The sequence below is a fragment of the Mytilus edulis genome, chromosome 2, assembly GCF_963676685.1.
Source record: "Mytilus edulis chromosome 2, xbMytEdul2.2, whole genome shotgun sequence".
Classification (NCBI taxonomy): Eukaryota; Metazoa; Mollusca; class Bivalvia; order Mytilida; family Mytilidae; genus Mytilus; species Mytilus edulis.
This window is the reverse complement of record NC_092345.1, coordinates 55,581,996-55,726,174: the sequence shown is the minus strand read 5'-3', so window position 1 is coordinate 55,726,174 and position 144,179 is coordinate 55,581,996. Positions and strand designations below refer to the sequence as shown.

The 144,179-nt window shown below is 32.4% G+C and overlaps 6 protein-coding genes and 1 long non-coding RNA gene across 14 annotated transcripts; 4 read left to right on the top strand and 3 right to left on the bottom strand.

The window, feature by feature from the left end:
* Window positions 1-23,649: 23,649 nt before the first annotated feature.
* LOC139512463 (uncharacterized) lies at window positions 23,650-28,196 on the bottom strand. Its single transcript, XM_071300082.1, has 3 exons — window positions 27,850-28,196; window positions 27,374-27,517; window positions 23,650-25,315 (listed from the first exon to the last, which is right to left on the bottom strand). The coding sequence occupies exons 1-3, from the start codon at window positions 28,055-28,057 to the stop codon at window positions 25,158-25,160; spliced, it is 510 nt and encodes a 169-aa protein (XP_071156183.1). The 5' UTR covers window positions 28,058-28,196; the 3' UTR covers window positions 23,650-25,157.
* A 2,929-nt stretch (window positions 28,197-31,125) lies between these two features.
* Window positions 31,126-35,075, top strand: LOC139512462 (uncharacterized). 8 transcript variants are annotated; one of them, XM_071300077.1, is made up of 2 exons: window positions 31,126-32,180; window positions 32,576-35,075. In XM_071300077.1, the coding sequence occupies exon 2, from the start codon at window positions 33,811-33,813 to the stop codon at window positions 34,819-34,821; it is 1,011 nt and encodes a 336-aa protein (XP_071156178.1). In that variant the 5' UTR covers window positions 31,126-32,180; window positions 32,576-33,810; the 3' UTR covers window positions 34,822-35,075. The 8 variants fall into 4 exon arrangements, with proteins under 8 accessions (XP_071156178.1, XP_071156180.1, XP_071156176.1 ...); XM_071300075.1 differs by having other exon boundaries at window positions 31,126-32,183; XM_071300074.1 differs by having other exon boundaries at window positions 31,126-32,313.
* Window positions 35,076-35,254: 179 nt separating this feature from the next.
* On the top strand, window positions 35,255-36,193 carry LOC139510921 (uncharacterized). The gene has a single exon (XM_071297473.1). The coding sequence runs from the start codon at window positions 35,255-35,257 to the stop codon at window positions 36,191-36,193; it is 939 nt and encodes a 312-aa protein (XP_071153574.1).
* A 5,749-nt stretch (window positions 36,194-41,942) lies between these two features.
* Window positions 41,943-48,347, bottom strand: LOC139512461 (uncharacterized). The gene is made up of 3 exons (XM_071300072.1): window positions 48,005-48,347; window positions 45,588-45,731; window positions 41,943-43,742 (listed from the first exon to the last, which is right to left on the bottom strand). The coding sequence occupies exons 1-3, from the start codon at window positions 48,195-48,197 to the stop codon at window positions 43,576-43,578; spliced, it is 504 nt and encodes a 167-aa protein (XP_071156173.1). The 5' UTR covers window positions 48,198-48,347; the 3' UTR covers window positions 41,943-43,575.
* A 19,511-nt stretch (window positions 48,348-67,858) lies between these two features.
* On the top strand, window positions 67,859-142,064 carry LOC139510276 (protein timeless homolog). The gene is made up of 38 exons (XM_071296768.1): window positions 67,859-67,885; window positions 70,661-70,755; window positions 75,135-75,288; window positions 75,786-75,903; window positions 76,356-76,418; window positions 78,602-78,703; window positions 79,735-79,890; window positions 80,835-80,899; window positions 81,476-81,544; window positions 81,988-82,252; window positions 83,012-83,124; window positions 84,717-84,821; window positions 85,483-85,586; window positions 86,037-86,115; window positions 87,008-87,147; window positions 88,396-88,552; window positions 89,418-89,498; window positions 91,195-91,292; window positions 105,670-105,735; window positions 107,437-107,506; window positions 108,468-108,675; window positions 109,390-109,532; window positions 110,493-110,575; window positions 110,832-110,961; window positions 111,363-111,442; window positions 112,601-112,816; window positions 113,590-113,724; window positions 115,760-115,819; window positions 116,505-116,623; window positions 117,305-117,615; window positions 119,379-119,612; window positions 134,752-134,823; window positions 135,474-135,503; window positions 136,269-136,459; window positions 136,923-137,011; window positions 137,254-137,514; window positions 138,001-138,128; window positions 139,547-142,064. The coding sequence occupies exons 2-38, from the start codon at window positions 70,668-70,670 to the stop codon at window positions 141,111-141,113; spliced, it is 6,150 nt and encodes a 2,049-aa protein (XP_071152869.1). The 5' UTR covers window positions 67,859-67,885; window positions 70,661-70,667; the 3' UTR covers window positions 141,114-142,064.
* Window positions 96,728-98,145, top strand: LOC139510278 (uncharacterized). Its single transcript, XR_011661868.1, has 2 exons — window positions 96,728-97,002; window positions 97,443-98,145. It is a non-coding gene; the product is annotated as an uncharacterized lncRNA (long non-coding RNA).
* LOC139510277 (leucine-rich repeat-containing protein 15-like) lies at window positions 101,742-104,392 on the bottom strand. The gene has a single exon (XM_071296770.1). The coding sequence runs from the start codon at window positions 103,990-103,992 to the stop codon at window positions 101,851-101,853; it is 2,142 nt and encodes a 713-aa protein (XP_071152871.1). The 5' UTR covers window positions 103,993-104,392; the 3' UTR covers window positions 101,742-101,850.
* Window positions 142,065-144,179: the final 2,115 nt, after the last annotated feature.

Sequence of the window (144,179 nt, the reverse complement as noted above, 5' to 3'; positions counted from 1 at the left end):
ATAAAGAAATGTACGGCATGCCTAAGATATGAATGGGAAAGTGCCACTCATATGATATTGGGAATACTGTCATGTGAAAACAGTTTGATTTCCAAATTTACGTTTAACTTATGTATTTCAGAATATTTGTTTTAACGTGAAAACAAAGCAGTTTGCATGTAAGTTACTCTATATAAAGCTACAAGTAGTTAAATGTGCAAAATATGGATATTAAAAATAATTAATCTGAAACAAGAGGAAATTTCATTGTCTGTGATACGTCTTTGCTTTTCATATTTTTAAATATATGTTTAAATAGACATAAATTGTATTAAAAATTTTTAAAACACATATAAATTCTAAAAAGGGGTAAAAAACACAAATTTCGTTATAAATGACATGACCTTGACCTTTTACCTTATGATCTTTGCCATAGTCATTTGTCCCTTATTTCATTGCAAAAAGACCAAAATGGCTCGAGTAAAAACTAAAAACATGTTTTGCTCACCGTTGGCCTCAATCTTATGTATGGTCTTGGGGGAACCGTTAAAACAAATTTGTTAAAATCAATCGTTATATCATACGAAAATAACAGTAAACAAAAGTACTTTAGTTCTGTATTTAACTAATCAAAACTAAATGTCAATGCAATTATAGTTGCTATCATCACAAACAAACGTCACAAACAAGAAGACTATGTCCTTCTGCAAAGTTCATAGTTTGAAATCAATTCATAAATCCAACTGTCTAATTCCCGCAATGATTTTTTGCAAATTAGCAATGCGATCATCAACCAAAACAGCAGAATATATATTTCTTCCTCAAAAGTCCAACCATGCGTATTGCTTTACGGAGTGTATATAAGTTGAGCAATGCAATCATCACTTTATCCAGCTCGCAAGTTAATTTTTAAACGAAGAGTAATTTCAGTTTAGCGATGTTATTTCTGTTTGCGTAGCGATGCAATCATCACCAAAACAAGCAAATTTAACTGATTCCCTAAATTTCATCTACGACAATCTCATAACTGGTAGAAAATAAAGTTTATGCCACATTTACTATATACATTTTAAAATGAAAGGCAATTAAAAATAAACTGGCGATACTTTATCATTTGTTATTTAGGACAAATTACCAAAAAAATAAGATGGCTTATTGTGTAAAAAATAAATACAGAAATAACGCTATTCATGTAGGAAGTACTGGCGATATAGTATATTTTCTAATACTCTAATACAGTTTCTTTCTTGTCAATTCACAAATTCTGAGTAACCACAGTCTGGCAAGAGCTGGACAAGGATGAATTCGGTCAATAAAATAGTTATAATATTTGAATGTGTATCTGGACTTACTGCCCGAGCATTTCCTACAATTCTTGATGCCGCAATTAAATTTTGTGAATATTTTCGTAGTAAAATATTGGTTTCACGGATAAAGCTGTTTACTGCATCAATTTGTTCAATCAGTAAGTTATTGTCATTTTTGAACGGTCCAGGAGTAGCATGATTTAAAAGGCATTCTGGACGATGAAAAATTTGATAAAACAGTAATTCTCGAAAGGCAAGCTTTACAGTCGGAAAATCTTATATAAAAGCGTGAATCTCTTTGAAATTTTTGTCAATTGATTAATATTTGAATTATCTCTTGATTTTAAAGAAAGAAATTTATCATCTTTTGACTTGAGATCATTCGTTCATATCCAAACGTAATGCAATATTTTAGGATGGCTCTGTAATTTAAGTCCCAAATTGTCTTTAACGTACTGCAGTTGATTGTTCGCGGATGCACATCTTTTAAACCACCACTTAATTTACGTTTCTGTCCTTGAACTAACTTTTTGTTTCTAGATATCTGAGTTTACTTTCACTCATATTTACAGGCGGGTAATCAAAATGAAAACTTGTGAAGCTGATTTTGGCTTATTGTCGTTCATTTTGTCTATTTCCACGTGTTTGCAAATATGTTCACCAACAATATCACAAATAAATTAAATATCTACAGATAACTCTAAAAGTCTTTAGACGTCCTTCACCATGTCGTGGGCCTCAATCCTTTGAGTTGTCTAGGGGGACTATAAGATTGAAGTCACGCTTTTACTAATTTCAATTTTATTCTACTGCCATCAAACAACCACATGTATGACAGACGACATTAACTGTTCACCGCAGACAAGCTTAAGAAAAGTATACACTCCCGTAAAATAGCAAAATACAGGATATATTATGTTTTACATTTCCGGTTACCAAAAGGTATATAACAACCGTTAACAGAGGTTTCACGGAAAGGGAAAGAGAAAATCTTTTCCATCAAAATACATGTATAACAAAGGTGTCCTTAATAACTAGAACATTTTCCACTTTTCAAGTACATTTATATGTTTTGGAGTTAAGAATAACGTCCATTTTCACTGAACTAGTACACATTTGTGTTTAGGGACCAGATAAAGGCCGATTCCGGATTGCGGGAGTTACTCTCTTAGTTGAAGACCCATTGGTGGCCTCCAGCTGGGTCTTCTCTTTGGTTGAGTTGTTGTGTCTATGACACATTCCCCATTTCCATTCTCAATTTTATTCTATCAGTGTAATATTTTTAAAAGAGTTTCTCATTATATAGACAAAGGTCAAGGTCATTCTGAAATTTGACCTTCAAGCATGTTCATGGACATTTCGTGATCTTCAATTCGTGTCATTTTGAAGAAAAAAAATAAATGTTGTGTCGCTCACCTGATACTTTTGTTTACAATTGATTCATGAAATAATGCAACCATATACCTTTGCTTTAGTTAAAAGGATATAAGCTATACACTTCATTTTACCCTTATGTTCTATTTTTAGCTATGTCGGCTATGGTCGTTGGCAGACAGAGTCATATGACACAATTGTTTAACAAACATAAATTATAATGCTGGTACCTTTGATAACTATTTACACCACTGAGTCGATGCCACTGCTGGTGGACGTGTCGTCTCCGAGGGTATCACCAGTCCAGTAGTCAACACTTCGGTGTTGACATGAATATCAATAATGTGGTCATTTTTATTATTTTCCTGTTTACAAACGTTTGATTTTTTCGAAAAACTAATGATTTTCTTATCCCCGGCATAGATTACCTTAGCCGTATTTGGCACATCTTTTTGGAATTTTGGATCCTCAATGCTCTTCAACTTTGAACTTGTTTGGCTTTATAAATATTTTGATATGAGAGTCACTGATGAGTCTTATGTAGACGAAACGTCGTGTTGATTGGTAGGAGGAGTTATTGGAAATATTTCTAAAACTACATACTCTAAGGATTATTGTGGGAAGATTTGGTTCCATTTGTCCACGTAGTTACAGAGGGCACTATTTTTGTAAAAAATCACAAAAATTTGCGATTTTTTTTTTTATAATTTATTTTCAAGGTCAATAACTCCTTAAGGGGCCAATTGTCAATTATGATCGTGTTGACTTATTTGTAGATTGAACTTTGCTGAACATGATTGCTGCTTACAGTTTACATCTTTATCTATTATAATATTCAAGATAGTTACCAACAACTGCAAAATATTCTTTTAATTACCAATTCAGGGACAGCAAACCAACAACATCTTGTCTGATTCTTCTAAAAATTTCAGGGATGATAGACCTTAACCTAATGAACCTTTTTACCAACTGTCAAATTTACTCTAAATGCATTAGTTTCAAAGATATAAGTCAAAAACTACATTTTACCCCTTTGTTAAATCTTTAGCCATGGCGGCCATGTTTGTTTGCAGGTGGGGGTCGTCGGACACAGTTAATACTCAATGATGATTATGGCTAAGTGTGGTTAAAAGTAGACCAGCTATTTCAGAGGAGAAGGTTTTTGACTTGACGGACGCTAAGTGATGAGAAAAGCTCACTTGGCCCATTGGGCAAATGCAATGACGTATCGGCACAGAGTTTGAACGATTTGTTAGGGGTGTGTGATGCCTTTGTTCGAAATGTCGCTTTGCTAACTTGCAATTTAAAATTAGATTCAGTGTGTCGGTCTACTACAAATAAAGATTCATTCTCATTTCACTGTTATATGTTCCTGTTCTGATATATGTCCGTAATATTTTGCTATTTGACGTTAAATAAAAAAAAAATTGGTTTATACATTTTTTGTAATTATCATTAAATGATTTTGGTGTCTGTCAAAAATAAGGGCAAGGATATGGTAAACAGAAGCATAGCACCACTAGTCATTGAAAATGAAAAAGTAATAATTTTTCATTCACGAAAAAGAGACACGAAATTCAGTTCAATAACCTTACAAGTCTTACCCTGATGTCAAAATGGATCAAGATATATTTTTCATGTTATGTAGTTATAGGCGTCACATACATATTGATTGAATGGTATACAACTCTGTGGAACATTTCCGATTCTATTGATCTTAGAAACAGGGAACAGTTCGCACATAGTGAAATACATAATACTTGGGGACAAAGAAACCATGTCTAATGAAAGAAACAAATTAACATCCGAAAATGTCTGACCTTCAACAAGTCGTAAAAACGACATGTTGACACACAATGGAGCATTATGTCCCGTTTTCAAACAGCGTTTGGGAAATAATATATTTCAAGTTGCTTTTACGTTCGGAATAGCAAAGTCTAAAAATATGACTGTCATTCTAAACAAAAATTACAGGATCAACAGAATATTCAAGCTGACTATTAATTGAAGTGAGGAAAGATATAAGCGTTTGCAATAGTTTTAAAGTAAGACACGAAAGAATGTCAGCTACACATGATAAAAATCTTACAAATTTTAATCAAAAAGAAAGTTTTAGATTACGGCATTACTTACAATCGTGGATATATTTCTTTCTTTTTATTAAGGAATTGAAAAAGCAACTCACGTTTCGTGCAGAAATTGTGAATAATGTTAGGGAAAATATAGTCAAAATCCTCCATAAATACAACAATGTATCTAGTACAACTAGTATAATACAACTTTAGTAGGTGTCCATATACAAAGAGGTTAACTGGCTTATAATAGACAAGGATTTAGTGTGGCTTCACCGGAATATCTGATTAGAGCTATCAATTATTTCAAGGACAGATATAGAAATATCATATTTATAGTTCAATATAATGAAATAGCTTGGGCCAAAAAAATATGCCTTCTGATATATTTGTAGAATTTATACAAAACAGAGCTGAGGTCGACATGGCAACATTTGCATATTGCAACCATACAATTATAACGGTTGGAAGCTTTGGTTGGTGGTCTGGATGATTGGCTGGTGGAGAAGTGACATACTTCAAATGGCAAGCTAAGCCAGGATCAGGATTGGAGACAACAATGAATTACACGGATTATTTCTATACAGGATGGATTGGGTTGTAAAATGTGTCCATTAATTCATGTATGTGTGCATTCTAATAACACAACAAAGTATACATATACATATTCATGGATCTACAATCTGTCGATACCTGTAACTTGGCATTGTACAAGGTCATGTTTTTCTCTGGCTGTTTATGACGTCTTTACACTAAATCCATTGGATGTTAGATGTGTACGGATTGATAGTGTAGTCTTAGATGCATGATTTTTTTATTAGTTGTTAGTGGCTTTGAACTAGCTGTCAGATAACTGCGAGTACTCTCAGATCTGTTCATTGTGTCTTTTTGTTTCGGGATGTATAAGTACCCGGCCACGTACGTCCACTTGTATTTTTGTCCATCTGATGAGTTAAGCCTTTTTCAACTGATTTTTAACCGGATTTTTGTAACAAAAATGTCGGTTACTGATTTGGGGATGTACGGCGGGCGGGCGGCCGGCCGGGCGGGTGGGCGGTCGGGCTGTCGGGCGGGCGGCAATCAAATGCTGTCCGTGCATTAACTCATGAACCGTTCAACCAAAGCTTTTAAAATTTTGATATGTTATTACTGACAACTATACGAAGGTCAAGTTCAATAATGGCGATTTTGACTTTTACCGTTCAGGAGTTATGGTTCTTGAAAGATTGAAAAATGGAGTTTCCAGTCGTGTCCGTGCATTTACGCATGAACTGTTCTACCAAAGCTTCCCAAATTTTAATATGTTGTTACTGATGACAGAATGGAGGTCAAATTCAATAATGAAAATTTTGACTTTTACCGTTCAGGAGTTATGGTTCTTGAAAGATTGAAAAATGGAGTTTCCAGTCGTGTCCGTGCATTTACGCATGAACTGTTCTACCAAAGCTTCCCAAATTTTAATATGTTGTTACTGATGACAGAATGGAGGTCAAGTTCAATAATAAAAATATTGACTTTTACCGTTCAGGAGTTATGGTTCTTGAAAGATTGAAAAATGGAGTTTCCAGTCGTGTCCGTGCATTTACGCATGAACTGTTCTACCAAAGCTTCCCAAATTTTAATATGTTGTTACTGATGACAGAATGGAGGTCAAGTTCAATAATGAAAATTTTGACTTTTACCGTTCAGGAGTTATGGTTCTTGAAAGATTGAAAAATGGAGTTTCCAGTCGTGTCCGTGCATTTACGCATGAACTGTTCTACCAAAGCTTCCAAAATTTTAATATGCTGTTACTGATGACAAAATGGAGGTCAAGTTCAATAATGACGATTTTGACTTTTATCGTTCAGGAGTTATGGTTCTTGAAAGATTGAAAAATAGTGTTTCCCGTCGTGTCCGTGCATTTTCTCATGAACCATTCAATCAATGCTTTTGAAATTTTAATATGTTGTTACTGATGACAAAATAGAGGTCAAGTTCAATAATGACGATTTTGACTTTTACCGTTCAGGAGTTATGGTTCTTGAAAGATCTTAAAATGGCGTTTCCATTCACGTTGTTGCATTTACTCATGAACCATTCAATCTAAGCTTTTCAAATTTTAATATGTTGATACTGATGACAAAATGGAGGTCAAATTTGATATTGACGATTTTCACTTTCACCATTCATCAGTAATGGTTCTTGTGATATTGCCAGGATACAAATAAATGTTAATAAATCCGGTTTGCTGACGTTGTGACAGCCTCTTGTTATAGTTCCTTCTTATGTTGTACTGTTATACCACTGTCCCAGGTTAGGGGAGGGTTGGGGTCCCGCTAACATGTTTAACCCCGCCACATTATTTATGTATGTGCCTGTCCCAAGTCAGGAGCCTGTAATTCAGTGGTTGTCGTTTGTTTATGTGTTACATATTTGTTTTTCATTCATTGTTTTTTACATAAATAAGGCCGTTATAGTTTTCTCGTTTGAATTGTTTTACATTGTCATATCGGGGTCTTTTATAGCTGACTATGCGGTATGGGCTTTGCTGATTGTTGAAGGCTGTACGGTGACCTTTAGTTGTTAATGTCTGTTTCATTTTGGTCTTTTGTGGATAGTTGTCTCATTGGCCATCATACCACATCTTCGTTTTTATATTTAAATAGAAGCACACTGGACAACTAACGATTGCTTTCACCAAACATTAAAGGGAGGTTGAGTTCAGTTGTTTAAAGGGAAAGATCATACATGTTTTTATTATGTATTGTACCATGCAAAATTTTACCAAATCACGATATATACATGATTTCAAGGATTTGTTTAGTCCATACAAACCTTTGTTGAATTTTTCTCTACTAGAAATTGTCTTTCGATTAAAATGATTTATTCTATAACAAATGTAACAAATAAAAACAGTTTTAATTACAATTGCTTAGTTTACAAATGGATTAGACACAAGTTTTTCAACTTAATAACGTCATCTCTAAACAATTTTTGTCAATGGCTATATAGATGTATTATACTGTAATAAATTTGTTGGTCTTTATACAACTAAAAAAGATTGCATAATACGTAATTTTGAATATTTGAAAGATTGGGAAAAAAGAACCACACTTGCAATACGAAAATTCATCAAGTAAAAGAAACATAATCATGGCAAATAAGAAAAATGAAGACAAAGAAGCAAGCCAACAAACCACTTTACGAAAACTAGAGATGAAGCAACACGAACAGGAGGGAAATTCAGTTACTACAGAACGGCTGTTTGCTATCAAGTTAAAACAAACTCACCTATTTGATCGTTATTAAAGCAAAAAATACAGGCGTTTGTGTTTCTGTACTATTTTTTACAACTTTTTTAAAAATTGTTTTACAACTGCAACTATGCGTCTTCCAAAACATTAGTCTTTGCCTTTTAGATGATGTTAGTTTTGATAATTTTCTTTTTCTTGATACAGTGATAAGTAGAATCGTTTGGTTTAGATGATGGACTTTCCAATTTGAAAGATCCTCGAAATTGGGATTGTTTTACCCATTCATATAGCTAGAAACTAAAAAAAAAACAATAGACATTGCTTCCGTCAATTTTGTACCTATATCTCGAATTTGACTAAGCGGTCATCTCAGTACTAGAGTATATGACAAACAAGTTATTTTGATTTTGAAACTACCAATTTCCACAACCTTAGTAGCAATATACTAACTTCACCTGCATATGGTATATACATTAACCTAATTCGGTATGCAAGAGCTTGTAACTGCTACTCAGACTTTATAAAACGTCATCATTAAATGAGCAGAAAGTTGTGGAACCAGGGTTGTGTTAAAGAACGTTTCAAACGTCCAGTTTAAAAAAAAAAGAAATCATCGGAAGATACCAAGATCTTGTTGATAAAAAATACGTATCCACTTGTTAAAATGTTCATGCATTTGTCTTTGTTCATTTTTGGTAATATTATTTTGGTGCAGGTCTTTACTTGTGCGTCTCGCCAATGTGTTGTTGTGCTATATGTTTTTTTTTTTGTATCTTGTATTTCATTTTTGCTTATGTGCTTTGTCATAATGCCTTTTTGTTTATCTTTTTCGACATGTTTGTTGATTCTATAGTGTTAAGCTAGACATAAAATCCACCATGTTTTTTTCTTAAAATGTCCTACACCCAGTCATAAATATGGCAGATGTTATCATGTTAGCTTGTAACCCGGATTTATTTTTTCGCTAAATCGATTTATGACTATTGAACAGCTGTATACTACTGTTGCCTTTATTGATTCTCTATATATCTTTTTTGAAAACAAGTAATGTTTATCATAAAATTTAAACCACAAATGAAGGTCGGAGTTTAACAAAGAAATATCTGCAAATCGAATCAGATGTTATATTAGAATGTTGGGAATGTATCTGGCTTAAATATATGTAATAAAAAGGTACTACTTTTTTTTCGTGTATTATACCAACACAAGAAGATTTTTATTTTCATTTGTTAATGGGACATTAACCTAATGACACAGAACACCATATGACATCCAGAAGTCTGTTTTACCGACACTGTAATGAACTTTTGTTTACACTTGTCAGGAACCTAATGTTTAGTAGTTTTCGTTTGTTGATGTGGTTCATAAGTGCTTCTCGTTTCTCGTTTTTTTTATATAGATTAGACCGTTGGTTGTCCTGTTTGAAAAGTTTAACACTAGTCATTTTTTTAACCTTTTATAGATTTCTGTTCGATGTGAGCCAATGCTCGTGTTGAAAACCTGACTTAGAGGGAGAGTTGTCGCATTAGCACTCATATCACATCTTCTTATATCTATTTTGTGTAAACTACAGCTGTAATGACGTTTAGGTTAGTTTAATATTTGATTTGGTTAATAAGTGCTCCTTATTCTGTTCGATCTACTTTATATCAGGTAGCCAATAACATTGTTGTATTTACTTTTTTTCATGACAATACAACAATTAATGAACAGAATAATTCATACAGTAGATCATATATTTAGAGATTCATCAAAACCTTTTTAAAAAAACTATGTTTATCTCCCTTTGAACTGTAACTAAGGCACATATTGTCATATTTCGTGGCACATCGTAAAGCATTGGTGTAGCGGTAAGTGCATCGGACTACTAACACAAAGGTTCCTGGTTCGATTCCCGGTCCGGGGAGAAAATTTCAGGGAACTAATTTTCGGCTGGCCCTTGACAACATTTGCGAGCATGTTCTTGAGGAATCGACGATAGTACGTCGGAAGGGGACGATACATGACTGCCCCGTGTTAAGAGAAAGACATATCTCTTTCACGTAAAGTACACCCGTGTAGATTTTGACAAAGAGTAGGCTAATGCCGCTAAAAGGCAGCACTCGAATCTGCAAAGTGGAAAGGGATTAATATTAGTTGCAATAATTTAATTTTGGATGTAACGCGTCTTCTGATTGGCTGACGTTATTTTGTTATCAGACCATAGACACAATTTAGTCATGTGACCGTGACGTCATCAACGTTTTTTCAAGGTTTTCTACGGTTTAAAATGGAATTTAGAACTAAATTATAAGAAATGACTGTAATATTTTTCTGTCTATTCGAAATAACATAAAAATTGTGGTGCACACTGTTAAATAATCCGCTACGCGCGTTATTCAGTGTACACCAAATCTTTTATGTTATTTCTTCATAGACAGAAAAAAAATCACAGTCATTCCTTAAATAACTTTTTCCCAATCCACTATAAACAAATATGTTTAAACTAGACTAAACTAAACAAACGAATTTGCAGCGTAGATAAACTATTATGAAAACAATAACATATTACTAATGAAATATTGTTAAGAGCTCTCCCATGTAAGCTTCATAAATAAGATATTAAACTTAGAAAACCAGACTTTGTGCATTTTGTTTCTGAAATTTGAGGATACGCTCATCTGATTTCGAATCATGTAGTCTTTTTCTTCTACAGACTGAAAGTATGCCCGTTTCGGAGTTTGGTATTTTTGTCATTTTTTGTCATTTTGGGGAAATTGACTGTTAACGACAGATCGTCGAGTGTCTCTGTTAAATGTCTCCATTTTTTTCTAGACTCCGAAAGGCCGTATGTTGAATTATAGATGTTATTTTGGTTGATTGATAGCTTATTGACATCTCCCCTTTTACCATTGACCTCTCGAAATATTTTCCGATCAAATTCTATCTCATAACCTTTCCTGTGTAACACTGTTCATTTTTTGTAATGTGTTGCGTTCTTGTGTATGTCGCGTTGTTATATATATATATACATGTGTATCTATGCTCTCCTTTTTTTTTAGGTATATGACGTACAGCAGTGGTGGGTCTAGTGGGCGTAGAGCGTGTACCCCATTTTTTTTACAACAAAAAAAATAAAAATATTCTTGATCTGCCACTGTCAAGTGACAGATTTTGTTACCTTATCATCCTATTCTTAAAGGCTTCAATATGGATAACTAGACCATTGACCTTATTGGTACATAGACAAAACGCATTCCGATAGTATTGTATTTGTTTGCAAGGTAATATTTAACATGTCAAGCTCTATATCACACTGAGAGTAGAAAAGTGTTGACTAGATATTACAGATACTATCAAAGGCCTTGGATTTGGAAAATTTCTATCGTGTCCAAATTTCATTTGTTATATTGACCTTTAAAACGTATTCATTGAAGGAAATATCTTAACGAGGCCATTTTATCTACGCAGTTTATTGAGAATACATAATTAACATTTTTTAACATAGACGTACACTTGTACTGATACATAACAACTGAGGAACAATTCCCGATGAAAACCGGAGAAAAAAGATTATAATCAAACTCTTTGTGCCATCTGATATCTGTATCCTTATATGAACCGTACATCATCTATTTTTTTATTGAAGGAAGTATCTTAACGACGCAAATTTTATCTACGCGGGTTTTTTAAAAGACATTATTCGGATTTTTTTTACACAGGCGTACACGTCTACTGATATATAACAATTGAGGAACAATTCCAGATGAAAAAGCGGAGAAAAAGATCATAATTAAACTCTTTCTGTCATCTTATACCTTTATCTTTATATGTAATCTATTTTTTGTTTTGTTTTAACGTAGACAAGCATGTGAACTGACATTAAACTACTGAGGAAGAATTCCTGATGGAAAAAGCGGAATAAATCTGTCTGCCATTCAATCTGTGTTTGTTTACTCTATTTTGCTTCTAAATGCGGATATATTTGACGGAAGCTTTTATTGCAAATTTAACAAATATGCTTATTTGAGTTGGCATTTCTTAATTTTAGGGGTTTAACAGATATAAATTCTTTAGAATAAATTAAATTAATTCGAGGACATTTTTTTTATATTCAAAATAATGAAGAAAAATATTTTGTTTGAGTCTCGTATGAATAATAATGAGCAAAGACTCATTCTCAACAAAACGTTAAATGTTAAATGTTTTAAAAGGCGCCAACTTGCTACTTTAGCTGAACCCGTAATAATAACTTCATAGATAATCAGTGTATGTAAAGTGCGGATCCTAAAATACCATTTTCAATGTATATGCCATGCATTTCTGATGTAGAATTGTAAATAAACAGACGAAAAAATTATGATTTTTGAAGAAAATGAAGAAAATTGTTCACATGTACTATATTTAGTAATAAATAATACAAGTTATACAAAATAAGAGATGGGAACGGGGTTTTAACGCGCCGAGAGCCATCCATACGTGAAATATATACCGAAATAGGTGAATATTTAGGACGTTTTACGAACAAATCGTGCAGGTGATTAAAAGCTAGCAGGGAAGATGTAGTTGCAAAAACATATTCATAACAACACAATTATTAATGTTATATAACGTAGAATAGCTTTTGTTATTCAGTTTGCCCATATTGTATTGAATTCCACTTTGATGCTATCTTTATGCGAGTCATGTTTACTGTTGAATAATGATACTTTACTTTCATTTTCACTGTAGAGCGATTCATTAGTATTGCATATGCGGTGCATTTTCACTGTATGAATTTTATTAATTTTTATGCATTAAATTCCAAATTCAGCCGACTTGCACCAACAATAATTAAAGTAAGAAAAGGATTTGATAGTGCTGACTTTGAGATGAAAAGTTTGATTGAACACTCCAATAAATTCAATAGAATTAATATTTATTTCAAATAAAACACATCGTTGTCATAATATAACAATATGTGGATCATTTCAGAGTTGAAAGTGTTTCTTAGATTAATGCAAAATATTTTCAAATGCATGCCAATTTGATAAAAGTCATGTTTCTGCAGTAGTCATTATACGCATGTGCAAACAAATTTTATCATTGGATTTCGAGTTTGTGTCTATTTACCAATCAGAAGAAGCATGTCATAGAATTTTTCATAATTCATCAGAATCTTTATTTAAAGTGTAGTTATATTTATCCAATGCATTGAAACTTCATCACTGAATACGTACATCTCGCATGTCTATCGAAATAGAATGGGATAAATACAACAATACTTTCTAATATTTTTTATAAATCACTTCTTGACCAATTTCTATGAGGTTTTGAAGTAAGATTTTGATTTTGGGTCCGGTTTTAAATTGGCCCAAAGGGTCCAAAATAAAATTTGAGGTTCTTTGGTAGGCTGAATCCATACATGATTGTGTTTATTATTATTTTTTAATTTTTGGCCCATTTAACAAGTTTGTTGGGTCCAAACTGTCAAGAAATAAATTCTTTTGGATTTCAACAACAGTTGAATATTTGGGGTACTTTGGAATGCTGAATCCTACCGTGTTTTTAAATATGGGATTTTTGTATTTCGGGCCAAGTTATCGAAATGGTCCACATTGAGGCCCAAAGGGTCCGAAATTCAACATTTTTTTGATTTCATCAAAAATGAAGTCTAGCTTGAATGTTGTGTACATACTTACTCCAAACTGTTCAGGGTTCGACCTATGCGGTAGTATCAAGGGTGCTGTACAACACGTACATCATGTTCCAAAGCAACTTTATCAGTATACGTTTTTGACAGACAAAGTTTGCCCTACACAACTTGACTTGCATTTCAAGCTTTAATGACGTTGGATAATTATATGTCACATTGTCGTTTCATATTATACAGTAAAGAACATGCAAGCAACAATCGAGCTAAAAACTATCTTTCCTTCAGAATATGGATGTTGAGGCATTTGGGGGCTCAACAATAGGGGAGGCAAGTGAAGATGAATCACAGAAAAAAGAAAGAAAGTTAAGGAGGGGTCTTCATACCAATGCACGTATTGTCCTTTCAAGACAAAATGGGTAGCTAGTTTTCCCAGGCATAAGAAGATCCACACTAATGGGTTAAACAAATGTGACCAGTGTGAATTAAAATTTTAAGACTTCTCAATAAGCATAACAACTGATAGCATGGAAAAAGACTGATTTGTACTCATTGTTCCAAACACTTCAAAAGCAGAACTGGGCAGTGGCGGATCCAGAACTTTTTGTAAGGCAGGTCCGATGGCTGACCTAAAAAGGGGGGACAGGGCTGAAGTCATGCTTCAGTGATTCCCTATATAATCAACCAAATTTTTCCAAGGCCCCCTGGATACGCCTATGCTGGCATAGCTTACCATATGAAGAAAGCAACAGGAACTTTTAATCACATCTGCTCGTTTTATATTAAAACATTAAAAATGCTTCGCGGACCGCAGAGATCGAACCCTGAACAGTTGGGGCAAATTTGGACATAATATTAAAGCTTGATACTATCTGAATTTGGATTGTGATCAAATTTATGACGTTATACAGGTTTCTGACACAAGGTAAATGTGGTCGAAGATCTTTAATCGTATGCGCAATACTGTGCTATCAACGTATATTTGTTCCACCTAACAGAAGTTTCAATGGAAACTTTGTTATAAACATTGTCATAATATCTATTCCTGCTGGAACAAATATTCTATAACATTTATTCCGTTAGGAACATATACTGTAATATTTCTTCCTGTGGAAATAATATTCCAGAATATCTTTTCCTTTTGGAACTTATATTATGAAGGAACTTCTATTCCGTGACAGTGCAACTGAAGGTTTCTTCCCGCCCATAACATTTTGTTTTCCTTCTAGGATAAATAACCATCAAACCAAATCCCAGTCTTTCCTTTCTGGTAATGAACCTTGTAGTACAATTTTAGAGAGGTCCATACACTTGAACACACGATATTGTCTGGAAACTAGAAAAAGGTTTGTTTTGCCATTTATTTTGCCCCTAATTTCTGCATGTTTGGGGCAATTATCCCCGAACAAAATCCCAGTCTTCCATTTGTGATAATGCGAAAAAGATCCAAAAACGTCAAACAAGTAATTATCCGGAAACTACAAACATGATTGTTTTTTTCCCTTTTTGTTCCTTCATTCCCAAACTGTTAGTACCATAACCCAAAAATGAAACCTAACATTCTACTTGTGGTATTGAACAATGTGGAACAATTTCAGAACAATCAAAATTCTTATACACAAGTAATTATCCTAAAACTAAAAACATGCTTCTTTTAGGCCCCTTTTTCGTAAACGGTTGGAACCATCATCCCCAACATTATCCCAACCTTCCTTTTGTGGTATTGAACCTTCTTTAAAATTTATATAGATCCATATACTTAAATTAAAGTTGATCGGAAACCAAATGGGTCTTCGGACGACGCAGACGATAACGACATCATAGCAATATACGAACCGGAAAAAAAACATTGCGGGGAAACATTTCAGTTTACAGTTCACACATGTCAATACTGTGGAAAAACGTATAAATGGCCAGCCAGTTTCTATAGACATATAAAAGTTATAAATAGATATAAATATCAAAGTAATCAAATAAGTTTTTCATTAGTTGCAAGTTTAATTATTACAGTAATCTACAATAAAAATTCATCACATTTTTCGAAAATTCTACATCAGAAATGAATGCCATACAGTGATAATTCATCGCAACTATAGTGAAAATGGATCACTTTTAATAACTGATATCCTATCTTATGTTGGTTTTTTTACACATATTTGAACTTTAATACTGTTATTTTACATTAAAAAGACACATCATAATGAAAATATGTTAAAATGTAGTTTTAAATCAATTATTTTGGTATTTTCAAAACGTAAACAAATAAAGTTTTCCCATGATCCTTTATTCTACAATGAACATACTCGCATACAACAGTGAAAATGAGGTGACTGGATTCGCACTTTATATACACCGGATAATGATATAATGATAATTGATTTTAATGAAATGGGATAATCTGATTGTTTAACGCAAATTAGACAGCAATTAATAGTCAATGACAGAAATAGTTAAAGGACAGCTAGAGGTCAATATATGTTTAACAATAATGCAAAGTGTCTATCTTTACAATATCTATGTCAAGATGTTAATCGCACAGAGCCTATAATAGTTGCGAATAATTTAAAATAGTCCTCGATATACCATCAATGTCAAATGCTTTAAATGATGGAAATGTGGACTTCGTCGAATAACATTATGTATGTAGACCGGTTGTATGCAGATATGTAAAAAAAACGATAGTCTATATATTCAAAGGTTTTGAGCCAGTTAGTTAAAAGTTTGTTAATGGGGAAAAAAGTTAGTTAAAACATATTTTATTTATATAAACCGCTTGGTTGACACATTTTGGATAAGACACATTCAAGAATAACAGGCTTATAGAGTCACCACCACAGAAACCGATTTGTGTCAGGGTATAGATTTCTTTCAAGTCGTTATAACGAGTAAGCTAATGAATTACAGGGTGTAAACTAAGTCGTTAAAACGAGTTACTAAGTCGGCATAACGACTCAAATAAAAGTACACTATAACACCAACCACATTTCGTATAGCTAAGATTCAATCGTCGGATATTTAGTATGAAGAGATATTAATTTAACTGTAAAATTGTATGTAGAGTTTAAATTTTTCAAAATGGTCGTAAAATGATACTCAAGATCTGATCTGTTTGAATGGTTGTTACAAAGGTCATGCAAATTATACACATAGAGATATAATAATTGTATTACATAGTTATTCTGATATTATTTTTTTTCAAATTGGTTTCGGTAACTGGTATCGGCTTTGAGAAATTCCCTTACCGCTATTATTAATAAAAATAACCCCTTATAAAGACGTTCACATGTACTACTATCTAATAATTCAGAAAGCATTCCTCCTAAACAAACATGTATACTGATACTCATTGTTTGAGTGTATCTATATTTTGTTTGATATGTTTTGCTTTAAACCTTTATAGCAAAGAAACGTATAACGTCACATATTTATGATATATTCCTTTTTTAAACTTCCATCTTAATTTTTACCACAATAACGGCCAGATGGAAACTACATCATTATTAGATTCACACGACGATTTGTTGCATATTTTAACAACAAAACCTGATTTAAATAAGGTAAAGGTCCATAAATCATAGATATTAATTTAACTATAAAATTGTATGTAGAGTTTAAATTTTTCAAAATGGTCGTAAAATGATACTCAAGATCTGATCTGTTTGAATGGTTCTTACAAAGGGCATACAAATTATACACATAGAGATATAATAATTGTATTACATAGTTATTCTGATATTATTTTTTTCAAATTGGTTTCGGTAACTGGTATCGGCTTTGAGAAATTCCCTTACCGCTATTATTAATAAAAATAACCCCTTATAAATGGAAACTACATCATTATTACATTCACACGACGATTTGTTGCATATTTTAACAACAAAGCCTGATTTAAATAAGGTAAAGGTCCATAAATCCTTTGGATGGAGATTTAATAGAAAAAGTCTGAAAGCATTTTAACACCCTGCTCATTTCAGTCTAGAAAAATGTTTTGAATTAAAGTATAAAAAAGTTATTTTGTCAGGAAATAATGATCAGACAATCACTCTAAATTGAACCTTGAAAATCATTTAATAATACCATTTGATATTTTATTGGTATGATTTTTATATCTTGAAAAAAAATCGTATTTGTTTCATATATTTTATTTCATGATAGTTGATATCAGTTAAAGATGACTATTGATTTTTTTATGATTAAGATTATAACACAATGTTGACTGCTGTAACGCATCCCTACTTGTGACAATTGTTATGTATGTTTGTTTTGTTCAAACATCGTTGTCAATAAAATGGAATTGCATGTGACTGTCATACAAGTGAAAGGTTTAACCAGCTATAAAACCATGGTTTATCCACCATTTTCTACATAAGAAAATGCCTTTACTAAGAATGTGGCAGTTGTTATCAATTTGTTAACAAGAATTGTTTGAGTTTTTGATTTAGCCATTTGCCTTTGGACTTTCCGTTTTACTCGGAGTTCGGTATTTTTGTTATTTTACTGTTTTTATGTCAATATAAAACAAATCTTTATTCATACTTAATTGTACAAAACGCGGACTTCCGGTTTTCATTCGTTTGTTGTGTTTGAGTTTTTTTATTTAGCCGTTTACTTCGTGACTTCGTGATTATTCCTCTGAGTTCGGTATTTTTTGTTATTTTACCTTTTGATAAACGTTAATAAAATAGCAACCAATCGACAGCAATAATCCAATACACATGTAAAATTCAGAAAGGTAATGGGGAATGTGTCAAAGCGACAACAACCCGACGTGCATGTCAACATACCGATACCAACATTAAACAAATATTTATGCTTTGTGACATGTGAGGCTTTTCATCACCCCTCGTATAGAAATATTTCGTTTACTTCGAGTGTTGTATTGGTATAATTAGTTACTCAGTCTGCGTATACAATGTACATGGGGTCAGTAAAATTCAAATCTTAACATGCGGTATTTAGACTAGTGCCGTATCAATTCGAGTCCTCAATATATATCGTATTATGTCACTAGTACACTTCGCTCTCAACCGAAAAGGAATTGACTGACCCCATATAATATGTCGTATTATATGTCACAGACACACTGCGTAATTAATAATATCTTGAATAGCATCTAGAAATTGACAATTAGAGTAGGCTGATAACTTAAATTTTGGACGAAAGAGTTGATAACATTTTTTCATTGTGACCACCCATTCGTATGTAGAAACATTTAAGTGGCATATTTCTCTATGCTGGTACTATATTTCGGGGCTTGTGTTTCCAATTATGATTTCCTCGCTAGAAAGTTGCTGTTTACAAGCAATCTAGTACACATATGGTAGTAAATGGTCATTATTATTTTGCGGACCATTATGATATACATTTGTACTTGTTTCTCAGATAACAACGGAAGTGTTCCAGTTACGTTTGTTGTTGTGGTAGTCGACGGCTTCTTTAATATCTCCTTTTTGCTTGATTAAAAAAAAATAGAAAATGACGAGAAATAATTTGATTACCTATGAACTATCCAACAAGGTCTAACTGAATTTGATTTTAGAAATTATATGTACGTCCTTCAACAATGAGCAAAACCGATACCATATAGTCGGCTATAAAAGGCATCGACATTGGAATGACAAAATGTGAAACTTTGTAAACGAAAAAGGTAACGACCTGATTTATAACAAAACATAAAACAGATATAATAACATAGAGCAACCAACGACAACCACTGAGAGCCGTTGTGTAGTGGTTAGAGCATCGGACTACTAAACACAAAGGTTCCTGGTTCGATTTCCGTTCCGGGATGAAAGTTTCAGGGATTGAATTGTCGACTCTCCCTTGACACCATTTGCGAGTATGTTCTTGAGGAAACGATGATAGTCCGTCGGAAAGAGACGATAAATGGCTGACCCGTGTTAAGAGAGAGCCATATCTCTTGCACGTTAAAGACACTCTTGTAAATTTCGCAAAAGAGCAGGCTAATGCCGCTACATGGCAGCACTCGCACCCGCAAAACTTGTTTCCCAATCCACTTAAAATACATATGTTTAAACTATTAAGGCCACACCAATTTAATTTCTTGTTCTACGGATTTTTGGACTCCAAAATTTGGGGCGAGCGAGCGATTTGAAAATTTTAATAAAAAAATATTTAATTTGCAAATTTTTGAGGCGAAGCTTGAAAAGTAAAGGCGAGCGATTATAATTGATTTTTGTAAACATAAAATAGTAGGTTTTGACAATATTAAAGCTTGATTTATCATTTGTACTTTGACATTTCTTTAATTTCAGAAGTTTTTTTTTTCTGTTCACAAAGAAATAATTAAATCTGGTCTATGTATGTGTGCCTGACAATGAGACAATTCTCCATCCAAGTCATAATGTGTTTGGGGACAACCCCTTAATGTTATAAATATCCCTTTTACATGTTTTATGAGGGATCAATATAAGTTATAATATATTTGTTTGTACAAAAGGGCTCGTATTTTCTCAAAGAACTATATATCTATCTGGTATTAAATGGTCAAAACATGTCCAAGAATTTTGTAATTTTCCTGGACTTTAACCATGTTATCACATTTACTTTAACAGTTTAATATTATTCAAAATAAGTGGGCCCCTCTTTTAGAAAAAGTTGTTTAAAATATGATGTAACTCTCCTCTTTTTGAGTACAAAATTCTAAGTTTTTAAAGGTTTTGTATAGAAGAACTATACAAATCCTTGGTATTTCTATTTTCTTTTCTACATCAGTAAAATGACCCCTTGTCTGAGGGAGGGTTGTTCTCAACCTGATAATAACAAACACAGGTCAAAGTACGGCCTTTTACACAGGGCTTTGATACAGACCAATTAGCAGGCTATAAAGGACCCCAAAACTATTAGCGTACACAATTCGAACAGGAACACCAACGATCTAATTTGTATATCATGTATATCCAAAAGGGAAAATACCAATGAACAACATCAACAAACGATAACTGCTGAACGACAGGCCCTTCAATCAATCAGGACAGGTGCATAAACATGCAGCGGTTATGGATAGTTTTGTTTCGCCAGCATACAATATAATTGCAGTTGAAGGAAAATCGTTCAGAAGTTCTTTGTACTTTATTCTAACAACGAACATTTTTTGATAGGGAATATAAGTAAGGGGAAATTAACCATTTTTTTGTTCTTTACAGGTATTTCCGCGGTTATAAATTTATATTGGAGCACTCCCGCTTTGGATAAATAGGTTTCATAAATGGTTTACTTTTTAAATTGTTATTTGTATGGAGAGTTGTCTCATTGGCACTCACACCACATATTCCTATATCTATTCATGCTGAAACAAATATTCTCACAGACATTTACAAAGTGTGGTGGGGTGCATTTATGTTTAAAATCGTTATATACAGGTTAGACTGTGATTTAAAAATGTTGATATCTATTTATAATATTTACAAAAAAAAACGGTGCTGGAAATGGACATGATTACATTTCCGGATGCGGGAAGCGGGAATATAAAAAAAATAAAAAAATTCTGTTTTGAAAAAAATAGGTGCGGGCGGGTCCGTCGAACAAGGAATCAAATTGGTGTGGCCAAATCACTGAATTACAGTTTGAGACAGGGAAATATATAATGGCGTAAGGGTAAATAAAGGCAACAGTAATATACCGCTGTTCGAACATTGTTTGTGACCGCTCAATACATTACCTAAAACGATGGCCATGGTTTAATATTATAATATAAGAATACCTGTCGAAATCAGCACAAAGACAACTAAAATAAAGACAACAGACACAAAGTTCCTGAAATATTGTTCAAAGTCAATAACAGCTAAGTTTAAGTTGGTCTATAAAAAGGTATATACTATGAAATTATGATAAATCATATTCTCGAAAACTAGAGTATCAATCGGACCATTTTCAACCGATTAGGTACAAAGACGTTATTAGCAGTCGGAGAAAAGCATGATCATGTGAAATACCAAAATATTATAAGTATACAATAAAAACAAAAAATCGTGAATATAAGGATTGTACATGCCTCCCAATTTTGTTTTCGATAATTGCAATCAACGGACTGATCTTGCTATTTACATCCATTCAAATATAGATTAACGAAATTAGTCTCATTGACCAATAAACTCATCATAGATACCATGATTAAATTTTGTATTTTGTATTTACCCCAAATAAACTCATCATAGATACAAGGATTAAATTTTGTATTTACGCCAGACGCGCGTTTCGTCTACAAAAGACTCATCAGTGACGCTCGAATCCAAAAAAGTTAAAAAGGTCAAATTGAGTACACAGTTGAAGAGCATTAAGGACAAAAATTCCTAAAATACAGCTAAGGTAACTATTCCTGAGGTAGAAAAGACACCGAATGTAAATCGGCACGCGGATCTTCTCTATTATCATTTACAAATTTCAAATCCTACCGCGACATGATTTGTTTTAGAAATAAGAATGGGTTGACGGTGTGTGACACCAATGAGCACATATGCAATGCAAATGATCTTTACTTTGATTTTTGTTTTACGTTTTAAGTAAAATTCATTTGAAATTTTTCTTCAGAAAAACGACAAGAAACGATCATGATCGTTCCGCTTTATAAGTTACAGCCTTCTATTCATCTGTTAATTTTTGGTGACTATATATGTTTGTGTGTGATGGCATCTATCCCATTGAACATGAAATAAAGGATACCACAGATACATTTCATTAGTTATATATTATTAACTTCTGGAATTTTATTGGTATATCTTCTTCTCTTACTTCCTATTCATTGTTGTAAAAAACTTCTCTTTTTTTAATTAAAAATTTCAAAATCTACCGTAATTTTATTTTATTTAGACAATGTTAGAAATAAGACAGTGCTGTCGCTTTGTCCTACCAATAAGCACAGCACGTAATCAATCAAATTCGTGGAAACGTCCTACTATTTCTTCATTTTTGATTTTATATTACTAGCAAAAGGCAATACAACACACAAAGTTAATGAGATCTAGAAAAAAAAACAGTGAGTTATGATTTTTTTTCAAAACTGACACTCTTGAAATTTGAAACTCGTCAAATTATATCTCTCTTAAAAATGATTAAAGAAATTTCAATTGCATCCTTTACATTGTTGTATAAACTTCTCATGTTTTTGAATAACAAAATTTAGATTCCACCGTGATATGATGTTAATCAGAATAAGTCTGTGTTGTCTGTTTGTCCTACCAATAAGCACGTATGAAATGACCTTACCGGACACTTCCTGCTATTTCTTCATTTTTTTTTATTTATACAAACAAGAAAAGCCAATACAAAACTCATCGTAAATGAGATATTTCTTAAGAAAAAAATTATGATTAAGGAAGTCTTTTTTCCAAAACATCCTTGAAATTTAAAATTCCGTCTCTCTTTAAAAAAAAATAGATATCAATTTGTGGATTGTTTTATTGATAGACTAATAACATTTCAGTGTATAAGCACTGGTAATATATCCGCGACAGTTTACCCTTAATTATAAAACCATTATAAACACACGAGTAACGGATGAAAAAAAATGTGATTTTTGTTTCAAATATTTTAGCCTCGCGCATCACTAAAGAGACATTGATTGTTGAAATGCGTATCTGCTGCAGAAAAATTGGTACCGTTAATATGATTGCGATCCATTACGATTAAGATTATCTGCAATCAATTTCCTTTCATGCCTTATATACCATGTACTGTGTTACAACTCTATACTACTAAGTAGGAAAGGAACTCACACAAGGCCACATAATGCTGAATTATTTGTTCAGTTTACATGGCCGAGTGGTCTAGAGCCATGGACACATTGCATGCGGTGTTGTCTCGGTACCCGATAGTACGAGTACGAATCCCGGCAAATTTTGCAGGTTAAACATTGTTGTGCTGATGTTTAGAGTATAATTATACATATATAAATGTTGAGAAATTTCTTCGAGAAAAAAATGAAAACAATATGTCAGACATGTTGCATAGATATTTATACATTGTAACATTCCAGGGTTTTCTTGTCAGGATATACACCCGTAGTTACTTTTGTGGGCCTCTGGTGAAGGAAGTAATAATAAAAACCATAATGGAGTTCATAAATTGTATTAAATATTATTATCAATTCAGCTGAAGTAATTCACAACAGATACAGTAGTTCATAAAACACACGAATAGAGTTATCTTAATATAAACAAAGATACATTTTATTCATAACTGCTATATTATAATAATTTGGTGCAAAGAAATCTAGTCGGTGCAAACAATTTAGTCGGTGCAAGAATCTAGTCGGTGCTAGAAATTTACTTGGTGCACATCGAGCAAATAATTTCAGATACTGCTTGGTGCAGGTTATATATTTTTAACCTCATAATTTTATAAGGATCATAAAAGACTAATATTTAAATATCTAAAAGCTTTCTATTAAAGAAAAATACTTTTCACCAAGTAATTCCACTTGGTGCAGCACCGAGCAAATCTGCTTGGTGCTAGCCAAAATGTAAACACCGAGTACGCTACTTGGTGCAATACGGCAGACGCAGGTTTTATGATATTCTCCGAACAATGAATTAAATTCTCTTTACAAAGTTTCAGAATAAACAATTACCAATCTCTGGTTAAATCTTAAATGAATTTGCGTCATGTTACTGCATAAGTTTAAATATAATTTGCTTGGTGCAATATAATTTCGATTGCAAGTTTAGTTCTGCGATCGTTCTGCATTGAGGTGAAAAATCCTACTCGGTGCACGCAAACCTTGCTATTTATACTTTGGCCCCGCCCATAAATATGACGTAGTACATAAGAAAAACAAGACATGAGGAAAGGCGCCGACAAGTGAAAGTCACGATAAACTGAGACAAATTTGGGCAAATGCACCGTTAAATGAAGATGACACATCAATTAAATAGAATCATTAGATAGGTTTAAGTACAGGTAAACCACTCCTCTCATAAAAATACCATACGAGGCGTACTCGGGGACATCTGCATGGAGAAGTGTGAAACGGAGGCCACAAATTATACACGATGAAAAATACACGTTTAAGTTTATGAAATAAGGCCAAGGGCCAGAGCGTAACAATATATAGTGATAATATGACTGACTGGTGTTAAAGTTGTTACTTTTTTACTGATTATGTAAATAAGAAAGTTTCGCTTCATCAGTTTTTTTTTAGCATTGATTCAATCGACATGAAGGAAAATCAAAATTCTGTCTTCTATAAAGCTTTATTGGCTTTTAAATTTGTATTCACTCCCTATAAAGAATACATTTTTTTTAAATATGCAAACATAAAGGTTCTCTTTAATGATAAAATGGCAAAAGAAAAACCGATATTTGTTTAAAGACAACTTTCTTGCAATTCACACATCCAAGAATATCAAATCCTATTGTTCACTATGCTTTTCAAAAGACGATAATTTGGAATATTAAGTGAAACATTCATGGTTAGTGGGTGAATATTTCTGACGTTTACACCCTCTCACCAAAGTCACAATTTGTAACAGTAAATTATTATTAGTCAAAGTACAGTCTTCATACACGGCAGTTCAGTAGCAAAAGTAATGAATGTAACTTGCAATGATTGTATTATTGTTTAAGCAGGTACAGAAGCGCCTCTCCAATCCAAGAAACTGAAGACTCCAGCAACAAGAATTATGATCGCAGATATAATCTCAAAAACAAATGCATATCCATAGTTAGATAAAGGACTTTTGGCACCATATATGATCACACCAAGAAGGGTAAGACCAACTGAAATAAAAGATTGATATAAAATATTTATTTATTCATATGAAGATAATTGAAAAAAAAAATATTTAAACGTGGCAACTCTTTTGATTTAAAGTTAGAAAACTAAGGACTATCGGCAACCTCATTGTTTGTACACCAAAATGAAAATAACGCTACGTCATTGGTTGAATTTCCATTGTTGGTGACCTACTAAACCAATCACAATAGTTTGATGTACTCTTTTTTTATTAAAATATTAGGTGATAAGATTCTGACACGGCGTGATTACTTGATGAATTTTGATTCATTGTTGTGCTGTAGTCATACAACTGCTCCCTTCTTAATTTACACATAACTGATTACACTAATTTGATATGAACTGGGCATTGGAATTTATTATTAAAGTAGCATCAATTGCTTAAGGGATGTAGTCAAGTCAGATGTTCGGACTCCTTGATTTCATTCCTACTATACAGTATAAAATATTATGTCCCCATATCACTAATGTTTCTTATACATGATAATTATACAGCTCATACAAGGTCATTTTCCAAAGTTTAAGTAGATTCTAGATATCTTTTCTATTGATTTGAGACCCAAATTAATGTCAATGCTAAATATAAAGTTAAAGTCCGAGTCATCATTATCTCGCCATTTCTTTAAAATCAAGGATCTCCAAAAGGAGTTCAACACTTATATACATGTGGAGCAGGATCTGTCTACCCTTCCGGAGCACCTGAGACCACCCCTAGTATTTGTTGGGGTTCGTGTTGTTTACTCTTCAGTTTTCTATGTTGTGTCATGTGTACTATTGTTTGTCTGTTTGTCTTTTTCATTTTTAGCCATGGCGTTGTCAGTTTATTTTCGATTTATGAGTTTGACTGTCCCTCTGGTATCTTTCGTCCCTCTTTTATCAAAATCTTTAGCTTGTTTTGAACATTACCTAATGTTCTTCAAAGTAACAATTTTTAATTCAAGATTTTATTTTTTACCTGACTACATCCTTAAAAAGACAGTTACACTCTGAAATTAACAGAGAATACCATTGTTTGGTGTGGTGTTTTTTTTAACATTTATGGTTACTATTATATTTTGTTCAGTTACTATTATATTTTGTTCAGTGTTTCTTTTTTGCTAAATGGACAAGTCTAAAAACAAAGCTATATGAATATGATTAAAAACAATGATCTTATATATGTTATGTCAGATTTATCGAAAGTTACTTGAAACATAAACATTCGTGTTATTTTCATCGTTGAAAGGTCTGATTGCCAGTTCTTTTTGAGAATGTTAACATTATCAAAAAATCGCATTCTTTAGAAATTTTCGAAATTTTGCAGATCACGTGTTTCCATCCTTTGAAAAAGTTATCATTTTAAAGAGAATCATTCGTGAATTATAATTTACATTCTTGTGTATTTTTACAAAACATAGCATTATCAAGTCTTAATTATACAGTAAATTGAATAACCAATCAAATGGCGATTCCTTAACAAAAGGCTATATCGCGGAGAGAGCCTATTTCAAATATTTTAACAAAACAGTTTAAAAAATCATACTAAAGGTCTTTTAATTCACAAAAACTTAAGTTAAAAGCTAATATTATTTAACTGTAAAAGTTATCCTCACAATTTAACCCAAAACGCAAGCAGTGAAAATGAAGCAAAATATGATCGATCTGCCTATTTTCAACATGAAAAGTATAAATGTTTATTCAAAACCGGGGTCGTTTATATTGCACAATCTTGTGAGACACTGTAGAAGGAATAATAGAAAAGACCGCGACCAGGGAAAAATATCAGAGCAAACTAAAAAATTAATTTACGAGAAACAATACAACGCTTGAAGTAACACAAATCACATATAATGACTCAAAGCTAAACCTATTTAGTGTAATGTGGTGTATATAGTTAAATACAGAACTCCTTGTCAATACAAAAGAGTCCACTGAAGAGCTTTGTCAAGTGCGCATATATAGACTTTGAAGAATGTTTGTTAAAGATCAGGTCAAACGAAAAAAATAGATGTCAGTTCGGTCAACTAGCAATGACCTGTCTATCTTCATGTTACATATACAACCTGAAGCAAACTGAAATATAAAGATGCCAATTGGCAATATCTTCTGCTCTTTCATGACTGTAAATCTTAGTCCCATAACGGCCATTGTCGCTAGATTGGCTAGAAAGGCAAGTGTCTCAAAGGCTTGAACTGCCGCCAACCATCCTGAAAACAAACACTGCACTTTAATTTAGAGCAATTATTTACACTTTAAGTTGAGACCATTCGGGGTTTTGAGAAGCCCCTTTTTTAAGTCAATGACGTATACGCTTGAAATTAACGTGTATCGTCCCGTATATAATAATCTGATCTTGCAGACCCGAGGCAATGTTTTAAACATGGACAATAAAGAGTGAATTATATTATAGAATTCCTGTGAAATGATTTAAAAAAAGAGGCTTTCTACAGAAATTGAAAGATATCAAGACGAAAAGAAAATTGTAATTATTTCATTAGATACAATTATTGACGACTTGAATTAATAAAGTAATACAAACCTTCGTATATTGCAAATGTATTTTTGAAAGGCTCGCTAACTGTATTAATACATTGGCTGCCAAAACAATATTTCCAAAGTCCTGTATTAAGATCACCAATTTTTAACCAGTACGGTGCTCCATAACCGATCAAATGTACAAGAAATCCAACAGCAGTCAAAATTGCTGATACAAGAATAAATTTCGAAATTCCATCAAATAAACCCATGGTCCGATGTTGATTGCGTCCGCACCATATAACTTAAATACCTGAATAAGCTTGTTCAGTAGATATTTATACTATGTATGCATCAAGCTTAAAGAAGTGCGAAGAATAAATACTTCCTTATACATGGGTGTTTTAAAAATTTCATGACCGAGTTTTTCCGTACATGACAGTTTATACAAAATTCTCAGAAATGATCCTGAATATGTTTAATTGTCATTTGTTCCATGTTTGCAATGTGTTCTGATTCTTTGTAAATATTTTTTAGGGTTACCTATTTAATTGAGTTGTCCTGTTTGTAGAAAACAATGTTTGGATTGAAGTTGCCTTACACTGAAATAAACCATGACAAAATAAAGGACTGCTTAGTCTGCAAAATCTGTTCCGATAAGTAGTTTGATATTTTAAGGCAAAATAAGTGTTTTAATAACTGCTTAAAACACCTTGCTTAATGGTTTTTTCAAAAGCCATGAGGAATGGCGTATTATCAAAATGTCCTCAATATATACAAGAACAACACACAATCCAGCCTGAAGTCACACTCGCTTGCTTAAAACTCGTATTAACTTACATAAATTTGAGAAGTTTGTAACCTTAAGACACAACTTTAAAAAGTAAAGTAAAGTAATCATATAAGAAGAGATATTTAACTGACAAATATTAAATAAATAAAAAAATTTATTTAATAACATCAGATGCATTTACAACACAAACATACAGCAAGACATCACATTCATGTATTAATACATAGATAGTTCATGCAAATAAAAAGCTTTTTGCATCCATGGTTCGAGAATTGGATTAACATCATTTTTCAACAGTCACTCGTTTCATATGACTTTAAGGAAACGGTAAATTAATAAATAAGAAAAAAAGTAAAATAAAAAATATATCGAACTCCGAGGATAATTCTTAAAACGGAAAGTCCTTAAGAAAATGGCGAAATCAAATTCTCAAACAAATCAAACATATAGATAACAATTGTCATACAGGCATTTTCTTATGTAGAAAATGGTGGATTATTTAAATTTCTTTTCGTTATGACTTGGAGTTTCCCCTGTGTTATAGTTATACTATTTTTAAGTTCAAAACTGGTTAGTGAGAGTAGTTGTATAACGGGTTCTTCTTTTGGTTATAAATATATATATGGGTAATATATGCACGTGAAAAATGGCGGTTTAAAAGGTGGGGTTCCGTTATATTAAGAAAGAACACTTGTGGGTGTCAGTGCATCGAAAGTGCTCACAGTAACTACGACAGTCAGTTTGCAGTTTATTGTCATATCATAATGTATATGATTATAATACCAAGTTTTATTTCAGCCCATTTAAATGTATTGGACAATTGTGTTTGTACTTATAATATGTTGGATTATAATGTTATTAAACATTGCTTACTAGAAAAGTTACTGCGAGCATCTAAACCTATAGCTAGAGTTTTGTTTTATTTATCATACCAAGGATTTTAGTAAATTCGGACGAGCATGGCGAGGGAGAATTTAAATCTGGTTTTAAAGCTAGCTTAACATGCATGACAGCCACATATAATTCCATTGTTTTGACAACGAGGTGTGAACAAAACAAACAGACATAATAGCTAAAAATATTAAAAATATTTAACATTTTGTTATAATCTTAATCACTATAAGAACACACAAATATGTCAACAGAGAAAAACAAAAAGTCATACAAACAATGCAAATAATCTAATTGAAAGACAAGAATACGGAAACTTACTCTAGCACAACAACACAATGACGGGTCGTATAAGTACGGAGCCACGTCAAATCGATATTACGAAAACTACAGTCGACTTAGCATTAAAAGTTATAATTGTCAAAGCAAATAAAAGAATACTATAATACGTTATTAAGATGAAAAACAATGCAGTACCTAGATTCTATACATTAAGACCATCGTATATTATATGTTAAATTAATAAGGAATATTTATCGACAAGGTCTTGGTATCTTTAGATGATTTTTTTTTAGAAAAAGGACCAGAATTTCTTTGACATACCCCTGGATCATTAACTTTCTGTTCAGACACTGGTGATGACTAATATTATATAAACGCATACAAAAAATACCAAACAACACCAATAATAAAAAAAGGAAAAATTTAATGTAAGTATCTATAAATAATTCTTTTATAAATGTCCTTCAGTATGATTATCATGTAAAATGAATCATATCAATCTATTTTAATTTCCAAAAAAATAAGATATCTGATTTAATATTTAAATAATTTGTTTACATCAAATAAAAGAAGAAATTTTATCAAGTTCAAATTAAAGAAGATATTGGATGCAATTTGGGTACTCAGTTCAGAATCATGGATTGTAAGGAGGTCGGTCGGTTCAAGTCCATTTTTCCATAATTCAATACCAATTCAAAATTATGATGTTGTAACTGTATAGTTAAGAAGGACACGTCTACAAAATAAACACTGAATTGAAACTTTTGTCTGTATCATTCAAAAAACCCAGGTGAAAAAAACAGTCAAAATAGGTGCAATTGGAAACTATTTCGTTATATTACAATTTAAAGTTTTACACTCTTGACACCATTTCAATGGAAACGAAAATCAGGATATGGTATTCACTAAGGAAACAAAATGATTACATGCAAAGCAACAAAAACACACACACAAAAAGAAGGAAGTAGAAAAAATGGAAGAACAGGAATAAAATACTGTTCCTTTGCTTTTTATATTTTATTTCTAGTTTTAAATGTATCTCTGTTCGAAATGTTGACCAATGAGATTTTAATACACACAAGTGACAAAGCTGTGGCTATAGCTGAGGCAGGTTTGTTCTCGTCCTAGTCGGTAGTATTTACGTAGAACGAAATATTTCAATTTTCATTAAGTTAATGACTAACAAGTGCCATTGTTTCCTACAATGCTTTACTAAAAGTTATTCAAATAGTTTTTCTTAAGTATATGTTCTCTCTACCCGCTCCTCAGCAAAACGAAGAATGAACACAAAAGAAAGAAGTTTAGTTTCATTGATCTTAAAAGAATCTTTAAGACATTTATTTGAAACTTTAAAAAGGAACAATAAGAAAATACACTTATGTGCAGCATAGGTGACTTTATGGCACAAATAAAGACTGTTAATTTTTATTGTATTCAGTCTTGTGTTATCATGTTCTGTAAATTTTTGGAAATATGTAAAAATAGTTAAGTAGGTACATATGTTATTATCTGACTTGAAACTCTCTGGAATTCTTTAATTGAAAGGGGGCGCTGCTACAAGCACATGTTTGAATATCCAGCCTCTTTTCCAAATTGCTGCCGAAGGAGAAACAAGTACAGAAATTTGGTGACATTCAATTTCATATATATTTTTATATGTTTATCTAAGCATGCCTTTAAACACACTCATACTATGTCATTCCATTTGCCATCGGCTTCACAACTACCTGAAAGCAGGACACGATCATAGACACCATTTAGACTTTAATTTGATAAAAACTTCAAATGTGGAGTGGCATGGCGTAGGAGGAAGAACTATTCATAAAATGATGAAGTTCGACTTGGGCATAGTTAAACTTATTAAACCCGATTGTGTTGTTCTACTAGCTGGTGGTAACGATGTAGTAGAGGACACGTCGGTTGAGGAAGTGGCATATAAAATGATAAGTTTTTGTTCGATCCTGACAAATACGTATGGCGTGCGACGAGTAGTAATATGTGCCATCATGCCACGCTTTCCACGGGATAATTTCAGATTAATGAAAGATAGCGTCAGAGATAGAGAATACAAGAATATGTCTTTCGAAAAAGCACAAAAAATAAATAACATTATAAAAATCGAGGTTGAAAAATCATCGAAATTTATCTTTTGGGATCATAACAAAAGATTTTCCTTCGACACCACACATAAAAATTCATGCAAAGATAAATTTAATTCCGATGGAGTACATCTGAATACAAAAGGTCAATACCATATATACAAGTCAGTAAGAGGAGCAATTATCTATGCCTGCAAAGAGATTAAATCAGAAAACGGAAATTAACACGTATCTGAACCGCATTTGAAAATTTTGTAATATTTTGTAAACTTCCGGTGGATACTCGCAACAGAATGACAATCGACATTATGATGCATAATCATGTTTCGAGTAGTACTTACCATATATAAATACACGTTAACACACAAATTTACATATCAAACCCACATATTACTGTTTTGATTGATATCAGAGTACACAGCACATTATTACCAGTCTTGACTTTTATAACAATGACAATAAAGTAGGTCATGCATAGTAAACAATAGAAAATTATATATAATTTTTTTTTTTTACAGCAGAATGCTTTTTACATCTAACACAAACAATTTTAACTGGGGAGTATCTCCAGATTTAATTATTTAAACAGATTAACATGAATAATCAGGCTGAAATATAAAGAAAAACAAATAGACAAATTAAATTAAAAAAAAATTATAGGCCTATTATAAATGAAAAATACTATATTGGAAGTATCGTATTAATTTTGCATTAGTATATTCTAGACAATGCCTCCCAAAAGACAAGCCTCGTTTGGAGTGGCAGGTGCCATTAAGAAAATGAAGACGGCTGCCCAGAGAAAGCAAAATTCAACTGTGAGGCCAAGTGGGCCTCCAAATCCTCCAAATAATCCAACAGTTATGTCCCCAGATGTCATGGAGGAGTTAACCAATCGTGTCACAGAAAGGGTAGCTAGCCGTATGGAAAGGAGAATGGAAGAAATTTTCGACAAGATAGCTTCAAAAAATAATGGCAATTCAGACGTTCAGGAGGCTGAAGTACAACATCACGTGGAAAATCTGAACAGAAATATACAAGGTAGTGGAGAGCAAAACAATGACAATAACATTGTAGTTGTCAGTCCAGAGGTTCTGGCTGTACAACCAACCGTTGACAAACAAATTATTGGGGGTCAATCAGCCTTTGTAAGTTGCTCCCTCAAACCTGGGGGAAACATACCAGATAAAATTAAACAACAAATCTGGGCGGGACAATACATCAACTTCCACGCCCTATTAGAAAATGATGAGACAAAATACAGACTACAACTGGTTCATGGGGCTGACAACCCTGAATTGTCCATTACTGAAGAACAGAACAAGAAAACATTAACTCTAAACCAATGGCTATCAGCCTGGAACAAATTCACGGCAATAATTTGCACTAAAAACCCTAAATTAGGGTCTGTAATTCCCCACCACATGGAAATAATCCTGGAAATGTCACGAGAAGGGGGGAACTGGCAAATGTATGATATAGAATTTAGGAAATTAATAGAAAGAGGAGAAGCGCCATGGGGGTGTACACACCTAGAACTGTATATGAGAGCTAAACTACAAGGAAACCTGAAAACTGGGAATGACAATAACAAAAGTGGAAATACTCGCTGGCCAGTTGGAGTTTTCTTTTCATAAGGGTTTAGGGTGCAAGTTCAATGATAAATGCAAGTTTCAGCACAGATGTTTTAACTGTGGTTTTAACCACTCATTTTCAGCATGTAAAAAACCGGTTCGGCTACCCTACAAGTTCACACAAAACAGTAACAACATAAAAAAGATACAAGGTGGGAATAACCAGCCCTTTCGTGGTCCCTCCGTATCTAATAACAGAGACGACACCTCTTCCCCAAGGACAGAAAAAACTGTCCCCACTAGAAAATGAGGTTAAATATAATTTTCATAGCAATACACCAGTCAAGGTTGATAGGCTTGGATATTGGTTAAAAGGATATAATATAAAAATGTACAATTATTTGGTTAACGGCTTTAAATTTGGATTCGATGTTGGATTCAGGTGTTCTGTTAATCATAATACAGTTGATAATTTATTATCAGCAAAGACAAAACCGGAGATTGTGAGACAAAAAATTCAAAATGAAATTAATGCGAATAGATTTGTTGGCCCTTTTGATGTAAAACCTTTTACAGAAATGCAATTATCCCCTTTGGGACTAGCAGAAAAGAAAATGCCTGGGACATATAGAATGATCCACCACTTATCCTTCCCTGAAGGCTCATCAATCAATGACAATATACCACAAGACAATTGCAGTGTACAGTATGCTTCCATTCAGGATGCAATAGAACTGATTAAGACAGTAGGAAGAACAAGTTTTTGTGCAAAAACTGACATATCCAGTGCATTTAGAATTATAAACATAACAAAATCACAATACAAACTATTTGGCTTCATGTGGGAGGGGAAATACTATTACGATAAAAATCTACAAATGGGTTGTAGTTCTAGTTGTAAAATTTTTGAGAAATTTAGCTCAGCAATTGAATGGATTGCAAGGAAGAAACTACTGATTACACACATGGTGCATATTTTAGATGATTTCATGATAGTCGATAAAACCGAAGATGGGTGTAAGAAAAAATTAAATCGTTTTCTTGCAATTTGTAAAGATATGGGTATACCAATTTCTAAGGAAAAAACATTCCAGCCATCCCAAGTCATGAGTTTTGTTGGTTACGAAATAGACACTCAGTTGATGAAAGTAAGACTTCACATTGATAAGCTCGATAAATGCAACAATATTATAACTGTGGTGTTACAAAAGGAAAAAATTACATTGAGGGAACTTCAATCTATCATTGGTACACTCAACTTTGCTTGTGCAGTTGTCATCCCAGGAAGGGCATTCCTCAGAAGACTTATAGACTTAACAATAGGGGTTAAAAAATCCTTCCATAGAATACGAATGACAAAATCGGTTCAGCAAGATCTAAATACATGGCAAAATTTTTAAGGAACTTTAACAGGAAGTCATTGATTTTATCAGATCGTTGGTTAACATCTGATCAACTACATTTGTTTACAGATGCCTCCGGTACATTAGGTTATGGTGCTTTGTTTGGTGCACAGTGGTTCTTAGGCAAATGGGACGCAAAATGGCAAAAGCAAAATATTGCCTTTTTAGAACTATATCCAATAGTCTTGGCAGTAGAAATATGGGGACACCAAATTAAAAACCAATGCATATATTTTCATACAGACAATATAGATTTAATCAATAAACAAACATCTAAAGATGCTTTAATCATGTTTCTCATAAGGAGACTAGTTCTACACTGCTTAAGAAACAATGTGAACTTTAAGGCAAAACACATATATGGTTCAAAAAATGTATTGGCAGATGCACTTTCTCGTCAACAGGTACAGAAATTTCATCGGTTAGCACCATGGGCAGACACTGTTCCCAAATCAGTTCCAAATCTACCAGATTTGCCAAGCTACAGGAACCCTTGAATCAAATTTTTAACAACATTTTATCCGACTCCTCACAAAAAACTTATGGAAGAGCATGTATACACTATAAGAGTTTTGCTGAAGAATATGGCATAAAATTTCAGTTACCACTTACTAGTGCAGATCTCATACTATTTATAGCCCATTTGAAATCCAAAGAACTTGCTGCAAGTTCTATCTCAACATACATCTCAGCTATTGGTTTTACACACAAAATTAATAATTGGCCTGATCCAACGGATTCATTCATTATGGATAAGGTACTGAAATCAGTGCACAAGGGAAGAAATCAAGATATGAGACTTCCAATCACTAGTACGATTTTGAATCAATTAGTAGATGCATTGAAACAGACAATATCTAATAAGTATGATCAACTGCTATTCAAAGCAATGTTCACCCTAGCATACCATGCTCTTTTAAGAATCGGTGAGATGACAGTCAACAACAAAAATTACAATCACGTTATTAGTGTAAGTCAAGCTGTTGTCTTACACAAGAAAGCAGTCATCACTTTCATGGACTTCAAACATTCAAATGGAAAACAATTCCACTTAGAAATAGCTAAGAATAAAAATGACAATATGTGTGCAGTAACAGCACTTACAAACTACTTAACTTTGAGAAATAATACAACAGGTCCATTATTTCTCAACTCCAGTGGAGAAGCTGTTTCTAGACAATTATTTCAACATGCTTTGAATGATGCTTTAAACTTTTGTGGGCTCAGCAGAGCATATTACAAACCTCATAGTTTCAGGATAGGCTTTGCAAAAGGATTGTCCACAGAAACCATTAGAACTTTAGGTAGATGGAAATCCGATGCATTCAAATTGTATATTAGACAATCAGGTCAAATTTCTAACCTTTAGTCATTTTATCTGTACCACAACTGATCATGTAATGACATATTTTAGAGAATGAATTACTGCGTTTATTATTTTATATTTTGTACAGAGCTTGTGGGTCACAGCTCATTACATATCGCATAAAGAATAACAGTTCATGTTATATGGAAACAGTGGACAAACGGGAAAGGTGAATTATGACGCTCATACAAGCTGACACAAGGACAACCTAAAACCAGGAATCCATCTGTTTACTGAGAGGCTGTTGACAGAACACAGCTTGCCAGAAATGTTATATTAAAATCTCCCATTGCATTTATATATATGAGACAGTAAACTTATAACTATATATTAAGAAATACAGTTATTTGTGATGTTATTGTAGTATAATTTGATTGTTGTGTCTATTTAGTAAAATTTATATTGTATCAAGTAGATGCATTGTTAGGACACAATGAGAAAGCAGATGTTCAATACCATTATTTACTTTCCTTTTGTTTTATTTGTTCATTAAGGTCTTTCCCATACATGGGAAAGACCTTATTGTTTTTCTAATGTTTTTTTTTTTCTTTTTTTTCTTCCAGCATTTGTTTGGCTCGCCCTCCTACCGCTTCTATTGGAGTTATCAATACCAAAATTAAACCATCGATAGAGCTCAACATGAACTTTTACCAGATGAACTTTTGTAGGATTTCACCTTCCCCTTAAGAAGTTACCTCCCTTTTATTGATTTTTTTCAACATGGTCCCCCCAAAATGTGTTAAAAGATATCATGACTTTATTTGGACAATAGGTAGATCTCATCATGATGTATTACCATATGAGGTTGCATAGGATTTCATCATCTACTTTGAGAGTTATATCCCCTTGAAGCAATTTCTTTCATTTGCATTTTTTTCAAAAAGTATTAGAGATAGAATTAAATTGAAAGTGACAGCATGTATTAAAACAGATGGCAATGTTTATAAACATAAACAATTAATTTGTTATTAACCCTTATAAGGAGTTATTTACCTTTAAAAATTAAAAAGATTTTTTCAAAAATTTATATTCGAGAACCGAAAGTCATAGAGACTTGTAACCTTCACCAATAATCTTAAATCTATATGACCTTTAATATGCACCCAAGGTCAAAGGTCACCGAGTGCAAAAAAAATTACGCTGCAATTTCAAGCTTACATATTAGGAAAACGATAAGACTTTCCTGCATACATACAGCGTATAAAATGTTCTTCTCGACGAGGTCTACATTTTATACAATAAGCCCAAAAATGTCCGACCGTCTTTTCAAAAGTTACAACGGGATGATTCTTAAAAGTATAGTATTGTGTGTATATCTTTTTAAAGGTAACAGATATCAACCTACTATAAACTGCAAAGATGATCAGTAATTCCAGACCTTCAATTTGAGGTCAATGTCAGGTCATGATGAAATTTCACCTTGACCTTCACATTATACTATGACCTTGACCTTGTGATATTTGAAAGGTCAAGTAGTCCTGAGTTGAATGGTGGTTGTCCCAATTCTTTTTCTATAATGTTGTCCTTCAACTGTAGATCATTTACCATTTAACAGATTTGAGATATCTATTGTCGTTTTAGAGATAATGCAGTTTGAAATTTTGCGAGCTGTGGTATGTATTTCTGAATCAACAACAGCTTACCACTTAAAATGTTTAAGAAATTGAAGAGGTTAACATAGTTATATGTTTGACCAAATACCAAAAACATTCCATTGAAAAAAACACCAAAAAATCATTTTGAAATTTTCATGTTTTGCATTGACTTTGTATTTTGTATGCATGATTTGCCCGTGAATTTCGTTTGACTCCAAATTTCTGCGGACCCATCCCGCTGTGCGACTTATTTATTTTTTAGTGTAGGGCAGTTTGTATTTTTCAATTGAAATATCAAATTCTGCTTGTTTTATAAATTATATCTGAAACTTGTTTAATTTGATACACATTTTGTAAAGAAATGCTTTATAGACGACTTCCGGCAGCTCCTAACTTTATATACAGAACTTTGATATTGCATCATTTTTGACACTTTGTCAAAAGAGGTCATCTGATATATCAAATTGAAGGTCTCGATAAACTCTACTTAAAAATGAAAAATTTAAACCTCTTTTTCATCCCAGGTGGAAGGATGGGTCATTTAGTGCAAAAATTCAAATTTCTCATATGGTAAGGTTGTCGCATATCAAATGAAAGAACATAAAGCGTACATTTCAAATTTCAAATTGATGTCCCCCAAAAATTGGTTGAATGGGGTCATTGAGTGCAAAAAATAAATTTTCTTTTACGATAGGGTTGTTGTATATCAAATGAAAGGTCATTATGTGTACATTTGAAATATCAAATTCCCAAAATTAGTTGGATGGGGTTATTAAGTGCAAAAATCAAACTTTTTAGAACATGGCGTTGTCGCATATCAAATGAAAGCTCATCTACCCCGTGTTACATATATCATAATTCCGATCTCAAAAATGTAGACGGATGAGGTCATCAAGTGTAAAAAGCGAAAAGTTTCAAAAGGTATGCTTGTCGTATATCAAACGAAAGGTCGTACAAAGAACATTACGAAAACATCACTTTTACAGGAAAGACCTTTCAATTGTTTTACAAACAATTGAGATACTAGTTCTTCTTTTTTTTTTGCTGAGGAGCGAATATTGTCTGAGAGAATATACTCTAATACAAAACTATAATGAAATCACTTTCAAGAAGATTAGGCAATGGTACTTGAGTGAATATTCCTTTTCATAACCTTGAGGAAGATTGAAAACAATCCTGCTACGCAAGCAATGCAGACTAGGACGAGACCAAGTTGCCTCAGTATCGCAACAGCTATGTCAATTATGTGTATGTATGTTTCATTGATCATCAACGTTTACAGATAACAAGTCATTAAAATCTTGCTATGGATTGGAAAAGAAAGAATATAGAACGTAAGAGTTGTATTTTCCCACAAGGTTTAGAAAGAAATTTCAAGGTTTAAGTGCTGTTCAATTTCGTATTTGATTAGAGTTTCTAACAATTTCGATTCGAGCGCTATTGAAATTGTTTGTCACATGTACGATAACGTTTGCCATGTTATTCATAAGTCCTAGGGGCTTCGGTGGCCGAGTGGTCTAAGTAATTACTACTGTAATCACTAGCCAGTCAACACTGTGCTATTGAGTTCGAACCCCGCTTTTGCTGTTGCACTCGACTCCAATTTTAATTGACTAGGGTTGACAGTTTTCCTATCGAGGGTCGGTGGATTTCTCCGGGCACTCCGGCTCCCTCCACCAATAAAAACTGGCCGCCACGAAATAGCCAAAATGCGGTGCTTAAATGTTGCATTAAAAAGACAAAAGAATCAAAATCAAATCGTTAGTCCTACTATATTACTGATTTCTGAAGCAAGAAAGACAACTTTAATTCAATTAAGTTTGAATTATACACCAATGCACTTCTAATTAGTACTGTATTTTATAATTGCAATAGAAAATCATAGCTTACCTTTTTACGAGTATGACCTGAATGAGGTCATCCGAAGTAATGCTTTAGTTGCAAACAATGTGTACCTGAGTATATTACTAATAAACTTGTAGTAATTTCTTGGTGTGCTTGATAACATAAAATTGAATTCTCTATCACTTCATTAGTTAAAGATGTGCTCATGTTTGGTGTTTTTAAAGTTTATTAATTTAAAAAATTATTATGAAACTAAGGTTTCAACTCCCTCAGGCAAAGTTGGCTTTAGATGAATTTTGCTATTTATTTTAGTTATTTTTGACAAACAGCTCTTCAACTATTTTCGATACTTATCTATCTTTGAATTTCAAATGTTTGGCTTTGAGCGTTCCTGGTGAAGGTAAATCCAGAAAAGCACTTCTGACGCAAGAAATTCTTAAACGTGCTGTTTTCAATTTTTTATTCGTCTGACAAAGTAGCATAACTCGGATCTTTAATCACGTGTTACTACTATGGTTGTAATTCTCTTTTTAAAAGAGGGACGAAAGATACCAAAGGGACAGTCAACCTCATAAATCGAAAATCAACTGAAAAGGCCATGGCTAAAAATGAAAAAGACAAACAGACAAACAATAGTACACATGACACAACATGAAAAATAAAAAATAAGCAACACGAACCCCACCAAAATCTAAGGGTGATCTCAGGTGCTCCGGAAGGGTAAGCAGATCCTGCTCCACATGTGGCACCCGTCGTGTTGGTCATGTTATAACACATCCGGTAAATAGTCTAAATCGGTAGGTCAAAGTCATGAAAGGGAAGGGGATTGTAGTTACAACGTGAGGAACATATCCGATATCATCTGTGAAAACTGTCAATAAACTCCTGATGGCGTCCGTAAAATTTACGAAGGGATGATTTCATCTTCACCATTTGGAACTCTTGGTTTAATAGCTTCCTTGTGAGCAGCAACCCTATATCAAGAAAATCATGATAGGAAAAACAAGCACGGGAATATCGTATCAATTGGGAGATATATACCCTGTATGCAGGTGCTGCTGGAATGTCGCTTCTCAGAAATGGAAAGGTCACAATTGGAAAGCTGAAATCATCACTTTTGTCGTAAAGTTTTGTTTTCAACCGACTCTCATTGTCAATTAGATGTAAGTCAAGATATGATGCAGACTTAACTGAATATGTTGTATCCTTTATCTCTAGTTCGATGGGATATAAAGTATTCAATATAGAACCAAACGTTATCATTTATTATAAAGTTGCGATCTCTAAATTCAAATTCAGTGTAGATGAATGGAAAACATTATACTCGGATAAATAAGTTTCTATTCATTAATACATGTACAAGTAATTTTTTTTTTCAGTTTTGACTTTTGGAGAGGAAATGTTGGTCTGGACTTTTCCTTTAGGACTGTTCTCTTCAAAACAAGGACAATAGAGGTGCAGACATATGTATTCTTTTGGTCTTTTGTGATAGCAGTAAAACACTTCTACTGTAGGACGTCCGTTCAGCTATGTGGGGTCTATATTCACAGCCACAGCGACAGTATTTCGGTTAAATCAGATGCTTTGTATGGAGAGAGTGTCACGCTTACTGTATTGGTATGGAAGTGACTTGTTGAAAAGATAAATTCCTGTTCCTCTCAAACTACTCTCATTTTCCAGTAGCAGTCCTAACTTTCATATCGGTCGATTATCTATAACATAACCTACCTATTGTATTGATTGTTAATTTGTTCTGGTCCTGAACATGGATAACTTTTAATCATTGGACGTCAAGCAATGGAAAATAACGTTGTTAGGTTAATTAGTTCATGATTGCTACCACAAAACTTACAGAGGGATAACAAAAAACGTGGGACAAAAAATTCTTGTTTGGGTCGACGTCAGTTAACAAACTTTATAACGTCAACAAGCTCACAATGAACGTATGCATCAGAGAAAAAAACGCCATACGCAAGTGGTGCCGAAATATTGTTACACAAGTACGGGAAGATTATTCTGAATAGCTGACAAAATCACATAAAGTATCATCTCAACATTAAGAGGTGTACAATGCAGCAAAAAATACTATCGCAACAACAAAAATGAATGTATCGTTAACTATAATTGTTAAAATCGGGACACCGTTTTTTATTCTTTTGATTTATTTAAGCTTAAATCAAGAATAAATCATGTATGATGTACTCATTTTTTAAAAGCTATTTCAACCACCAGCTGTCTCAACAACTGCTTTATTTATAGATTATCGTTGGTTACCTCAACGAGATTGATTTTCTCGCTTGAGACGATCACGGCAATTCAAGTATATGTTACAATGAACTGGTGAAGACTATAAATAAGTTTTATAAGTTTCAGTTAAGCAAATATATATATGAATGGTGAACAAAGTTCGTCAAGAAAAAAATTGAAAACAATACGTCAAACATGTTTTAAATATCTATAAGCATAATAATAATAATTTAACTGACTGATGTTAAGGTTGTTAGTATTTTTAAAAAAAAATGGTTAAATCGACATGCAGAAAATCATAATTCTTTCTTTTATGAGCTTTCGTGGCTCTTAAATTCAAATGTACTGCCTTTAAAAATAAAATCCAAATATTCGGGTTTTCTTCAATGATAAAATTACAAAAGGAAAAACAAATATGTGTTTAAAGACAACTTTCTTGAAGGCAATAGCCACACACCAAAGAATATAAAATCCTATCATTCATTGTGCTTTTTAAGGGAGTTCGCTACTAAGTTTCAAAATAATAAGCTTTTCATAACACTATTATATATATATTTATATTGGATTAATAAAAGAATCAAAAGAGCAAAATATATATAATGTATATGTCAATGTGCTTGTTTTCAAGATAAAAGCCATTGAAATTTTGGCGCGGAAATGTTCTCTAACTTTTGACTTTTTATAAATTTAAAGTTTTTAAAAGTTCTCAAAAACTATTAAAGAATATTTACAATTTTATAAGACTTTTACAGATGGCTTATCATTATACATTTAAAAGATTAAAAAAAAAAGAAAAATGGGGATCAATTTGCAAATATTGTTAAGGTATTCAAATGGATAAAACCAGAGGTTTCCAAAGATCTGACAAAAATCCCAAAACATGACAAGCGAGCATCCTTAAATGACAATAACTTGGAATATCAAGAGTGCATTTGCTTCTTACACAAACGATACAAACGGTTCAGCGAACACACGGTCATTTGTTTCTAACATGCGTTTTGCATAAACTTTGACAAACTATAGACTCGTTAAAAATCCGTCTACAGTTTGTCGTTCGTCGTTTCTTAAAATATACGCTGCATTTCTTTCAAACTTTAACATTGAATCAATTATCTATTCATATTTTGCCAACTAAAAAAAGATTGATTCTGAGGAAAGAAAAAGAGGTATAATCCTGAGTGTCATAACCCAAAACAATGACAACAATTACTCAAATTTTGGTATATTAGGTGTATGCCATCCTTTTTTCAGTGCTGCTATTTTACATTCATCTGATGACGACGAAGAACTGACAATAAAATTAGACATGCACAGAAGTCCTGTGTGTCTAAAACATTTTCTTTAGAAGCTGTTTTCCCGCGTTATAAGTTTGTTTACGTTTCTGACAGTTCAAACAGGGTCAGTAAACACTGATTAAACGATGAATTTGTTTCTACTTTTGTAACGCTTAACAAACTATAGAAAACGGCACACAACGTTTACAAAACTTTTTTGGAAATAAGCGCACTCTTGTAAAAAATTCATGGTTAGTGGGTAAATATGTTTATCTCTTACATCCAACCTAGTTTGTAATAGCAGGATTAACATTTACAGTATTTTTATAACAATATACTAGTACTCGGAAGCTCAAAAACAATATACACGAAAGTTCAGTAGTAATATTAATAAATCCAACTTGCAATGCTTGTTTCGATTGTACTATTGTTTAACTGCAGGTAAAGAAGTGCTTCTCCAATCCACGAAACTAAAGATACCAGCAACAAGAATCATGTTTGCAGATGTAATCTCAAAACCAAACGCGAATCCATAGGTAGAAAAAGGGCTTTTGACACCAAATATGATCACACCTAGAAGGATAAGACCAACTGAAATAAAAGAATTATATACATTATTTATTTATTCATATGCAGAAAATAGAAAACAACTTTAAAATTGGTAACCGTGGCATCTCTTTTGGTATAAAAATAATTACGCCTTTTCATAATGTAAGGACTATGAGCAACCTCGGTGTTTGTACGCCAAAATGAAGATAACGCTACGTCATTGGTTGCATTGTTGGTGATGTTTTAAACCAATCACACAATTTTTATGTATGCTTATTATCATAATATAACCCAGGTGGTCCGAGACCACAATTGTCGTCCCTTGATTTTCGTTTTCGTTGTTCACGAATATAGTCCCTATAGTGTTGACAGTGAGTTACTTGCCATTAATTTTTATACCCCTTCCAAATTTATTTCTCCATTTCTAATGCCTCAAATTACAAGAAGAGGGTGAAATTACACTGTAAAAAAATTTGGGTCCAGAATTTTTAAGGAAAGTAGTGATTTGATCCAGCTGAAAAAGGTTAAAAATTAGCACTTCGGAAGCTGTCAAAAGATTTCAAGACGCCCTAAACATAAACTTGTCCATATTTTGAGTTAGAGCCGATGAAGTTTTCTATAATTTTGATATAATTTGTCCCAAAAGTAGTACAACACACTGTAAAAATTTCTTTGAGAAAGCGCAGGTGGGATTTTTTTAATTTTCATTTATGTTCTAAAAGAAATGCACTTCGAAGTAATTGTGGTCTCGGACCAGGTTGATTTGATTCTGAAACGGCGTACGTGACCTCTTTGTGAATTTCTATTCATTGTATTGTTGTGCTGTGGTCAAACTGACTTATTTTTCGGTGTGTACTTTGAAATGGTGTGTACAATTGAAAATAGAGAATAATTGTCAAAATTAATAGAGAAAAGAGAAAGTTGGCAAAGTAGTAAGGAATACAGAAATGAAGAATCCCATTCAGACCCTCGTTTGTAAATTGGTCGGTGAATAGATTTAATAGTTGACAAATCAAGTTTTACAGAAAATTTCAACTATGTGCACAAAGGATTGACTTAATCAGTGACCTTAAACAGAATGTTATCATCCTACTAAATCTATGAAAATCAAACAAATGTTGGAGACAGTTTGGTGATTGCTTCCAAACGCTCTGCACAGCAATGCAATTACAATATACGGAATTATTTTTTGGCAGTATTTTTAGAAATGGTGATCTTATATCTAGTATGTCAGAATTGTCTAAGGTTCCTTGAGACAATATTTACATTCTTTTTTTTTTAATCGTTGAAACAAAAGGAATGAAAGTTCCAATTTGTCAGTTCTTACTTTTTAACAAAATTTTCGTAATTTTGAGAATGTAAACATTTAAAATAGGGCATTCTTTAAATTTTTTTATCATTTTAAGAGAATCATTGATGACATACAATTTACACGCTCATGTATTTTAACAAAACAAAACATTATTAAGTCTTATTATACAGTAAATTGAAAAAAATAAATAATTGGCGACTGGTTTACAAAATGTTGTATCGCGACGGGAGCCTATTTCAGATATTTCAATAAAACAGTTCAAAAATCAGACAAAAGGTCTTTCAGTTCACTAAAACGGTAATTTACAAGAAACAATACAAAGCTTAAAGTAACACAAATCACACATAATGACTCAAAGCTCAAACTGTTAATTCATTTTGTTTATATAGTTGAATAGTTGAGTTCAATGTCATGAAAAAAAATATTACGGAAGTGCTTTTTCAGGTCGAAATATATAAACTTTTAAGATTTTGTTAAATGTTAGTTCAAACGAAAGAAAAAAATCAGTCAGTGTTCTGTATACTAGAAAGGACTAGTTAGCAATTTTTTGTCTATCTTAATGTTACATGTACAACCTGAAGCAAACTGAAATAAAATTATGCCAATTGGCAATATCTTCTGTTCTTTCATGACTGTAAATCTTAGTCCCATTAAGGCTAACGTTGCTAGATTGGCTAGAAATGCGAGTGTCTCGAAGGCTTGGACTGCCTCCATCCATCCTAAAATAAAACACGTACGTGCAGTTATTTTCAATTCAAAATATGACGATTTGGGTTTTGTTCAGTCTCCTTTTTAATATAATGACTTAAACACAGGTAGACACTAACGTGTATTGCCTAAAACATATACTTCATCTGAAGCAATGTCTTAATCATGGACACTTAAAAGAACACACCCACGACATCGCAGGCATTTAGAGCGTGGTTGAAAGTATATGTAAGCCGTTTAACGATTTATTTGAATTTCAAGATATCTAATATAATATACTAGTATAGCATATCTTTAATACATAAGATATCTTTTATAATATAATTATTTGAGATCACTAAATTATTATATATACATTTTTTAAAGGATATCTCATAAATTATAAAGGATATTTCATATATCATAAAGGATATCTCATATATTATAAAGGATATCTCATATATTATAAAGGATATTTCATATGTTATAAAGGATATATCATACTGTTTATAAGATATCTTATATACGTTATAAGATATCTTATAACGAATATGAGATAGCTTATAAAGAATATAAGATATCTTATAAAGAATATGAGATATCTTATATAGAATATGAGATAGCTTATAAAGAATATAAGATATCTTATAAAGAATATGAGATATCTTATATAGAATATGAGATATCTTATATAGAATATGAGATATCTTATATAGAATATGAGATAAGTTATATAGAATATGAGATATCTTATGAATATTTTGTATTTAAGATATCGTTTATATTTATAGAATATCTTATATAATCTATAAGTTATTTTAAGATTTAAGATATCTCATTAACTTTATAAAATACTTTATAAAGTATATAAGATATTTCATCAAGTTTTTAAAATTTCTTGAAGTTAGAATAAATAGCAGAATGACTTGCCAAAGTAAGGATGACATTTTGTAAAAGATTATGACTGGTTATAACTCGAGAATTTCAGGAAAGTTATTAACAGTTATAGGTACATGTTTTTTTGGGACGGGACAGTTTTTGTCTATCAATTATTTTGTGTGGACGCAATCAAGATCGAACGATGGGGTTATTTGAAGGAATTTCTAAATTGGCTGGTTCATCAACATTTGCGACTGCTGTTGGATTTCTTGTACATTTAGTCGGTTATGGAGCACCATATTGGATAAAAGATGGTAGTTCAAATTTTGGGCTTTGGAAATATTGTTCACAAAAGAAATGTATTTTTTCCCCAAAATCAATTATTTTTGTTTTTCTATTCATTTCAATTACTTTCTCGTTTTTCTGTAGACTGTATAATATAAACATACATAGACTATAAATAAAGTGTATTTGCTATTTCTTATCAATTTCAAGTTTACCTTCTACTTTGGTCACTGATATATTATAAAAAGACTGTCTTAATGTTTCGGTGACCGCCGTGGATAATAAAATTGGAATTGATAAAATAGAAGATACACTATATTTATATTCTAACATGACGTCCTTCAAACGCTTTGAGTACACACCCGTGGTAAAATATGAATATATTGCCAGTGCTGTTCCGATTGTACTCCCACGTCATATGCTTTTTTATGAATGAGATACCCGACGTCATAGAACAATGACGTTAGAATGTAAGCATTTTACGGGAAAATACACGCTTGTGAATCCGAAAATCATCACCAGGAAACATACACAAATGATGCTAAAATGTGGCAAAAGCCCTTTATTGTACATCATATAAGACATATAAATAAATTATCATTCAAATTCATCCAAAACTGTCTAAATACATTATTTTAAATAGTTTAAGCATGTCACTAATGCAGTTTGCTCCGTTCTTTTACGCTAGTTTCTTAGTGCGTTTATTTATGGGAGCGGCAAATATTTGCCTACACCTAGAGCGCTTCGATCCAAAAAGAATTGCCGTATGTGTCCTATTAGAATCTAAATAATTCACGCGGGCTTGAATATATCTAGATTTTACCACGGGTTGTCCCTTTATGCCGATATTTTACCCCTCGCTATCGCTCAGGGGTAAAATATTTGTCATAAAGGGCCAACACGTGGTAAAATCACGATATATTCAAGCCCCCATGAATTATTTCTTTAGTATACATGTATGTTCATGGTATATAGATACTTTTAAAATGATTTTTAAAAAGGCTTTCAGCATAGATTTTAATACAAGTAAGACGAAGAAAAATTGTAAATATTTCTTTGAAATACACTAATTGTTAACTATTATATTTCAGACAACATACGCATTTAAAAAACTAGTTAATTTAAAAAAAAAATTACAAACCTTCAGTTGGAAAATCATCACCAACTACATCAATACATTTCTTTTGTGAACAATATTTCCAAAGCCCAAAATTTGAACTACCATCTTTTATCCAATATGGTGCTCCATAACCGACTAAATGTACAAGAAATCCAACAGCAGTCACAAATGTTGATAAACCAGCCAATTTAGAAATTCCTTCAAATAACCCCATCGTCCGATCTTGATTGCGTCCACACAAAATAATTTAAATATCTTGTTCAGTAGACAAATTATTTTAATTTATAAAGCTTAAAGAAGCGCTAAGAATTATACTTCTTTAGACGTGGGTGTTTTAATAGTTTCATGACCGAGTTTTTCTGTTCATGACAATAATAATGAAAGAGTTGTCCTGGTTGTAGAAAAAAAATTGTTTCGATTGCAGTAACCAATAACTTGAACTGAAGTAAACAATGACCAAATAAATGACTGCTTAGACTGCAAAATATGTTCCGGTGAGTGGTTTGTTATTTTAAGGCAAATTAAGTGTTTTACAAGTTACTACTTTAAACAACTTGCTTAATGATGTTTCGAAAGCCAAGAGGAATAACGTATTATCAAAATGCAATACATGATGTCCTCAATATATAGCAACAAACACACACACACACACACTCGATTGTTAATAATACGTATTAACTTACATAAATGTGTGTTGTTTGAAGGCTGAAGACATAACTTTAATTAAAAAAAGTAATAATTTAGCCTTTATTCATTTAAGCTATATATATACTAGTATATGTATGTCTCTCGTCTTTATGGATGACTTTTCATTGAAGATTGATAATGAAAGTTAACACATGACAACAGTGCTGACGAACAACTGGTTTCCGCCCTTCCCTTTTGAAAAGGGGTGCCATGCATTTGTCATTTAAAGAGTAAAAAGTTAGATATGTCACCGAAAATGAGGGAAACAATCAATCAATCAATCAATCAATTAACAAACATGAAATATACAACTCAGTTAATGTGACAAAATGATAATCAATAAATCATTCAATCAAGAAGTCGACCAAACCTTTCAATCGATTATATACTGTAAACCAACTTATTTTCGTGAGCGATTTATTTTCGCGACTTTCGCGAGTAGAAAAATAATGCGAATATAAATCGTCGCGAACAAGTAAATCTTTCTTAATTGACATCAAGTAAATACGATAGTCGCGAATTTAAAAAGCAGCGAAAGGGACTCGAATTGGTATATCGCGAAATAAAGTATCCGCAAAAATTACTTGGTTTACAGTATACGATTAATGGATAAGAAATACGTCAAATTTGACAGAATGAAAATTTTAACCAATCAATAAATCTACCGATCAACCAATCTATATGAAAAATATGCATCTATGTTTGATGCAACCAATTTATCAACAAACCAACGAACCAACAAACCAAACAATAACCAACTTATAAAAGGTTGAACGACCTTCACTCCCTTTCTTTTTGTTCATATACATTAGAAGCAATGTTAAAATAGGCGCTAATAAGTTCCTAGTGATAGGTAGACGCTATGCCATGCATAATTTTGAAATTATATAAAAGCAGTTTAAATTATATAAGGTTCTGCACCGAGATCCAATGAGATAACATGTTTATTTTGTTCACACATCGTTGTCTATATGATGGAACTTGTTGCGACTGTCATAAAAGTGAGAGATTTAGCTAGCTATAGATCAGGTTAAATCCACCATATTTGTTCATAAAAAATGCTTGGACCAGGTGAGGAATATGACAGTTGTTATCCATTCGTTTGGCGGTTTGAACTTTTGATTTCCATTAGATTACGGACTTTCCGTTTTAAATTTTCTTTGGAGTTCAGTATTTTTGTGATTTTACTTTTTATCAATGTCACGATCCTGCAAACTTCGGCCACAATGTGGAAAATTAATTAGCTTGCTATACATAATCAATGAATAACAAATTAATTGTCGATTAGACGTTATAGAATCAAAATATAAGTAATAGATTTGCATGTCGAACTTATTTAAGTACATATGTATGCATTGGTATAATAGTTTTAATAACATCATAATTACAAGAATCTCGTTTCATATAACCATTCAAAGTGTCCTTTGAAGGACAGATTGATTAGATCTAATTATTCTTAACATATTAAACTAGCTAGACAATTAGCTCATAAAATAATGACGGTTCATTAGATTAATAACTGCATTGAATATTTAAAAACTTTAAACGTAATCATAAAATATAAAAATTAATGTCGACATCAATGATTCCTGAATATGTCTTGACTATACTACAATAACAACTTACAAAATGAATGCATTTGGCCGCATAGACTGACTGAGTCGGTGTTTAATTATATATTGTATAAATCAATATATACATAAACGCCTTAAAAGAATACAAAACAACACCAATAATAAAAAAAGGAAATATTTGAGGTAATAATCTATAACTATTTTGGATAACAGATATCCTGCAGTATGATTATGATATTTTATCAATTTCAAATTAAAGAAGATATTTCTTGAGGAATACAAGATATATTGCAGACTTTATAAGATATCTAATTAAGTTTATAAGATATCTTACAAATTTAATATATAAATAAGATGTAATAACCACATAGTCCGTTCGATCCGGGAAAACTTAGGCAAATGTCCATCATTTGTAACTAGAATCTATGAAAGCTTTGCCGTGGGAAATTAAAAAAAAAAGTGGAATGGTTGGGTCTTGCCAGACCAAAACTTTGAAACTATATATGCCTTTCTCCGTTAACATACCTTGGCTCTTTGGTCAGACACACTTTAGCCACTGTCTGCCTTTTATTCATAGTATGGATGAAAGCTTAGGCATAAGGATAGATGTATTTATCAAAGTTGTACAAAAGTCGAACATGAAGAATGTTGTTGTTGTTTATAGTAAACATGTTTATAGTAAGAGTTTTAGATACATCTCTGTTAGAAATGTTGACCAATGAGATTTAAATACAGTGACATAGCTATAGCGATAGCTGAGGCAGTTTGTTTCCGTCCTAGACAGCAGTATTTACGTAGAAGGAAATCTTTCAATCTTCATTAAGTTTATTAATAATAATATTTATACAAGTGCCATTGTCAAATTAGCTTACAATGCTTTACTAATACTTATTTCATATAGTTTTTCTTTGTATATATTCCCTCTCTAGCCGCTCCTCTGCTAACCGAAGAATGAACAACAACAAAAAGTTGGTACAGGCAAGTTTCATTGATCTCACAGATACTATATGACATATATTTAAAATTTTAAAAAGCACAAAAAGCAAAAGAACATTACTTTTAATTCAGTTCTTCAATTTTGTCGAATTCCTTCTTCAAAATAACCGGAAAAGGGTTTTTAATTGATTATATCTATTTATTATCACTTGAATTGGTTTTCATGTCAAATGAGGAAGCAGATTTCCACGATGATGTTTTACTTTCTTTTTTTCGTTGGTTATTCTGTGTTTGCTGAGGAGCGGATATTGTCTGAGAAAATATATACTTTTACAAAACTATAATAGAATCACTTTCAAGAAAAAATTAACAATGGTACTAGTATGCATATTCCTTTTTATAACCTTGTAGAAGATTTTAAAAAAATCTTTCTGCACAAGCACTGTTGACAAGGACAAGAAAAAACCTGCAACAGCTTAAGTCAATTTTGTATATTTAATTCACCTCTTACAAAACTATAAAAAAAAATATAACAAGTCTATACAATCTTGCCATAGATTGGAACAGTAAGGCATATTTAGCTTTATAAGTATTTGGAACAAATTTAAAAAAAGAAATTGTTGGGTTTTATTGCTCTTCCATTTCGTATCTGATTGGACGTTCTAACAGTTTCGATTCAAGAGCTATTGAAATTGTTTGGCACGTGTAGGATAATATTTGCCATGATATTCGTAAGTCCTACAATATTACCCGATTGTCTGTAGGAAGAACTTTAATTCACTTAAGTCTGAATTATTCACCAATTCACTTCTAATTAATACTATATTATATAATTGTAGAAGAAAATTATATCTGACCATTTTACGAGGATGACCTTGATGATGATCCGAAGTAATGCTTTAGCAGTTTTTGGATGTGCTTTACTTCATATAAATACGTATAATTGAATTATTTCTCACTTCATATATATACATATGTTAATATATAATCAATGAAATGTCATAAAAATATATTTCTAAGATAATTTGTTTGTTTAATATCGACATATTTGGCTGGAGAAATATATAATAGAAAAAAAGCATCTATATGATAATGATGACCAGGAACCTATTAATGATGTGCTCATGTTTGATGTTTTCAAAGTTTATTCGTTGGACAAAGTAGTATAAATCGGATCTAAAAGAGGGACGAAAGATATCAGAGGGACAGTCAAACTCATAAAATCGAAAATAAACTGACAACGCCATGGCTAAAAATGAAAAAGATAAACAGACAAACAATAGTTCACATGATGCAACATAGAAAAACTAAAGAATAAGCAACACGAACCCCACCAAAACTAGGAGTTATCTCAGGTGTTCCGGAATTACGTCTTACTACTATGCTTGTAATTCTTTTATAGAGATATCCAAAAAAAAATTAAAAATAAGCAAAAATATGCCTTTATGATATTCCAAATCTATGTGAAGGAACAGAATGATACAATTTTATAAAGGCAAATGTAGTATACCACTGTTCAACGGTAGTCATAAATCGATTAAGGGGAAACAAATCCGAGTCATTAACCAAAACCGAAAGAAACACGTCAACTATAACAGGATCAACAGAAACACTTAACTGTAACAAAATCAAACAGAATTTTCAAAGAAACGAACTATTTGACAACAACTGCCATATTCCTGGCTTGGTACGTGACATTTTATTGGAATAAAATGGTGATAAGAACTTGGTTTTGTGGCTAGCTAAAACCCCAGCTTGCAATGTTGACAGTACCGCTAAAATGACAACATATTTACGTGACAGGAACACTGTACAAATAAACGCAAGAACACTCAGGACAGAAAAATACATAAATAAATAACTTTATAGTACATAAAAACATATAAACCACAGAATAACGACGGAGACCTCCCATGAATTAACGACATTATACCAGAACACAACAATAGAACTATAAACTGTGCGTCGCACGAATGTATCAACACCATAAAAAGTTACGTTTATTTTATCATAGTTAAATTCATAAAATAGAATATAAAATGTGGATGGAATTTTAGTGGTGTTATGTTCTGCATTTTCTAACGATCACAAATTAAAAAAAAATGGAATGGTGTTTGTAATGATGATGTAATATTTGTGATTTCTTGCCATGTCGGTTTTTCTTCTAAATCCAAATATAAAACATCCTGTGCATATAGTTGCTTTAAACTAAAACAAAAAACCGTAGAATAATCACTTTGTATTGTCGATGTGGAATGCTTTCTTTCAACCCCATTTTGCTGTTTCTTTGTTAACCTTTCAAAATTAAGTATTCTTAAAATATTTAAAAATACTAAAATCTTAAACTGAGAAATAGGCTTCTGTGTTTATTTTCGAAAAACAGAAGTTTTTTCTTATTTTGAATACAGTTTCAGGCAAAATTTACATTAAAAAAATATTGGTTTTAATTCGAAGTCATGCTCATTAGAAAATAAAATAAATTACGTTTAAGAAGCACTGTTGTATATAAAAAAAATTAATTGAATTTTCTAATTGCATGACATAATGTGATACATTTATCGTCTTTTGGTAAGCATATTTACAAATTAAAAGTTCGTATAATGTGATTTTCTTATATTTAATAAGACTTGCCTTCATGGTAATTTTTTTAAATAAGATAAAAATAATTAAATAACGCGTTAAAAAATATTTAAACGCGTTAAAACTGTATTTATCGTGTTAAATGTGATAATGTGATTTTATCGCGTTAAATGTAACACAATGCACCATTGATTTTCGGAACGAAATCAACAAAAATTGACGAAGGTACTCCTTTTTAGAAATCGGATATTGTTGTCTACATAATTGTATACCATTAATCGTAATCGTGTATATGACGAATAATTACTCAATCTGAAAAAATACAACATAAAATCATTAAGTAATGTTCACGTTGAAGTGTGGTTTGCAGAAGGATTATTGTACTTATATTTAATTGCATTGTATTGGTATGATCTTATTTGTAGAGGGTGATCTAACACTGACACACCAAGTCCGAGTGGGATAACTATTTTACATCCCAGCTGTTTTAGATTAGACGAAAAACCATTTACAACTCATAAAATCTAGTTTAGAACGCCACACAACCATTATAATACACTTTATACATTACTATATGATTAATACCCTTTTTGACCCCCGAACACGATGAGTAGATATCAAACAATGTCAACTCGCCCCACTGGCCAATCGGCCCAATCTATATTTTGCCACTGTATGAAAAAAATCACCCCACACTTGTTTACCGACTCGCCCCACTTTTGAAAAAGTGTAAAATCAAACTGAACAATCACTGACAACTCACTTATTAACGGAAAGGGTTTAAACCCCACTGAATAAAGGTCTGCCAACTCGCCCCACTTATAAACATATCTTGCTTCCTTTAAGTATGTAAATTACTGATAGTTTGTATCCAGTCGTCCTGGTCTAGTGGTTGTGTCGTGGCTTGATATGCTAAAGGTCTTGAGTTCGAATCCCAGCATATACACTGGCAGGGCCGTAAATAAAGGTAACAGTAGTATACCGCTGTTCAAACTCATATATCCATGGACAAAAAACAAAAACGGGGTAACAAACTAAAACTGAGGGAAACGCATAAATATAAGAGGAGAACAACGACACAACACTACAATGTAACTAACACACACAGAAACGGACCAAGCATCAGACAAAATCCCTAGAGAATAACAAATATAACATCAAAACCAAATACATGAATTTGGGATAGACAAGTACCGTGACACGTCTTATCGCAATGTCAATTTACACTGAAAAATAAGAGAAAACAAACGACGCAACGTTAAATTGTAACACACACAGAAACGAACTATAATATAACAATGGCCATATTCCTGACTTGGTACAGGACATTTTTAAAGGAAAAAATGGTGGGTTGAATCTGGTTTTGTGGCATGCCAAACCTCGCACTTTAATGACAACGTTAAATATAACATAGAAATGACAACATAATATTACAGGACTACAATACAAATAAATAGGAAAACGTATTAGACAAAGAAACACATGATTAATGAATAACAAAATGCATCAGGTTTAAAATTTAATACGCCAAAAACGCGCCTCGTCCACACAAGACTCACCAGTGACGCCCAGATATAAAAGATCGAAAGCGAAAAAAAGTACAAAGTTGTACAGCACTGAAGATCAAAAGTTGAAAAAGGTTGTGTCAAATACGGCTAAGTTGTTATGCTTGGGATAAGAACATCCTTATTATAACTAGCCTCTTCAAATTGTGAGGCAACATTTTTGGCGAGGGGACTAGCAAGGCCCCCAGAAGCTGTGAGAAAAATAACGCAAAATTGTGCATTCTGATCGTTTCCCGGACTCTTTCTGACTTTGAAACGCAATTAATTTTTAGCTTTTTTTCAACAATATTCTGGTCTGAAAGCAAAAACATAGATTCATTGTAATTTAAGACTTTAAGGTTTTATGGACAACATTAAAAGACCGATATGTAGGACAAAGCAAAATTCGTAATATGATTAATACCCTTTTTGACCCCCGAACACGATGAGTAGATATCAAACAATGTCAACTCGCCCCACTGGCCAATCGGCCCAATCTATATTTTGCCACTGTATGAAAAAAATCGCCCCACACTTGTTTACCGACTCGCCCCACTTTTGAAAAAGTGTAAAATCAAACTGAACAATCACTGACAACTCACTTATTAACGGAAAGGGTTTAAACCCCACTGAATAAAGGTCTGCCAACTCGCCCCACTTATAAACATATCTTGCTTCCTTTAAGTATGTAAATTACTGATAGTTTGTATCCAGTCGTCCTGGTCTAGTGGTTGTGTCGTGGCTTGATATGCTAAAGGTCTTGAGTTCGAATCCCAGCATATATAATAAATTGTGTCCAGGACATATTTAAATAAGTAGTACTAGTATTTAAAGCATAATACTGCAATATATTTCAATCTAGTCATAAAGATTGAAATATATTGCAGTATTATGCTTTAAATACTAGTACTACTTAAACCGACACTAGGGACCATCTTGACCCTGTTTTACGGTATTAATGATTCTTTTATTGTTGAGACCCTCCAGCAACTTTGACCAAATGATTGATCATTAGTATTTTTTTATGCATTGACTTTGTGTGCGATTAGGTTTCGTGCACATTTACTCCATATTCCTTTATTTCCTGTAAACCGGTCTGAACATGACTAAATGTAAGTGTAACCCATCAATGGAAATGGTCATATGGCAATACATTATTGCTTTTTTTTCAAATTATTTGATACCGGAAAATTTTGACCTTACTTTAAGCTAAACCATGTCAGCTATTTAGTTTTATCAACCAAAAGAAGCCAGTTGTGAATTCTTTGGTATCAAATTCAATTCTCCATGCAGAAACGACCATTTTACGAATATTATGGTAGTGAATAATGTCCATGTTCATGGACACTTTTTCATACCTGGGGACATGTTTTCATAGGAAATTGGGTCCAGGACACATTTAAATAAGTAAATATTGTCAAAATGTGTCTGGTGGACATTTTTCAAGGAGGACATTATTAAATCCTACAATGTTTTCATAGGAAATTGTGTCCAGGACATATTTAAATAAGTAAATATCGTCAAAATGTGTCCGGTGGACATTTTTTCATGGAGGACATTATTAAATCCTACAAGATTACAAAAATAAATAACTGATCTAAAACAAATCCTCCTACCCCCCCCCCCCCCCCCCCCCGAATATCAAATGGGCTAAGTCTATATATAGGAATTTTTTTCTGCGACAAGTGCCTCAAACCATGTATTAAGATTTTGGATAAAGGACCACAATAGGTAAAAGTCCAATTTAAAATTAAATGTTTTAAGTTCTTAGACTACATTCATTCTGTGCCAGAAACCTATTCTGTTTTGACTATTTGATCACAATCCAAATTCAGAACTGTATCAGGCTTTAATGTTGTGTCCATACTTGCCCCAACTGTTCAGGGTTCGACCTCTGCTGTAGTATCAAGCTGCGCCCTGTGGAGCATCTGATTTATTTGAAGGGTAGATGTTCCCGACCTGTTTATAAGTGGAATTGTGAATCAGGCCATTACTCTTCTCAATTGTATTATGCATGCTTTTCATGTTGGGACAGTTTCCCTCATTTTTTAAGACTGTATGGTTGCCGATAATTGCTTTGTCATTTGAAAATTTGTGGGCAGTTGTCTTATTGGCAATCTTATTACATATTTTAATTTTTATATGTGTCCATCCTTCAGAAAAGTTGTTTCAAATGTAATGAATCCCCTCCAGACGTGCCTTCATCTTCCTTTATCTTCATTGGAACAATTTTTTTTGTGTGGGAGGGTTCCAAACCTGTTGTTTATAAGTTGCAAATCAGGTCATTACTTTTCTTAATTTAAATGTTGCTTACTTAACATGTCTATACTGGTTTTTTTCTCACTTTTTAAGGCTGTATGGTTGCCTATAATTACTTTGTAATTTTAACCTCTGGAAAGCTGTCTCTTTGGAAATTATACCACATATATACAGATTTTTATATGGATTGTAGACCTGAAAAAGATGTTGAAAGTTGAATATGCTGCAAACTTTAAACAACCCTTCTACTTATTTACCATGCATGTTAAACCTGATAATAAATTGTTCAAATAAGGCCTTCGAAAATAGTGGAATAAATTACTTTTGGAGTGTCAAGAACTCGTTGGAAGTACTTGATAAATTACATGCTTATATTGGTGATTTTGAATCTGTTCAGAGTTTTGATTTTTCTACCCTGTATACCACATTGCCTCACATTCTCATTAAGAAAAAATTCACACACCTAATTAAATGGGCATTCAAAAAATCAGAATGTGAATATATATGTTCAAACTCTTTTAGGTCATTTTTTAGTTGCAATAAACAAAAAAACTATGTTAATTGGACATGCTTTGATACTATATATGCCCTTGAATTTTTACTAGATAACATTTTTGTTCGCTTTGGGGATTCCGTATATCGTCAGATTATCGGAATTCCAATGGGGACTAACTGTGCACCACTTATTGCGGACCTGTTTTTGTATTGTTATGAGTTACAATTTATGACAAAAATAAGCCAAGACCCATCGAAACAACATCTGATAAACAAATTTAATAATACTTTTAGATATTTGGATGATATTTTGGCTCTCAATAATGACGACTTCAGTATGTATATTAATGAAATTTATCCTGTTGAACTTACTTTAAATAAAGCTAATACTAACAATGACCACTGCCCTTTTCTCGATCTTGATATCTATATCACTAATGGAAAGCTGAATACTAAAATTTATGATAAAAGGGATGATTTTTCATTTCCTAACGTTAATTATCCGTTTTTAGACGGTGACGTTCCCTTGTCACCATCTTACGGTGTTTATATATCTCAACTTGTACGATTCGCTCGTGTATGTAACAATGTTTTAGATTTTAACGAGAGAAATTTATGTATTACTGAAAAATTATTACACCAGGGTTTTCGATATCACAAACTAGTCAAAACATTTACTAAATTTTATCATCGGTATAAAGACATCATTCGTAAATATAGCTCAACATGCAGAATTCTAATACGTTCAGGTATTTCACATCCAATTTTTTATGGAAATATTCTTTATAAAGCACAAAGGTGTCAGTATTCACCTCAGAAACTTACAAAACCGTTGAATAGACTTATTAAGAAGGGATATAATTACGATACTGTTGTCAAGTCATTAAAGATTGCATATTTTGGCGTTAATATTGAGTCACTGATAAGGTCTTTGCATCGGAACTAAACACATTTATTCTAAAAACAGTTGTTGGCATGACACGGGTTGTGTTCTTCTCATATATGTTATGATGGTATGATATTAAACCCCTAACGGGAAGGATTGTGCCTGATGTTCATATGATGAAATCATAATCTTTCAGTCAGTTTAATTGAAGTCTGGAGCTGGCATGTCAGTTAACTGCTAGTAGTCTGTTGTTATTTATGTATTATTGTCATTTTGTTTATTTTCTTTGGTTACATCTTCTGACATCAGACTCGGACTTCTCTTGAACTGAATTTTAATGTGCGTATTGTTATGCGTTTACTTTTCTACATTGGTTAGAGGTATAGGGGGAGGGTTGAGATCTCACAAACATGTTTAACCCCGCCGCATTTTTGCGCCTGTCCCAAGTCAGGAGCCTCTGGCCTTTGTTAGTCTTGTATTATTTTAATTTTAGTTTCTTGTGTACAATTTGGAAATTAGTATGGCGTTCATTATCACTGGACTAGTATATATTTGTTTAGGGGCCAGCTGAAGGACGCCTCCGGGTGCGGGAATTTCTCGCTACATTGAAGACCTGTTTGTGACCCTCTGCTGTTGTTTTTTATTTGGTCGTGTTGTTGTCTCTTTGACACATTCCCCATTTCCATTCTCAATTTTATTATCATGAAACTTTTGATCAGAACTATATATAAGTGATTTCACCATTTCTTCATATGTGTACCACTATCAATGAACAGAACAAATGCGAATACATTTTTTAATATTTGCATATGGCTTCCTTTAATTTCTCACATCTATTTTATTTGAATTTAGGGATATAAGTATTATTTTTATAAACAAATCTCATGTCGATATATAACATGTACAACAATTAAACATCAACCCACACCAAACTGGCTGTAGTTGAAAAACATCAAAAGGGAAAATACAGTGAAATTTGGAGAATTTATATTATCACATGTACATGCATTTGAATTTTTTTTAGTTTTAGGTTCCACGTAGCTACCATATTAGAAAACTGGGATTTAAACGCTAGTCTATTAGAGGGATAATTCCAGTGGCGAATCCAGAAATTTTCATAAGTGGGGGCCCACTGACTGCCTAAGTGAGGGCCCACTCCGGTCATGCTCCAGTGGTTTTCTAAAAAATCAACCATTTTTTTCCAGACAAGGGAAGAGGGGCCCTTTGAATTCGCCTTTGATTTCATTGGTTGTAATTTTGTAATTTTATTTTATCATGAATCAGATTTGATCACGACATGGTGAATGAAGGTAAAGACCGAATGTCAGTTTTAGTCTTATATATGTACTTTAATTTTAGTAATACATGTATATATGTGTACATATATCACTGATTCAGTGGCGATGGTGAATAGCTATATATAGACACTGACAAGTCTTAGATAACATTTTATAGTTTTGAATGTTTCTTCATCAGTTGACTAAAAGTAGATGGAGGTATGTTTTTATTTCCAACAGAGGGGCACTCGTGCTCAACTTATATCAATTTGTGCATGAGGCGATTGATAGTTGCCAGACACTGTATGATTATACCACAAATTTGTGAAAGTTTTAACCTATGCATATATACTTTAAATATAATTTTTAAAAAATCATGTCTTTTTCAGGACTTCTGATCCAACCATGTAGTATGGCATGTTATTGAGTAAAATTGAGAATGGAAATGGGGAAAGTGCCAAAGAGACAACAACCCGACCATAGAAAAAAACAACAGCAGAAGGTCACCAACAGGTCTTCAATGTAGCGAGAAATTCCCGCACCCGGAGGCGTCCTTCAACTGGCCCCTAAACAAATATATACTAGTTCAGTGATAATGAACGCCATACTAATACCATATTGAGATATGGTTCTGGTTGATGGATGTTCATGAAGGACCTGTAGTACAAAGTATATCACTGGATTGAGCTCTCTGTCTAAGTGTATTATTAAAGTGCTTTGCTTTGAGCTCGGTTCATTGTTATGCAATTCATTCTTTGTGAAATAAAGATTTTACAGACAACTCTCATGTACAAAGATGTCTCAAAATATTATCATTTCTATGTACAATGTAAGTAACAGGGAGATAAAAGCATTTTATTTTTTGTTTGAATTAAACATTATTTGTCCATTGACCAAATTTTAAAAAAAAAGAACAAATTTACACAACAATGCTACTCCCGCTACTAGCAAAATGATGCTAGGTTGTATTAATACATCTGTAATGCCTACTGATGACTCGGTCCTGAGTGTAAATGGTCATTCAATTATGTTAAAAATTATACCAAAATTTATAAGGCCTATCTGGCTTAATTAATTTCTGAAACTATATTTCATTGTACATGTTCAACATTTTTCACTCGTTTGTTTATTTTGTGTGAATTAACATTGTAACAGTAAATGTTAATTACAACAGTAAGACTTTCATACCACAACAAATATTGTATTGGTATCACTTATATTTGTATCCACATATTAACCAAAAAAAATGAAAAGAGAATAATTTTGCAATACCATTTTCATATTGAATACTATAACGTTTTAGATATTTGGACATATTAAGTATTAAATGTTTATAATATCCACTTGACATGCTTGACATTCTTTCAGATAACTTTTGGAGCAGTTATGAGTCTTTGAAGCATGCTCACAAAGGTTCTTTCGGTGATATCATTTTCATATTGGTCAAAACTTTGTTTTGCTTTCACCAGCTTTGAAGGAGATATTGTCAAAGAATTGATAGAAAACAGCACAGAAGCTTACTTTCTAGCTCATCAGGTCCAAGCATCGTGTTAATAAAAACCAATAAATGTCTTCTAATCTGAGGATCTATTCAACATTTTAAAGTGTTTTACTAATGATACTGACAAGCCACCACAAAGATATATAAATAGAACCATACAAGTAGTTAGCAAATACATATAAAAAAAGATGTGATATGATTGCCAATGAGACAATTCTCTACAACAGACCAAAATGACATAGAAATTACCAATTACAGGTCACCGCACAACCTTCAACAATGAGCAAAGCTAATACAGCATAGTCAGCTATAAAAGGTCTCGAAATGACAATGTAAAACAATTCAAATGAGAAAAATAACAGGCTTATTTATGTACAAAAAATAAAGAAAAAACGAATATGTAACACATAAACAAACGACAACCACTGAATTACAGTCTCATTATATCATGTTCTCAGATATCATCTCTCAATTTAAAAAAATCACGAAAAATTTAACCTATTATGTGTTGCTCTCCTAGCTATAAAATGTATCCAAAATCAAAGATGTGGAACATATTCTATCATAATCATTTGTTAACTAATGCAATTAGTGTCTCTTCCATGCCCGTCTTGAACATAAAACTTAACTTAATATAAAATAAACAACACTCCTAATGCTCAGGTTGGTTATCATCGTGCAACACAGTTAATAACACATATAGGAAAATCATAGAACTACATTTATCATAAAATACTGTCAAACATCCAAACATACTATCCACACTCATCTGTGTCCACACTTGTATAATCTATAAAGATATATTATTCAGTTGCAGATTTTTTAGAAGACATTAAAAGTTAGATGAATTCGTGACGCTATATTTAACCATGAACAGAGTGCAGAATAAAATCTTTTGAAAAATTATATGAATAAAATATTGACCCTTTAATGGTTAATTCAAAATTCAATAATGCTTTAAACCTTTTTTTTTTGTCAATTTCAAACTGACCTCGAATTAATTGGCCTTAGTATGAAAGTTTTAATTTCGTCAATCTTTTTAATCGACAAATGAACGTAGCATACTGGAAGGTCGGATTTAAATCAGATTGTGAAATTTGACAATCAGCAAATAAAGAACGGGAAATTCCAAGTTTGAGTATTACAAATATCTAACCTAGTTCAACAAAGAATCGTATGGAGAAACATTTTCGGAAAGTCGACGTCGTATGTGGGTCATTTTCAAAAAATGTATAATTGTCGGTACATCTATACTGAACTTATTTATTCTTATAAAGGAAATTGTCGGTTTTGTTTGGTTTTTTTTTAATATTAAAGAGATTTTTGGAGATATGAATCTATACATTTATAATATATCTATTTTAATGACTGAGATTAAAAATTATAATATTTATTTATTTAAGAATTTTGTGTAATTTACAGTTGTAATGTACTACATTTAATAGACAAATCACAACAACTTTAAATAGGAAACCGCGTTTCATATGTTCTTATAAAAAGACATCAGTGTTTGATGAGTTTATAAAAAACATAAAACATTAAAACATTTTCATTGTATGCACCAATCTTAAAAAAAATCATGAAAGACTTTTAAGACACAATATATACATATAAACACATTTTTACACATTTACATTTAAAATCTAAAACATTTTTTTCTATAAGAACTATTGAAATAAAATACTGTTTCTTCTTAATAAAATATCTATAGCAGCTACATTGTCGTTATTAAATAAAAATATAAATTTTTCACCATCTGATAATAGGTTAAAACGTTCATTTAAATGTATAGCTTCATGTATCATGATTTGTCTCAGATCTACATACATGTATAATGGGCATTTTTAAATGACATGAAGTTCATCTTCAATAATAGATCTACAGTTAAAACATGTCATCTCGTGGACTTCTTTTCTTTCATACTTTCCAGTTTCTATTTTAGTGGAGCTATCCCACATCTCAATCTAGCAAAAGAACTCCTGTTTTTTATTGACAGAATAAACAATTTGTAAGTCCTCAATTACTTTTCTCTGCATATGCAGTAAGGGACGACATCAAAAGATCGATGTAGGATAAAAAACTTAAATAGAATAGTTTGGGGGTGGGGGGTCAACATTGCTGCAAGTTTTGTTAATCTAAAATCGATTTTACATATATCCATATAGGTAAATCAATTTTTCCCAAATTAAGTTAAGAAGGGGGTAGGGGGGTCAGCGAAAAAACTATGTGAATTAAGTTTTTTATCCTACATTGAACTTTTGATGTCGTCCCTAACTCTTGTATATTCTTAAAATATTTTCTCGCACAATATCTGGACATCGGTGGGCATGCAACATTGCAAAACCACACGTTTACAAATGAAAATCAACACTCAGACTATAGTCATAAAGTAGGACAATAAATGAGCAAAAGACAAACCCGGGACACAGAAGTTCAAACAATAGACCATCAACTCTGAAAACTAAAAGTAAAAAAGAAACATGGATCACGAAAAACATGCAGGGGCGACACTAGAGAGTGAAGAGAACTTGCTTCTTGTTAGACACTTTCCGTGAAAACAGTCTAACATGAGGCATTTGCCTCATTTGCCTCACTTTAGTTACGGCCCTGGTTTCCAAGTGAATTGTCAAAACTTATTCATTTATCAAGTAGTTTATGTAATGATATTTACACACAAAAACGGTGTTTATCTGGCTTTATCTGCAGGGACAACAACATATTTGTCATGGAGGTAGGACAAGTGTTTTGCAACATTTGGGTCTTTAAAAATTGACGTAGCGTGGGTATTAATAGACCCATTTAGTTTCTTAATTCGGATTTGTAGAACATACTCGTCCCTTCTCGTCCAATGGAACATCAGTACATGACTTTCAAAGCACCTATAAAATGCAAGGCATGTATGACTTTTCGTTGTAAATTGATAATGAAAGTAAACTCTTAAAAACATCACTAACGAAGAACTTGTTTCCGCCCTTACTTTTTTGATCGAGGTACGGTGCATATGTCATTCAAAGAGTAAACAGTTTGATATTTGTCACTTGAAATTACAGAAACAATCAATCAATCAATTGATTAACATGAAATATACAACTCAGTTAATATGTCAAACGATAAGCAATAAATTATTAAATCACGAAGAAAATCAAACCTTTCAATCGATTATATATATATTTCATTAATAAATATGAAATTCGTCAGGATGAAAAATTTTAACTAATCAATAAACCTACCTATCAACCAACTGCCGTGAATGATAAAAAAAATGCCTCTTTATGTGAGGCTACTAATTTATCAACAAAGCCATGTTATAAAAAGCGAAAAGACCTTCACTCCCTATCTTTTGTTTATATGGATAGGAAGCATAGTTAGAAAACTACCATTGGTGTGTCGAGTAAAACAATAATCAAATGAATAGATTTAATATACGATCTCATATCTAAATGTGTCGACTCTAAGAATATTGACTCTCACGTGTCACTTGTCAACATTTATTGCACTTGTTTAATGGAATTCATCCCTAATGTCTAGATTTTATAAATCATTCTTTTTTATTTTCTCTTTCTATATATAATATTTTTAAACTCCAAATAGAGGCACCATAGTCAATCACTGACCATACAATTGAATTGAACAATTTTGTAAATACGTCATATTGAAAACCACCATGAGCTTTACATTTTGCTATTAGTAACCCAAATGCCCTACTGGCAGATTTGGCAACTGTTTTTGCCATATCCTCATAACTCAAATGTTCGGTTAATAATAAACCTAAATATGTATAATTTGATACTTTATCAACACATTTTCCATTAAAAACAAAAGGAAAATTAGTACATGGCACAGAAGGTGTTCTAAAATGCATAACTTTTGATTTTTCTAAATTAACCTTTATCATGTTTCTATCACACCAACATTCTAAAGTATTCAAAATGATTTGTAATTCACTTTCACTTTCTGTTAAGAAAACTACATCGTCTGCATATAACATTATACACGCTTTTTCTTCACCTATGCTAATACCAACATTTAACTTTTTGACTTCATCCATTAAATCATTAATGAAAAAATTAAACAATAATGGTGAAATTATACACACTTGTTTCAAACCAGTATTAACAGGGAACCAGTCAGATAAAATACCATTCAACTTAATACAAGACTGAACATTATTATACAAAGATCTTAATGCCTTTATCATTTTAGAACTAACACCAAGTAACTGTAATTTATAGTATCGTATGCCTTTTTAAAGTCAATAAAAGCAGAATATGTAGACTGTTTACGTAGTTTTCTAGACTCTATTATACTAGTTATAGACAAAAGGTGATCAATGGTGTTACGATCTTTTCGGAAACCATTCTGCTCATCATGAATAATATCCGATGCATCAAACTTTTCCCGCAACCGACAGTCAAGAACACCATAGTGCAGTACAACTTGTAAGTAGCTGGAGCTAAATTTTAAAGTTATTCCACGATATGAAAGAGGATCTCTGGGGTCAGATGACGAACATTTAATTCTTGAGGCTACGGTTACATTGTGTTATTATTACATGAACAACAGCAATGTACGCTAGATTTATTAAATTTAAATCATCTATATGGTTGTGTTGCTTAATTCTTTCATATGTACTAAATAATACTTGTAATAATGATAGATAATAAATATTATTATTCAACAAATGGTGTTTAAATAGTTTTACGTATTAATGGTTTTGATGTTCTTACAGGTACAACTTCAGATTAGTAGTGCCAAAGACGAAACATATAGTTCAATGTGGGTTTTTTGTTGAGAACTTAAGCTGAGAAAAGTGTTTACTTTTTTTCTTCTATTTAACTGCACACCTACTCTTATTACTGTCATTACACTTTGAACAATGGATGAAGAGATTCCTATTACCAATTTTGTCACGTTTGGATGAAAAAAATAAAACTTGTGATGCGTTTGAAACGAAAATGAAACAATATCAAGACACAAATTTCATACAGCTATAGATACAAACACAGCCCTAAAAAAAATTGATACATCAAAATCAAAGTTTGCTAACTGCTAACTAAAATCTGAGGTAAACTTAAAATCCGGAATGGACGGCAATGTGATCATATTGATAGACGACATGAAACTAAACCACATGCTTCCAACCAAAATATTGGATGAGAATATCAACATTGCTAGAGTAAAAAGTATTTCTCACCAGAACCATGGCAAACATTAAAGGTTGCCGTTATCTTCTAAAAGGAATATCGCAGAATGGATTTGCACACTGCGACACAGACGTTCACAATGCGGCATCACTGGTGTGTGATGACTGCTTGGAGTGGTTTCATCAAAAATGTGTCAGACTCCTCTCAAAAATAAAATAAATGTCTTCAACTTTTATTATTTAGTACATTCGTACAGTGCTGTTTTTCGTGTAACAATAACGCTATGTAACCGAAGCCTCAATAGTTATTGTTACATTCGTAATTAATCAGGTCCTTACCCAGCCATGCATTCCGGCATTTAGTCTCCAATGTAACAATTATATTTTATTATTGTTACATTTCCATGTAACCGTAGCCAGTGCCTATTTGGTAAATTTTGACGGAAGTTCTAGTCTATTGCGATTCACCTTATCAATTGAATTTTAGTGAAACCACAATTATTATTTTTTCGACAAAACGAAACAAGAATATGAGACTACTTAATTTCTTCATAGATTCAAATTGTGTGCCTAAAACAATATATTTATTCAAAATTAAGAATTTGATATAGAGTATTCTCATATTCGATTTAATATGCAGTTGACAAAAAATGATGAAACTTTTATTAGTGTTCGTTTTAATTATTTTTTAGTGAAATTTTATTTCACCTTGTAAACAATTTCCCGCGAAAACAAAAAAAAGGTAAGAAACGATTATGAAAATATTAATATAATAGAAAATGTTTAGAAAAATAGACTTTTTGAAGGTTTGACGTTGTATGAAGTAACTGCACATTTCTATTTGTTTTGTTTTTTTATATTTCCTTTAAAAATACATTAAAGTTAAACACAAATGTGTGATTTTGTACAGACACGAAGACTCATTTTCCCTGGAAATTTTGATTGGTAGAATTTTTAGTTTGATCGTTGACAGCTGTTATTGGCCCTTGTCCTTTGCGAAGCCCAAAATGGAGTTTGGAGGTACCAAAGACGAAATAAATTATGGAAGCAATTACTTTTATCTCAATAGACAATACTCCTAAACTCAGACATATTTGTTTCAGTTCATCTTGATAATTTTTGTTTTCCACAGTCGTTTGACACCTTCAATCTTGATTTTTTTCCAGGGAGTTGTTTGACACCTCCAATCTTAATAAATGATAATATGAGGCAGGCATTACCTGTGAATGGGGACGAAGTTTGTATTATTTTTTTTTAATTCAAGCATGCTGATAAAAGAAACGGAAATACCGTTACGTTTCAGATATTGGTTCTGTTGTTAGGGATTTAGTTGTGACGTTATTTAAGTTATGACGTCATATTCAATGTAAATAAAGAAACGCTGTTATCCAGGTAACGTTTTTTTTCATATTAAACAATTATTAAAAATGATTGGGTGTTGAATTCCTTACTATATTTGTTGATATGTTGATGATTATACATTTTATTCAAAGTCTCATGCAAACAAGACCGGAAACGGAAGTAGATCTGAAAAAAAAAGTTAACGATTTTGAGTTCATTAGTAGAATGAAAAATTCGGGAAATTTTCCCGATTTAAAAAAAAAAAATTTATTGATTTTTCTACCGTAATTGGGGACTACGTTCCCATATTAAAAAGAAAGGCTATTTAATATTTGTTTGCTTTGACGTCTTGAATTTCTCAGTTGATAATACTGAAAAAGAAACCTATATCAAAGCCAAAGGCTGTGGCCTCTTGACTTAAGTCAGGACAAGTTCATTGATATTATTGTTCCCAGCTTGACCTGGAGATCAATCTTCTGAAATCTCTTCGGGTTGTCTGTTCTGGCCCGAGATGGCTGATGCCAAGTGGTTCTCTCCGAGTACTTTGGCTTCCTCGACCATAATAACAGACTTCCCAATGTCCTACACATTTGCTACACACTCATTTTTTTGTGCAATATAGAGACAGAAAGCAGTGCCCATTCAAAACAGGAGATCCCGGACAATTTGTTTGCGCTCATTTTTCGCTTATTTTGTATTTGTCAGACATCGATACCTGTATACACTTGTAGATAAACGGTTTTTCTACATTTTCGTGTGCCTTACTAGGATCAACAATCTTTCTATTTTCAATCTCATCAAGTTTGACAAAAGTTTTACATCTTGAACTATTTCGACCAATCAACGTTGATTTCCGGTAACTAGGATCTTCTACCTTCTTAGTTGAAGATCCTCTGTGGTCTTATAAAGCTGCGCCCTGCGGAGCACCTGGTTAATTATTGATACAGTACATAAATTTATACTTGCAATCATTCTTTAACAAGTCAATCTGTTGTTTGAAATTATTCATGTCATTTATCCTGCCCTCTCAATGATATTTATAATTCTACGACTTTCTAGGGTACAGTTGATTTTAAAACCCCTTAACAACTTACAATTTCACTATAAAAAATGGAATAAAATATGCTATGTGCATTCAGTTAACTAAAGTTACTGGTTTATCTGTATATCACAAGGATTCATCTCTTTTTCTACTCAGGGCTCACGCTACCAGGCGACTTGGGCGAAGAAGTCGCCTTCCCGACCGTCACTTCGCTTTCCCCGACCCCCGAAAGCGAAAACAAGTCGCCCTGTCCATGATGATACTCGTTTTCAGTCGCTTCCGTTGTCGGACATTTTCAATTTTTACCAAGTTGATGAAACATCAATTTTTTATTGATAATTAAAGAAATTCAGACATAAACGATTCATTATCTTTAGAAAAGAGGTTGAAGCATTGTCTTCGCAGTGTGTAGCAGGTTATTTGATAAAAATACAACTTTTTATCACTTCATGCATTTCTGCAAGTTCCGGTGCTTGTTACTCGAAAACGTACATCAACCTAAATTTCGGCGGCAAAATAAGTTTGTTACTTCATTTAAACGTGATAAAAGTTGCCTCCAGTAAATGTTTAATTCATTTATTGCATTAAAAACGACATGTTCCTTTCCATATAACTTGTCAAACATCGTTTATTTTTGTAAATTTTCTTGCATTCGTCCGCCATTGACCGATTTCTAAACTACGGATCTGAACCGGACCAGCTATGAACGAAATCCGTACTTTTACAATAATTACTACAGACGCACGGATGGAACAGCTGACAGAAGAATATTGATCTCAAAAGGAAAAATTACGCATTCCACCCGCATTAAGAGACTTTTGGTTACATCTAATTGATTGGTGTATATAATTCCCTATATTTTTTATGGATTGTTTCAAACTATTGATTAAAGTTGCTTAACTCTGAGACTATTATACTAATATCAATATATTATGGCCCAGCTTAATAACTTTTATATGTTTTTATGAGAAACACTGAATTTCATACACAAGATAATTTTAAATTAAATTGTAATTGATATATTATAATTTCTTTACATTTAAATTTTTTTTATTTTTTTTTTTAGTGCTAGATATTTAGTTGGTAGTTTCTCACAAGAACCTTAGTAAAACTTAAACAACTTTTAATTTCAAATGTTACTTTAATTGTAACTTTTTTACTCAGATATGAATTGAAAAATATAAAAAGAACATTATTTACATATTGCCCTTTATACTATTGTAAAATCCAAACATTGTAGTGCACCGCGCAAATGAGCACTTCTCTTTCAAATCTCACCACTTCTCCCTATCAGTTTCAAAAAGAGAAGTCACTTCTCCCTATAATTCTGAAGTAGTGTGAGCCTTGCTACTGTGATAAATTTTCTGCTAAATGAGTATAGATGTTAATTGTGAAAGCTTCTATATTTTCAGGTTCATAATGGTTATGCATGTAGAATTACAGGCTACATGTAGCTCTCTAGGATATATTGAAGGGAACAAGTATGTCAAGGAACCAGACTGCTTAGGTATGTTTTGTACTGCATTATGTTACATGTGATTGTTAATTTTTGGAAAATGACGCTTCAGCGGCATTGTTCCGATACCATTGACCAGAACAACAGGAAGTTGATTATTGCCTCCGCCTACCGCACTCGGTTTCATTTAACTATTTTACAAACTAACTGGTATCTGCTTGTATTCTGCTACACTTGAACAAAGTGTTGTAGTCGGAAGGGAACCAGTTTACATACTTAACTTTATTTACAACAAAAAAATTGACCTGTCCATAGAAAGGCTTGTATAGTCAGCGGTTTTATTCTCCATAATTGGACCTTCCAGAGGGGGTGCGGACTACGAAGTACAATAAGCAAGAAATAAGAGAACAAGTTCAATTTCGCGGCGAGGTGGTTGTTTACGTTCCGTCATCATTGATATTGTAGAGGGCGCTCTCATCATTTTTCAAACTAATAATTTTAACTCATCCATAATAATAAGTTATTTCTATTCAATATCAAATTAAAACTGATTAATATAAAAACTAAACCTTTCATTACAAATTTCTCGTTTCTTTTCAATGCATTTGAAATAAACTGGTATCTGCTAGATTGAAACGATCCAAACATAGTAAAAAGACAACCGTAAACCAGCTTAGAATTTGTAAACTACAAAACGTAATTGGTTATTGTTCATTCCGTTTTGGTGTTTCATACCGACTTATATGGTTTGTATAAGCTTAAGACCCTTCAAACATTAATGTGATAGGTATAATAAAGACTGTTTTACAAGAGGATGGAACTATTTTACTTTCAAAGTCGTATTATAATGATATCTGTCATGTGCGGATTTCAACTCTCACCGGTTAATTTCTTCTTTTACACGTGCTTTTTAAACTTCCTGTTTAAACATCGCAAGTTTCAAAATTGTTTTTAAGTGAATTAAACTTATTTTAGCAATCATGAAGCGTTCTAGAATCTTTTCTAGCAGTTTCTTCTTCTGTTTGATGATGGAAAACAGGTTTTCTCAAGAAAATACCGCAAACAATCGCAGAGGATTTGAAATGTACAAGTCAAATCGGCACCTGGTTAAATCAGCATCTAGTCAAATCGGCACCTATTTGAAGTCAATTCGGCATCCAATAATATTTGTTATAATATTTTCTATTCAATTGATTAATAAATTTTACCAAGTACATAAGTTAATATGCTGTTGTGTAAAAAGGTAAACAACGAAGCCTTTACCCAAGCTGTTGTTTTAACAATGAGACAATTAGAAAAATAAAATCAAACTTTCATGCCAAATAATTAGCAAATTTTAGGGTTTTTTTTCAGGAAAGTTTATACAGCATTAAACCAACAACCCTGTAAAATGCTCAACTGGTTAAAAAATGCATAAGAATATCCAATACCTCATATATTTGATTAAAAATACACATTTAGTTGAGAAAAATAAATATAAACAAAATGTACATGATGTACATGAACCCCAAAAAAATGTGAAAGTTAATATTTTTGGACAATCCCTTCCTTAGGTATTTAACTCTTTTTGCTTAAATACTGAACAAAATTCTGGCAACCCCTTTCTTATTTTTACTCTTTTTGCTTAAAAGGTGACGAATTGACTATATCAGGTGTCGATTTAATCAGGTGCCGATTTGACTATACAGGGGTCAAAATTAACTTATGAAGCCCAGTAGCCACCTGGGCTACTAGACTTGAAAATCAGTTAGCCCAGACAAAAAGTCAGTAGCCCACATAATTGTACTATCACCTGTGAAGCCCGCAAAGCGGGCTGAATTTTCTAGGGGGGTTTGGGGGGCATGCCCCCCAAGAAAATTTTGAAATTTTAGACTCAAAATCCTGCATTCTGATCATGAGCATACCTGGAGGTGATTTAGATGTCTGGGAAAAAAGTTATTTTTTTATTATCTTTGTTGTTGACTTCAATCAAATTTCATTAAAAAAAAAAATCATTTGCAAAATGGGAATCTAAGTATTCTTCATGCCCTGTGTACAAGATTTTTTTTACATATCTTTTAAAGACAACTAAAGAATTCTCTGTTCTGGAATACATGTAGATGATAGATGAAATATTTCATTTTATTTCTATAATTTCTATAATAATCTTATTTATTAAATATCTTGGTCGATTCATTTTGCGTATTAAACTACGTACATTTGTAAACAAATGACCCCCCCTTTTTTCTCGACTATTTCATGTATTTCAAAAGCGTTGTCATGAACTTGATATCTTCTCTGATTTTCTTTTTTTTTTTTTGTAAACTGTTCAGTTAGTAAGAAACATAAATCATTTTTAACTAATAATGTTATTTATTGTGGTCGACAATACTCTACTTTCGTTTTTGACCTTCATTCTCTGTACACCACGTGGGCTTTGAAGATGTAACTACAAAAGGTACTGTTTTCCAGATTCTTAGCAGCATTATATATATCATACTTTCTTTTATTTGACTGATATTACTTCATGACATGCTATTGTCATCTTCCCTGGCTTTCTTCGCTTTCTTGAAGCCAAAACCGTGATTGCCTTATATTGTTAATGACCATCGGAACACCTCTCTTGTTATCCTTGCAAGCATACGATACATTCCGACTTTAAATAGACGACCAATCAGTGACCTGAATTAACGTGAACTATATTTAGTCACAGGTAAACACTGATTTGACATCCTTGTTTTTCGCGACCGAGACTTTGATGCAATACATTTTAAAAAGATTTTTCTTTTTGAATTTACATTTTTGTCCGTGAAGTAGCCAGTATTTGGAGTCACGGTAAATGGCGAATTTCAGTCAGTCAAGAACTTGTTTTCAATTCGCCACCTGGGCTACCACAACTGAGTAAAAAGATCGCCCAGGTCAATTTCTGGTCGCCATTGGGGACTGGGCGACCGTTAATTTTTTTCCCTGCAGTATACCGGGTGCCAAATTAACCAGGTGCCGGTTTGACAAGAATTCTTTGAAATTACCTGAGTTTCATTAATATTAGACCTTTGATAACAGTAACAAAAAGATTATATACCTAAAATTTTGTGGGGAGAAGGGGGTTCGGACTATGTACCAGTGAGAAATATACAAGCCTTTCTACGGTATTTATTTGTACAATTCAGGAAGTCTTGACCTATTCATTTGTCTTAAAAAAAAACAGCCAGTTGTCATCTTCACTTCACACACACCCATATACGAATATCAATTATATGCTTACGAGACATGTTGCAATATGTTAAACTAATTACTGTATGTGAAAATCAAGACTTGCATAAAAAATATCCCAATTTTAGAGACAGTGGCATCAATTCTCCTTAAAGCTTTCAGCTCTTTGATTAATTCCAATATATACATGTACATGATATATATACAAAAAGATGTTAAAATGGTCAAGTGTATGACATCAACCTTGACTTTGTTGTCACATGTATATATATAGAAATAAGATGTGGTATGGTTGCCATTAATGAGAACTCTCCATGAGGACCAAATTAAATGACACAGAAATTTACAAATATAGATCACAATACAGCCTTTAACAATGAGCAGATCCTACTTCAGTTTTCAACTTTTGTAGTGAATTATTCTTCAAATTTGATTGAAAAGTATAAACATTTATGAAGAATTTTCCAATAAAAATTTCCTAATTTATATAAAAGACATTCAGGTTACCAGGTTTCATTACAAACTGTTTTGTGATTGATAATTACAAGAAATTCAATCTATCTTACTTATGGTAATGTTCTGGAAAATCGCACCTTATGTTTTGCTAGTAATTGCTATAAAACCTGGAAACATGTGTTAAAGCCTGTAAATTAATGGTTTTGGTTGCTGCCTGCCAATGTTGTAAATAAGGCTCGAACACAATGTGGGCATGTCTCTTCTTTCTTATATTGTAACATAAAGACTTTGTTACATGTCACTTGTATACTTGGGCATTTCTATAGATCAATAACAAATTATATATAATTATAACGTAATATTTTCTTACTGTATTCTGGACATTTTGGTGCCTTGACCAGGGTGTTGAGAATGGGTGACTAAATTGATAGATTTTTTTCTTTTTGCAGTCCAAGAATGTTGTTAATATGACACGAACACAACCCGGGAACGTTACTTATTACGACATTCATATATGTTTACAATTTACTGTATTAAGATAAATAAGGACCATTTTTTTCATTGTTTACCTTTTTGTCACACTATATGGCCTTTTATAGCTATATATTATAGCTTACTATACAGTATTGTTTTTTTCACAATTGAAGGTTGTAGGGTGACCTTTTGTTGCTTTCATCCATGTCCTTTAATATGTCTCTAGTGGATAATTGTCTAATTGGCAATCATACATTTGTACATCATCTTCTTATATTTTTCTTCAATTATGTAAAACATACTTTCAGAGGCTATCAAGGACCTCATCAGATTTCTGAAACGTGAAGATGATTCATTTGAGATCCGTAGAGAGTTAGGAAATGCTCAGATTGTACAGAATGATTTACTTCACATCATTAAATGGTATTCACATGATGAAAAGCTGTTTGATGCTGTTATAAGGTGAGGAGCTCTACTGGTCAAGAACCAGTTATAGTGCCAGGGTGATCATTTAAATTTAGGGAAGGCAGTAGATCTAGATTATAAACAAGGCGACGCTTTATTATCAATGAGACATCATTCCAACAACAACAACAAAACATGGACAAGGTCATCTATCATGAACTATGGTCTTTAAAGTTCAACTTTATGGAGCAATATCTAATTTTGGGTTACCTTTTATTTGTTTTATATCTCTAATGAGACTTTCTGTATCTACAAGAAAATTACACATTCTAAGAGTATTTAGTATCTACCAGTACAGTCTGGATAGAAATTTCTTACATTTTGTAATATCATATTAATATCACTACATTCTTTAATAATAATAATAATAATAATAATAATTCTTTATTTAAATAAATGATAGCAATTAAATGTATCTATATAATAATGTTTTTTTGTACATTTTCTAGAACTCTTGAAAATTTTAACATTGTCTTTCATTTCTTCTTTTTCAGACTTCTTGTAAACTTAACACAACCAGCTATTTTGTGTTTCAACAATACAGTTCCTACTGAGAAAACCATTAGGAATATTTACATAGAAATTGAATCCATTTTACAAAGCTACAAAGAGGTTTGTTTAGCAGAGTTTTCAGTGTGAAACAAATTTCATTTCATTTTTAGATGTATAAATAAAAGAAGAAGTGGTATGATTGCCAATGAGACAACTCTCCACAAGAGACCAAAATGACACAGAAATTAAAAACTATAGGTCATCAATTTCGAAAGTTTAAAAGACAATTTTGTGAAGGAAAGTGTGTGATTTTTTTGTGTGGTTTGGAGTACCCAATTTATATCTGTAACTCTTCCTAAGCCCCTTATTAGAATTTCTTGAATTTTCTCAGAATCTTAATCATGTAATGTTATTGATTACCTATTTTTGTCTTTTTTTCAACATTATATTTTGGTGATTTAGCAATCAGATCATCAACTGACATTGCTTTATTAACAACATGTACAGGACGTAATGTGCATTTTGATTTTATACAGTTTTGTATATAGTGATATATTTTTTATACTTTGTAGGCCTTTGTTGATGAAGAATTGTTTAATGCTTTAACTCATAAACTTGGAGATTTACTTAAACTGGTAAGTACTTAAAACCAAGAATGGAAATTGGGAATATGTCAAAGAGACAACAATGTGACCAAACAACATAAGGCCACCAATGGGTCTCCAACAGTGAGAAAATCCTGAATACAGAGGGGGGCTTCAGATGGCCCTAAATAATAATGTGTACTCGTTCAGTGAAACTGGAAGTCATACTTAACTCCTAAACATACAAATGAACTAAAAATTAAAAAAAAAAACCAAGACTATCAAAGGCCAGACTAACAATCTCCAGAGGCTCATATGACATGATTTATTCATATTTGACTTTTAACCTGTGTCAATTTTCTTCTCTGTATGATTGTAATTTCATAACTTCCGGGTCCATTTATTGTAAGAAAAACATAGAAAACAGTGTTCCCGCCTGCCCTAAATAGAAGGGCGCCCCGCCCTTGGTGCCCTTACCCCCGCCCTTCTGCCCTCCAAAGCCAAAGAATGCCCCCCTCTGCCTTTTCAAAAGATACATTTTACAAATTTCATGCCTTCTGGCGTTTCCGGTAAAATTGTTACCTGAGTGATTGTGTAACACTAATTAACTGACAATAGGATTAAGTTAAATACCTAATGCCTTTGGCAGTTTTATCACCTTTGCTAATGATTGTTCACTGCTAATTAGTGGATTTAAGATAATTGAACAAATACTAGATATTTAATACAGAATGAAAATGCTGACATGTTAGCCATTTTTAATGTTTACGTATCATAGCATATGTACACATAAAAAAAATATTTTTAAAGAAAATTTAAAACAATTTAAAAGGCAGACTAAGTTTTGAGTAAATTGGTAGATTGGTAAAAACGTTTTGTTTTTATAACCACGAGTATGAAATTAAAAGAAGAACCAAAGAAATTTGTATTTGAACATAACAAGATTGCACCACTTCCTGTTTTATTTCTTGTATTATAATCCTCCTTACATAGGAGCACTTAACAAATGCTTTTATTTTTTAATCATAATGGAGTTTATACCTTCTGTAATATATGCAATGTATTATTGCATCATTATAATATAATCATCTCTTGTATCACCTGTTATATTTATAAAACTCCCTACTTAGGAGCACTTTGGTGTGCACTTCTTAATACTTTTTTGTAACAATTTACAAGTTAGGTAACTTTCAATAACACAAATACTATATGTCTAAACAAGTAGTTTTAATGTAAATAATTTAATTACATAACAAATTCAATTTTGTTTAGCTCCATCTTTCAGAACTACTTGTTTATTTTTATAGACTTGTATAATTAAGTTATATAAATTATAAAATAAAAAAAAAGATTTTTCTAAGGATTTTTTTCCTGATCAAAATGGACAGTTTGCATAAATTTACATCAATTAAAATGATATGCTTTGTGTCATGGTATGATAATTTGATAATAAAAAAATCTTACTGGAACCAACACTTGGAACACATTAATTTCTGAATAATTTTAAAATACAAGTAATGTTCTGCAGCTGAGCCTAGCAATATATAATACATATATTCAAGGTTATTAATACACTGCCAAACAGTGCCCTTACAATTTGGGTTATTGCGCTAAAGTGCCCTTTCAGACAAGTAGCACCCTTCTGCCCTGAGATTCAAGCTGGAACACTGGAAAATATCCGATTGTTTATGGTTTTGAAATTCTGAATAGTGTTATCTGATTTGCCAATATATTCTTAATATATCCGATATTCTTAAACAAGATAAGATGAACATTAAACATAAAGGGGAGGGTTTGGTGTTTTGAAATAATATTACAATAACCGATATATTTGTTTAGCTGATTAGGTAGATATCTACTGTATAATTATACAGTTTTATTGAAATTGCATGCTTTTTTTGTTAATTCTCAGCCCACCTGGCATGATTGTTAAGCCAGCTTTTCCCTTGGCGTTCATTGTCCATCCTTATCAGTTAACTTTTTAAAAAATCTTCACATCTGAACTTACTGGACCAAATTTTAGCAAACACAGTCGACATGGCTTAAAATGCAAGTTTCGTCTATTACCTTGAAAACTGCTGTAAATGACAAATCTTAGCAATGTTTATCAATTTTTCCTATCATCTTGAAAAGAATATAAGATAGAAGAAACTTTAAATAGAAACATCATTTGCACACAGCACCGGCAGTCTGCTGTATGATGTCATATATAATTTTATATTTATTTTTTTTAGGATTGGGAACACAGACAGGAAGAGGATCGTCTTCTTATTGAAAGAATTTTGATATTGATTAGAAATGTACTTCATGTTCCTCCTAATGAAGATAGAGAGCAGGTCAGTAGTTTGTATTGTCAGATTTTAAGAATTGTTAAATATGAATATGATACAAGATGCAGAGTAGACAATAATTAAATGATTTTTTGGGAAATAATTTCAATTTCAAAAACAGATTTGACTGTAAAAGGAAAGTTAACAAACTAATAAAACATGAAATAGTGTTGGTACAACATGAATGTTCCTGACTGCAACCTTAAACCAGTAAACGCAAAAACAAAGGCATACTCATTTTGTAAGAAATAGTCATAGGTTGATGTACAAAATTGTGTTCCAAATCTGTGATCATTACTAATGTGTTCTCTTTCTTGTAATGATTGCAGATCTGGAGCCAATTATCATGCCCCCACAGCAGCGGAGGAGACATAGTGTTATCCTTGTCTTTCCAGACATCTCTAAATTAGTGTCCATTCTCTAACTTAAGTTTGCCTTTACCAAATGTTTTGAAACATATGCACACTGCTCATGATCATTAAGACAAAACACATACTAAGTTCTAATTTGGGCTGCATCACTTTTACCTTTCTTGAATTATATCCCTTTATAATGTTATATACAAGCAGGGGCATTATCTGTGTCCCATGGACAAATTATTCATTTATTTGTTCTTAAAAGTATGATGCTATCATAAAGGTTAACCAACATTTACAGTGTGTATCCTTCATATTGTACCACCACATCTTGTTTCAGCATGGGGCTTACTATTCCCTCTATCAGAATTATGAACATTAAAATATTCAATGTATAGGAAAACATGATTCATAGTCAGATTATGGATTTACATCATATATGTGACTAGAAAAATATATTATGGTATTAAATGCTCTTTTAATGGGGTACCAAACACTTCGACTAGAACAGAGTTGGCTCTTTTGATTTTCTTAAAATTTTGAAAAAACATTTACCTTAACCTAATGACAGGAATATAAAAAGTTCAGCTAATTTCATGAGTTATCTCCCTTAGGTCTTCTGTACCCTCTCAAGCCATAGATTTTAAGTATTAACTATATAATGAACTTTTTATTATTTAGAGAACAGACGATGATGCTACTGTCCATGACCAGGTTATATGGGCAATACATTGTACAGGACTAGAAGATCTCTTGTTATATATAGCCAGTTCTGAAGATGAAAGGAATTTCTCCATGCATATTCTAGAAATTGTCTCGTTAATGTTCAGGGAACAGGTAAATTGGTGACTTAGATTTAGATTTCTATTTTAACAATTATCTGTGGTTATTATCTTGAATATTATTATAGATAAAGACAAACTGTAAATAGCAATAATGTTCAGCAAAGTAAGATTTACAAATAAGTCACATGACCAAAATGGTCAGTTGACCCCTTCAGGAGTTATTGCCCTTTATAGTCATTTTTTAACCATTTTTCGTAAATCTTAGTGATCTTTTACAAAAATCTTCTCTGAAAAATTTGTAAATTCTTATTAACATTTTCCACTGAAACTACTGGGCCAAGTTCATTATAGATAGTGATAATTGTAAGCAGCAAGAATTGTCAGTAAAGTAAGATGTACAAACACATCACCATCACCAAAACACAATTTTGTCACGAGTCCATCTGCTTCCTTTGTTTAATATTCACATAGACCAAGGTGAGCGATACAGGCTTTATTCAATGAAGTGTATTTGACCTACTTTCAATGTCAATTATCAAGTAGTTGTCTATTACAAGATGAGTTTTAAGATATGCAACTGATATGTATAGGCCAATACCTAATTCATTAATCAGCCATGGTCTGGCTATAATATGTTCTGATCAGAACATTCATAGATGGATGATGCCAATTATTTACCTCTTTTAATGTTTTTATTGTGGATCCATTATTATCTGTAGGGTACCAATTTAATGTTGTTATAGTGGATCCATTATTATCTGTAGGATACCAATTTAATGTTGTTACAGTGGATCCATTATTATCTGTAGGGTACCAAATTTTGTTGGTACAAGTGAACCACGAATTCAATTGTTCAATGAAGTACAAAGTTGCTATTGCATGTAATTTTGACAACTATATGAAATCAAATATCCAAGAAGATACAAGATTTCCTTAATCCACTAAAATTTGTACCCTCAAATCAAAAGTAATCCTTTTTATACTTTTTATTTATAGAACCCAGAAATCTTAGCAAGCGCTGGTGTACAGAGGTCAATGACAGAGAAAGAGAAAGATGAAAGGTAAATAAATGTTACTCTGCAATCTTTTGATTTATATACATACTACTACCAGCTGAAGTCTGCCTCCAGGTGCAGGAATTTCTCACTGTGTTGAAAACCCATTGTTGGCCATAGGCTGTTTTCTGCTCTTTGTTCTGGTTGTTGTCACTTTCACATTCAGACAATTGCCATTCTCAATTTTGATTTTACTACATTTCAATTTTTAAAAAAAGTTGTTTGTTTCAAAATTACTTAAATAAACACCAGACCTAGTTGTATACTAAACAGAACTGATAAACTGTAGAAAGTAATAAAAAATGATTCAATACTTGTCTTTAAAAAAGGGTATGTACTGGTGCTGAGAGTTGGTTGTATAAAATTTTAGAAGGCAGATGTGTCTTCACTAATTCTAATGCAATTTCGTTTTGAATGATAATTTTCATTGGACATTCAATAATACTTTGAAGGGTTAGATTCTAGTTATACCAGTATGAACTAAGGAAAGCCACCATTGTGAATTTTGATTTTTTTTTTGGTCTGCAACATACTCAATTTAGATATTTCATTATTTATGTACTTATACTTTATACATTTTAGAGAGTTGGAGATGGTTAGAGAGCAGGAAAAGTTGCAAAAACTAGCAAATGTGAAGAGATTTAGTACAAGGTAGAAATTATATGTGACTTACAATTTTCAATATATGTTTATTAAAAAAATCTATTGTAATTGTAACTCTTAAAATCAAAGTTGTGTTCTCATTAAAACAGAACAAAAATTATCTGTTAACTCCGTTGTTTCTGACTATAAGACTTTGCTAATTTTCATTTGCTGATTTTCAATCAGTTTTCCTGAAAAGTAAAGATAATCTGTTTATGAATAGCCTGCAAAATATTTTTTTTTCATATCTTGCACACAAAAAAAGAACAAAACCTTTTCACAAAATAAAAAATATATATATAGGATACATTGTATAACATCAGTTTAACCAATCAAAAATAGGATAAGTAATATCATGAAATCGAACCTTCTTCAATGAATAAAAAAAACAAATTTAAAATCTTAAAATAACAATTTTTATCATGTTTGAAATTATTTAATCATGTTAATAGACATTCTCGATTTGGTGGAACCTTTGTTGTACACAACATGAAGTCTATTAGTGACAGGGAAGTTATTTATCACAAACCGCTGAAAGATGTAAATGAAATGACATTTGACTCCACCAAAAAACCAAAGAAGAAACCTAAAAATAGACAACCAATCAAAGGACAGGAGGTTAGCAGACGATCAACATTAAGTATACGTCTTGGATTGAAGGAGTTTTGTGCACAGTTCCTAGACAATTGCTACAACCCTTTGATGTATGCAGTTAAGGTAACCACAATAACTTTTTTTTGTCAATTTAGATGTTATATATGAAGCCCAGGTGGTCGTGTTGTCTAGCGGGACGGCTACAGTGCAGGCGATTTGGTGTCACGATATCTCAGTAGCATGGGTTCGAATCCCGGCGAGGGAAGAACAAAAAAATTGCGAAAGCAAATTTACAGATCTAACATTGTTGGGTTGATGTTTAGACAAGTTATATATATATAAATATATATATAAAGTGCCTAGAAAATCAACCTAACAATGTTAGAGTAGATTTGATTCGTAACTTCCTCCCCGGCGCTGGGGCTGGAACCTGTACTTTTTATTTCTAACTTCTATATATATATAAGAAGATGTGGTATGAGTGCCTATGAGACAACTTTCCATCCAAGTCACAATTTGTAAAAAGTAAACCATTATAGGTCAAAGTACCAATTCAACACATAACCTTTACTCACCGTTATATATATTGTAGTAGAAATAGTAGGTTTTTGAACATCTTAACTAGTATAGTGTAACAAATACTACTAAACAGAATTACTTCATATTTTGTCAGCACCTGAAAAGGGGTTAGGTATAATTTGTTTGCACATTACTTCCTGTTTACTGTCACTTTGAATTGTGAGTGAGGATATGCATAAAAACACATTCATTTTTATCACAACTTTCATTCCATTGATTTCTTGTGAAACCATTATATAAAGTCAGAAGATATATTATCTTATTCTCTTATGACATTCATTGAGCCTTTTTCTGTTTTTTCAGGACATTTTAGCAAGAGAGAAAACCCAGGATCATGATGAAACTTATTACCTCTGGGCCATGAGATTCTTTATGGAGTTTTGTCGCCATCATAGTAAACAAGTAGATTTGGTCAGGTAAGTTATTTAACTAATAATCCAAAGCAATAGAATAGAATTGAAATATTAAAATGTTTGTAATGTCCTGCATTTTGACTGTTTAAAAGTTCTGGAACCAAGGCTTTAAACAAGTTTTAAAAAGGAATACAAAAAAGCTAACATTGACTTCTTAATTTTAACTTATGTGCTTTCAAAAAATGTAAGTATAATGTTTATGTCAATGTTTATTGTAAGATATGTTTTTAATCAAATTATTTCCGTTGCTACTCCTCACGATATATAAAATGTTTTATTACTTAGATACAAATATCTTTTTTCAATGGCCATCTTATGTTGGATTATGGACAACCAGTAACTTCGTAATTTCATCAATATCAAAGCCATCAAGCACCTTTGTATTTTTCATAATTACCAAAATCAAATTGAAAGGTTTTTGTCGAGCCTGCAACTTTTGTTGCAGAAAGCTCGACATAGGGATAGTGATCCGGCGGCGGCGGCTAAGACGGCGGCGTTAGCTCACTTCTTAAAAGCTTTATATTTTAGAAGGTAGAAGACCTGGATACTTCATACTTTGTATATAGATGCTTCATTTTACGAAGTTTCCGTCAGTCACATGTCCAATGTCCTTGACCTCATTTTCATGGTTCAGTGACCACTTGAAAAAAAAGTTCAAATTTTTTGTAATGTTGAATTCTCTCTTATTATAAGTAATAGGATAACTATATTTGATATGTGCGTACCTTGCAAGGTCCTCATGTCTGTCAGACAGTTTTCACTTGACCTCGACCTCATTTCATGGATCAGTGAACAAGGTTAAGTTTTGGTGGTCAAATCCATATCTCAGATACTATAAGCAATAGGGCTAGTATATTCGGTGTATGGAAGGACTGTAAGGTGTACATGTCTAACTGGCAGGTGTCATCTGACCTTGACCTCATTTTCATGGTTCAGTGGTTATAGTTAAATTTTTGTGTTTTGGTTTGTTTTTCTCATACTATATGCAATAGGTCTACTATATTTGTTGTATGGAATGATTGTAAGGTGTACATATCTAGCAGGCAGATGTCATGTGACCCTGACCTCATTTTCATGGTTCAGTGGTCAAAGTTAAGTTTTTGAGTTTTGGGCTTTTTATCTAATACTATATGCCATAGGTCAACTATATTTGGTGTATGGAAATATATTATGATCTTTATGTCAGTCACACAGGTTTTATTTGACCCTGACCTCATTTTCACGGTTCATTGCACAGTGTTGAGTTTTTGTGTTTTGGTCTATTTTTCTCAAACTATAAAGTAATGGGTCAACTATATATGTTGTATAGAAGCATTGTTAGCTGTACATGTCTGCCTGGCATGTTTCATCTGACCTTGACCTCATTTTCAAGGTTCATTGGTCTTTGTTTAGTTATCTTGGTTAATGTTAAGTTTATGTGACAGTTGTAATAAAGCTTAGCTTTATACCTAGGACTATCAACATAATATCAATGATTAGTATAGAAGGTGAGACATTTCAGCGTTAGCACTCTTGTGTATATAATGGAAGATGTTATAAGTTACCATTACTCTTTGTACACTAAAATTTTAATGTCCTATATATTTGATTTTTAGTGAGACCATGTCAGTACAGACTTTCCACTACATTCAAGTCCAGTTGTTCCAGTATTATGAGATGATTATGATGGAGAAGAAAGAGGCAGTTATTTGGGCCAAGAGGTGGGATATAAGTATATTTGAATACTATTTGTTGGAAGAAGTTATGAGAAATTTCTTTTTATTAATGACTAGATCTCATAAATGATTTTTATTATGGTAGTTTATGCACTGTGTAGCCATGGTGCACATCTTTTTAAGTAGTTTGTTTGATTTATGATTTATTTATTTTTTTAATTGAAGAGGCTATAAAAAATTACCTTATCATACCTTTTCCTCTGTCATAAAAAAATGTTGTGGCTGTGAAATTTTTATGTCCTTGCCGAGGCAAAGGGGGCATGAAGTATGCCCTTTGTCTGTAAGTCCGTTCGTTCATACATCCTAAAATAGTTGCTGTTCCTTAATTGTTTGCTCAGCCAAATGATATAAAATTTTTACACAATGTTAAATAATAAAAGACACAGATCCCAGTTCAAATTTGGGTAGTGTCACTTTTACTGTTCTTGAGTCATGTCTTCTTATAACGTTATATGCAAGTGGAGCATCATCTGTGTCCCATGTACAAAATCTCTATATATTTCATAATCCATTGCACTTTAAATTCAGTTTTCGGAATACTTATAGCTAAATCATTATCATTGGTGAGAATTTTACAGTTATAAAGAAATACATGTATGTTACTTCATCACATATATAATGTCAATAAATAACTTTTTATAAACAGGGTACATTTGGCACTAAAAGCATACCAAGAACTGCTGCATTATTTGGATATGATGGACAGATCTAAAAATACACAATTAATGGAGAGCTCAAAGGTCATTAAAGGTAAATATTTTGAAAAATGAAAGAATAGGAATTTTATTTGCAAACTACAAAATATTTTAGACTAAACCTAGAGGCCTAGGATAATAACAACTTTTTCAGGCAAAAAGTGTGAGTTTTGTATATTATTGAACATGACATATCTCGTGTATCTATTTGACATTAGGAAATAATCGATGACCTAAAGAATTGCTAATGGAATTTTTGCATTACTGTTTGATTACTGGATAAACTGATCTAATTAAAGTATATATTTTGTATCTCTTATTTGTTAAAGAATCCATTAAAAGAGAAATATCTCTTCATCTAAGAACTATATTAACAGGCCACAACTATGAGAAATATTTTATTTAATTTTAAAAGCATTTTTTCTTAAGACTAGATTCAATAAGTTGCAGCTGGAGGAATGATTAGTTCAAACCACTAAATTTATTTGAATTTTTCTTATTTTAGGCAATATATTTTACATGATGGAATTCCGAGATATATTTCTGACTTTATTGAAGAAATTTGATCAGAGTAAACAGTCCAGGTATTTTTTTGTTTTGTAGTGTATTTATTTGTTATAAAAAAAGTTTGCTAACATGGAAGAAGACCTAAAATAATATTTAAGAAATATTATGAATGCAAATTCAATTTTTCGTTTATATCTATACCATAAAATAACGAGATCCAATTGGCTAGCTGGCATGATGTACTAAACCACAAATCAAAGAATTCTAATTTATTACCAACTAATAATGGACAATAGTGTTGATTAAACAATGCACAATTCAAAGCCCTCCTTTTTTTTTTTGCATAATTAATATTACTAAAATATTAATAGAAAGTTCTGGGTCGAAACCAATACAGATACCAGAAGTATATATCACATGTATTTCCCATGAGTAGTAATAAAACCAGGTCAGGAGAGAAGCAGAGAATACTTTACACCTTATAACCACCATGACTTCATCAGATGACCATAAGAGTACTAAAAACTCTGACTAGATATAAGGCGGTGGTTATCTTAATTCGGTCACAGACCATTGATGTTGCGGGTGAGTTCTAGAACTGAATTCATATATTTTCATGGGTATCAATTTTTGTGGACAGAAGAAAACTTCCATTTTGTGGATATTTGTTTCGTGGTCCTGCCATACATAATACAAACAAAGCCTATAGAATATTTGCAATTGGCTGAACATTTGAGTTTAGGGGTCACCTTTTTAGACAAAATCCATGATAATTGGTATCCAATGAATATTAGTGAATCCACAGTATATATGAATAAAATGAGACACCATCACACTTCTCAAACAATAAAAAGACCTATGTACATATGTACCTGAACTTTCTGGTTTACCTGCACTGCTACAACATTGGTGAATTTGTTATTGTTTTTTTTTTAATTGAGTTTAATTATGAAGAATAATACTTTGCAGGGCATTTTTGAAAGACTTGATTGAAACAACACATTTGTTTTTGAAAATGTTGGAAAATGCCACAAAGACAAATTCCCATCTTGTCGTGCAGAAGAAAAAGACAAAGAAAGGAAAGAAAAAGAAGAAACCAACAGCACAAGGTTTTTTTAATCATAAATTTATAATATAACTGATATACTTACTATTTACATGTATGCATCAAAGATAATCCCATCAAAGATTAGTACTACAATGCTCTATTTTGGTAGTGAGTTCCTAGATAGTCTTTTAGCTATTATAAAATCTAGCATTCTGATTGATTTTGGCAGGAGTTATGGGACTTTGACTATTTTCCCCATGTTGTACCATAATAACACTTTGTGAATGCTACTATCTTACCATTTTGATTTGACAATTTGGGATAGAGTTATGGTACTTAAAACTTTTTTTTGCTTGTTATGATGTAGTAATTCTGCATCTGTTATACTGTCTACCCAAAAGCTTTCAAATTGAAAAGAATTGTTGGTCATGATGTGTAATTAACCATATTTTATACATACATATATATATCTATAACATACCTCCATACAACTCAATATATTTTATTCTTGCTAAATACTTTCATTCTTATGTCAAACATTAACATTTAGACAAATATTCTATTGAGCATTACAAGCTCTTATGAGCCTCTTAGTCTCATAACCTTTGGTTTATTTGTATCCAAATAATTTCTATGAAGTGTAACTTAATCCTAGATGGAAATTTTACATGTTCTTGCTTATGTACCACATTTTAGATTTATCGTGAACAGCAATTACTTACTACCAGCACCTTATATCTGTCTTGTTTATCTGTTGTATTGAGAATATAAATAGTTTCATGATACCGTAAAGCGGGTTATTTTTCGCAGGGTGTAAATGTTCGCTTATTTTCACGGATGGAACAAAATTGCAAAAATGAATTCCGCCAAATTAAATTCCGCCAAATTAAAAGTGTACATACAAAGGTGTTGATAAAAATTTTGAATCAGCCAAAATAATAACCACAAAATATTTTCGTATACCTTATTCAATGAAAATCGAGAAATTTTACACCCGTGAAAATAACCTGCTATACGGTACTCTACACTGCTTCTAACATTAGTCAGTGGTTTTATCTTTCAGAAGCCAGTAGAATATTAATGTAATTTAGTAAAACCAGAGGAAAATCTCTTTTACTTATGTAAAGCAAAGTGAATTTCCTTGGTGCTTTTCTTGAAGAAAAGTATTGGCTATAAATCTAAATAGAAAAGAAAAACCTGGCATAATCTAAACACAGGTCAAAAGGACTCGCTGAAATATATTTTGTAAGTATAAATGTGTATTCATATAAGTTGTTACTTAAAAGTTGTCTTCCCTTTAATTCTGCAGCATCAGAACCTGTTCCTGATCTTACTCAGACAGAACTTGATGACAAATGGGATGAAGTATCAGAAGAGTTGTCTGCCTTGTTCCAAGGAAGAGGAGAAATACCTACTGATATATCACCATTTGATGCTGCTTCTGAAGTTCAGGAAGATCAACAAAGGTAAGAGAAGGTTTCTCCCCTTTTTTTATGGGCTTTATGTTTTCTGGTCTGTGCATCTGTCTGTCCTGCTTCAGGTTAAAGTTTTCGGTCGAGATCAGGTTAAAGTTTTTGGTTAAGGTAGTTTTAGATGAAGTTGAAGTCCAATCAACTTGAAACTTAGTTCAGATGTTCCCTATGCTATGATCTTTCTAATTTTAATGCCAAATTAGAGTTTTTACCCCATTTTCACAATCCAATGAACATAGAAAATGATAGTGCGGATGGGGCATCCATGTACTTGGGACACATTCTTTGCTCTTTCAATTATGAAAGCCCTTTTCTATTTTTGAAATGAGGCTTCATGAAACCATTGATTTGATGTGTAGGAAGGGACTTGGAAAACAAAACTTATTTGGATAAATAGTTTAATTATACCCCCGCTTTAAAAAAGTGGGGGTATACTGTTTTACCTCTGTCTGTCCGTCAGTCCATCAGTCGGTAAAATGAATATTTTTGTCGCATTTTTCTCAGGAACTTCACTACATGGATTTTGGAAATTTGATTTCAGAGTTTATATAAGCCAACTATACTGTGTGATGCGTTTTCAGATTCATCACTCAACAACTTCCTGTTTACCGAACACTTGTATCATTTCACACATGATAGTCCTGTTGAAAATTTTCTTCACATTTTTCTCAGGAACTACAGAAGGATTTCTGAAATTTGGTTTCAGGGTTTATATTAGTCAGCTATACCTACCATGTGATGCTTTTTCAGTTTCATCACTCAACAACTTCCTGTTTACTGAAATATTTGGGCAGGGTATCATCAGTGAGCAGTAGCTTGCAGTTTTACTTGTTTGATTTAAGAAATATTTCTATTACAGAATTGATGCAATGATAAAGATACAGGATGCATTAAGAGAGAAAAAACCAGGGGAAGCAATTGCTCTTATTAGATCTGCCAGGTAAGAATTGAAAAATGCAGGCAGCCTTATTGTTCTTGGGTAAGAATTGAAATTGCAGGCAACCCTATTGCTCTTATTAGATCTGCCATGCAAGAAATGAGAAATGCAGGCAACCCTATTGCTATTATTAGATCTACCAAGTAAGATATGAAAAATACAGGCAACCCTATTGCTCTTATTATCATTGGCTAAGTAAGAACAAAAATGAAGGATAGGCTATTGCAAATCTTTCTAGTGATATAAAAAAAAATTGAACTTGAAACCAACACTGATAGTTTGATCATTAGTTCAAGTAGTTATGAAGTATTGTATACTTGATATTTTTTATTTAACCCATATTTTGAATCATTTTTTGTTGCCTTCAGTTCATGATTTATATGCCCCAACTGCTGCAGGTGCAACTACTTATCTTATGTTCATTTTTATAACTAACAGTGATGACAAGTTGACTTATTTTCCTTCATGCTGCTGGAAGTTTGTGTATTATAACATTTAAATCTTCTGATGGTATTATATCAGAATTATGTTAGATGACATCAAATTATTATACCCCCGCTTTAAAAAAGGGGGGGTATACTGTTTTACCTCTGTCTGTCAGTCCGTCCGTCCGTCCATCAGTCCGTCCGTCAGTCAGTCCGTCCCATGAAACTTTCGTCACATTTTTCTCAGGAACTACACATCCACCCTTTCTGTAATTTGGTATCAACATTTATATATGTCAGCCATACCGTGTGATGCGTTTTCAGATTCATCACTTGACAACTATCTGTTTACCGAACACTTGTCTGATTTTACACATGATAGCCAAGTTGAAAATTTTCGTCACATTTTTCTCAGGAACTACAATACAAGGATTTCTGAAATTTGGTTTCAGGATTTATATAAGTCAGCTATACCGTGTGATGCGTTTTCAGATTCATCACTCGACTACTTCCTGTTTACCGAACACTTGTATGATTTTACACATGATAACCAAGTTAAAAATTTCGTCACATTTTTCTCAGGAACTACAATACAAGGATTTCTGAAATTTGGTTTCAGGATTTTTATAAGTCAGCTATACCGTGTGATGCGTTTTCAGATTCATCACTCGACAACTTCCTGTTTACCGAACACTTGCATATTTTTACACTATTAATATTATCCACTTGCGGCGGGGTATCATCAGTGAGCAGTAGCTCGCAGTTTCACTTGTTATTCCTTAGACACATTTCTTCATAATGTGTCTTATTTGGAGTAACTTATGGAAGGCAGGTCAGTGATACAGCTTCTACAAAACCCATAGATCTAAAAACAAAACCAACATCAATGCTAAAGAATTACATTAACTGAATAGCAATTGAAGTCAGTTAATCATTCACAAAATTATTTGACATGCTTTTACAGGGTTATCCAGATTTTATAGATCCTTAATTTATTTTTCCTTGTCATGTTTTGAGCAACATGGCATGTGCCACTAAAGGAGCAGGATTTGCATTCCCTTTTAGGGCACCTGATTTCAACATTAGTCTTTAGTGGGGTACCCCGGTTGATGTTGCTAAATCTAGTTTTCTTCGTAGTGTTTTCAGAATTTTTCTCTTACTTTTTCTTGTTTTGTTATCTGCCATGGTGCTTTCAATTTGTCTTCAACTTATAAGTTTTGAATGTCTTCTTTGTATCCTCCAACTCATGTTTAGTGAATATATGTATATTACAGAGAGATTTGGCCTGAACGGGATGATTTTGGATCAGAAGATATATCACCAGAAGAAGAGTTCATGGCACTGAGGGAAATATTCATGGCAACTCTACCACGTAAGTGTCACTGATAATCAATTTGACACATACAGTCAAAGCTGCTTAAGGGACCACCTGTATTAAGCAAAAACCTGGTCTCTAAAAACAGGTTTGACTGTATATATATAAAAACTTTCAAAATATATGAGATGGTATCTATCCATTCTATTTTATAAGCCAACCAATATGGCTACAAACAGGAAACATTGTCTTAAGTTTCCTTGTATGTCACCATTTTAGAGTTTTAACTTTGGTTCAATTTGTGAAATGATCTGGCCACTATTTTCAGTCCCTTTTTACATTCAAACTGTTTGTGAAATAAACATTAGAAAATAACATCTTTTACTTCAAGACGAGGAGATTCCTGAACATTCTAGAACTTGGCTGCTAGCTATAGGTGATCGATAAAGACTTACATGATTCACTAAATCAGATCCACCTCTGCATTATCATGGTCAGGGTTATTGAATGTGTTGTAAAATGATTCTGTTTTGACCATAGAAATGCAGGCACTAATTATAGCTACCGTTTATAAGGTACTTTTATTAAAGATACTGTTTTTTCACCATTATGTGATAACGCAGTTTATAGAATGTCTGTTTGCAAATGGATTCAAAAGGCTAATTGATAAATAAGGTCGTTATTTTTCTCGTTTGAATTGTTTTACATTGTCATTTCGGGGCCTTTTATAGCGGACTATGCTGTTAGGGCTTTTGCTCATTGTTGTAGGCCGTACAGTGAACTATAGTTGTTAATTTCTGTGTTATTTTGGTCTTTTGTGGAGAATTGTCTCATTGGCATTCATACCACATCTTCTTTTTTTATATCATTTAAATTTTCATTAATGGATTGATTGACTGATTGTTGGTCTGCAACACCACTTTTAGCACCTTGGACATTGTAATTTTGCAGAAGCTGGTTTCTATTGGTGGAGGGAGCCAAAGTATCTGTAGGGAAAATTGACAAAAACTAGCATTGAAGTCAATTGACCTTTTCAAAATATGGAGGACAATGGGTAATCTCATTGTTCTTACACCAAAATGAAAATAATGTTGTCATTGGTCGAATTTCTATTGTTTATCACATTTTAAACCAATCACAACGTTTTGGTTTAGGCTTTTGGAAATATTACCCAGAATGCATTAGATTCTGAAATGGCGAATTGAGATCAATGTCAAAGCACCTAGACATAAATAGGGATCCAACTAACAACCTCAGTGTTGACATGATAGTTATCATTCTATATGAACTACATAGGCCACTAGGCCATCAGATGTCCTACAGATATAACAAATTATCTCGCTATTATATAACATAACCCATTAAAGTTTATTATGATTGGACGATAAGATAAATAAAAAGTATAAAAAGATGATCAGTTTGAAAATTTAATGAATGATTTTTTGTCGAGCCTGCAACTTTTGTTGCAGAAAGCTCGACATAGGGATAGTGATCCGGCGGCGGCGGTGGTGTTAGCTCACTTCTTATAAGCTATATATTTAAGAAGGTGGATGACCTGGATGCTTCATATTTTGTATAGAGATGCCTCATGTTACGAAGTTTCCGTCAGTCACATGTCCATTGTCCTTGACCTCATTTTCATGGTTCAGTGACCACTTGAAAAAAAAGTTAAGATTTTTTGTAATGTTAAATTCTCTCTTACTGTAAGTAATAGGATAACTAGTATGTGCGTACCTTGCAAGGTCCTCATGCCCATCAGACAGTTTTCACTTGACCTCGACCTCATTTCATGGATCAGTGAACGAGGTTAAGTTTTGGTGGTCAAGTCCATATCTCAGATACTATAAGCAATAGGTCTAGTATATTCGGTGTATGGAAGGACTGTAAGGTGTACATGTCCAACTGGCAGGTGTCATCTGACCTTGACCTCATTTTCTTGGTTCAGTGGTTATAGTTAAGTTTTTGTGTTTTGGTCTGTTTTTCTCATACTTTATGCAATAGGTTTACTATATTTGTTGTATGGAATGATTGTAAGGTGTACATGTCTAGCGGGCAGATGTCATCTGACCTTGACCTCATTTTCATGGTTCAGTGGTTATAGTTAAGTTTTTGTGTTTTGGTCTGTTTTTCTCATACTTTATGCAATAGGTTTACTATATTTGTTGTATGGAATGATTGTAAGGTGTACATGTCTAGTGGGTAGATGACCTCATTTTCATGGTTCAGTTGTCAAAGTTAAGTTTTTGAGTTTTGGTCTTCTTATCTAATACCATATGTCATAGGTCAACTATATTTGGTGTATGGAAATATTTTATGATCTATATGTCAGTCGTGGAGGTTTTATTTGACCTTGACCTGGTTTTCACGGTTCATTGCTCAGTGTTAAGTTTTTGTGTTTTGGTCTATTTTCTTAAACTATAAGCAATAGGTCAACTATATTTGTTGTATGGAAGCATTGTTAGCTGTACATGTCTGCCTGGCATATGGTTCAACTGACCTTGACCTCATTTTCATGGTTCATGTTAAGTTTATGTGACAGTCTTAATAAAGCTTTATATTTAGGAGTATCAACATAATATCAATGATTAGTAAAGAAGGCGAGACATTTCAGTGTGTGCACTCTTGTTATTCTTTAGCTTTTATATGAATTTAATTAATTGTTATTGTCACTGATTTAGACATTGTCATCAATAATATCATGGTTTGAAATCATAGATCTTCTGTTCTTTCTTGTGGGTTTGGTAGGATAAGTTTAAGTGCTTCATCCTTGATGACATTCAAAAGTTACATCATTGTCTCGAAATGTAATGTTTCTATTATGAGAATCCTTCTTTCGATTGCACTTCCAACACAATACAGTTATCACAATTGCAGTAACAAACACAACAGGAATGAATGTCACCAATGTTATAATTAGAATTTTGTTGATTTTTTCTACATAGTCTTTGTCCTGTTGATTTTCTATTGTTGGCACATATCCAGGAGGGGATGAAGAGCTATCTATGTTTTCTTTTTCAGTTTTATTTACCATTTCAAAGGTTAAATTGTCATTTACCATGTTTATAGAATTTGGTATAACGTTTGGAGATTTCATTATTTTTGACATTACCTGTCCTTTTGTTGATTACACCATGGGTTTGAGCGTTGTTGGAACAAATTGGTCGAATTTTAAACTTAAAAATGTGCTTCCTCGTAGCTGAAGAGGAAAAAAACATTGAAAGGAATCAGCATTTTCAAATTTAAATTTTTGCATATCAATCCATTTCCAAAACCAGACCAGACGGCAATCACAGTGAAATTTGTTTCCTTCAAATCGAATAGTATGTAGTCCCGGTAAATTGATTTTTTTCCTGAAGTCAAACACGAGTTTGATTTGAGGGGTTTCAGATGCTAATGATCATTTGAGAGATGTATAGATTCATATCTATAAGAGTAGAGATTTTAATTTCCATATTCAGGCCTAGGGCATACACATCATTCAATCATACATCTCCTTAAAAAGGGAAGTCATGTTTTTGAGAGGTTTTAGATGTTATTGTTGATTTGAAGGAGGTATAGATTCATATCTTAAAGAGAAGAGATATTATTTTCAATATTCAGGTCATACAAATCCTCCAATCATACATCTCCATATGAAGAAAGTTGTGTTTTGTAACGAAAACAGTTAGAGGTTGTCTTTCTTTATGCCCCACCTACCATAGTAGAGGGGCATCATGTTTTCTGGTCTGTGCCTCCATCCGTCTGTCCGTACGTCCGATCGCTTCAGGTTAAAGTTTTTGGTCAAGGTAGTTTTTTATGAAGTTGAAGTCCAATCAACTTGAAACTTAGTACACATGTTCCCCATGATATAATCTTTCTAATTTTAATGCCAAATTATAGTTTTTACCCCAATTTCATGGTCCACTGAACATAGAAAATGATAGTGCAAAGTTCAGGTTAAAGTTTTTGGTCAAGGTAGTTTTTGATGAGGTTAAAGTTACATCAACTTGAAACTTAGTACACATCTTAGTACACATGTTCCCTATGATATGATCTTTCAAATTGTAATTCCAAATTAAAGTTTTGACCCCAATTTCATGGTCCACTGAACATAGAAAATGATAGTGCGAGTGGGGCATCCGTGTACTATGGACACATTCTTGTTTTGCTTGTGTTGAGAAACTATGGTACTTTACACCTCTGGGCTCTTAATTCTTGCAAGACCACTGAAAAGTTGTTGTCAAAAAACAATCCATAGATTAACATTTTAATTACAAACTATGTAAAAACTCAGAATCTAAAGATACATTTTATGAAAAATTAATTTTGACTGGCATCTATAGAAATAATTTACAATGACATCATAAAAACTGGAAACACAGGTTACAAATATTTAACGAGAGCAACCAATTTTTAAAGGCAGTGCTTTAAGGCCTGACTTTCAAGTCATGAGGTTCATCTTTCCTTACGCAAATCTTTGCTGGGGGTCATTTTGCAAGAAATAGATCCGGAAATGTTTAAATTTCTCCTCTACTTTTTGTGGTATGTATTGGTTTTTGTTCCTTTCATTTACATTGGGAAATAAAGAAACGATCAGTGTGTATTGTTCGTTTTAAAAATCTGTTTATTAATGTGTCTTTTGCATTATAAGCAGTCAATCTGATTACAAATTATCATTATTCGAATTCCGTGTGGAAAGAGGTCCGTTCAATTTCGAGTACTATTTGCGATCTAAAGATATTTTAAAATCATTTCACTCGTTGATATAACATGATATTATAATTAAAAGTCGACTGGCCGTGAATTATATTGCATTATATACAATTTAAAGTATTTCTGTACGTGAAGCCGTATGACGTTATAGTTATTTCGGTCTCAGTTATGTAAAATATGAAATTATCGTTCCTGAATAGGGTTCCACTAATTAAAGACAAGAAGCGTCAAAAAGTGATAAGAAGCGACAATAAAATTAAAATAGCGATAAGAAGCGACAATATAATTAATTTAGCGAGAAGAAGCGTCAAGAAGACTATATAGCGACTATACATAAATAAAAAAAATGTCATTGCAACAACTTATTCCCCATAGATATTAAAAAAAACATGCATTATTTTTTATTATAGGGGCGGTTATAAAACATTTTTTATATTACTGTACATTGATAGATAAAAATATGTTTTTATTAAGAAGAAAGGGATTAGTTTTTATTAGATATAAAAAAAAATATATTTTATGCACACGCTAAAAATTGGCCATCAAAACAAAAAAATTTCAATTTCCTTTTAAAGAATTTATTGAATCAAAACCATGCAATATCATTTCCTTTCTAACAGTGAAATTCTCATTTTTCATAGGGACATATTTGATAGGTGTAGCTTCACCCTATCACATTAAATGAGAATAGCCTCGTGAGAGAATTATGATTCGCTTGTCCCTTGTTAGTTATTGTCGCTTCATCACTAAATTAAACTTCTTGTCGCTGTTTGTCTCTAAAATTCTTCTCGTCTCTTATTAGTGAGACCAGTCAGTTCCGTCCTTAACTTCCGTTTTTGCACTGCAAAACAATCACACAATTAACGATGCCTAGTCCTTGTTGGTGTGTACCTGAGTGTCATTTAAGAGGAGGACTTGCATTTCTAAATGACTTAATAAGAAGGAAAAGTTGGATCAACGCCTTGGCTCAAACGTAGATTGTCATGTGCGATGCAATCGTAGAACCCATATCAATCAGCTGTTGTTTGCAAGGCACATTTTACTGAAAACGACTACGTTCAGGAAACTATTCATGGTAAAACTTTATTTTCTTTAAGAAATATATACTGTTATTTATATAATCGCCATGCAAGTAAACCAAAGTCTGTTTTCAACCGCAATTATCGTTTTAGAATAAAAAGGGGGGTGAATTCAAGACGTCATAACTTTTGGGATTACGATTCAATATCATCTGTTTGACATTTTTTGGTTAATACTACAATTGTATCGTTTTTCTACAAGAGATATATTATACTGATAATTATTTTAGCAGTAATTATGTAAATTTCGGTTGTAATGACAAGAATTCATGAGCTATGCCTCGGGCTTTCTTGAAAAATATCAATGACAATGTAAACAGGAACAAAACATTGACATGAATGATGCTCTCCACCTATGTTATAGTTATTTAGGTATGTGTGTTGCACAAGTCTTTCACAAGTTTCAAAAAAGCTAATGTTATAAAACTTTTTTCAGGGCACATACCCACTTTATAGAGACTTGTCTACTGCCATGCATTCCCATCCTATTTTCATGCACCATTTGTAAGCAAGAGACTGAATGGTTTACAAAATTAAAAATCAGGACGGTGTCCCGTTTAACCAAAAGAACTAAACTGGATGAATATTGTAGGAGAAATCTAGAGGAAAGTTTTGATTTGTGAAATTGGTTTTCCTGAACAGATGTACATTCATCCTGCAGGAAAGATTTATAACTGTCCACCACCAACTGACGAGCTAATGTTGAGCTTCACAGATGGAATTACTCAAACACCATAAATGCCTATGTTTTCAGCACAGATTTCACAAATCATGACACAGCTGTGCATTTTTATGCCCCACCTACGATAGTAGGGGGGCATTATGTTTTCTGGTCTGTGCGTCCGTTCGTCTGTTCGTCTGTCCGTCTGTCCCTCTTCAGGTTAAAGTTTTTGGTCAAGGTAGTTTTTGATGAAGTTGAAGTCCAATCGACTTCAAACTTGGTACACATGTTCCCTATGCTATGATCTTTTTAATTTTAATGCCAAATTAGAGTTTTTACCCCAATGTCACGGTCCACTGAACATGGAAAATGATAGTGCGAGTGGGGCATTCGTGTACTGGGGACACATTCTTGTTTATACCTGTTAAGAGTCGAAAACTAAATATTATTTTTATATAAATAAACATATATTGTGTCATTTTAGAACTTATATTTTTCCAAAGGATGCATGAATGAAAGTAGTGAAATTCATTTTGCTTTGATATATAGATTTGAATTACAATTGTTCATGTTATTGTAATGCATATAAAAATAAGGAGATGTGGCACAATGTAAATATATGATATTCTGTGAGTTTATCAAACTAAAGGGGATAAGAAATGGGTATAAGCAGTTACAGGACTGTACTACTGTACAATCTCCAACAATGAGAAAAACTCATACTGTAAAGAGAATTTCATATTTACAAGTAAGTTTTGTTTTTGCATTGAATAATTTTCTTCTATTGTCTTAAAAGCAAATATGGGAAGTGGTTAAAATGCTAATGAGACAGCTTTTATGGCCACCAGATGTCATTGTTACCTTGATTAAAAACTCCTTTTTAGCTCACCTGACCTGACTCATCACTTGGTTTCGTCGTCCATAAACTTTTACAAAAAATCTTCTCTGAAACTACTGTGCCAAATTTAACCAAACTTAGCCAAAATCATCATTGCGGTATCTAATTTAAAAAATGTGTGGTTAGACCCGGTCAACCAACCAAGATGGACACTATGGCCAAAAATAGAACATACAGGTAAAATGTAGATTTTGGCTTATAACTCTGAAACCAAAGCATTTAGAGCAAATCTGACATAGGGTGAAATTGTCTCTTCAGTGAAGATCTATCTGCCCAGGAATTTTCAGACAAATCTGACAACCCGTTGATGGATTGCTGCCCCCAAATTAGTAATTTGAAGGAAATTTTGCAGAGTTTGGTTATTATCTTAAATATTATTATAGATAGAGATAAACTGTAAACAGCAATAATGTTCTGCAAAGTAAGATCTACAAATAAGTCAATATGACCAAAATTTTAAGTTGACCCCTTAAAGAGTTATTGCCCTTTATAGTCAATTTTTAACAATTTTCATAAATTTTTGTATTTTTTGTTAATTTTTAAAAAATATTTTCAACTGTAAATACTGGGCCATGTTTATTATAGATAGAGATAATTGTAGCACCAAGAATGTTCAGTAAAGAAAGATCTACAAACACATCCCCATCATCAAAAACACAATTTTGTCATTTTATATGTGTCCGTTGTTTAATATTCACATAGACCGTCCAAGGTGAGCGACACAGGCTCTTGAGAGTCTCTAGGTCATTAATACAGGTAGATAACTTTATCATGTTTATACTGAAAAATAATTTTGCTTGGAGGGAGAATTTTAAAAAAGTTCTGTCTTCAAAAGAGTTGACATGTTACTATGTACATTAACCATTATGTTACTTGATGTTCTAGCAATACACACAGAACGGAGACTTGTCAATCTTTGTGAATTATTTTTCATAGGATAGGAGTAATTGAATATGTGTATATAATCAATAATTAAAAATAGTTTTATTTACATTAAAAAGGAAAAGTTCTTATGTCTTAAAAATGCATTTCATGGCGAGGTACAGAAAATATACTGTAAACAGTAGACTATAGATATAGGTGAACTAGGTACAAGAGAACTCTAAATCTTAAATACTACAAACCACCTCTGTTCTATGGAAGATAATGATATAACTGGACTAGAAATACACACAACCTGTAATTAACTGCCTTTACAGCGCTTTCGCGCTTTGATTAGTTTTAGCAGTCAGTTCCAATGACTGGCAGGCAAAAACTTAGTTTTGAGAACTTTGACATACTTCACTAACGAGGTTTATTTAAACTTGCTTTCATTTTCACAGCTTCTTTGTAAACGTTAAGCTTTTATTATTAGGTCCCTTTCTCAGATACTGTATGTAATACTACATTTGTTGAATAAGATGATAAAAGGTATACCTGTCTGTCTCACAGTATTAAATTAAACTTGACTTCATCTTCATGGTTTATTAATCATTGTTAAGTTTTCATGACCAGATCAGTTTCTTAGATACTGTAAGTAATTAAGCAGCTATATAATTGTATATATACAAGCCTTGAAAGCTTAACAATGACCAATGACCTATGAAAAAGAGGCCAAGGTCAATTAAACACTGTACAACACATATATGCACATTAGAATAATTGTTGAGTTCAAGTCCAACACATGGCAGGTGGGCTAAACTCCAATTTAATTTAAATAGTTTTCTTACAGAAGCTCAGTGGTCCTCTCCTGGCACTCTGTCTTCTTACTCCAATAAAAACTGACCACCACTTCATTGTTTCAAGGTTAATTTTTGTTTTTGTATCTGTTTCAGTTTCTCAGATACTATAAACAAAAGGTAAAAAAAAGAGGGGCGAAAGATACCAGAGAATCATTGTTTTCAGTATATGTTATATGGTATTGTGCACATGTAAACTGACAGGATTCATTAGACCTTGACATATTTTTGTGGTCTATTGTTCAATAGTAAGATTTCCTGATCAGGTCATGGATCAGTCACCAGAGTTTTCTGTTATCCTTGGTTTAAACTAATCAAGTTTTTGATGTACAATCCCATTTGTTTTGTTAGGTCATCCCCTAGTCCTGTCTTAGTAACATCTATGTATATTGAAACTCAACTTAAAGTTCACTTCAATTATAAGCTTAGTTTTCTCTGATCCCTAGCGAGTCCTTTGTTATACAGCTTTTGTTTGCATGGTTGCTCCTGTCTTAAGTCAGAAACCTGATGTTCAGTGGTTTTCGTTTGTTGATGCGGCTCTCAAGTGTTTCTTGTTTCTCATGTTTTATATATAATATATCATTGGGTTTTCTGTTTGAATGGTTTTACACTAGTTATATTGGGGCTGAAGACTGTACTTTGATCTATAATAGTTTACTTTTGCAAATTGTGACTTGGATAGAGAGTTGTCTCATTGGCACTCATACCACATCTTCTTATATCTATTCACTGTATTTTAAGAATAAATTGTTTTTGGAAATGAATATTTAAGCTAGGTTAGATATTTCAGCCAGAAGAGGCTTCTATATAAATTAAGGAGATGAGTAATCAACTTTAAAACAAGAGTATTAATGAAGTGGATTTAAGCAACTATGAGACACTCTGTGGACTTAAACAATGATCAAAATCCATACCATGTAGTCACATATGACAAAATGTCAAACAATTCAAACAAGAAAAATATCATTTACCTACACAAAAATGATTTTGATTGTTCTTTATATTAATGCTGATGAGAACTCAATAGTCTGATGCAAACAAAAATCTCCATTTTTAGGAATGGTGTATGCAATAGGGTGTAATGTTTTGTATATTTATAAACATGAATCATCACTGATGTAAAAATGAATATTGAAATAATATATTTATGGATTATCGCTGATCATCTCAACGAGATTGTCTTTCTGGCTTGATCCTGAGATGACCAATGATAATCTGTTTATCGCTATTTTACCATTGACGACGACGTCAATTTTATTTATAGCAACGCCACATGCCTCCTTAGTTTCTAGCGATAATTTTCCATCTCAAGCGAGTAGCATGATATGAAAAATTATCACAAAAAAAGATCAAAAGAAAAAATGCACAAAATAGCAATAAATATATATATTGCCAATTTCAGCAGTTTATATTCAGTGGAGGATAAACTTTTTTACTACATAACAATGAAAGAAATACTCCCTTTCCACATTTTATTGTTGTCTTATGAGTTTTCACATTCATATTTTAACATGACCAATCCAGTGTTTTGAAATGAAATAGTTGTATATTTTTTCTTCTGTTTTAATTATGAACTGTCATTGTCAATGATAAAGACATTGTCATTAGTAATGTCACGGGTTGAACTCACTGATCCTCTGTCTTTCCTTGTGGTGTTTGGTGGGGGTAGTGGGGGTGCCTCATCACTTATAACGTAAAAAGTTACATCATTGTCTGGGAAGGTATCGGTACGATTATAAGAATCCTTCTTTCGGTTGCACTTTAGACACGATACAGTTGTCACAATGACTGCAAATAACACAACAGCTAGAGTAGTCACCACAGTTATAATTAGAATTTTGTTTATTTTTTCTTCGTAGTCTTTGTCCTGTTGGTTTTGAGATCGGACTAAATCTTTTTGATTTGGCACATATCCTGGTGGGAGAGATGAGCTATCCATATTTTCATTAACAGTATCATTTATCATTTCAAAGCTTAAAGTTTCATTTCCTAGATTTGTAGAATTTAATATAACGTGTGGAGATTTAGTTGTTATTGAAATAACTTGTCCTTTTGTTGATAACACCACTGGTTTAAGCGTTGTTGGAACAAACTGGTCGAATTTTAAACTCAAAAATGTGCTTCCTTGTAGCTGAGGAGGAGAAAAACATTGAAGGGAGTCAGCATTTTCAAATTTATATTTTTGCATATCAATCCATTTCCATAACCATCGCAGACGGAGATCACAGTGAAATTGGTTTCCTTCAAATCGAATAGTATGTAGTCTTGGTAAATACTTCATTATATTTGAATTCACAGTTTTTATTTCATTATCCATTAAATTGATATCCTCAACTGTAAATAAAGATTTCATTATATCCTCGGATTCTAAAACATGGCTGGCAAGTTTAGGACTATCTTGTAGGTCTAGTATTCTTAGATTAGATAGATGTTTGAATATATTTCCTTGTAAAGCATTTTCACCAATCATTACAAAAGACATTATCAGCTTATCTAAGTTATTAAGTTTATTGAACACATCTTTTCCTATGTAATCAAAATCCATTCCAGTCAGACCGAGATCCTTTAGAAGGAGCAGTGGTTTAAATGCATTATCTGGTAACACAGTTATACTGTTTCCACCCAAGTATAAACTCAGAAGATTTGTCAGATTTTCAAATGTTTCTGCGTTAATAACAGATATTTGATTATTCTTAATAGATAATGTCTCCAGTTTAGACCCAAATTGAAAATCATCTTTCCGAACATGTGCTATGTTGTTATTGTCTATATGTAACTTTTTAGCTTCTAAAGGTGGTATTGGTACTTCATTTATTTGATTAAAATTGATCCATAATTCCTGTAAACCTCTTAAACCTGTAAATGCATCTCTTTCAATAAACTGGATTTGATTCTCAGAGATGAAGAGGTTAACTAAACTTTCAACTGGTTCAATTTCTTTTTTTGTTATAGACGTGATATTGTTCTGATCTAGGTACAAAAATCTGGTCATACGTGGTAATCCTTTAGGAAAAGTTTTCAGCGAACAGTTGGTCAGTTCTATAAAAGACAACCCATTGTTTTTGATGAATAGACCATCAACATCAATGACAGGGTTCCCAGTTAGTGAAATAAATGAGATCAAGTTATTGTCATTAAATGCTTTAACCTCAATAGATGTTATTCTATTTGATCCAAGCAACAAATAGCGGAGGTTTGTCATGTTTCTGAAGGATTTGCTAGATATCTTGTCTATTTGATTATTCGACAGATCCAACCGTACCAGCCCATTCATATCAGTAAATATTCCATCAATATTTGTTAATTCATTCCCTCGGAGCACAATGTCACTGATTTTCTCCAAATTCCTAAAAGATTTTTTATGTATTGTACTTATCCTATTAAAACTTAAGTCTAGTGTTCTTAGATTCACTAATCCATTAAAATCGTTGTATCTTATCTGAGTGAGCGAGTTAAATCCAAGATTCAGTATCCTCAATAATTGAAGTTTTGAAAACGGGTTGGACGATAAATCTGCTATTTGATTTTTCTGCAGATCTAATGATTTTGCTGCATTAGATATCCCTGATGGTATTACAGATAAATCTTTATCTGAGCAGTCAAAAGTTCTTCCAGCACACAGACAGTCATCAGGACACCCAATTTTTTTAACAGCGCTTCCATGGCAACAAATTATTAAAATCCAACAGGCTAGAAGACACCTGTGCATTTTCTCGAGCTATTGTTAAATGTACATGTAGATTGACAAAACATTTATTGTACTTCTAATGAGAAATGAGAAGCCATTTCCTGGTGTTAATTAAGAGTGTTTCTTAAGAGGTTTAAGATGTTCATGACCATTTGAAGAAGGTACTTGACAATTTTGAAGCTATTATTTTTAGGTTTTATTTTACTGAATCGGAAGTTTTTAGTTTCATTATTGATTATTATTAGTTCACAAAGATAGAATTTGATCTAGCATTTTATATTTTTATATTTTAAAACCAGGGAGTAAATGTTAAGTTTACTATAAAGACTAATTTTACAGTTAAACAGTACACATGATGTTGTAGGTCAAAAAGTTGTTACTACTCATTACTACTAGAACCACAGGACTAATGAATGTTTAAAGGATCATCTTTCAAAGTTGTTTTGACGACACCTCCCAACAATGCTGAAATCACAAGGAAAACACTTACATTATCAATATCATATACTGTGAAATCGTGACATAGGTCTACATTAATCATATTTTAGAATTATATAATGCGTACTAGACAAGGTGGCTCTCATGCTAGTACAAGTTAGTACATGTATTAAGTCTCGCAGTGATTACTTGTAAGGTTTTGCCTAAAAGTTCAACCTTGCAACTATCAGTTTATCTATTTACAGATCAAATATGGAGAATATATACTCCTGGGTAATTTGTGAAATGGGAAAACTGAAATGACTAAATGTTGATTTATTTATAATAGAAGATGTTTGATTTTTTACATTCCCCACCTTTTTTTTTTTGCAAAATTGGCAAACAAAGTAACAATGGAGAATGTGCACTAATTGCACATTTTAGCATGTATGCACAAGTTGTGAAACCTGCTAAAACTGTGGTGATATCAGGCAAGGGAAACAAGGGTGCCTATTATTTTGTAATCAGATAAAACAGGAATACAATTAGCTGGACACGTTCGACTAACAATTAACATGTTAACTAAAATCATCAGTGGACCACTTAGGGGAGTTTACTTTTCATCCAGACAATATTTTTTTTCCATTCAAATAGAAACGAATGTTTTGCATTCAATGCTATGCCATACTGCCAGGTGAACAATGACTGCTGGGAGCCTCAAGTTTTTCCCCAATATTATCTCTGATCTAGACAAGGCATTTTCACAATTAAACTTTTTGTGTGAAAGATGGCTCTTTTTAACAAGTTACTCATGAACTAGAGTTGTGCTTGGGTCAGTTTATATTTTTTGATCATTATTATTATTTTGGCATTTATTTTATTGTCAATGAACTATATTGGAAATCACAAGCAGTTTTGTTAATGTAAAACCTGTTATTTCTATCTATTTAGCAGATGAATTTTTACTCAGGTAAATTAATCATATATTTCTCTTAGAAGAAATGTATAGGTCTCAGTGAATAAACTACACAGAGAACAAAAGCTATTGTATTTGTCCAATGGAACAATAGAACTGCCAACAGTTTAGATGAACAGTTAACTATCAGGTAAATCTGTGGAAAAGTATCATTGGGTTCGCAATAATTGAATGGAAATTCTAATTTGAGAACTAGGAGAAAGAAATGCATCTTCCAGGCAACAATTTATCGTTAACTATACTTTATGTTAGAAATAACTACACTTACATCACACACTAAAACTATAAATTCCACTTAATTGTAGGACCAGCAAGAGAAGATAATGTTCCAGAGAATGTTGTTGAAGAGTATGAGGAAGGAGGAGCTGAAGGTAAAATCTATCTTTAATGTAAACATTTTTGTTGTCAATTGTGATAAGGTATATCTATTTAAATTGTCCTATTTGTTTGTTTATATGAAATTAGATTACAGAATATTACAGAATATCAAAACATCAAATTTTCCTCAAAACAATTTGCTTTTTTCCTGTTCTTTGTTTGTCTTGTCTTGTCTTGAAAAATTTGAAAAAGCAAAACTTTGGCAGGGTTTTTCCTTTGGCCGTATTTATGATGTTAAAAAAATAATTGTCCTTTTACACTTTATGTTGAAAATAGACTTTATTTAAAAATCATTTCATTAGAAAAAAATCTTGTTTGCAAATTTTGGACTACTAACAGTACACCAAAGTGGCAAACTGGTTAAGTTAATGTGAATATTCCTTTCTTTTCTTCAGTCTGTATAGATTGTGTTCTACATATTCTCCTTGTGGCACATATTTAACTTTTTTTTTGTATTAGTGTTCATCATTTAAAACATATTTGAATGTTTGAGCGTTCATTATCACTGGACTAGTATATATTTGTTTAGGGGCCAGCTGAGGGACGCCTCTGGGTGCAGGAATTTCTCGCTGCATTGAAGACCTGTTGGTGACCCTCTGCTGTTGTTTTTTATTTGGTCGGGTTGTTGTCTCTTTGACACATTCCCCATTTCCATTCTCAATTTTATTGATAATTGTTTTGAATTTTATTCATATTTGTTTTTTAAATAGTGAAATACATATGATACTGGGAAGTTTTGTTTTTCTTTTTCTCAAAAACTGTTATATATATTTATATACATGTATGTCAGTAGTGAATTATATCACTTGACCTCCTTTTCATTCTTCTTAAAATGTGATTTTCATTTCCTTTACAAAGTGTCTTGGTAATATATATATTTATAGATATACTTACAAGGTGCAGATAACACTAATTAGTAAAGTGCATTATAACTTTAACAAAAAATTGGCTATTTGAATTTGCTTCAAAGGTAGTCTATGGCATAATTGTTACACTAGCAAAGGGTTGTAGTAACATTAAGTTGGAGGTCAACAATGTTTTTCAAATTTTGCTATATAGTATTCTGCTTGCAATGTGAAATATTTGTTTGAATTATATTTTTTAGTCAAATAATTAAATTTGCATTTCAGTTATAAGATTTATAAGAACCATAGAAAACTTCAGTTAGTTATGAATTTAAAAGTAACAATTGAACTGAAATAAGATTGTGTTTATTTTAAAACTCATGTTTTATATGAACTTTAAAGTGGAATTTTCTAATGGTTATATCTGACTACACTAAGTTGATGACTTTTTAGAGATAAATACATGTAGAAATCTGTTACATCTGATGTACCATCATTAAAGGAACAGACCTTTATTTCACAAAAATTTCTCACAACAATATATTTTGATAATCCATTAACATTTCTTTAAAGTTTTAACCATTTTTAGTTGTAAGATTTTTTTGTGCAACCTTAGCCATGGGTGTTATAAATTTGATATAGCACTTGACTCAGATTTTGCCAATTACAACTATTGACGTTGAATCATGTTCCTAAAACATAGAATATGAGTCTGACCCCTCTGGTACTTGTCCTAGTTTTACCATCTTGATAGTACAATATAGTAGATTTAGATATAACAAATTCTATCAATACCAAACTGACATCTTAGTAGTATTAAATGTAATCTTTTATTTATTTTTGTTTCAGCTGAAGAGGAAGAGATGGAATCAGTTGCTACAGCAGAGCAAGAATTTGATTTTAAAGTTTTCGTGAACAAGTAAATGTTTTCATATATTAAGGAGTCCACTCAGGAAATTTCAGAAAAGTTTTTTTAATCAAATATTAACTCAGCCCACCTTTTCTAAGGAAAAGTTGAATATGTCATTTTTGGATGACGTGATGAAATAACTTTGATAGTGCATATGACACACAACTGAAAATAATATTTCAAAGGATAAATATATAAAGTACAATATATTGATTGAAAGAGATCTGTTAGCTGACATGCCTCAAGTGCATTCAGTATATAGTAAATGAGGTTGACGAATTCTTACTAAATTTCCCGCTACTTTCAGCTTATAAGGATTGTGAAAACAACCTCCTTTAATAGAAAACTGTTTGATCTTGATTTTTTTTTTCATTATAGAAGACGGAGGTAGAAGGTGTCAATGAAACAGCTACTAAAAACATAAAAAAAGTCAAGAGCATGCTGAGAATTTCAAAGTTTTTTCTCCATGAAAAAAATTGAAAGCATTTACTGTGGTTTCATTTATTTTCACGGATTAAGAGATAATTTGTATTTTCATGGATATTTGATTTCGTGGTTTTGAACATTATTTCTGCATGCACGCCAATACGAAACTTATACTTCATTGAACATTTAAATTGGTAGGCATGTCAATATAAAAAGAAGATGTGGTATGATTGCAAATGAGACAACTCTCCACAAGAGACCAAAAGACACATAAAGTAACAACTATATGTCATCGTACGGCCTTCAACAATGAACAAAGCCCATACCCCACTGTCGGCTATAAAAGGCCCCGAAATGACATTTAAACAATGTTTACCTATGAAATCCATAAGAATTTGTTTCCCCTGAATACTAATGAATAAAAAGCGAGTAAATAAAAAATTCCTGAGTTGGATTAATAAAATAAATTGTCAATAACAGATTCTACTAGAAATTGCTCTATGTATGTGAACTCGAGTAATTATTACTTTTCAATTTGTTCCAGGTTTTGTAAAGGTGATGTTCTAAAAGCTTATGTACTGTTGTTAGCTGACTTCCAGAAGAATTCTACACACACTAATCATTGTATCATCAAAATGTTACATAGAATCTCTATAGACTTAGGATATATGGGAATGGTGTTCCAGGCTTCACTCTTCAGAGTTTTTCAGAAAATACTGTTATCACCTCTGGCTAAGGCAGCACGCTATAAGGTAATGATAGAAGTATGATACCCAGCTAGAATAAAGAGCACAAAAAACCTAGTTTTGAATATGTAGAAATATAGGGATGAAAGTAACTACAATGTAGTAGATTTATGTCGTGATTGTTCAATGTAATTAATCTTAATGTGATCTTAGAAAAGCCTTCTTATTTTCAGTTTGACTCTCACCAATCAAGCATTTACTGTGTTAGTTAGTTTTGGGTACATTTTATTTTAACATTGTAACAAATTTATTTTATTTTGTACCCTCCCCCCTTTTGTAGGCAGTGGGGGATGAAGTGTTATCCTTGATAACTCTTTCTTCTGTCCCATTTCATTACGACACTCTAGCTGAAGTTTTCCTCATCCAAATGTTATGAAACTCATACACAATGCTTAGAACCAAAACTTTGAAGACAAATTTTCATATTAAGACAGTGAGTCATATACCTTTTGAGGTATGCCCCTTTTTACTCGGAAAATTCCACTGATTTGCAGCAGGAACATTTGTTTCCTCAGTTATATTCTTCTTTAATTTATTATTGAAACTATAAGTTTTACATATCACTTCTGCAGTAAAAATGGCAAGGTTCAGTTTATCTATCAAAGGCATTTGTCAAGATAATACCAGGACAGTTTTATGGATTGATTTCTATGAACCTTACCTGTGCACAGTTGACATCTACATGAATTAAAAGACTCTAATTTTCATTGATTGTTGTAGGAAATAGTGAAGTTTGGCCACTTTGTAATTGGGAAATTTGTACAATGTGCTGAGAAAAATAAGAAAATTTTTATGGAGATGCTGTTCTGGAAGGGAGGAAAAGAATCCGTTGAATGTGTAGATGGCTATGGATCTTATGACAGGTACATGTGTTCATAAATAGTTTATATAACAGTTATATGTAACTTATATGACAGGTACATACGACAGTTAGTTGTGTCATAAGTTACTTGTATGATAGGTTCTTGTGTTTATAAGATGGGTGATACATCAACTGGTCGTTTCTTAGTGATAAAGATGGAGTTGCATTATCATCCTTTCCACACTACAAGATTGTTCCACATTGTTTATTTGATGTACTGTGGATTCATTTATTTTCATTGATACCAATTTTAGTGGATTAGGGAAAACTTGCATGTTTGTGGATATTTAATTTCGTGGGGTTGATGAAGTCTACATACAACATGTACAAGCCTATAGAAACTTTGTCCTTCATTTAATTTTGTGGTTCACCTGTAACTTTGAAATCCAAGAATATACACCTTATTGCTATTTGTCCGCCATTACTGGATATCACACAGGTTCTCATAAAATTTGACGTCATAAAACAAAATATCTGACGCCACAATGGAAAAGTGATTGTTGTTTGCGTCAAAAGTTCAAGCGGCCGGGTCAGCCGGGATTAGCGATAAGGTGTATTGGTATCCAATGAAATTTAATGAATCCATTGTATAAGATGCTTTAAACCAAGCTATCGAGTTTGGAGTTTAAACATTAACAAACCTTAGTCTCAAGTCTGTCCTGATAGAAAAAAAAACATATTCTATTCCTGTCTACATTATAAAGATTTGTGTGCATAACATTCTTGTTGATACTTCCTGAAAATAAATTCAGGAGAACAGATGCATGTAAAATGCACAATTGGAAAACTTATTTCTGTTAAGTAAATCTGCACTGATTTGAAAAAAAATAATTTTGAATTGTTTTCTGCGTTTTAGATTTTTAAATAAAAGTACTCAAATCTCATATTGGTCAAAAGGTTTTATTCAGTAAATAAACAAATGAAATGAAACAAGAAACTGAAGAACTTTGTTTATTTACAGCAAGGGTCCCTCATCATGGACAGAAGATCAAGAGACAGAAGTCAGAAGTCTGTATGAGGAATATAGTCAGTTAGAAGATAATGGTAAGATGTAATTCAAATATTCTTTGACAGTCAAAAGGAGTTTCTTGATGTTCTCTGGCTTAACCTTATGTCAAAGTAAAATGAAACTTTTTTTATAAGGATAAGATCAAATTCAGTTTTGTAGATCCCTCTTCTTTTGTTTGTAACTTGATATTTTAAGATTTAAAGTTCAATTTATTTTCAAAGTTTTGACTGAAATCCACATTTCGAAATGATATGCAAATTTTTCAAATATTTTTGTTAAAATACATTACAGAAAAAGATATTGCTGAGTGTATCATGGAACGACTATCAGACGGCAGTAAAACCAGAGGACAGATTATTCGTGAGTTAAAGAAACAAAATTTGATTGGTAGTGCTAAAGAACTGAAGAGAAAACAACCAGGGTAAGGGATCAGAAGTGAATATCTTAGCATTGATATCATTGAACAAATACTTCCAATTTTTCTCTTTGAATATTTCACAAAAGACTAATCAAGTCCCCTTTTCTAAGATAATTTGTTAAACTGAATTGCTGGTTACATGAATTAAGCTAATGTGTCATTTGTAAATAGCAAGCTGGCATATTCTTGACTGGTTTTTGTGTCCGTCAGTTCTCTCATCCCAAATCAGGATATATAGATATAAAAAGATGTGGTATGAGTGCCAACGAGACAACTCTACATTCAAGTCACAATTTGTAAAAGTAAACCATTATAGATCACAGTATGATCTTCAACACAGAGCCTTGGCTCACATCAAACAGCAAGCTACAAATGCAGATATTTTATGTAATTTTTTTTTTCAGGAGAAAACATGCAGGACCATGGACAGAAGAAGATGAGGAAGAACTTACAAATATGTTTCAGGAGTTTAAATCATCAGCAGGTAAACTTAAAGGAAATTTTGATGTAAAATAGTTATTCATATTCAGTATAATAGAAAAATAATGAGATAAGGCCTTGCAGTCATTAAACTTTCAAGTCAGTTTTTTGTACTCGTACACGAAAATCAACCAATCAAAATGTTGGATTCCTTGTTTCGAGCATGATTTTTGTGCTCCGAGCACTGAGCAAAGTTTTATGCCTTCAACCCCAAGTATAAGTGACTATGAGACAACTTTTCATCAGAGCTAAAATGTGGTGGATATATGCAATAATAGGTCACTGTACCGCTTCAAAAAAAGCAAAAGCCATACTGTACAGTACTCTATAAAAGGCTTCGAAATGAACAGACCTTATATTCCGATGTAAAAGGCCCAACATGGACAGACATGAACCAATGTCAACCATAGTCAGAAGTTACTCATTACGGTACCTACTAAGTACAGATTTACTATTCAGATGCATACATTTAGTGATTTACAATTAAATACTTGACAATTTTACATGTTAATGTTTGTATTTATTTTATGATATAACATTGTACATAACAAATTAAATCCAGATCTTATCACAAACTTGCTTTAGCTGAATATGTTGTCTTTCATGTATATTATAACCAAACAACTGGAGGTGAGAAGGATTTTGTTTAGCTTTTATTTGTTTACTGAATGCAAAATTAACTTTTTTATTCCAACAAGGTGTTGTTTCAAAAGTGAAAGTCTCCTTTCGTTTGTTTTGAATTGATTTCCTTCATTACTTTAGAATTCTATGCAGACTAGACACATATTTTATACTTAATTTTATTATTGTAATATAGGCAGAAATTGGTTTGACATGTAGCAGTGTGTAAATGAACACTGTTTTCTAATATTGAGATGAAAGCATGGGGTTCATTGTAAGATTTTGGATCAGACTTACATTCCCATTTTAAAGTTTTGTGAAAATTCCTTCCCACAAATATATTTCTATGCATTTTGATAACATAGCTACTAGTTAAAAGCAATTTAAATAAAAAATGAAACATTTGCTGTTTTTTGACTAATTGACTAATTAATGTAAAAGATTTTATTTTTTTTATTAAGTCTGAAAAGAGAATAGCCACATAACTGTTTTATGCACATAACAGTTGATAATCAAATTGTACAGTTAACCTTGGTTTCAGATCCACTGGGAAATATTATGTCAGCCATGACAGTTCATCGTTCTAAACAACGTGTTATTGAAAAGTTATTAGGTTTAGGACTTGTGAATGACCGTAGTGAGTTATATAAGAAACGTGGGAAGAAATCTAAGAAAGACGACTATGACAGTGATTCTGGAGATGGTTACGAGGAAGATGGAGGTTTTGTTGTCAGTCAGAGAAATGTTGACAAAAGTGGTATGTGCCAATAAAAAAATATACAAATATGCAAAACTTCACACAAATTGATTCATTTGAGATGACTTAAAAGTGGGTCTATTTTTCAAACTCTCGATTTATACTAGATTTACAGCACTAAGAAAGTTGTATGGAGGGTTCTACTGCATTTACTTCATTACTCTTGCAGTTTTTCTAAACAGTTTCAAGAACAATTTATGGAATCTTACAATTTAATATTGAATTATTTTATTAACTACATTTCTCAGGAATCAAACACAGCTTTCTATTGTGAAAATCAAAATATATAAAACTGGAAGTTTCAAGTTATTCATAAGTTTTTTTGTGATTCCGGATTAAACTTTGAGGCTTGTTCAATTGATAAAATGGCAAGAAATCATTATATTTTTAAATTTTATTACCTGTGAAAGAGTTAACTGTTTAAAAATCTGATTAATAGTTTCACTCATACAATTTTGCATGAAACCATTTTGCATTTCACAAATGTTTGTTTAATCTGGTGAAGACACATGTACACATGTGTATTACATGTACATAGAAAATAAAGCACTGGTTTGACTCTGTACATAAATTAATAAAAAAAATTTTTTTTTAAATCAGAATTGGAAATTACCTTTGCTGAAAAGTTATTTATATATGTTATGTTAATATGCCTTTATAACTCCTCTACAAATAAATGTTTACACAATAACAGATTTACTTTTAGTACAGCTCTCAGTGTTAATGTATAAAGGGAAGTAATTCAAGTTATACTTTGATTCATTGTTTTTTAGATTCTAGTTCAGATGGGGAATCAGATTCAGATTCAAATGTTAGTGACAAAGAAATGGACAGTGATAAAGAAAATGACAGTACTCCTCAAGATTCTCCAGACATGACTGCTGTTATGCAAAATCTTATTCAAAAAGGTGAAATTCTAAAAAAAAAATTATTATTGAAGGAAAAATGTTAAAACCATTATTATGGTTACGATTTAACTTTATTATGACACGATAGAGACAACCATGTTAACCTGCCTTTGGTGTATTGTAATTTTCATTAAATAATTCAATCAAACTTTACACAGTAAATTTTTACTAAGCTGTAAAAATATGTTATCTTTTATGATGATTTCAGCTTCCCAATTGTAAAGTTCCATTTCTGTGTAGCAACATTCCAACAGCTCCTGCAAACAGAGTATATATCTCCCAATTGATACAATATTCCCAGGCTTGTGTTTCCTATCATGATTTCTTTGATAGAGGATTGCTGATCACAAGGAAGCTATTAAACCAAGAGTTCCAAATGGTGAAGTTCATCCCTTCGTAAATTTTACTGACGCCATCACGAGTTGATTGACCATTATGGAATACATGTAACCATTTCACAGATGATATCGGATATGTTCCTTAAGTTGTAACTACAATACCCTTCCCTTTTCACGAATTTGACCAACTGAATTAGACTATTTACCCGATTTGTAATGATATATGCAACATGGCCGTGCCATATGTGGAGCAGGATCTGCTTACCCTTCCAGAGCACCTGAGATCACCCCATGTTTTTGGTGGGGTTCGTGTTGCTTAATCTTTAGTTTTCTATGTTGTGTTGTCTGTACTTTTATTTTTCTGTTTGTCTTTTTATTTGTAGCCATGTCGTTGTCAGTTTATTTTCAATCTATGAGTTTGACTGTCCCTCTGATATCTTTTGTCCTTCTTTTATGAAAATAAGGATTTATCTATGGCCAAAAACAAGTATAAAATTGAGAATGGAAATGGGGAATGTGTCAAAGAGACAACAACCCGACCATAGAGCAGACAACAGCAGAAGGTCACCAACAGGTCATCAATGCATCGAGAAATTCTTGCACCTGGAGGCGTCCTTCAGCTGGCCCCTAAACAAATATATACTAGTTCTGTGATAATGAACACCATACTAAACTCCAAAATGTACACAAGAAACTAAAAGTTAAAATAATACAAGACTAACAAAGGCCAGAGGCTCCTGACTTGAAACAGGCGCAAAAATGCAGCGGGGTTAAACATGTTTGTGAGATCTCAACCCTCCCCTAAACATGTCGGATTCAATACCTCCTGTCACAAAAGAATAGGTTTGAAAAGTAGGATGTTTGGGGTTTTTTTTTTACAATATTTAGGAATTTTAACTACATATCTGTTTAAACACATCTTCCCTTATTCTGATCAAAACTAACACTTCACTGAACATCCAGTAATATGTGCATACACAATGAATTATTTGCAAGTTTTCAAGGTATGACAACTTTTTTACATGATTTTAGTAAATAATTACAAATTTGATTGAATAAGTCTTCTGAAACATGATCCAGTCCTTTGTAATCTAACAAAAGGCTATTTCAAAATTTATTATTTAGCAAGGCAACTTAATAATGATGATTTAGGATCAGTTATCAAGCTCATAGGGTATTGTCAGGAGGTGGGAAAGAAACATATATTTTTTTAATATTTTTTTTTAAACATATTATTTATAGTGGATTGGGAAACAAGTTATTGCAACTTATATTAATCCCTTTCGACTTTGTGGATGTGAGTGCTCTTTTTAGAAATCTGCAAGGATGTCATTTACATGCAAGAGATATGTCTCTCTCTTAACACGGGTCAGCCATTTATCGCCCCAATCCGACGGACTATCATCGCTTCCTCAAGACCATACTCACAAATGGTGTCAAGGGAGAGCTGAAAATTCAGTCCCTGAACATATATTTTGCCTCATAAAAATGGTAATTATTAATTAATTGTTGTTTTTCACCAAAAATATCACTGTAGAATACTTATGCTAGTTCTCAAACATATAATGATGCCTTTTCATTTACAATATACCAAATACAGAAATGTTAGATATGTTATCAGTTTTTTTTTTTGTGTCAATAAATATCTTTAAGATATGTAACAAAAGGTTTTGTTATAATTTTGTTCATAATTTTAGGCTATAGCTCACAAATACAGTGGATACAGAGAGCCCTGAAAAGAGTGTTAGAAAGTAGAAGTAAGTTCATGAGTACTTTAAATCATGCTCCTCTCTATAAAGTATATTTATTAATACCCCATGCTAGGAGTACTGTTGTAGGTTATATTGCATTCACATTGTATATGTTGTATGTCTGTTCTTCCTACAAAAATATTTCACATTTTTCTAGAGGAACTACATACGCAACAGAAAGACTTCGTGTTGGGTCATCACCTTGAATTAGTGATATTGAAAAAGCTTTTTTAAAAGTGACTGATATTGATATAATAGATGGCTTATACAGCATGATAACCATTGTACTACAAATACAATAACATTATACTAGAAGATGCCTGCAAAATTGTGGACAAATGTTAACACCAATCAACTTCTCATTGTTTTCATTTTTTCATGTGTTTAGCGGACAGTACATGGACTAAGCATGCCTGAAAGTGTATAAGTTACGGATTAATAATGGTCTCTGAATTTTGATATTTTCTCAAAAATTGGTGTTTTCTGTGGAAGAAAGGATTTGTTTGATAAAAAGTACACATCGGTACATTTATATGTCATATCACAAATATTTCCGACATTGAATGGTTTCAGAGGAGTTGCATCTCAATAAAATTGGTCTCTTTCTTTAGTAGTATAGATTATAATTTTAAGTGTCTTGCTGCATTGTATTAATAAAGATTTGCACTTTTCATTCTTTCCTCCTGTTTAGCATCAGAAGTCTCTGTACCAATTGTTCCATTATCAGAAGAGAATGAAACAGCCATGGAGGATCAGATGTTTTTGTCATTTCTTCAACAAATTGGTATTTCACCTCCTTCAAATGCACAGGTTTGTTTATTCATGCATATCAAAAATATTTACTTTTAATTTATTGAGGTGCAATCATTCTTTCACAAGTTCATTGTAAAGGATATTATATATGCTAACATAACACAGACACCAGCAATCGAAACAAGGCAGTGGGTTCCCATTGACTCTTTACAAATTTTATTATTTCTTGTTGTAGGTCTTCAATTATTCTTTTTCATTATGGTATTCACCAATAAAAATGTCCTTTATGGAATTTTTAGAAGTATAGCAAATGAGATTATATCCAAACAAGAGCTAGCTAGCTGTCTTCCAGAAGACAGAATTTGGTATCACTTGCTTTGTATATCATCCAGTAAATGAAGAACCTAATTGAGTTCAAATAAGAGCTACTAGTTATTACACAGAAATCACAAATGTTTTCTTATTTGGTGGCCGAGTGATCTATGTATTGGAAGCACTTTATCACTAGTCTGTCAACACAGGTAATGAGTTCGAATCCCACTCATGGCATGTGCTTTTTACATTTATCTTAGTTGATTTAGATTGTCAGTTTTCCTTCCAAATTTTGGTAGTTAAATCCGGGCACTCCACCTTCCTCCACCAAGAAAAACAGTTCGCAATGAAATAGCACATTAGTGCTCACAGTGGTGTTAAACACCAATCTATCAATGTTTTCTCAATATTTGTATAATTATGTAGGAAGCATTTTGGAGAATCCCAGCAGAATTAAATGGACAGGAGTTACAAGAAGTTATTGATGGCATAACTATTAATGATAATGGAGAGGCAATCAATGCTCACATGATTAAAGCTAAAAAGCCACAGAAGAAGGAAAAAAAAAAGAATAAAAAGAAAGATAAAAAGGGGAAAGATAAGAAAAAGAAGAAGCATGATAAGGTTCAGAAAAATGAAAGTAGAAAAGAAGAGAAACAGAAGAAGTCAAAGAAAAAGAATGATATGCTAAAGGCTTTGGCAGAGAAAAGAAAGACCAAACGTGGTGGAGAAAGAAGGTATTTCATTTATACTGTTATTTAAAGCCTTTTTCTGGGTATTCAGTGAACTAGGAGATTGTATTGTTTAACTGTGACACATTTGCAGACTGGTTATGATTAAGTTTATCATGTTTGCATTGTCATTGAGTCACACTAAGGGTAAACGATTTGAACTTCATAGGTTAGATTGGTACTAAGCATACAAATAAAGAACAAAAAAATTATGCACTTTGTACCCATCTAAACGCACTGGAAATAACTAACAGCTAATAAATAAACCATGTTTTTCATGACTAAAACAGATACGTCCTTTTGAATAAATGGAATTATTCCATATTGGTATTATTTTAGTAGGTTTCTCTATATGAATTGGATTTTGAATAAAACAGCATATTCACCTGAGAAAGTGTTATTCACCGCGCTAAACGTCACGCGCTTTTACATGCAACGTTGTGGTAAAATGTTTCATGTAAAAAAAATACATTTTCTTCTCTCGGAATATGGAATAAAACAATTACTGTCTTTTGTTTCGGTAAATATGGGGTTTTATTGACTTTTGAAAAACTGATATTCACTTCGGCCATAGGCCTCAGTGAATATCATTTTTTCAAAAGTCAATAAAACCGCATATTTACCTCATCAAAAGACAGTAATTGTATAACATTGCAGTAGTTTCTAATCAATTGTGTTATGTTCATATATAAAAGAAAATTTGAATTGAACCACATCTACTTTAGTATATTCCTGCATAAACAAAACTTATTTGCATTAAGGCTGGACCATGTATGCAGTCTTGAAAAATATATATTACACTATCAAACTTTCTAGTTAGTATTGTTCAGTGGCAGATCCAGAACTTTTTGTAAGGGGGGCCCACTGACTGACCTTAGGGGGGCCCGCTCTAGTCATGCTTCATTGATTCCCTATAAAATCAAACAAATTCTCCCCCCTGGATCTGCCTATCTATAATACTAAAATAACGAGGTCCAATTTGTCAGCCGTCATGGGGTAAAAACGACAAATCAAAGAATTCAACTTTATATGTAACTAATATAGGACAATGGTGTGGATTAAAAATTACTCCACTCCAGACCCTTTTGTTTTCCACATAATTAATATTGCCAATAATTAACAAGTTTCGAGTCTAATCAGATACCGATACCAATAGTATATTCACCTGTTACCTATTACCTTATCTGTACGTTCGCATCTGACAGGCTCACCACCAAACGGTGTATTTAGGATTTTGCTATATACACGGGTCATAATCACAGGGTTGACACTACTAAATTCAATAATTGTCACATTGTTCCCAATTGTAGTATTTTAATCAGTATGACTTTCTAAGACGACAATATGAATACTAAAAATCTGGACTTAAAATAAGGAGTATAGGTACAGTTTTCAATAAGTTAGCTGGAATGACGCAAAACAGTGTATCAAAGAATTCAACTTTATTTATAACTCATAAAGGACAATGCTGTTGATTAAAAAATACTCCTTTCCAGGACCTTTTGTTTTCCAAATAAATAATAATACCAATAACTGATAAGTTCCAGGTTGACGGGTTCAAACAGAAGGATGGGGAAAGCAGAGAAAATTGTCCATCTTATATAATCAGCATGACTTTATCAGATGACAATACCAATAGTAAAATAAGGCTTACGCATATTTATATATTTTAATTCAGTCACAGACCCGCGATATCACGGGTGTGTTCTAGTGTTGTTTAAAACTCTTGATACTATCTAACTATACATTTTTTGTATATATTTGATTAGGAAAGCAAAGATGCAGTCAGAACAATCTGATGAGGAAAATGTAGAAATTGTTCCTCTAGGAAATGATGAAAATGTTCCCGTAGAGAATGAAGCAAATGTTGCCATGGAAACAGATATCCCTCAGTCACCTGTTGCAACTACACCAAATACAGAAATGGCCAAAAAGTCCAGTAATTCTTCGTCAAAAAAGAAAAGGAGGATCAAACGTTTAATTGATTCAGATAGTGAAGACAGGTACTATTCAAATATTTTTGTTAAGTTCATTATACCCCCCAACTAAAATTGGGAGTTTACTGTTTTATCTCTGTCTCTCTGCCCGTCCATCCATCAGACTTTTTCAGAAGCACAAAACATTTCCAAATTATCTTATGATAAAAATAAAAATACAAAACGGTTATTTCCATGGCATGACAATTGACCTTTTGAATACACAAAATTTTCATTTCTGATAGAAGCATACTCAGCTAATAATTAATTGGTTAGTTTTGTCTGAAAAATAGGCTATTCAAATAACCGAAAACAGCTGAATTTGGAAATGAAAATACTTCAAGTACAGGCTCATATCATGGAATCATACAATATAAACATTTATCTTCAATTTCACAGTGATAATGGAAAGCCTCTACCAGTTATATCGCTGGACAATACAGAGAATAAAGATTCTGATGTTGAGGAAGAACCTCAGTCACAGAAGCGCCCCCTAGTGTTTGGGGATAGTAGTGATGAAGAGGTACAACCAACCAAACGTCAGAAGATATCAGATGGGGAGGAAAGTGAAGATGATGATACACCTCTTGCTACAATCAAACAATCAGGTAGGGACTAAAGTATGGGAATGTAAACAATATACTGAGAAAAATATATACATATAAACACCAGTTGTTTATAATCCTATAGTGAAAAGGCTACCACATGAAGTGTGGTAGGTTGTTGGTTATACCTCAATCAATCAATCAAAATTTTAAAATTGCTATCTGCTGCTTGTGAATCGCAAAAGGATATGATCGGTTGTACACGGTCAAATTTGGTGTGTTGAAAGTACAGTTTTTGAGCAAGCCAAACAGAACTAAAAAGAAACACTGGCAACTATTCTAATGATTAGGGAAATTCAGTGTTGAGGATCTTTTATTTTACAGCTTCATCTGATTTGGTGTGGGGATGTATTAATGTCATGTTTGTTGGCAGGTGGTTTCATCGGACACATTTTTTAAAACACAATACACTAGTATAAATGTGACCAAGTTTGGTTCCATTTAGCCCTGAAGATCAGAGGATAACATTTTTGTAAAAGTTAGTGAACCACTCATCTTCTAAATTGATACTATCTTAAGCTGTTCCAACTCTAATCATGATACTTTTCAATGAATTATCAGCATTAACATTGTTAACAAAGTAGAAAATTTTTGTCTGTTTCAGAGTTGTTCCCAGCTACATTATACAGTCAAGGTCCTAATAGACTATAACATTATGTCTTGTTCCAGAGTCGTTCCCAGCTTCATTATACAGTCAAGGTCCATAGCATAGGTTCAGATTATCTGATTGTTCTATTTATAGTTAACCTTATCTACTCACTGATTAATCAGTCTCACTTGCGGACAAACTTGTTCCCATAGCAGTAGTGTATTAAACAAACAATTACTAGGAAATATGAAATAGTAACTTTTGGTCTTTTATAACTTCAATTATATATGATTTAGTAAAAACTGATGCAACATTCTTTTATAACTAGTAACATTTCTGAATGTTTATAAAATAAATATACACTTAAAGGCCATCCCTTGTTGTCTATAGGAAAAAAGTATTGAAGAATATTCTTTCTTGGTTGAAATATTAATTTAAAATAGTAATGGAAAGTACTCTTTGAAAAGAATTCCACACAAATTCCTCTTACATAATTCTCTATAAAAAGAAGAATAAAGGTACCCTTTGCAACAAAATCTTCTACAAACTCTTTTTAAATTTTCTATAAGAGTCTATTTTAACTTAGCCTGGAAGAATATTATAGATGAATATTTACAGTTTTAGAGCCAAAAAAAGGACAGCATCTTATAGAAAATGACATATTTGTATAAAGTACTATTTTATCAATAAGACTCATTAAGAAAATATGCATCTTGCACTGTATGAATGCAGAATCAATTTACTCTGAATCTAATTCACACAAGAGTCCTTCTCTTCTTTTATTCTTTATACTCAAATTCACAGTTTTACAGCTCCATTTATGTTCTTTAAGAATCTTACAATAAAATGACATGTTCAATTAAAATAAATGATAGACTAAAAATAACAGAAAACTGCAATTTTGAAAAATTCATCCCAAAAATGAATGAGAAGGGCCTTTTCAACCGAAACAACAATGTGTTGGAAGTTTTAGTTTTAAATTTTTTTTCCGGATAGAAATTAATTTGATTTTGGTTTGAGATATCTATTGATGGAATATTGTACAAAAACATGTAAAATTCGCAATATCATATCAAAATGGCTTTAACAGCACCTAATAGAGCTGGATAACATTTTCAACATACCAAAATACAAAAATTGTTGACAAATGTTTCAAGTATATGATATAGACTCTATAATGTTTGAATTCAAGTAGGCTTCACATCAACAACTTAAATGTTTGACCATGCGATCCAATCAGATGCAGGGGATTTATTCAACCAAATACATATATAAATTTCAAATACACTCTTAACCCAAGACAAAAATCATATATTTGGAATATTAATTTTTATGTTGTGTTCTAGATTAAAATTAATTAATTTTTAGTTAAATTTGTCTTTCCATGCCAAAATCTACCATTCTAAACAAAAATAGAATACAAAAATAGTATATTCTATTGAGTCAGATAATTTACTTCAAAATTGAATCTGCCAGTGATTATTGATCAGAGAATCCTTTTTATTAGGATTATTGATCAGAGAATCCTTTTTATTAGGATTATTGTGAAACTTATTCATTAAAGTATGGACTGTATAATTGTTTACATTTCCAGCAGGTAAAGATACAACAACAAAAAATAAAGTAAAATCCGTTCTCTAAAGGGGAAATTTAGAATAAGGAAAAATTTGTTAAGATTGATAATATAAGTACGCTTAATTAATATAAAACACTAAAAATCTATTTAACTGTACATTTTGTTAGATTTTTTGTTAATTAATTTATTTATTATACATACTATATTAATATAGTTAAACATAATGTAAATGTTTACTTTCCAATTTTACAAATTGATATGCATTACTGCTGTACATGTTATAAGTAATACAATCATGCTGAGTGTTTGTCCGCAACATCCAGGTTTTCAGAGATAAGAATATCTATAAAATCTGCATCTCATTAGATGACATATAACATAGGGGAATCTGATCCTATGCTATAAGACTATAACATTTTGTCTTGTTTCAGAGTCATTCCCAGCTACGCTATACAGTCAATGTCCTAATAGACTATAACATTTTGTCTTGTTTCAGAGTCGTTCCCAGCTTCATTATACAGTCAAGGTCCTAATAGACTATAACATTTTGTCTTGTTTCAGAGTCGTTCCCAGCTACGCTATACAGTCAAGGTCCTAATAGACTATAACATTTTGTCTTGTTTCAGAGTCGTTCCCAGCTTCATTATACAGTCAAGGTCCTAATAGACTATAACATTTTGTCTTGTTTCAGAGTCGTTCCCAGCTACGCTATACAGTCAAGGTCCTAATAGACTATAACATTTTGTCTTGTTTCAGAGTCGTTCCCAGCTACGCTATACAGTCAAGGTCCTAATAGACTATAACATTTTGTCTTGTTTCAGAGTCGTTCCCAGCTACGCTATACAGTCAAGGTCCATTAGATTCAGATGATTCTGAAGAGGATGATCATGTTCCATTACGTAGAGTTCTTCAGAAGAAAAACATTATTGAAAGTGATGACGAAGATTGATAAGAGCCATAGCAAAAACTTCTGGTAGCATAAACTTTGTGCAATTTCTTGTCAAATAGAAAAGAAAAAAAAATGACGTAATGTACCTAAGGTGATGAGGACCAAACATGTATTCATCTGAAATAACATGGATGATATAGGAATTATCATTTTCTGAATGAATAATTATTTTTATTATCATAATAACGATTATTTCTGAAATTGCTGAACAGAGTGCTATTGTTTTCATGAAGTCTTATGTGTGTGTCAGCATTGTTTACTTGAAAGTATGAGGGATGTACCTAGCTAGAAACTGTTGGAGCTTGATGAGTATGATTTCTTAAAAACATATAGTTGATGTCTGCATGTATTGTAATCCTATTTGCTAACTCCCAATGGCAGAAGGTAATGAAAACAAAACCAAATATAGATTTTTCCAGGATTTTTTGCTATCCTATGTAATTTCATGTGGGACGAAATGATTCTGTATAAAATGTTACAAAAGATAATAGATTGAATATTTTTGGAATGAATAAAATTATTCTCCTTAAGAAATAGTTATCCATATTTAATTCATTTTAAATAAAAATTAAGAGTGGTTGTGTTATAAACGTAATCTTTTTATACATTACTTTAAATTTTATATCAAATTCACCTTAAAACAAACATTTTCCCATCATTTTTCATATTATTTTATAATTGATTACTATTATATTGATTTTCAATTGAATGAAAGTGCATTTAAATTCAATTAAAAAGTGCTATGTAAACATTGCAAAATGCACTTATTTATTTGAAATTGCTATCATTTATCATATTTAATGTAAATATACCTGCATATTGTTACTATGTATAGATAGAATATGTAATGTGCAATTTGATTATAAATTAAACTGCTTAATAAGGAAGCTGTTGAATTTTATTTATTTTGTATCCAAAGCAACAGATGATCTGAGATGATTCAGTTTTATGTTCCTATATGTATGAATAAAATGAGGCTTGTGGTATCTGTCAATGAGATAGTCAACATTCTGTCTATAACTATAGACTAGGGTTTATTCAATATGTCAAACCCAAATTGGCTCACCACCATTAAAGTTGTGAACAAAGTTAAGATAGATTATTAATTGTAAATTTAACTATCTTGAGAGGATGACTCTGTTTATCATAGTTTGTATTGGGTCTTACAAGACTGTTAAAATGCTGATATCAGTTGATGGGGTAGTTAAAGCAATATAAGAAGTTTTCATTTGAATAGACAAGTGTCAGTAGAAAAATGGTTGTCCAGCTGACTGTTTCTCTTATACATTTTGAATTATATAATTGCCTCTTTCTTTTTATCACAATGGACTTAGCATATACCATCTTCACTTTTAAACAAATAACAGACAGTGACTTGGTTCCACTTCTATTAACTATAAATACATACTTGTTTAAATATATACATTCTGAAAATAAATATTTGTTCATCACCTAGATATTATATCTTAATCTAAATAAAAGCTCAGAACTGTGGATCTAATAAACAAAACACTTCAAACATATCCCATGTAGTTATATTGGCGGTAAGACCATTTATGGTTGTGGGTCCCTTGACTGCTAGAGAACTATATAAAAAGTACAGAAAAGCTAGATCAAACCTTGTTAGTTTAACATTAAAATTCCCCAAACAGATTTTACTGACTGAATTTCAGGAAACTGTAAAGACTTTTTAAATAATAAAATTAACCTACCTACAAATATTGTTTCTGCTTTAAATCGTCAATTAAGTAAGGATTAAGCAGTTATGAACTTCAAAAATATAGATTTAACTTTTCTTTACATTGGTGCATTCATAATTTTATACTACATGTAGCTTATTGTGCAGTGGCATATATTTGAACTCTTTTTAGTCTCAGTGAAATATCATATTGAATATGATGAAACAGTAACACATTTCCCTATCAAGCAAAGGTATCTCAGGAAATACACTATGTAATAGTTTATAAATTTATCTCATTTTTGTCACAATCAGGGCTTTCATATAATGTGACCATGAGGCTCTTATGGTACAATAAGGATGTACCTCATCAACTAACTACAAATGAATTTACCAATTTTACTATTACTCCTCTTATGAACAAAAGAGTGAAAGGAAGGGGCTACTACACCATTCTTAAAGTTCTGGATAATATATACGTTTATGTGTTTACTGTGACCCAGTCGTCTAAGTAGTTACTACTTTAATCAGTAGCCAGTCAACACTGAGGTTGTGAGTTTGACCCTGCTCATGCAGGTGCACTCGACTCCAATCTCAATCTTACTAGGATTGTCAGTTTTCTTATCAAAGGTTAGTGGTTCTCACTCTTGCTTATAAAAACTAGCCGCCAGAATAAAGCCAAAAAGCAGTGCTTAAAAATGGCATTAAAACACAAAATATGAATAAATATAAATAGTTTACTGTGAATAGAATCATATGTGGCTCTTCCTTCATTCTCTCTTAATAAGTCTTGTACTTTATTTTGACACTTCTACCAATTGATTTCCTGTGATTGTTCCATTCTGGAAACTCATTGTTATTGAAGTAAAAACAAACTTGCACCCTATATTTCTCATGTGTTTCTCAACATTTGATATAGCATCTTGTATATTTTCCAAAAATAGATATTATTCTTTATATTTTCATTCATAATATGCATCAAAGAACATATATCAGTACAATAAAAAGCACTTTTTTTTTTAAAGATTAATGGCATTATGAAGTCCCTATTTAGCCAAATCAAGGACGTATAACTAACGTCCTTGGCCAAATATACACAATTTACCAACATTTCCACTAGCAATACTGTTAACCTACTCAGGGGTGTGGAAATGCTATGCCCGACTCGCCCGACTCGTACATTTAAACAATCGGACAAGTAATTATTTTTGTCTGGGTTGCCCGTGGACAAGTAAAAAATTATAAAAGACAAAGTTCAAATCCAACAAAAACATAGAATAAATTCAAAATGTATAAAGATGTTTAATTTATGTAAAATAAATCAATGGTCAGCGAGTTAAAACTATTGTTTATGACGATAAATATTACATAATACCGGAAATAGATTGATTACTAAAATAAATAAAAATAAGTATGCGAACCCGAGTCGCATAACATTGCATTGGTTTTGTCCTTTGACCCGGGATCGTCTATTAGGTTTTATCCATCATGACCGGAAGTGTAATTTTATATGATTTTGTATCGTTGATAAATTCCTTACTTATATTCCCCTGTAAATTCTTAAGAAAAAAGTGGACAAGCAAGACAAAAAGAGTAATGAGTAGAGTAAAAAAATGAAAAAGCAAATGGAGGATAAGGAGTATTAAAAAAAATACGGAAGCGAGAATTTAGGACATCGTGACTACAATGTATCACTATCAGATTGCACCTGGCTATCTAGGATGGAAATTCAGAAAAAAAATAACTCGAATAATTCAGCGCCCTCTATCCACTACTTTTCTCGAGGAGTGATCGAAGTGATCGTAATATAACAACTGGATTATTCGGGTTAGAAAAAAAAATGTTTTTGTCTTTATATTTATAGATCAAAGGTCAACATTATTTTTGTCAGAGTGGTAAATAGAAGGGATGCTTTAATTGCCCATTAAGACAATTATAAACAAACAAAAAAACAAGTGTCAGTTGAAAGAAACACCAAAAAATCAATAGTTTATCCATTATTTAATTTTCATTTCTTCACTCACTGTCTTTTAAATTAGTATATCATTATATGTACATACTGGCTACAATTCTTATTCAAAAAATGCTGCAAAAATGACCTTTGCATGTCATTTCATTGGTTGGTTTGCTGTAAGGTTTCTGTCTCATAGATGTTAACTACTTTCCTAAATGTTTACACATTTTAACAAATGGATTTCATTTGCTTGTGTGTGATGCAAAACAGTGCTAAGAATTGTTAGCTAACAATGAAATACTTCAATAGTTATTGGGACCATCAGGGCAAGTAACTTTTTTTTCCGGACAAGTGAAATTTACAGTTTTACTTGCCCAGGGACAAGTGCCCACAGCAAATATTTCCACACCCCTGCTACTGACAATCTACATGTGAATACTAGCTGACATGCATTTGCACTGTGGCCTATATTTGAAATTGTGCAGTCACCTGTATTTGAACTTTTGCAGTGACCTACATTTAAAATTGTGTAGTGTCCTACATTTGAAATTGTGCAGTGACATGTATTTGAACTGTCATCAGTATCTGGCAAACTTCATAGTTTCATATTTCAGCAAAGATGCATATTATCTTGATGAATATATGTTCAATTTTCAGACCTCGGTATGGAGTACTTGTTTAAATTCGACTTAATTCTATTTTATAATATGTGTACAGAAAATAATGCAAATTTGTTTATTTTCTAATAGAACGTTCAGCTACGAGAGGAGTGATTAAAATATATTATATACAATATAACAGCTAGTTCAATGGGATTTGTTGTTCGGAAATTGATCGTTTTTTAAAAACTAGATTGTCTTTAAATTATTCATGATAGTAATGGGATTTAATTTCTTAACCAAGGTCATTAAAGAATAAGGTAGAAGTAATAACACTGCAGCTTTCATTCCGAATAAGAGATGAAAGATATCGATGGTTTCCGATCGTAACAGTTGCTCTATTTAATCGTTTAATTTTAGATTGTGTATACCAAGTTGGTCTTATTTTTCATGAATGATCATCTTGTCGCAAACATAAAATATATGTTTTGATTGCATCAGAGATCTCGGGTTTGTCCAGGATTAGTTAAATCAGATGTAAATGATTAAAAAAGGATCGATATAGAGGCGGTAACAGCAAAAAATAAGCATCTGGAAGGTCATATAATGATGTTCAGTTGAGGCCATTCATGATCCGCAGATAATCATTTGATTTTCCATTTAATATCATCAAAATGAAGAGATGAGGAGGACGACGATGCAATGGTCTTAATAACAGCCGTCGGTGTTTTCCAAGGGCTGTCATAGAGTAATACAGTGACTTGTTCATAAGAAAGCATGTCACTAGATCCAAGGAAAGAGTCCATAACCTCTGACAAAAGCACTTCCACAGACGATCGATCAGTAACGTGTTCAATAATGGTCTTTTAAAGAAAATATTTAGTTGACTTACAAAAGTGATTAGGCCTTTGAATGAGTTTTAAGTTCCGGTTAAATGTTCACTAAAACATCTGGATTACATATATAGTGATCTTTTGTAATATTATATTACAAAGGATCACATTGAAAGTAGATGCAAACTTATTTTAATTGAATTTCATGTTCTGATGATATGAGATGATCATTCATCATATTGATATCTTGTACCTTTATATACAACGAGTCCATACCGCTTCGATGGTGTTGTGTCTATCTCGATGAGAGGAAGCTTTGGTTCATATTATCAGTAAAATGGTTCAGCGTCTAGAACTAGTCAAACTTCATATTCATAAAAGCTAGCCGGATATGGGTGTATGTCTATACAGCAACAAGCCTTCAACGCACAGGAAAATACTCATGAAATTGGTTGGAAGTTTATATGATGTACCTTAAAACACTCATCTATTCGACCTGATTGAAAACAAAGTACATATGTCAGAAGAAATCATATTCAATGTAGAAATGTTAAGATCGCAAGACATCGTAAAAATAAAACAAAACAAAGCTAAGAGATGGTCATGAGAGTCCTTGTAAAAATGTGAAAATACAAAATGGCCTAACGTTCTTAATGTCCTATATATTAAACTGGTGTAATACGTGCTGATATAAAATTTCTGTGGACAACAAATTAATTTTGTATCAGTGTTTTCCACTTCGATACTTTTTGGCTATAAACTGTATTGCTTTTGGTTTGAAATAAGCTATGGTTTGCACCTATTAAAGTTTAGTTACATTGTAAAGTTAATTATTAAGTTAGAGTTTTGACATTTTAGGTATTTCTTTAGTACAAAATTACAACATAAAAGTTTATTGACCATCAAATTTTGTTTTGATATGTTTTGTTCTATATTTAACTTGTTTCTCCTAAAACACTTGACTAGGAGTTTGATCTTTGACATGTGCGTTGGTTTAATAATTAAATTATGTTTTTATAGTTTTTGAAGTCAAGTGTTGTGTAAAAAGAAAAGAAAATTGAAATGGTTTATGACGTCTCAGTTGTTGTACTTACAATTTGGAATTCCTTTTTGGAAAGAATGGAGGGAGGGATTGCCAGTTTCAATACTATTTTAGATGGAAAGTACATATGTTACTATTAAATCTAGTTTTTGTTGCGAACGATTTTTTGGTATTGAAATTTTTAATAATTTCCAAAAACAAATTTAAACAGCAAAATAAAGAAAAGATTTTTTCTACTATTTTATAATAGAAATAGGGTTATAAAATGACCCTTACCTTAAAAGTTTTTGGTATTGAAATATTTAATAATTTCCAAAAACAAATTTAAACAGCAAAATAAAGAAAAGATTTTTTCTACAATTTTATAATAGAAATAGGGTTATAAAATGACCCTTACTAAATAAACATACAATAAGAATTAACAGGATTAGCAAAACAAGATAATGGGTGACCAATGGATGACGTGTTTGTAAAAAATAATTCTTAGTACATAATGAATAGAAATAATGTTACAATAAGAAAACACTCTATTATCAAAATATATGTAATATTACGTTTTAAAAGGAAATAATCTGATTCAAAAGTGAAAAAATAACATTCACGAAAACACTTAAAGCCAACTAAAGTTCTTTTAGATGTAATATATCATTCGTCGCGTTTTGACATTTAGTGCTACCGTCAAGTAGGTCTAATTATTTGTTTTGATATCGGCTACACGACTAAATTATTCATTTCATTTCGGCCGAATATCACGGTATGTCTTGAAAGAACATTTGTTGTTTTGTACCATAGATTCAGGTCCGATATAGTCTGCCTCGCGTTCCCGTGTAATAGTCGTCCATTACTGCGACATGGTCGTGAATATTATGTACAGATTCAATGGAAGAGATAGATGTTCCAAACCTTTGTTAAAAAAACAACTAATAAAATTGAGAATGGAAATGGGGAATGTGTCAAAGAGACAACAACCCGACCATAGAACAGACAACAGCAGAAGGTCACCAATAGGTCTTCAATGCAGCGGGAAAGTCCCGCACCCGTAGGCGCCCTTCAGCTGGCCCCTAAGCAAATATGTATACTACATTTTGTAGTTCAGTGATAATGGACGTCATACTAAACTCCAAATTATACACTAAAATTAAAATTCATACAAGACTAACAAAGACCAGAGGCTCCAGACTTGGGACAGGCGCAAAAATGGGGCGGGGTTAAACATATTTTTTGAGATCTCAACCCTCACCCTATACCTCTATCCAATGTGGAAAAGTAAAGGCATAACAATACGCACAGTAAAATTCAGTTCAAGAGAAGTCTGAGTCGGATGTCAGAAGAGGTAACAAAAGAAAGAGAAAAAAACAATATAAGCATATAATTGTTAACCTAAACAAATTCTAGCAACTTCAACAGAAAGAACTGAGTTTATCAAATAAATATAATTAGAGTATTTTTAATGTAAACCGAGAGAGAGAAAAAAAAAACATTTACAAAACACATCGTAAAAAATTGCCATCAAACTCGTTTTTGTTTAACTGTAAGTATTACCTATAGGTTCAAATTAGCGGCCAAAATATTGACGACTATTTAATTAAAATAAATGTATAACAATGCAAAAATCTTTTTAAAAAATAACATTTTGACAGATCGACCAACATGTAGAATAAGGAACGATATTTTGGACTTATATGAGCCTCTAGGGGATTGTTTCGGTTTAAATCACCGTAGGTATTGTTCAAATATCGATCATTTAAACTTATTAAATACACCTGATATATGTATTAAAACTTCGGAAGCTTTCGGTGTTTAAAATACAACCTGTGTTAAATATTTAATTAGCATAACAATAAGCCTAGCAACGAGACGCGATCTAAAGGGATACTGTATGTTTCACTGAAGGGTGTAAATTTCAGTTGTGGATAATGACATCTTTGGAGCTTTTTAGGGCTCAAGAACACGATCCTAGTGTCCCGAAAGAATGGGGCTCGGGAAAGTTCAAAGAGGATGTGAATGTCTATATCCCGGGACCACCAACATGGCAATATTCGTAAGTTTTACACGTTTCGATTTTTCCACCATCTTTATTTATGTTTGATCAATCAAGTTAAAGATCTTGTTTTTAGATATACTTAGTAGTTTAAATCTTAAATTAATTTGTTTATTTGTTTGTTAAGATTCTAATCAAAGATAACACAAGGTTTTATACTGATAATAGACAACTGTCGAAAGCTGATACTTCATTGATTTTAAGTGTTGTAACCAGATCTGAAAGACATATTTTTAAAAGAATGCCTTAATATTGGAGACAAACCAAGGCTTATTAAGAACATTTCAAGCAAAACACTAACTTAGTCACTCTAGTCGACATTAAATTTTTCCGTAAAGTATTATTTTAAAAGCCACACCAATCTGTCTTTCACAATTCTATATCCAATATCACGCCCACTTAAGGACTAATTGCATATGCAGATAACAACAAAACAATGTAACATGCACATTACATACATGTACAGTCTACATAGACACCATAGGTATTTGATACTAATGAAACTCAAATGCCTCCTGTCGTCAGACCTAGTGATTGTATTAAAAGGGAACCAAGTAGTTTTGCTTGTTCATCATTTTGTGGTTGTAGGGTCCACATTTCCCCTATAGATAAAGATTTCTTTGGACGAAACTGCACATATATATTTCTCAGATTTACGCTGTGTGTTCAATCAAAAATGGACCCTTTTACTGCTAATGTACGTTCACAAAAAAATCTCCTTTTATTAACACAGTAATTTAGCGTTGATTGTCATACAAATATTACGAAAAACAGTTTTCCCATCATCTCTTGGTTGTTGGCTCTTAATTATTGCTCAGGGGAAAAAAAATTCAATAGGGTATACACATCTTTGCTGTTCAGTGTGTAAAGCAAAATGAAATTTGGCATTTGTGTGGTATAAAAGAAAGAAAACGAAGTCACTATTTTTTCATTATCGCACCACCCACCCCAGAATTATTTGAGATTTAGACTATCTAGTGGATACGAAATTTATCAGCTTCATTAAGCTGAGTCCTCATATATTCATGTAGCTTTCCTTTGTAAGAAATTTTAGTTTGTGGCAATTGAACACAAATTAAGGAGTCCAGGGTTTTCAGTGCAATGTGACTCATTCTGGATTATTGTCCTAAGATGTTGTTCTGTGGCGAACATGAACAGATTAAGATTAAGATGTGATTGACATTAAAGCTAAAAATTAAAGTTTTATAATGACGTTCACCCACAATTTAAGTTTTAATGAAATCAAATTCGGATTTAACGTATATAAAAATAATAAAAACATAATTTCAGTCTGGTTGCTGTCTTGTAACGTCTCATTTTACCATGTAATTAATTCCCATTCTTCAAACACAGGTGAACCATGTGCACGTTAGTCATATTTAATTTCATGCTAAGTAACTTTTGTTTCAATTATTAATAATAAAAGCATTCATCCATGTTTGTTTTGTAGGAAATTTTGTCTGTTTAAAAATATGAAGTGAATTTTCACATTGGTATCTTAATGTTTTTTGGTTTGTGGGGTATCTTATGTTTAGGGATTGCTGTCTCGTATCAATAAACACATACCAGTCTGGTAAACCTTATACCACTCCCAAAAAATAAGTAATTACCCGAATGCTAGTTTATAATCTTGGATTTTGTTCAACAGCTAGTGTACAGAATACATCCAGATTCTTGTACACATGACATAGAAAAATGAGATTACAGTCATAATTGTCTTTAGGCATGTATATATAGTGTATTGATATTTGAGTAATGAGTGGCATCATGTTATACTGAAGGAACACTCTTTAACTTGAAGTTGCATGTCCCTGTTACAGAGTTTTCTATGGTTTTGGTATCGGTTTATGCACGTTTCATGTGAACTCGGCATGTCTTATGAGGTTTTACCCTACGACGCATTTTAGTCAAGAAAACATACTGTAAATATGCACAAAGGTGTACACTGCTTAAGGAAATACATATTGTGCATTATTGTCGTAGGTTTCTACCTTTCTATAAGACAGTGGAGCAGATGTGGGCTTGATCCCTACTGACTGTGCTTGTACTTGTAGGTTGATGTCAAATTTATGTTATGTATAGAAGTATCATTTTGCCAAAAAATAGTTTTATCAGAGATGTCATGTAAATTTCGACAGCAGTTAGATGTGTTTGTTATTTCTATCCGGAATCTAATTTGTATACTACTAGAGATTTGTTCTGTTGTCTTGCATATGCATCTTTTATCTATGATATTCAAAACTTTTCTGTTGAACGACGATTTGCCTATGATGTCAAACGGTGATCTTTTTAATAAACACGAACTTACAAACGTTGGAGTTCTTGCACTCGTGTAAATAGAAGTCCAACATGTGGCTTCTTCGATGGCTTTTCTAGTCTGTTTTGTTTGCCAGGTTATCGAGTTTTTATTTTAAAGTTATTAAGTTTACACATCTTGGCGTATCCTAATAAATACAACTGAGAAAAGACATATTTTTATATCAATTGTTTGTTTAATCCTAATTTCGATCTATTAAACTGATTAAATATTTATTTGGTATGTATCTAGTTACGCCTAAAACAATAAATCACATCGAGTATGTTAAATATTAAATCGATCTTGTTATCTGATTTTTTTTTAGGTCACTATTTTGAAGCACTACACTTCTAATGCCCCCAGTTCATCATCCATATTTACTATTTGTCTTGCCTGGGCGAAGTCTCGGAGGCCAGACTCAGCTTATGCATACTTTTCCTGTCTGCGGCCGAGTGGCAACAATGTACAAGATTGTGATTACGTCAGTTTAAGGGAAACCGCTACCGATGGGTTTATGAAATTTGGTATGCTGTTTTTGTCAGGATTGGTGCATCATTGAGATTATTTGCCCCCTTCAGTCATGATCTATTGACTTTGTAACTTTTGCTAATTTTCGTTATATTGAGCCTTTTTTCTTGACAAAGTTTGAACCTTGGATTCTTTTCAAAATGTTATCAGCGGCACTACGAATAAGTTGATTCTGAAGTCTGGGGTGCGATTTAAAGTAAACTTAACCAAGCATCGCGGAAGAATAAATAATAAAATTGATACATATAAATGAAAGATTTATTTTTCTTTGAGATAGTTTGTCAAGTAACAAGACCGGAAATACATGCGAAATATAAAAAATGACCATCGACACATAGTTGTATTTGTTCGCCTACGTATATTAACAAAGCGGCATGTAGTATTTAGTTAGAATGCAGGATTCGATTTACTAGTTCTTCATATATATGCCATATTCTATGCATCTCTGTTTTAAAAATACTCCCTTTTTTCTTCAGTGGAGAACCTATAAAACAACATTATGGACTGACACAGTTAAAACTTAGTAATGTTAGGACCAATGACCAGTTGTAAGTATAATTGTTAGATGCATATATCAATATAGGGTTACAGCACGGATAAAGGTTAATATCCCTGTAGATTTTTCTATTGCACGATCTTGCGTCACCGATGAATCTTTTACAGACGAAACTGTGTCTGGCACCAAAATTCTAATCCTGGTATATATGCTGAGTTTATTTTCACATATATTCACTACGAGGAAAAATTTACTAGTATTCATGCAATGACCCTTTAATTGTATATTAAAGCTTGAAATTAATTTATTTGTCACAGACGACTATGATAATTTGAAGCTAAATGTGCACGCTATTTTCTTTACGTTTTGTTGGAACAAATGACGTTGTTGTCAATCTGAAATATACAGTATCTTCATCTTGTTAACAAAGCATCCATCTTTAGACATCAGTAAAATAATACAGTTTTATACACTGCTGTTTATACAACTACACCAAATTTGTTTCAATCAGTGAGTGTATTTGAAAGATTTGATGGATGCACATTTTGTAACGTATTTTGCAAAATTTAATAAGTAGTTTTATTAAAGTGACTTTCGGTGATACGAAAAAATGCCGAAATGTGTATTCAATATGATTTTGATTAAAGACATTACATTAATAAAGTGTCACTGAAAAATTTAATATTTTTTTCTTATCTGTAGGTTGCAAAAGCCACAGGAAAGTCAGATGGGGTATGTATAGTTTTATAAAATAAATATGGACGTTCATTTACTTGTTTATAGTTTCATATACCCATTGTGTCTGTTTATACCAAATAACGCAATTTAAATTCTCGGCCTGGATGTTCATCTGATTTGCCATTGAACGTTCAACAGCCAGTCATCATCTCTTAACTTATATATACAATGTAAAATTAAATATGAAGAAAACATTTAGATATTGTATTATGTATAAAAAAAAGATGTGGTTTGATTGCCAATGGGACAACTCTCCACAAGAGACCAAAATGACACATAAATTAACAACTGTAGGTCACCATGAGGACTTCAACAATGAGCAAAGCCCATACAACATAGTCAGCTATAAAAGGCCCCGAGATGACAATGTAAAACAATTCAAACGAGAAAACTATGGGCTTAATATATGTACCAAAAATGAACGAAAAACAAATATATAACACATAAACAAACGACAACCACCGAATTGCAGGCTCCTTACTTGTGACAGGCACATACATACAGAATGTGGCGGGGTTAAACATGTTTTGGGATCCCAACCCTCCCTCTAACCCAGGACAGTGGTATAACAGTACAACATTAGAACGAACTATAAAATAAAATGGATAACAATACAAATGGACGTGGCCGGGTACTTGTACATCCCAACGACAAAAAGACACTAGGTACATAACTGAGAGTACTTGCAGTTAACTAACAACTTATAAAAAAATCATGCATCTAAGAAGTTTAAACCATAATCTTTCATTTTATTTGTAGACGAATTATGATAAACAGAGATTTCCCGGCTGAACATCCATACAGTTCTCATATGCCAAGGTTTTCTGTTTTTCCTAAATTTGATGCATCAGAAGACCCTAAAAGGGGCGTAGCAGCCAGATATGAACAACCAATCAACGCAGAAATGCCAGCCACTGCATTTGATGTACAGATAATAAGTAAAACAAAAGGTAGGTTTACTATTTGTTTCTCTCTTATAATTTTTGAATTCAATTGAAATATTCAATCAGATAACTTAAATTATGGAGAATTTTTGCTGTATGTCATTGCATTATTTTAGGTGGGGAAATGAAACAAAATTTAAAGAGTATTGGTGGCTTAAATAAGATAGATGAATATTGGTTGACGATTTGATTTTTCAATTAAGATTGAAGTCGAGTGCACCCAGACGAGCGGGGTTCGAACTCACAACGTCAGTGTTTACTGACTAGTGATTACAGTAGCAACTACTTAGACCACTCGGCCCCTGTTGACGAAAACCTGTAAACATTCAAACATCAAAACCACATTATATCAGTTTTAATGACCAAGTTTGCATTATGCCATGAAATATTCATTCTGAAAACATTATTTTGAAATAGAATATTAAACCAATTTGACGTTTGTAATATTCTAATGGTTTGTCTGTTTCAGGGTCTGGTATTCGGCATGAAATTCAAGCAAAGCCAAAGGAATCTGAAAAATTAGGTTTAGAATGGCAAGGAGAAAGAGGTTTTCATCAGGTAGCAAACATAATATTAAGTATATGGAGTCTACTTTCATTTTCGCTGTTAACGACATCTTTTTAAGAAATGATGCGCGTATATTGACAATAAAATTTAGAAAATAAAAACTAATGTTCTTTTATTATTTGTGATTTTTCAATTTTTAACGTTATGTGCTATTGCTCAAATAATAGGCTATTACTTATTTCATTGTAAAAGGATGTATAGAGAAATTAAAAAATATATGGTTACCTTTTCAGCTTGTGAAAGCTAACGGAGGCCGACAACAGTACTATCCAATACCACCCAAAACAGTTGTTCCAAATCTGCAGGATCGTGGACCAGAAATGAGACTGTCTAATAACACTGCCAATGCATTAAGAAATATTGAACGCGACCAGTGGCAGACGACGTATGATTTACAACATACGGGCATTGGACCATCGAACCCAATGGCACTTGATAATTTGGAAAACAAGTTAAATGTCTATGGCACTTACGGCGTCGACGACAGTAATTTGGTAAATAGATATATTCATTTATCAGCTTCTTTGTTTTTTTGTTTAAATTCCAGTACACCAATTTACTGCTTATAGTAATGAAAAAAGAGGCTAGCTTTGTACACTTAAAAATTGGAGGCTCAGTAGTGTCGAACTCCGTCACCATTTAGATATCGCTCATCCTATTTTGACCACTGAAAACAATTTAATATAAATGTTATAAGCTGTAGACACAGTTTAATATCTGTAAAGCAAGGGCCTTTTTTGTACTTATTGTCAGATACATGTATACTAGTAGTAATCAAGAATATTCAGTGGAAGTAGATTTGCGTAATTTGGATTACACTAATCGTATTAAATATTTAATGAAATGTTTTAAAAATTGCATTAATATTATTTTTGAACAGTTTAAGAATTAGTAACTTGGATGTAAGTCTTAAGTTTATCCTATTTAAAGTTATTAAATGTGATTTCATTGTGTTTATTTCAAGATAATATATATTTCAGTATCCCAGATCAAAGAATACCTTTGACCCACCGAGGCCATTCGAAGGGAGAATCTCCAGAAAACTCATACCTAAACCACCACAACAAAAACCTGGTTCATCATGCGGGGAGAATACTTCATACCAACGGTAACTAGTTAAAATTGACGTATATATTTGTGTTTTACACTGTGTCGCTCACCGTTTGTTTTTTTGTTGTTTATTTTATCAATCAGTAATAAGTTAATATGCCAAAACTTACCGGAATTGAACTTTTCATTAAAAAAACTGCCAAAAAAAACCAAACAACATTGATACTATTAGTTGTCCTTGTTATTTACTTTATCGATACATTGATACCGTTGGTTTTCCTGTTTGAATGGTTTTACACTAGTCATATTTAGAACCCTTTATAGCTTGCTGTTCAGTGTGAGCCAAGTTTCCGTGATGAATGCCCTACTTTGACCTATAGTGGTTTACTTTTGCTAATTGTGACTTGAATGGAGATTTGTCGCATTGGCACTCATACCACATCTTCTTATACACACTATATTATTTGAAAACAATGAAGTATAGGACTTGTATTATACAGTGTCAGCAAGTGTTATCAATTATAAGTCATAAGAAAATACCTTAACAGAAAAGTACAAAATAAATAAAGATAAAAATTTAAACTCGCTAAATCATGAATCAGGGGCGGTTCTCAATATTAAGACACATGAATAGTTTTGCATCATCAACCGACTATTGAAATGTTTATGTAAGCACTTATTTGGAAACCGACAGAATTAGAAAACATAACATAAATGTTGCTACATTTAAGGACGATGACTGAAATAATGATACATTCCATCAATATCATAGAAAAAAACAGAAGGTCTATTCATGTTCTTGGTAACTTTGTTTTTCAAAATAAATTCTAAATAGGTTTCTTAACTCGAACTTGATATATATTTAAATGTGACAAGTATTAAAACAATCAGTGTCTTTAGTTGTTTTCGAGACACTTTTGAGTTTAGAAATATTTTGAAACTAAATAATGTCTTGAAAGAGGGACGAAAGATACCAGAGGGACAGTCAAACTCATAAATCGAAAATAAACTGACAACGCCATGGCTAAAAATGAAAAAAACAAACAGACAAACAATAGTACACATGACACAACATAGAAAACTAAAGAATAAGCAACACGAACCCCACCAAAAACTGGGGGTGATCTCAGTTGCTCCGGAAGGGTAAGCAGATCCTGCTCCACATGTGGCACCCGTCGTGTTGCTTATGTGATAACAAAAGACGTGTATGAAGACACGAATTTGTCTTAATATGTTCTAAGATAAAGAAAAAAATGTGTCGTCTGCTAGGCAGACACTTTGAATGTTAGGTTTTGATTGTCTTTCACTTTTATGCATTAGACTTTTAAATCTTTTGTGCTCAAATATACCAGATAAAGTTTATTTCAGAAAGTAGTGGCGTGTGCATTGTTTTCATTTGTTTATCTTTCATATAAAATAAAGATGTTATAAATTCCATATTGTATTAGTATTGTGTTCTTATTTTTATCTTTGTAGGATGATGACTCTCCGAGAAAAGGAAGAAGACAGATTATGGAACGGCAAAGAATATGTAAGTCTTCCAGAACCAACGAAACCGAAACAAAAAGGTATCAGATGGAAAGAATTAAATGATCTTGCCCATCCAGATCCAAATTTGGAGAAGGTTGGTGAGGCACAAGAAGAACAGCCTGCTGAAGACATACCTTATCGCCCAACAGTTGGTAAACCCGAAGCTACAGAAGAAAATTATCTCACAACGACAAAAGAGAGACAGGATGAAGAATTCCAGGAAATGGAGGCAAGAAATCGGTTCCAAGTTTTAGAGGCTCAGAAACCAAATCGAGATTTGTCATCTCTTCAATATAAAATGGGAAAAGCAAATGTATCGGAAAAACCCAAAACTTTCTACAATCACGAAGGGCAGTACAATGAGGAACGAGCAGGTTTATATAGAACTAATTATCTACCCGAAAGACTAGTTCATTCAATGAATCCAAGAGAAAGCAGTGCTGAAATTATGGACACATTTCATTCATACAGAGGCATTGATGACCTTGATCTACCAACCCGTATGAATCAAGATGCCAATGACGCTTTAAGATACAGTAGGACATTGACTTCAGCAAATGCAAATCTTTCCGGGGATCGTAGGGATTCAAGAGAAGTCTTAAGACCATTACAAGATCTGAAACAATCACAAAAACAGAAACTGCAACCAACTGACATTTCTAGTAGCTACAGGGTTCAAGAAGGGGAAATTATCAACAAAGAATGCGAAATGGGAGAGAACTACAATACACAAAAGTTTCTACAGGAACACGAGTTGCCACGCTTTGCCAGAAATGAACCACTTAATGTCATGTCAACATCAAATCAAAAATTATCTAATGTTCGAGGAATATCTGGTCTGAAAAATGGTAGTGGAAAAAGTGTTTCGTTCTCCGACAGCGTTACTGTAGCTAGTGCATCAGGAAACGGTCCTCTTCGTGTTTTCGGTGCAAATTCAAATGGGTTGACTTCTGATGAAAAGCAGTTGATTGCGTCTGTGGGCGAGGCAAATCCAACTCAATACACTAGCACACAGGCTATGTATAACAGGGAGAATAATGCGTTCAATGAACAGAAACCGCCGAAATTTACTATCTTTTCTATTCAACCACCTGTTCAAGAAACAGTTGTAGAATCCAAGCAGGGTACTGTAATGGCCATGAGGAAACCAAAACGAGCTGCCACTTCACTTGCAGACACAGAATATCGCGACGAATTCGGAAGTCTTTCTTCAAATGTAGCTCCAACAAATTTAAGACATTCGTTTTCTCTGAAATCAGCGTATGAAAGTCAATTTCCAGTATATAATCATATAGGTTACAAGGACGACATGCGATTTACTTGGGAACCAGGAAGTGGAGTACCTAGACCTCAGTCAACGCTTTTAGGTATACAAGATACATTTTCTAAATCTGCAGTGCGAAGTAAGTTTCATTCTCGGTTTAGTGAATCCAATCCCGATTTACGACAAAATATAGTAAATGGAAAGAAACATAACTTCTATGGAATGAGTGGTCAAATTTTACATGGATGAAGATTTGTGCGTTTCTATCAATGACATTCAAAAGCATTTAAGAGCACAACACAATGCTTTCTTTGGTAAAACGAGCAGTAAAATGAACTAATATTGAAATCCGTTCGGACATGACATGCTTTCTTCTTCCGGAAAAGTTTAAACTGTTTTGCATGTTGTTGTTTTTGCCTAATTTATGTTTGCACAGTAATGTAGTGCATCATGGCAAAATTGTATTCTATAGAGTGTTACAAATTACTTAAAGAATTTTATCACACAATGGAAGTGAAAAGTCAAGGTTATACTTCCATGATCACACTTATGAATGTATGGTATATCACATACATTTTTTCTTTCTTTTGAGCACACTACGAGAAAAATCACAGTTACAAAAAAGAAATGATTTTTAATGATTTCTCAGTGTTATGGTTAAAGTCTATTTTTTTTCCTCATGTTTTACGTTGTTGATAATATTATTATGATAATGTTTTATGAATTCAATCTGTGATAGCTATTTGTTCGTCATTTTTTACTGCGTCTTGAAGTTGAACTGTATGTTGAAATCAAAGTATTATATTTTTGTCGCATGTGCGACACTTGTAATTGTTATTGTTGTTTTTTTTTTAAATATTTTATATGTACCTGCACAATCAGTATTATATCATGACAGCCCGATGTTAGCATGCCATTTTTGTTTGTTTGTTAAAATGTTCAACGATAAGGTTCAGTATTATCATATATTTCTTAAATCTTTTAAGGATATATGTATACGAATGTATGTCACTATGTGGATACGAATTTTTCTTCGATTAGATTATTTAATTGTTGAAAGTAAATTTGAATCAAGTGTTATTTGAAGAAGGTGATAGTCCACATATTTAACAGGATTTGTTCATGAAAGGAAGTATTTAATTTTCTATTTATAGGCGTGCCAATTATTGTGCTGTCAGTTAAATAAAAATCTGCTCAATTGTTATGTTGTTGTTGTTTTATTTCATTGAGTATATTTGAAGGTAATCGACAGGGCTAGATGAGCTAATACCATACAACATTCTATATACCAAATATAGTTTTAGAAGGATATTGCCTACATTAATGATACCAAGACCTTTGTTGGCAAAAGAAAGCCTTCGAAAGGACCGATTCTCCGTTCGATCGTTTCTGAAGCAAACTGGTCTAATAAGTCTGATAAGCAATTTCAGAGGTTTGTGTTGGTACGAATTGTGCTTTGTAAAATAGATTTCCAACAACAAAAAACGTTCAACAGAGATTAAAGTTTCGAAAGGAATAGTTGATATAGCTTCGCGTGGATGCGATGTGCATCCAACGGCTTCTGTATAAATATCAGAAAGTCATCAATAAAGACACCACGAATACATTGTGATGGAACATGGCGACGAACTTAGATGTATTCATCTATGTCGTAGTTCGATGAGCAGAGTTGAAAATGTTCACCATACTAGTATTCACCGAGTGGCAAGAATGACAAGATATGATACCTTTATCATTAAGTTTGTCATCGCAACCAGAAGGTGTTGTAATTTTCAAATACAGTAGTCATGTTTTGTCTGTGAAGAACAACTTGATTATCAATTATTTCAAATAGTGTTAAACTGGTGAGGAAATGAGATCATCTAAGAGCAGTTCAATTTGGTATGAAAGCTCTACACAGTTGTAGGTAATTTAAACTTTTTTTATCTCCCTTATCTGCATTATTATTTGTTCTATGAACACGCACAGTGAATCGTATCAGTTGTGGTCCGTATGCATGAACTCAAAACTAATTGTGGATTAGAGGAGCCCAAAGACGTCCTAGGACCACGTATCCGAGGTGTTAAGTAATTGACTTGGTGTTCTAACAAGGGTTTCTGAAATTATCGATCCTTCTTCGTGGCACTGACTGATTAGTGGGCTATCCATATCATGGCCGTGCTCCTCAAAGTCTTTCATTGTAAAAAAAAAAGAACCATAAAGAAATATATCTAGAAAATTCTGCAATATTTGTTCCAAAAAGTAAAAGAATTAAGAATAAATGAGCACTCATGTAATCCCACATACTAAAACATATCATTTGAAAAGAATGAGATTTTGGCTAATCATAAGTCCTACATGGCGTGAATGAACATTACATTGAACAACAAATCGAAGGACTTACCTTATTTTTATTGGATACATAAGCTTTACAAAATTCCGTACTAACAACGGTATATTGCCGACCATCTCCATGTTCGACTAAAGAATTGTCCATAAGATTGACAAAAAATTCTGTCCACAATTAAAGAGGGTCTTCAGAAATACTGTGAAATTACTTACTCGCGAAGTGATATTAACCATATGTGGATTCTAAAAAATTCTAAAGAACTTCTAGATAAGTTTTGAATCTCAATCTTTTTATGAAATTAGTTCTATTTAAACCTTTGATTTTCAACCCTGTTTACCACCCTCTCCCATGTGAAATTGAAAAATCGTCTAAAAGAAATAATCTACAACGCTTTTCGACATAAAAATGGTAGCATACGCTATACAGTTATTTCTTTGGGATTCCATACGATTTTGTTAATACTATTAACTTGATAGTGAACATAAAGGCAAGACATGCTACACAGGAACAAGTGATCAGTATGCTTGAGTTTCTGTTTGACAATATATTTGCTGAATTTGGATGTAGACTTTTTTAACAAATTGTCGGCATTCCTATGGGAACGAACTCGCGTTGCGCCTCTCATGCCGAACTCTTCTTATTTTCATTTGAATCGGACCTTCTTCAGACAATTGTCAGAAACAAGATGATCAAACATGCCCGTTTATTTATTTTCACATTCAGATACATTGTATAATAATTGATGATTTTCTTTCCATTAACAATCCAAACTTTTTTGATTGGGTTCCATTAATATATCCCTCAGAAATAGAAATTAAAAAAAAAACAACAAACACGGCATTCTCCGCCTCAATTTAGGACTTATAACTCGAATTTGACATACACAGTCATCTCAGTACCAGAATCTACCACAAATGAGACGATTTTGATTTTGAAATTTTCAATTTCCCCAACTAAGAAGCAATATACAACCACTGGGTTCATGT

Excerpts from the sequence above, each read along its gene's own strand:
- LOC139512463 (XM_071300082.1), bottom strand. The coding sequence starts at position 28,057 with ATGGGTTTATTTGATGGAATTTCGAAATTTATTCTTGTATCAGCAATT. Across the intron at positions 27,518-27,849 it reads TACATTTGCAATATACGAAG|GATGGTTGGCGGCAGTTCAA; the intron begins GTTTGTATTACT and ends GTTTGTTTTCAG. Across the intron at positions 25,316-27,373 it reads TATATTTCAGTTTGCTTCAG|TTGGTCTTACCCTTCTTGGT; the intron begins GTTGTATATGTA and ends CTTTTATTTCAG.
- LOC139512462 (XM_071300077.1), top strand. The coding sequence starts at position 33,811 with ATGTACAATTATTTGGTTAACGGCTTTAAATTTGGATTCGATGTTGGA.
- LOC139510921 (XM_071297473.1), top strand. The coding sequence starts at position 35,255 with ATGGGCAGACACTGTTCCCAAATCAGTTCCAAATCTACCAGATTTGCC.
- LOC139512461 (XM_071300072.1), bottom strand. The coding sequence starts at position 48,197 with ATGGGGTTATTTGAAGGAATTTCTAAATTGGCTGGTTTATCAACATTT. Across the intron at positions 45,732-48,004 it reads TGATGATTTTCCAACTGAAG|GATGGATGGAGGCAGTCCAA; the intron begins GTTTGTAATTTT and ends GTTTTATTTTAG. Across the intron at positions 43,743-45,587 it reads TTTATTTCAGTTTGCTTCAG|TTGGTCTTATCCTTCTAGGT; the intron begins GTTGTACATGTA and ends CTTTTATTTCAG.
- LOC139510276 (XM_071296768.1), top strand. The coding sequence starts at position 70,668 with ATGGTTATGCATGTAGAATTACAGGCTACATGTAGCTCTCTAGGATAT. Across the intron at positions 80,900-81,475 it reads GAGAAAGAGAAAGATGAAAG|AGAGTTGGAGATGGTTAGAG; the intron begins GTAAATAAATGT and ends TATACATTTTAG. Across the intron at positions 135,504-136,268 it reads CCACAGGAAAGTCAGATGGG|ACGAATTATGATAAACAGAG; the intron begins GTATGTATAGTT and ends TTTTATTTGTAG.
- LOC139510277 (XM_071296770.1), bottom strand. The coding sequence starts at position 103,992 with ATGCACAGGTGTCTTCTAGCCTGTTGGATTTTAATAATTTGTTGCCAT.